Source organism: Pecten maximus, chromosome 10 (assembly GCF_902652985.1).
Source record: "Pecten maximus chromosome 10, xPecMax1.1, whole genome shotgun sequence".
In the NCBI taxonomy this organism is placed as follows: Eukaryota; Metazoa; Mollusca; class Bivalvia; order Pectinida; family Pectinidae; genus Pecten; species Pecten maximus.
Genome location: NC_047024.1, coordinates 28961513 through 29105691, shown reverse-complemented (window position 1 = coordinate 29105691; position 144179 = coordinate 28961513). Strand labels below are relative to the sequence as shown.

At 34.6% G+C, this 144179-nt stretch overlaps 4 protein-coding genes across 4 annotated transcripts; 1 reads left to right on the top strand and 3 right to left on the bottom strand.

Annotated features, from left to right (window-relative positions):
* Positions 1-42359: 42359 nt before the first annotated feature.
* On the bottom strand, positions 42360-43742 carry LOC117336626. Its single transcript, XM_033897237.1, has one exon. It carries the CDS (start codon positions 43740-43742, stop codon positions 42360-42362), a length of 1383 nt encoding a protein of 460 aa, XP_033753128.1.
* Positions 43743-43907: 165 nt separating this feature from the next.
* LOC117336052 lies at positions 43908-50679 on the bottom strand. The gene is made up of 2 exons (XM_033896402.1): positions 50618-50679; positions 43908-45766 (listed from the first exon to the last, which is right to left on the bottom strand). Exon 2 carries the CDS (start codon positions 45733-45735, stop codon positions 44179-44181), a length of 1557 nt encoding a protein of 518 aa, XP_033752293.1. The 5' UTR covers positions 45736-45766; positions 50618-50679; the 3' UTR covers positions 43908-44178.
* Positions 50680-51964: 1285 nt separating this feature from the next.
* LOC117336625 lies at positions 51965-54502 on the bottom strand. Its single transcript, XM_033897236.1, has one exon. It carries the CDS (start codon positions 54500-54502, stop codon positions 52997-52999), a length of 1506 nt encoding a protein of 501 aa, XP_033753127.1. The 3' UTR covers positions 51965-52996.
* A 21266-nt stretch (positions 54503-75768) lies between these two features.
* Positions 75769-130182, top strand: LOC117336624 (mucin-5AC-like). Its single transcript, XM_033897235.1, has 15 exons — positions 75769-75942; positions 78089-78188; positions 79644-79795; positions 80111-80252; positions 80739-80839; positions 81338-81499; positions 82622-82745; positions 84402-84455; positions 85293-85450; positions 115234-115381; positions 115783-115895; positions 119703-119823; positions 121240-121293; positions 128024-128543; positions 130176-130182. The coding sequence occupies exons 1-15, from the start codon at positions 75769-75771 to the stop codon at positions 130180-130182; spliced, it is 2130 nt and encodes a 709-aa protein (XP_033753126.1).
* Positions 130183-144179: the final 13997 nt, after the last annotated feature.

Here is a 144179-nt window from a genome sequence, read left to right as displayed (position 1 = left end):
AATAAGAATATATAGCATAGAAATAAATAATAAATAAATAATTAATAATAATAAATAAATAGAATGAACAGGTGAATAAACAAGTATATGAATGTATAAATGGGAAATAATCAATAAATTTATCGTAAACAAACAAACATCAAATTAATGAATAAATAATTAAATAGATAGATAAATAAATAAATACCTCTTGTTGGGGCGGGTGGAATACGTAGGTCATACTGTGGGAGGTAACAGAGGAAAACACGTTGTTGAACACGTGACGCCGATCCCTTGTCTCGTCCGATAGGGGATTGCCTTGAATGTAATAAATTAATTGTCATTGACTGACTTTCATTTGGTCACCCATAAATTTCGCTAGAATTAAAACAAAACACTTTACTCAATGACCAGATCTTTATAGTGCTTTTGAGCATTGTAAGTCTACGTAATCATTGTATTCAGCATTTCGAATTCATGAAAGAGTTTTAAATGAATCAAAATATAATTTAGGGAAAATATAAGTAAATTGTCTGCCAACTGATTCATTTGGACAAATATTCATCAATCAAATAACTTCAGGCTTGTTCTTTTTAAGTTGGTACATTTTCTTTGACGTTCTGCTAACAGATTAACGGTAACTACTAGTTCACTGTTGTCGGTAGATGAAGGGTTTCAGAGACCAGCGTCCTTCAATTTCTTCATTGCGTTCAAGGAATGTGTCATGTAAAACAAGTTAACAAACAAAATAAATCCCAAATAAAATCCTTGAATTTTAGTCTATGCCTAGAAGAGTAGAAGAGTCTTGAGGTTAAAGGCATTCATTAAAAATTCCTTGAATTAATTTCCTTAAGTACTGGATTGGTTTTTCTTCGTTCTAGGATACATCAGTGATGAGAGGGTGACGGGGGTGGTTGATAGGGGAGTGGGGATGGGGGAGGAGAGAGAGGTAGAGGAGGTATAGTTCCTACTAGGCAATTGCCAACATTCAAAATTGACTGAAAGATGTATCAAAATCTTGACAAACAAAGGTAACAATTGTTTTTAGATGATTAAAAATACCCTTTTTAGTAAATGAATTGATAAAATGATATATATAAACGTCTTAAAAAAAAAAATTTCTGATGTTAATCTGACAATTGCTTGTCAGGTAGTCTGATGACTCAAAATCTGTATAAAAAATCAATTTCGTAGATACTACGTTGTCAGCATTTTTTAATATTATCTACATTCAATACTAAAAAACGAATCTGGTTTGGCACGGATAAGATAGCAGTAAGCCTAAACACGTATTAGCGTTGTAAGTATAACTATCGGCTGAGCGATGAAATTTAAGTATAATGTGAAAAAAGACACGCCGCTTCGTCTCACGTGAAAAACAGATTAAATATCAATGAACAACAATTCGCGGAGACAATGAAATAAACTTAAACACGCTAACAACCTCTTTTCAAGAAGATCCGAATGATGATGAAATACAGAATTATCAGGAATTTAACATAACTGTACTCCATTTTGGTGCAAAATGTAATTTATCCATTAATGAATCAATAAGTATGCGATTGAATGTTCTTGATGGTAGGGAGACATTTATCGATCTTTCCAAGGGCTTTTTTCACATTTCTACATTCCTAGAAGGGCGGGACCGGCTGAATGATGTCCTATCATCACCGAAGTGGTTTAGAAGGACGGATTAGCTGTATGATGTCCTTATCATCACTAACGACTCCTAGAAGGACGGACTAGCTGTATTATGTCCTTATCATCACTGACGACTCCTATTATGACGGACTAGCTGTATGATGTCCTTATCATCACTGACGACTCCTAGAAGGACGGACTAGCTGTGTTATGTCCTTATCATCACTGACGACTCCTAGAAGGACGGACCAGCTGTATTATGTCCTTATCATCGCTGACGACTCCAATAATGACGGACCAGCTGTATGATGTCCTTATCATCACTGACGACTCCTAGAAGGACGGACCAGCTGTAGGATGTCCTTATCATCACTGACGACTCCTAGAAGGACGGACTAGCTGTTTTGTATCCTTATCATCACTGACGACTCCTAGAAGGACGGACCAGCTGTATTATGTCCTAATCATCACTGGCGACTCCTAGAGGGCGGACCAGTTGTATGAAGTCCCTATCATCACTTATTATTTCCCTTTCGTCACTGACGAGTCCTTGAAGGATGTACCAAGCTGTTGTGTGATGTCCTTGTCATCATTGACGAGTCATAGAAGGATGGACCTCTTTTGTTTAATATACAACCCTTTCAGCCAGTAGTACAATAAATATACAGAATGCATTTAATAATCATGTCAGTGTGAACATCATTTAAACGGGAGCAAGGTAACCGAAGGTACATTTTGTTTGTATCCTTGTTTTATCCGGATTCGACCTATACTTGTATAGCGGATGTTGTCGCTGAAGCAAAAGACGCTTTTAACATTTTACATTGTCTTATCCTCATTGTACTTTTAAGGGTCTCCGGCCGTGGAATCCAGAGCGAGAAACCCTAAGAAAGACAGAAAATAAAAAAACGTTAATAGATAATTCACATAAAAAAGGAAGTAATAGACGGTAATAGCCGTCCTTACAGAAGACGATGTTTGTTTTTCTCATCACATGTCTGAATCAGAAGAGGTGTCATCTTACATCTGATCAAATTAGCTATTTATATAGAGCACCAGGTGGATAACCGCCCATCAAGGTTGTATTGATTGCTTTGACTGATAATTGCTTCATTTGGTTTTATTTGATACTTTTATACCACTTAGATTTACTTTGTAAGAACCACTTTCCTTATCGGAAATATATCCTTTCTTTTGACGTTTGATTTGTCACAGCGATCATATGAGGACAGGTTTATTGAGACACCGACGGTAGGGAGTAAAACATACAAAAATCCAAATAGGGGAAAAAGTAGCAAGCAGAAAGCAAGCAGGTTGTTTTTGGTATTTTCAATGTGTCCTAAGATAAAGCCGTATGATGAATCCAGTTTCTACAAGTGGACTGGGTTTCAATCGATTATACATTAATTAATATAGAACCATTTCGCATGTCACATATTTTTTGGTTCAACAACAGCAATACCACGACCAGGAATGCTCAAAAGTCACAACACAATGTAATAGTTCCTACGTACAAGGCATGGTATAAACACTGATGAGTTCTAAAAGGACGGAACAGCTATATGATGTCCGTATCATCATTGGTCTTTAGTAAATAAATTAGGTCGGCTTTAGCAGAACGAGGATCGTTCGTGCCATTAATATATCATTCCACTATCTTCAAACAAAGGCAATTGTTCTATTGGACGCCAGGTACTGTTTCTGTTTTTGCTTTTGTTTTTAATTAGATAAAGATTTAGAACATACATGTACCTGTAAGAGCGTGTGAAAGTGTTTTATTGTGTATTATAAATAATAGAACCTCCCGAAGTCATCAGTTTCATTGTCTTATAAATAATTAAACCTCCCGATGTCATCAGTTTCATTGTCTTATCAATAATAGAACCTCCCGATGTCATCAGTTCAATTGTCTTACAAAGAATAGAGCTTCTTTAGATGTGGTCAGTTCCATTTTTTACGTGCCTGTATCTTTTCAATGAAACAATATTTACGTTTTGATAACTAAGAGTAAATGAAGTATAATACATTGTATGTATGGGGACAGTCATCGGGATGAAGTCTACACACAGTTTACACTTCAGAGATACACATTGATTATAATATGAAACATTTGTTTGCATTACGCGTAACCATATATGACCTTTGGATTTCTTTTGCTTTCAAAATCTACATGAGTTTCAATCCCCAAATGAAATATAGCCAGCAGCACATCGGGCAATTAAGCATAATTCAGTTATTTTCCGCCCGAAAGCTGGAAAATCATCTGTGGAATGGGAATTCTCCAAATCTGTCAGCATTTGTAGATACGGATGGCACGCAATGTTTGACAATTTTTTTTCTTTTTTTCTAGTTATATTGAAATTTCATAAAAAATGAGAGAAATATCCAAACCTAAATCGTATTACCCTGAAACATAGCTGCATGATACTGATGTTGATTTGAAAGGTAATTAGTGTAAGCCTAATGTTAGTAGATCGTACAACGACTTCAGAAGGAGAGGGAACTCCTTAGATACTTAACGCGTTTGATGTCCCGCCTGGTAACCAGCGCTGTGGAATCGCAATATTAGAGGCGGTAATATACACTGTCTCTAGTTTCTCAGTTGTCATGATAATGTAATTTCCATGACACTAAGACAAAAATTATCTTAAATGCTAACAAGATTAAAAGCCTGCATGAAATCAATCCCTTAAAATCCTCTGTTTTGGAATCAATACGTAATGTACTCTTATATTGCTCGTCAGACTTGGTTGTAAATTGATAACAAATATGATAATAGTTCATGTTGACAAATATCATTGTTATAAGATTTTTAGTATTATTTTCGTTGTCGTAGTTACATATCTATGTGAACTGCTATTGTTGTTACTCCAACTGACATGTCTTGTAAAACGATGTAAATGGCCATACGAAATGCAGGCGATGTCAATACTGTGTTTTGCTGTGTTAAAAGAGATACGAATGCGATGCATTTTTTTTCTTCAAAATGTAAGGCTTACGCATCACATACCACACGCATATATATCTCGAAACCGAAAGTGACTGGTGGCCATGTTTGTTTACCCAAAACACCATCTGAAAATTGTCGCAGGCCGTCTCATAAGAACAAAAATAGGTTTACTAACGACATACAGACAAACGCCACATATAATTAAATATACGCAGTCATTCCACACTCCTTTGTAATTATCCAATATATATGTACATGTATATACATATAAACCATTAGATTGATTAAATTATGGTTAAGATCATCTAACAAATCGTTGAAATGCCGTAATAAAAAAATACAAATTTGGATGTGTTGCAATATTGGTAAATACGGCTGCCATGGTTGCTAAGATAATAAAGTTCAAGTGAATCTACGTAAAGACAGCAATATTGTTTACAAAATTAAAAGAAACAACTCAACGATTTTGTTTGATACATTTTTCGTTTTCAATTCATTAATATATTCACAATTTACAATTTCCTTCTCGGATTAACTATGGTTTTCGAGCTCAGCTATTTTATCCACACGGGAGACTTCCGGTTGACCAGGACCTGGTCAGTTGAACTTTTTGGGCTCCGTAGATTTTGTCGATATACACCATCTTTTTCAAAAATCACGGACGTGAATTTTGGTATGTGTCATCTTGAAGAAGGCCACCAAGACATTCTTATGGAATTTTATAGAAACTATCTGCCGATAATGTGGTATTAGAAACGACGATTTGGACAATGGACTGACCACTATATGTGAATACCACTCACGCGCCCAGTAATAGTGGATGTACGTACGCTTTACCTGTACAGGTGTAATCGGTGTTATTTGGAACTTATACTACGTTATATTATTTTGATCATGTCGGCGAGAAACAGTGTTGGAAGAAGAACTGGGGCGAAAGCCAAATTACCCGAACCTCTCTCGGATTATACTAATGACAAGGACCGTATTGATACACTCTTTAACATGATATCCGCTCTTGTAACAAAGGCGGATATGGACACTATCATGGACAAAAAGTTACAGAGATTGAGAGAAGGTGTCAGAGAGGAAAATAGGATACTAGTAGAACAACTGGAAGGACGGGTTTTCGACCTTGAAAAAGAGAACGACACCCTGAAGGAAAAAGTACGTCAGCTCTCAAGTCAGTACAAGGAGACACAGGCTATCAACGCTATAGCAGATAAGAAGCTGAATGATATCGAACAGCAAGGAAGAAAGAACACTGTACGTATTGTAGGTTTAGAGGACAACAACAAAAGTGAAACGGTCGAGGAGTGTGTGGGGAAAATTGTGTCATTTGTTCGAAGTTCTCTAGACGTGGATATTAATCCTAACGATATTGATATCGCACACAGACTCGGACGTTTTAACAGAGAAAGGCCCAGAACAGTGATATGTAAGCTTACTCACAGGAGGAAGAAGACGGCGATTCTGAACAACAGAAGAAAACTGAAAGGAAAAAAGCAAGTGGTGTTCGAGGATTTGACACAAAGGAACCAGGAAATTCTCAGAGAAGCCTATCGACTGAAAAGTGTTAATCACTCGTACAGCCTTGATGATTTCAGATTATTTTATTTCCTTGTGTTACGAGACACATTGGAGAGTAGACATATACATATACAATAATACAATAGTACAGATAGTGATGGACAATCATATCATTATATCAATCAAGAATATATATATCTTGATATAGAAGAACACATTACATGGTATATCATTAAAAAATAGCACAATGCATTACATTTACTTAAATTCATATTAAATGATAATCACAGTGTTTATGCACTGATATTTTAACATTCACTACGTTGACCACAAAATTTTCAGGATTTTTTAAAAGAAACTCTTCATACAAATCCTCGATATAAGCCCCAGGATAAAATCTATATGAACGCTGACATATTTATTAAGTATAGATAATATTCATATACATTTATCATAAATGCATAATAAAGTAATATAGTATACAATATGTTTCATTGATAATACAAGCATGATATAGTATACTAGTACTATAGAAACGGTAAATAGTGCCAATCCTTACTTTAAGTATATACATATACGATTTTACATATTAGCTTTATAAGGACCACTGATTTGTAGACAGGAAGTACACTGATATATACCTTTTATCCTATAATTATACAATCTCAACCATTCGACATGTCTTTTAAACTGATATAAAATTTAAATGAAAGTACAGGTCTGATATGTTTGTATCAACCTATCTTGAGGCAAAATTAGATATAATTATTTCGGCGCTTAAAACATAAAGATATATATTTGCCTAACTTATTTAATTCTCCAATATTCCGGGTATTTAATAGAAGGATCAACTTAAAAACACTGGGACGTCTGTAATAATATGACTTAATGTACTTTTGCCTTAAATCAGTATAACAGTTACACCTTAGAAGAAAATGAAATTCATCCTCAACATCATTAGAATTGCATACTTCACATATCCTATGATCTCTAGGACGGTTTCTATACCGTCCTTGTTCAATATTTAAATTGTGTGAACTAAGTCTAATACGTGCTATATTCTTTTGGTAAGAACTACTAATAGTTTTAGTTAAATAAAATTGTAGTGTAAAATTATCGATAAGATGTCGGTATAGAAAACCCTTTGGAATTGCTTGTATGTTTGATAAAAGTTCTTGACGATAAACGTCGTAAAATCTATTTTCAATAATTTTATAAGCTTTCCTATCATTGCATGTTATATTGTTCCAAAGATAAGATAATCCTAATTTATCTAATTCAGCTCTTATGTTTAAAATCCAACTGTCATTTGATCTTATCCTTTCCTCATAGCAATTTCTTAATATACAATTATATGAATTTCTCAGTTTCAACCAGTACTTAATTATACGAAGTTTTCTGAATGTTGACAATGGTAATCTTCCGAGTTCACAATATACTAAATTATTACATGTACTTTTTTTCACACCAAGTACTTTTTTACAAAAATTAATATGTATCTTTTCAATATCTAAGGCTTTGTGGAAACCCCATACCTCGGCACTGTAACTAAGTTTGCTATTTACATATGTGTCAAACACAGAACATTGGGTATTAATGTTGAAATCATGATTTTTGAACTTATTTTATATAGCGTAATATGCTTTATTGCCCTGTTCAGCCACATGCTTTTGGGTAACATAAAATTTACCATTATAATTGAAAAGCATCCCTAGATAATTGAATTGGTCTACAATTTGTAGTTCACTTTCATTGTAAAACCACTTTTCGTTATTTTTAATATTCCCGCCGTTTCTAAAGACCATTATTTTCGTCTTGTCTGTGTTCAAAATAAGACTATATTTATTGTTATAAGATTTGAGAGCATCTATGACCTGTTGCAAATTCTCTGGAGAGTCAGCAAATAACACTGTATCATCAGCATACATAAGAAGAAAAATACTGATTAAGTTAAGTTCAATTGATGGACAACATTCACTTATAAAATGCATTTCACAGTCATTTACAAATAATGAGTACAAAATCGGGGAGAGGATTTCTCTTTGGAAGAGACCGATTGTGTTGGAGAAGAAATCAGAGTAATAACCGTTATGTTTCACACAAGATTTAACTGAATTATATAATGATTGAATGACTCGTAACATTAATGGAAAACTGTTCGTTATATTGAAAAACGACAAGAAACGTAGAATCGGAACTGACACTATTTTAACAGATGACTTCTTGCTCGACGACAACAACTTTAGAGCTGAAAATTATGGCCAATAGACTCTTTAACTGGATTTTTATTGTGCGAGTCAGACCGGTAGTGAACTTAGGTACGTCATAGTGCCGCCAGAGATGAACCTTCTCTGGTTTACCGATCAGACCATTGTGGATATATTTTCTTTTCATAAGTTCGTGTTTGTTTCTTTCCAAAAGTTTTGTTTGTGTGTCAGTGATTTTTTCCAAAAAGTTTTGTTTGTGTGTCAGAGATTTTTCGTTTAGGATGGTATGCAGCGGACAGTTTTCGTACTTATGTATTTTCTGGTAAGTGGCTTATACGGTTTTTTTCTATATTGCGTCATTGCCTTAAATGTTTTTATTATTCATCTTAAGTTTCTCTATTCATCAACTGAATTGCTTTTACTTATTTATTTATTTATTTATTTATTTATTTATTTATTTATTTATTTTTCTATTTTTCTATTTATTTATTTATTTTTCTATTTTTCTATTTATTTATTTATTTTTCTATTTATGTATTTATTTATTTATTTTTTAATTTATGTATTTATTTATTTTTCTATTTATTTATTTACTTTTCTATTTATTTATTTATTTATTTATTTGTAGTATGCATTATATCCGGAAAATACAAACCGCTATGTTCTAATAGTACTATACTACTTCCGGTTTTTTTTGCACTTCCGCTAGGCAGCATGACATACATGTACGTAGAGATGCTTGACGCCACTGTAGAGATGTTACAAGAATTAGGTACGGTGCGTGAGTTGGTAATTGCATTAACCTTGGACAACTTTGTTATGATTTTTATCTTTGTTTTTTTGACTGTTTATGTCATGTTCGTGGCGGCGGTTGCTTCGATAGTTCTGTCAGAGCTTCGGAGCAATCGTAACAATGAACGAGACCCCATGATTGTAAACACACTTTCTCTCTTTTCTATTCCTTTCTGTACTTTTCTGTTCTATCGAGTGATATACTCTATTACATTTGAGTGTTATGGTGATTATACGAACTGTGGGATTATGATTTGTATATACCTATTTAATTATGGATGAATTAAACATTCTCTCGGCCAATTGTCAGGGACTGGGGGACCGGGTCAAACGTAAAGATATCTTTTCGTACTTAAGAGGGAAAAAACATAACATTTATTGTATACAAGACACCCACTTTACTCAGGAAAATGAAAATACTATTCGTAACGAATGGGGGTATGAATGCTATTTCAATTCTTTCAAATCGAATGCAAGAGGCGTTGCAATTTTTTTTAACAATAATTTTGAATTTAAGGTGAAGAAAGAGAAAAAAGACTTGTCAGGTAATTTTTTAGCTATTGAGGTAGAAATTAAAGATATAAGTATTACACTCATAACACTTTATGGTCCAAATTCTGATGAACCAGAGTTTTACAACCTGCTTACTGACACAATAGACAGTTTTGGAAATGATAAAGTAATTATCTGTGGTGACTTTAACTTGGTGATCAATCCTAATAAAGATTATGACAGCAGCTATAAGTCCATAAACAATCCAAAAGCAAGAGAAAAACTTTTAGAAATAATTCATAATCAAAACCTTATTGACATCTATAGAGAATATCACCCAGACCGTACTAGATATACATGGAGAAAGTCAAACCCATTGAAACAATCAAGACTAGATTTCTTTTTAATTTCAGATAATTTACTAGCTAGCATACATGATTCAACCATAGAAAGTGGTATCGCTCAGATCACTCATTTCCAAAATTAACTGTGAAACTCCATGAATTCAAAAAAGGAAAGGGTCTTTGGAAGTTTAATAATTCCCTATTATATGATGCAGAGTATTCAGAGATTGTTGAAAATGTAATCAAAGTAACTAAATTACAATATTGTCTTCCTGTCTACAACTTGGCTAATGTTAATGATCTGTCCGATTCACTTTTGCAGTTGAATATAGATGATCAGTTATTTCTGGAAACTCTACTAATGAATATAAGAGGTAAAACTATATCATATGCTGCCTATAAGAAGAAATTACAAAATGAACAAGAAAATAAGCTTAGGGAATCTATAGAAGAACTTGAAAAACAAAATACAATTAATGTTACAGAGTTAGATATTAAGAAAAAAGAATTAGAAGATATTAGAATTAAGAAAATTAAAGGTAGCATTGTAAGATCTAGGGCTCGTTGGGAAGAGGAAGGGGAAAAACCTACTTAGTTACTTTTTTAGTCTTGAAAATAGAAATTTCATATAAAAAATTATTCCTAAATTACAGTGTGATGATGGGAGTTTTATTACAAAGCAAGAACACATTCTAGATGAAGTAAAATGTTTTTATGAAAAACTGTATGACTCTAAAAAAAATCTTGAAAATGTTGACCTTACTACTTTTCTTGACTTTGAATACATACCTAAACTTAATCATTCTGACTCTGAAAAATTAGAAGGATTAATAACAACAAATGAAGCAAGTACAATATTGGCAAACATGAAAAATAACAAAAGCCCAGGATCAGATGGTTTTACAGTTGAATTTTACAAACACTTTTGGAAAAACCTTGGTATCTTTGTTGTTCGGTCATTAAATTATGGATTTGTTAAAGGGGAACTATCAATCACACAACGTCATGGTATTATTACTTGTATTCCTAAAAAAAATAAACTGCACCATTTTATAAAGAACTGGAGGCCAATTACTTTACTGAATATTGCATATAAGATAGCGTCCGGGGTAATAGCTAGCAGAATAAAATCAGTACTTGATAAAATAATTAATAGGGATCAAACAGGATTTCTTGAAGGGCGATATATAGGTGAAAATACTAGACTATTATATGATGTTATGAGTTTTACAGAAAATAATAATATCCCTGGTATGGTTCTAATGGTAGATTTTGAAAAAGCTTTTGATTCGGTGTCTTGGAATTTCATAGAAAAGGTATTTAGCTTCTTTGGTTTTGGAAATGATATTTTGAATTGGATAAAACTGTTTCATAATAATGTAGGGGCATCTGTCAATCAGGGGGAAATCTGTCTTCATTTTTTAATATCAAAAGAGGCTGTCGACAGGGTGACCCAATAGCACCATATATTTTTATTCTATGCGCTGAAATTCTGGCCATCAGATTTCGTAATAACAAGGAGATTAAGGGTATTAAAATTGATGGTACAAATGTGTTAGTTTCTCAGTATGCAGATGATACTTATCTGACACTGGATGGTACTGAACAGTCACTGAGAGAATCAATAAGTGAATTAAATACTTTTGCAAAAATTTCTGGCTTAAAGATTAATATCGACAAAACTGAAATTGTATGGATTGGGAGTAAAAAATATAGTCGGGACCAATTTTTGCCAGAGTTAAATCTACAATGGGGAAAAAAGAAATTTTGTTTATTAGGAATAGAGTTCAGTGTTGATCTGCATGAAATGATAAAGATGAATTTTGACAAAAAAATTGTGAAACTAAAAAGTCTTATTAAAACTTGGAGTAGACGAAATCTAACTCCAATTGGAAAAGTACACTTGATAAAATCGTTAATGATTTCCCAGTTCAATCACTTATTTATTTCCCTTCCAAATCCAGGTAAGAAAATATTGAAAACAATAAACACAATTATATATGAATTTTTATGGCACAGTAAAGTTGATAAAGTTAAAAGGGAGGTTATAGTTCAAGATTATGCTCAGGGTGGACTAAAAATGCTTAATGTTTATAACTATATTGACGCATTGAAGTTAAGTTGGATCAAGAGACTATATGTATCCCCTGGTAAATGGAAAATTATTTTGGAGAAATTAGTGAACATAAAAAGACTGTTAGATATTGGAGGTAACTTCATAAAGATTTGTCAAGAAAACTGTAATAATAATTTTTGGAAGGATGTTTTAGGTGCTTGGTATAGACTAGATAACTCTGATAATATGAAACTAGTAAAGGGGAAGTCACTCTTGCAAACACCTATTTGGTATAATAATAGTGTAACCATTGGTGGCAAACCAGTATTCTATCCCAGGTGGTATGAAAAAGGCATTTATGTTTTAGGTGACTTCATTAAGGACCATAATACTAATACATTTTTTACATATGATGAATTTATACATAAATATAACATTCAAACAGACTTTTTGAAATATAATGGAATAGTAGCATCCATTAGAAAATGTCTACAAAATAATGTACAGGTAATTGTAGAAAACAAAGTAACTCGTCCTATTCTACCGGCCAACATTGCTATATTTCTTAAAAGGACTAAAGGTTCTAAAGTATTTTATGATTTGTTAAACAATAAAAAAACTCTAGTCGCCAAAGGCAAAGAAAAATGGGGAGAAATCTATAATTTTAATCAGGAGGACTGGTTGAGTGTGTACACACTGCCTTATCAAATTACTAAAAACTCCAAACTTCAGTGGTTACAGTTTAGAGTTTTCCACCATATTCTAACCACCAATTCCTTTCTTTTTAAAGTAAAACTTGTAGATAGTCCTCTTTGTAATCTTTGTAACTCTGAAAGAGAAACCATTGAACATTTATTTTGGGAATGTGATCAAGTTCAAAATCTTTTACAAAGTTTAGATTTGTTATTGGAAGCTCTTTTTATTCCGTTTACTTTAAACAAACAAACAATACTTTTTGGCAAGATTAATACTTATAACCCTGCATTATACAAAATTGACAATCAAATAATTTTACTAATAAAGCAATATATTTACAGAACTAGATGTCTGCATAAGTCTCTCAACATCAATGCATTGATTTATTCTATACTTGATCACTATAAAGTACAGAAATACATCACTAACATTAAAGGGGAGGGAGCTAAAGAAAAATTTGTGAATGATTGGAGGAAGTGGGGAAAATTAATACAAATTTTACAATGACATGCTTACTATTGTACATGCATGTATATAATATATGACATCAAAAAGTACATGAAAATGTTAATTTTCGTCTGTGTAACTTTATTCTAATATTGGTATTTGCTTTACTATTTACATGTATATATTATTATTATAACAACAATTATATCATTGAACAGTCTTGAGTAAATTGAGTTAATCTTTCACCAGTCCCTGACAAGACAAATGCCATTTGATGCTTCTATTTTCAAAAAAAATCAAAAAAAATCTATTTTTAAATTTAACTCACCATTCAGATCAATTTAATAATTACATACTCTCTCTCTCTCTCTCTCTCTCATGTAAATGTGGGTATACGTATGACATTGTTTTGAATGCGTATGTATGTTTTGTGTGTATATGCTATATCTAAACGGTGCAATCAGTGTGGAGCCTGGTCAATGGTGCCGATGACTCAGTTGATGTGGCAAGAGTTGATATGACCAACACAGAAGCTGAGCCCTCGACAGGATTGATCAGGCTACCAGGAAACCGAATATGTACCAGTATGTGCGTGTGGGATGGATGTATGTTGATCAGAATATGTATACAGGTATAGGAGTATGTATGGTTTGTATGTATTTATCCTTGTAGTTAAATTGATGATGATGATGAGTATATGATGATGATTATTTTTATATGATGATTAGTATGATGATGAGTATGATGATGATGATGATGACTATGATGATGATCATATTATGATAAGATTATGATGATGAAGATGATGATGATGAAGATGATAATGAGGATGATGATGATGATAAGATTATGATGATGATGATGATATCATGATGAGATTATGATGATGATGAAGTTTATTATGATGATGACTGATGATGATAAGATTCTGATGGTTATGAGTATGATGATTATGATGATAATGATTAGTATGATTATGATGATGATGATGAGATTATGATGATGATTACTATGATGATGAGGATGATTATGATGTTTATGATGATGATTAGTATGATGATGATATTATGATGATGATTATTTTTATGATAATGATTTTAATGTTTAAGTAGGATGATGAGATTATGATGATGAAAAATATAGGTTATGATGATAGTGAAGATGATATTATGATTAATATGATAGCAAACCATACATATTGGAATCGATGTGTGTTTGTGTGTGTGAGTGTGATTCTTATGTATTTATGTATTCAAAATGTCTTTAAAAATAAAAAAAATTACAAATTTTTTTTTTATCCACACAGATTTAGTAGTGACGTGGTCGATTGTTCTATCAGAACTATACGCTTCAGCCATTTGCTGTACGCCTATCTCGCAGAGAAGTTCAATATGCAACCTTTTCGCAATATTCAGTTAGTTTTTGATAAAATATTCTCTTGACGTTAGCTTTTTGTACATCGGGTAACAGGAGAAAACGCTAAAATTGCGTTGATAAGTCCTTTGGAAATGGCGCCGTCTAGTTGACGTTCCGGTAACGTCACAAAAAAAAAAAAACGTCATTATTATGTAACCGTTGCCCGCGCTTATTAATCCGCTGAGCCTTTTTAGGTCATCTGACCCAAAGGGTCAGGATGACCTATAGTCATCGTGCTTCGTCCGTCGTCGTCCGCCGTGCGCCGTCCGCCGTCCGCCGTGCGCCGTCCGTAAACTTTTTCTTTCAAAACGCTACTCCTCCTTAACGCTTGGGTGGATTACTTCCAAATTTGGTTTGAAGCATCATTGGGGGAGGGCAATCATATTTTATATAAATGAGGCTGGTCTGACCCCTGGGGCCAGAAGGGCGGGGCCCCAAAAAGGGAACTTAGGTGAATATTGCTATAAAATCCTACTCCTCCTTTACCCTTGGGTGGATTACAACTAAATTTGGTGTGAAACATCATTGGGAGAGGGCGGTCATATTTTATATAAATGAAGTTGGTGTGACCCCTGGGGCCTGAGGGGCGGGGCCCCGAAAGGGGAACTTTGATGAAATTTTGCTATAAAATCCTACTCCTCCTTAACCCTTTAGTGGATTTCAACCAGATATGTTGTGAAACATCATTTGGGGAGGGCGGTCATATTTTATATAAATGAGGCTGGTGTGACCACTAGGGCCTGAGGGGCGGGGCCCCAAATGGGGAACTTTGATGAAATGTTGCTATAAAATCCTACTCCTCCTTAACCCTTTAGTGGATTACAACCAGATATGTTGTGAAACATCATTGGGGGAGGGCGGTCATATTTTATATAAATGAGGCTAGTGTGACCCCTGGGGCCTGAGGGGTGGGGCCCCAAATGGGGAACTTTGATGAAATTTTGCTATAAAATCCTACTCCTCCTTAACCCTTTAGTAGATTTCAACCAGATATGTTGTGAAACATCATTTGGGGAGGGTGGTCATATTTTATATAAATGAGGCTGGTGTGAGCCCTGGGGCCAGAGTGACGGGCCCAAAAAAGGGAACTTTGATGAAATTTTGCTATAAAATCCTACACGTCCTTAACCCTTTGGTGGATTTCAACCAGATATTGTGTGAAACATCATTGGTGGAGGGTGGTCATATTTTATATAAATGAGGCTGGTGTGGCCCCTGGGGCCAGAGGGGCGGGGCCCCAAAAGGGGAACTTTGATGAAATTTTGCTATAAAATCCTACTCCTCCTAACACCCATAGTGAATTATTACCAAATTTGGTGTGAAACATCATTGGAGGAGGGTGGTCATATTTTATATAAATGAGGCTGGTTTGACCCCTAGGGCCAGAGGGGCGGGGCCCCAAAAGGGGAACTTTGGTGAATTTTTGCTATAAATCCTACTTCTCTCTAACCCTTGGGTGGATTAATACGAAATATGGTGTGAAACATCCTTTGGGAAGGGTGGTCATATTTTATATAAACGAGGCTAGTGTGACCCCTGGGGCCTGAGGGGCAGAGCCCCAAAAGGGGAACTTTGGTGAATATTTGCTGTTAAATCCTAATCCTCCCTAACCTTTTGGTGGATTACAACCAAATTTGATGTGAAACATAAGGTGACGGCAATCATATTTTTTAATGAGACAGGTTTGACCCCTGGGGAAAAAAAGATGGGGCAAAAGGAGCGCTTAGGTTAAACATTTCTTAAAAATGCAATTCATCCTTAATGCCTGAATTGATTACAACCATATTTAGTATGAAACATCATTGGGGAAAGGCAATCCTAATTGATATAAATGAGTCTTGTCTGACCCATTGGGACAGAGGGGCATGCCCCAAAAATGGGAACTTGGCTAAAATTTTGCTTTATGATGCTGCTCTTCCTGGACAAGCTAAATGGATAAAAACCAAATTTGATCTAAAACATAACTGGCTGCGATAAATAATTTATGGTAATAATGCTGGATTGGGGTGTGTGTCCCTGCTGTAAGTGTAAGTGTTTGTCAGATGACCGTTAAGGCCCATGGGCCTCTTGTTTACTGTTTTACACTTATTTTAATGTAGTCAGAGTTTACTACCTGATATTTACGCCACTGGTTAGCTGGTGTCAGCTAATTCTGACACATCTTGTAATAATAACTCGCTGTTATCCGGTTGCGCATCATACAAACTTGGATAAAACTTAAAAGGTACTTTATGCCAGTGTCTATTTAGACGATTTAAAAAAAACATTCAGAGTGGGGGCTTCTACTACCGAATGGGATTTGGTTTGTTTTTGTTTAACGTCCTATTAACAGCCAGGGTCATTTAAGGACGTGCCAGGTTTTAAAGGTGGAGGAAAGCCGGAGTACCCGGAGAAAAACCACCGGCCTACGGTCAGTACCTGGCAACTGCCCCACATAGGTTTCGAACTCGCAACCCAGAGGTGTAGGGCTAGTGTTAAAGTGTCGGGACACCTGTGTGACTGTTGTTCTGCTCTGTTTTTTGTATAGCTTTTTGTATTTCCTCTGGTGTTTGTTTGTGCCAACGTGAATAGCATGTTTGTATCTTATATGTCTATATTGTTTAATATTTTGTACACTTCAATGACATCATTACTAAGCTGAAGAAGGGAGACATGTAAATATATATTCATGATCTAAGGTGAAGAAATGTGTCAAAGTTCACATTTGACGCCCTCTACATGGAACACATTTTTTTTGGAAAACATGTCATGTTTTGGGAATCCCTGAATTTGGTTCATAATGACACCATTATATTCTAACTTTAAGATCTACACCTGGTCGGATTCTGGTGGTCATCGGTTATACAGTTAAAAGGTCAAAGATATATTTTGACCCATTCTTAATGTTTCTTAATACAAAATGTGCTATGTCTTGTTCCATATCAATGTCTATAAATGGTTTGTATTTTCATTGCAATATAAAAGCATAGCGTTGTTAGCATATCGGCAAAGAAATCCATGTCTTACACATTTTTTTTTACCTCATTACGGGTACGACATGGCCAGGAAATATTGAATCGATTGTGCAGAAAATAAATGTGAATGACTTTTGTATCAACTTCTTTTGCTGAAAGAAATAATATTGCCTTTCCGTGTTCATTTTCTCGAAATCTAGACTAAACCAGTTCAGTTTAATCTGATTTGTAGAACATGAGATAAATTCGAAAATATTGTTCACGTCTTTTTGACGACGACAGACGAGACATGACGACTATATTACATGCCAGTCTAATCTCTAAGCTCAGGTGACCTAATAAAAGCAGACAATGGTAATGAACGTTTACGCTAAATTTCATTCTTCATTATTTCAAAACATTTCCAATTTGAATCTTCTTATCTCTGATGTGCATCACCCACATAGGCAAATGTCAAGAGTGTATTTATTACCAGGTAAACCGATTATAATTAAATATGGCTATCATTGAGAGAGCGATTGCAACTTGTTATAGACAGATTTATGTCAGATATCCGAATTGAGAGCAATCATAAAGTCTGAAGATAATTAGGTAGACACGAGTCGCTTTTCGTATAATTTATGTTTCTGCGTGGGTATAACCACGTGTACATATTCGATGTTACTGATAAAGCGCCATTGTGTAACAATGGTTGTTTGTCCTTATCGAAACTAAGGTCATATAAATATGTGGAAAAACAAGAACAGAAGAAATCAATTAAAAGCGATACATGTTTTCTGTTTTTTTTATGCTTATAAATTAGATAATAAAGTTGATGCAAAAACATTAAAACATAACCGTACTTATATTTTGAGATAAAACGAGGACAAGCCAAGAGAACCTTAATCAAGTGCGAGGGAAATACGACCAGGTGTTTCGAAGGAGTGGGCGTCTTGTCATTACAACATTTATATTACAACCGACCGAAGATAATTAACTTTATATATATTTTGGTATGTGATTATGCTTATTAATTACTAGTCAAGTGATATATATGTATATTCAAATATATTATGTTGGGGAGTGGGGGCATGTAGTATTGTCCATGTCCGTCCGTCGTGTCTTCCCGCCTGGTCAAGTCACGTCTCGACATAGATATCACTATATAAGGATATATTTAATATCATTTTATAAGGATATAATGAATATCACTATATAAGGATATATTAAATATCATTTTATAAGGATATAATGAATATCACTGTATAAGGTTACACTTAATATCATTTTATAAGGATATAATGAATATCACTATATCAGGATATATTTAATATCATTTTATAAGGATATAATGAATATCACTATATAAGGATATATTAAATATCATTTTATAAGGATATAATGAATATCACTATATAAGGATATATTAAATATCATTTTATAAGGATATAATGAATATCACTATATAAGGATATATTTTATATCATTTTATAAGGATATAATGAATATCACTATATCAGGATATATTTTATATCATTTTATAAGGATATAATGAATATCACTATATCAGGATATATTTAATATCATTTTTAGCTCACCTGCCCGAAGGGCAAGTGAGCTTATGCCATGGTGCGGCGTCCGTCGTCCGTCCGTCCGGCCGTCCGTCCGGCGTCAACTTTTCATTTAAACAACTTCTTCTCAATAACCAAGAGGCCCATGGACCTGATATTAGGCCTGTGGCATGCTTGGGTTAAGGGCTACCAAGTTTGTTCAAATAAATGACCTTGACCTTCATTCAAGGTCACATGGGTTAAAAAAGCTTTAATCTTCAAACGACTTCTTCTCAATAACCAAGAGGCCCAGGGACCTGATATTAGGCCTGTGGCATGCTTGGGTTAAGGGCTACCAAGTTTGTTAAAATAAATGACCTTGACTTTCATTCAAGGTCACATGGATCAAATAGGCTGTAATCTTCAAACGACTTCTTCTTGATAACTAAGAGGCCCAGGGACCTGATATTAGGCCTGTAGCATGCTGGGGTGAAGGGCTACCAAGTTTGTTCAAATAAATGACCTTGACCTTCATTCAAGGTCACATGGATCAAAAAAGCTATAATCTTCAAATGACTTCTTCTCAATAACCAAGAGGCCCAGGGACCTGATATTAGGCCTGTAGCATGCTAGGGTTAAGGGCTACCAAGTTTGTTCAAATAAATGACCTTGACCTTCATTCAAGGTCACATGGATCAAATAGGCTATAATCTTCAAACAACTTCTTCTTCATAACTAAGAGGCCCAGGGACCTGATATTAGGCATGTAGCATGCTTGGGTGAAGGGCTACCAAGTTTGTTCAAATAAATGACCTTGACCTTCATTCAAGGTCATATGGATCAAATAGGCTATAATCTTCAAACGACTTCTTCTTGATAACTAAGAGGCCAAGGGACCTGATATTAGGCCTGTAGCATACTGGGGTGAAGGGCTACCAAGTTTGTTCAAATAAATGACCCTGACCTTCATTCAAGGTCACATGGGTCAAAAAGGCTATAATCTTCAAACAACTTCTTCTCAATAACCAAGTGATCCAGGAACTTGATATTAGGCCTGTAGCATGCTGGGGTGAAGGGCTACTAAGTTTGTTCAAATAAATGACCTTGACCTTCATTCAAGGTCACATGGATCAAATAGGCTATAATCTTCAAACGACTTCTTCTTGATAACTAAGAGGCCAAGGGACCTGCTATTAGGCCTGTAGCATGCTGGGGTGAAGGGCTACCAAGTTTGTTCAAATAAATGACCTTGACCTTCATTCAAGGTCACATGGGTCAAAAAGGCTATAATCTTCAAACAACTTCTTCTCAATAACCAAGAGGTCCAGGAACTTGATATTAGGCCTGTGGCATGCTGTGGTGAAGGGCTACCAAGTTTGTTCAAATAAATGACCTTGACCTTCATTCAGGGTCACATGGGTCAAAAAGGCTATAATCTTCAAACAACTTCTTCTCAATAACCAAAATGCCAAGGGACTTGATATTAGGCCTGTAGCATGCTGGGGTGAAGGGCTACCAAGTTGTTCAAATAAATGACCTTGACCTTCATTCAAGGTCGCATGGTTCAAAAAGGCTATAATCTTCAAACGTCTTCTCCTCAATAACCAAGATGCCCAGGGACTTGATATTAGGCCTGTAGCATGCTGGGGTGAAGGGCTACCAAGTTTGTTCAAATAAATTACCTTGACTTTCATTCAATGTCACATGGGTCAAATAGGCTATAATCTTCAAAAGACTTCCTCTCAATAACCAAGAGGCCCAGGAACCTGATATTAGGCCTGTGGCATGCTGGGGTGAAGGGCTACCAAGTTTGTTCAACTGAATGACATTGACCTACATTCAAGGTCACAGGGTTGAAATATTTTTAAATCTTGCCATAGCCAAGAGTCACCAAGACCTGATATTCTGCCAATAGTATGCTGGAATGAAGGACTAGAATATTTATTGACATGAATAAATCTAGCTTACTCTGATATTTGAATAAATTGGTTATCGGCATAGTATCTGTAGAAATAACTTCAATCAACTGCAAATTTGCTGTATAGCCAGGTGAGCGATACAGGCCCATTGGGCCTCTTGTATAAGGATATAATGAATATCACTATATAAGGATATATTTAATATCATTTTATAAGGATATAATGAATATCACTATATCAGGATATATTAAATATCATTTTATAAGGATATAATGAATATAACTATATAAGAATATATTAAATATCAATTTATAAGGATATAATAAATATCACTATATAAGGATATATTAAATATCATTTTATAAGGATATAATGAATATCACTATATAAGGATATAGTTAATATCATTTTATAAGGATATAATGAATATCACTATATACGGATATATTAAATATCATTTTATAAGGATATAATGAATATCACTATATAAGGATATATTAAATATCATTTTATAAGGATATAATGAATATCACTATATACGGATATATCAAATATAATTTTATAAGGACTATTTCGAAACAATATATATGACATATGTATTATTAATTTTGTCAATATCGGTCCATAGCCTATATCTACATCAGGAGACGGATTAATATAAGTGCCAAGTACTTGTTTCTGTATCCTTATACATGTATTTGTATTATTTGTATGTACCATTGCTATAACCAAATAAAATACAGTTTAAACCAAATTTCGAAACGTCAATAGTTAGCACGTGACCGTGCAATAGTCATTTTAGCCGTTCAATAGTTCAAAATATAGCTTATGGGTATAGTTAAGGAAGATCAAACGCATTATGTAATAAAACGATATAAAGATATATTTCTAGAAAGATAGATGGAGAGGAGCAATAGTCCAATAAGTCATTAACTTTTATCTGTGATTAGCGACACAATAGGACGCTACACACGTTCTGTTTTAATGAAATAAAGGGGAGGGCATTCCATCGAATATATTTAAACGTTGGTTTAGCCTGGTTTGATTACTCTGTTAGATCTTGTGGAATTTCCCACGTTTGTAACAAACATTTATGAGTTTTATTTATGATTTTGCTTTAGAGTGCCGTAAAGTTGGTAACATTTGCGGGAAATTTTATTTCGTTGTATTTAACGTATGGCGAAAAAAGATATTCGTCGAATATTTATATATATATACAAAAAATGTGTGAAAGTGTTAACTTCAGAATATTTCGACAGGTTGAAGTTTAATACACGCGAGTTATAGGTCCACTTAGACAACGGCAAAATATTATGTATAATTAGCTCAGTACACATACATGCAGTATAAATTTCTTAATTGTTATTTAAAGGTGTCGTTCACTTATTATCTACACGTGTATTGCTCGTAAATACGGCACATTGCTTAAACACATATAACCAAAATAAAGGAACCTAATTTAAAAGTAATCTTATTTAATGATGATATGTTTCAAAAGAAAAACTGTTTTGTCGTTACAGAAATGCAATACGTCGATGACGTATCTTGCAATGAAGATTAGCATGATATAGTGTGCATATTTTACTACACAATCATCATTAATTAATAGCAGTTTCTGGTAATCTTAATGTGTGTTAAACCATTCTACACGATACGAAACCATACAACGGTAAGTGACCGGACAAATCAACATGGATTAGCAGGTTATCAAAAAAAATATTCGTGGGCCCCGATGTGGTATCGATAAATATATACATGTTGTTTTTGATTCAAATATAATCAGACGTGTCAAAAATGACGATGTTTCACTATCATCATCCTACTTATGTTTTGTTTGTCGTTTTATGACATATGTTAATACCCCAGTAATTTCTTTCGTGATATACTGCAAAATTAAATCAAATTCCAACATTCTCTCCGATTACGGTGAAATAGGATGACAGTAATTCAGGTTTCACTAGTGTTTACATTGTATTGTATTCAATATTAGCACGTCAATGTATCAATACCTTAATCTGTGTGATCACGCGGTTAAAATCGTCACAATATTCTCGTTTCCAGTAACTGAAACTCTTGGTAAGGAAATGCTCGATGTTGACGTCAATCAAATCTGTATAAAAAAAAAAAAAAAAAAAAATGGTAACCAAGGTGATATATGCTTAAAGACTATAGTTCATTTTGTTGGAAATACTCAATTATACAAGAAAAAGACATTTGATACATATTAAGGTAATGAGAATGGCAGGACAAATTTTTGACACGGGATTTTAGCATCTTTTTATAGGCCATATGACAATAAAGGCGGGAAACATATACTGATGATAGATATTATCTACATGTTATATATAACACACATATACTGATGATGGACATTATCTGCATGTTATATATACACAGAACACATATACTGATGATGGATATTATCTACATGTATTGTATACAGAACACATATACTGATGATAGATATTATCTACATGTTATATACACAGAACACATATACTGATGATGGATATTATCTATGTTATATATACAGAACACATATACTGATGATAGATATTATCTACATGTTATATATACAGAACACATATAATGATGATGGATATTATCTACGTTATATATATACAGAACACATATAATGATGATGGATATTATCTACATGTTATATATATAGAACACATATACTGATGATGGATATTATCTACGTTATATATACAGAACACATATAATGATGATGGATATTATCTACATGTTATTTATATAGAACACATAATGATGATGGATATTATCTACGTTATATATATACAGAACACATATAATGATGATGGATATTATCTACATGTTATTTATATAGAACACATATACTGATGATGGATATTATCTACGTTATATATACAGAACACATATAATGATGATGAATATTATCTACATGTTATTTATATAGAACACATATACTGATGATGGATATTATCTACGTTATATATATACAGAACACATATAATGATGATGGATATTATCTACGTTATATATATACAGAACACATATAATGATGATGGATATTATCTACATGTTATTTATATAGAACACATATACTGATGATGGATATTATCTACGTTATATATACAGAACACATATAATGATGATGGATATTATCTACATGTTATTTATATAGAACACATATAATGATGATGGATATTATCTACGTTATATATATACAGAACACATATAATGATGATGGATATTATCTACATGTTATTTATATAGAACACATATACTGATGATGGATATTATCTACGTTATATATACAGAACACATATAATGATGATGAATATTATCTACATGTTATTTATATAGAACACATATACTGATGATGGATATTATCTACGTTATATATTTACAGAACACATATACTGATGATGGATATTATCTACGTTATATATACAGAACACATAATGATGATGGATATTATCTACATGTTATATATACAGGACACATATAATGATGATGGATATTATCTACATGTTATTTATATAGAACACATAATGATGATGGATATTATCTACGTTATATATATACAGAACACATATACTGATGATGGATATTATCTACGTTATATATACAGAACACATATAATGATGATGGATATTATCTACATGTTATATATACAGAACACATATAATGATGATGGATATTATCTACGTTATATATACAGAACACATATACTGATGATGGATATTATCTACGTTATATATACTGAACACATATAATGATGATGGATATTATCTACATGTTATATATACAGAACACATATAATGATGATGGATATTATCTACGTTATATATACAGAACACATATACTGATGATGGATATTATCTACATGTTATATATACAGAACACACATATACTGATGATAGATATTATCTACATGTTATATATATAGAACACATATACTGATGATGGATATTATCTACATGTTATATATATACAGAACACATATACTGATGATGGACATTATCTACATGTTATATATACACAACACATACTTATGATGGATATTATCTACATGTTATATATACAGAACACACATATACTGATGATTGATATTATCTACATGTTATATAGAACACATATAAGGATGATGGATATTATCTACGTGATATATACAGAACACATATACTGATGATGGATATTATCTACATGTTATATATACAGAACACACATATACTGATGATAGATATTTTCTCTCATATCTCGCCATGTTGGATAGAGTTTGCCCATGTAAGATAGCTATGTAAGATAAATCTATCTTACATAGCATTTCACGCGCGCGGAGTAATCTGCTATCAAGGGGGACAACTCTCACAACGTCGTCTGCTTGTGTTTACATCCGACAGTCCTTATCGTCGGTGTCGGTTTTGAAACGTTGGACTTAACTATAAAAATACATACATTCTTAGATAATATATATCATATCAGCAGTAAATCAATAGGGCTACACGGTTAAACGATTAGACATTTCATCTGAGCGAACATATAACTCCGTTACTGTAACAAACAGTTAGACTATACGCCTACAGGCCTGTTGTAACAGTTACAGTACAATACAGACTTGCCTACCCGACAGATTTGTCATTTGTCATTTAAAACATGTAAACACACACAATCACCTGGCAATGACAGGAAGTAAAATAAAAGCCATACATAAAAAATATAAAAAAAGAAAATGTCAAACGTCACAACCTATGAAATGGTTCCGTTTGCGTCAGCAGGGGGCCCTGGAATTTGTTTACTCTACTGTACTGTCAGTAACTGTTAGGCCTACTCAGTAACCTGTGTATTTGGAAGTTGGGAATTGGCTCTTAAATGAACGAACATTCGGTAAAAATGACACCCCTCGATGTTATATAAAAATATTTATTTTACTTGTAACTCAGAGTCTATATTTGTGTAAGGTAACCATGAAAACTAACTGCCATCCTAGCCTTTCAATATGATCATCGTTAGCCTATCGACTGACCTACCTTCGTCATTCCATCAAGACAACCGGTTAAACACATATAATCCTATGTCACAGAAAAGATCGAATACTCGTATAGAGTCACTGTTCGCTGGTTCACACACGAAGTTGCCAAAATCACAGTGAATTTAAAATTCCAATGACAGTCGTGACGTCATGAAGTGACGTAGTATTTTATAAAAAAAATTTGACTTGACATTTAAAAGTACAGTGTGTTCTGTGAAATGATTAAATATGTCGAGGTGCAAATCAAATTATATGTGAAGTTGGAAAACTCATTTCAGCGTTGGCTTTCAGTATTGTTGATAGAACTTCTTTTTCTCGGATGTTGACAATTTGATCACGGCCACGTAAAAGTCGGTCAAGTTACGGTTATTTTTATCGGCGAAATGTTCATTCGTTAATCACTTAACCACAAAATGAATGAAATTTGTGTGCAAACATAGTTTGGCAAAATAGGGTATGATCTTTCAGAATATCACAAGTATATTTAGTAAAATGGTCAAATAAAGAAATTAAAAAAATGAAGAAAATGGATGGCTGAGGGACACTTTCGCCAGAAATTCGGTAATGATATGAGAGAAAAAGACTCTTTCATTATGTGTGTATGTAGGATAGGGATATTCCACCCTCGGGATCACAAAATGTGGTAAAACCCTCGGCAAGCCTCGGGTTTCACCACATTTTGTGACCCCTCGGGTGGAATATCCCTATCCTACATATACACATATGAAAGAGTCTTATAATCTACATGTTATATATACAGAACACACATATACTGATGATGGATATTATCTACGTTATATATACTGAACACATATACTGATGATGGATATTATCTACATGTTATATATACAGAACACATATAATGATGATGGATATTATCTACGTTATATATACAGAACACATATACTGATGATGGATATTATCTACATGTTATATATACAGAACACACATATACTGATGATGGATATTATCTACATGTTATATATACAGAACACATACTGATGATGGATATTATCTACATGTTATATATACACAGAACACATACTGATGATGGATATTATCTACATGTTATATATATCATGATCATGATCTGTAGCAAAGGTGTCATCATATTTGTTCTCATTCAAAACGTCGAAACTATTTGCATCTAAATAAAAGTATTTCATACTACCCGCATTTAGTTTTATGAAACCGTTTAACTTTGCCTGTTTCATTTTTTGGTTATTGTTTTCACTTAAATAGAATAATATTGGACAATTAAGGAGAACATCTGACATATTCTTTCTATGAAACAAACAGTTTGTATTCAGAAATATGCATATACTTGTATCCAATCTGTGGAAATTGCCATTTAATATCCGGACTTCGTTTTCCCAAAGGCTTGTAAAGCAGGTATTTAAACAAACATACTCCGGTTAAAAGTAAGAGTGTTATAGATATTAATGAGATGAACTAAGTAGGTATTGGGACAAATTCAGGACGACATGTGTTGTTTTGTGACATACTCAACACAACCTGTTTTCTCTTTTAACAAATTTCAACACAACCAGAGTTGTCTTGAGACAAAATCAACACTATTGAAACAAATTTCAACACAGCTTGTATTGTCTAAGACAAAATCAACACAACTCTGTGGTCTTGAGATAATTTCATCTCGACTTGCTTGACAGTTCATAGGGTTTGTTTCAAGACCAGATCAATTCATCACCACATGAAATTGAAAGAAAAGGGAGATTACTAGAAAATCCTGAACGGAAAAACTTGTAGGGATTACGACAGCTACATGTAGTATTACGGACACCACTGTAAGCTGACAACTGAATGGTATGCTTAGAACATTACTAATTAGCATTGCTGACTTCCTCTAATAATGTTGTATTAATTTCTTGCCCGTCCTGAAAGACAGAGTGCTGTTTCTTCGAAGGTTTGATTATACTGATATGATATACACTCCATTTCCTTAAAAAATGGTTGTGGTGTCATCTTGTGTTGTTGCCAGTACTTTATTTAGACTTTAGTCTACACTCATTAAGTCACTCAGAAAGACAATTTCAAAGATTTTGTAATTCGCTGTGGATTCAAATTTCAAAAACAACTTTATATCCCTTCAAGATCAAAATCTCAAATACACTTCTTTACGACGAAAAAAAAAAAAAGAATTTCAAGGAAATATCCGGTCATAATTTCGAAGATTGGGAATTATCTGTATTGACATTGTTACCCCCTCTTTCTTTCATCCATTTTCTGCGAAGGTGAGGTCAATCACATTTTGTCTTTCCTCAAGGAATTAAACAACCTTACTATCTACATAGCTTTTTTCATGGTAATTTTTTGGTGTATATTCTGTTATCACTTTTTTTTTATATCATCCCCGCTATAGTCAGGTTTTTGTCCTCCTTTTCTTCAACCTTTTTGACCATTTGAGTTACTTTCATAAGCTCATCATCACTTTGAACGTTTTAATCTTCACCGATATCCGAAAATAAATCACTTTTCATATCAAAATTTGGAGTAATATTTAGCACAGTATTGTTTTGTGTTGTAAATGTTACCTCACAACTACTGTCCGACATGTTCATAGTTCTACTAGTTAATTGTTAATAAGGGCATCTGCAAGTCTTTTCTTGAAAATTCCATGCAATACATGGGTAGACTTTTATGTGACCATACCTTTCTAGGATCAAATGTGATTACCGGTAGCCGTAGATTAGCTCAATAATTGCCAATGTCATGGTTGAATAGGTATCAAAGTTAGTTTGCTTCACAACCTGTAACTATACATGAGTTCAACAATTGACAAGGAAACAGTAAAATAGCACATACATTAGAGTGCTATATTTCAAGTAAGAGAATAGATTAATCAAGATGATTGACGATTCTGTTTTCTGTGTTTCTCCTATACATAAACTTCAATCCGCTTCCCCTCCTATTCTTTATTTGTAGTTTACGGAACGGGAACGCAGACCAAAATGATATCTTAATCTAATTGTTACTTCTGTTTATGATATGTTGTTATTGTATCACACTACATATTGAACATGTGTGATTAAGGTATTCTGGTAACAGACTATAGTAGCTTCCTATTTTACTATTGTGTTGTGTTCCTTAATTGATTACGTTACGACCGCATGGTCTGAATTGCGAGATGAACACAGCATCTTCTGTCGTTGTTTAGGTCAATAACCGAGATAATGCTGACTACCATTGATTTTATTTATGTGGTTTATACTTTGTCTACTCAGTGGAAATTGAAGAGACGAAATGGTATGTATTGTCCATATTACATCACTTGTACACACCATGAAATACAAGAGCATATTAAATGGTTGTATTAAGATATATCGCCTTTATGATAGATGATTAAACCTTTGTTTTATATGAATTGGTCGATTTTATGAGAGGAGCGTGGTTGAATGCGTCGGGGTGTATTTCTGTGCTGTTTCTCGTTCTCTCTCTCCTGCCACGTATGAGGGAAAACTGTCATTTTAAAGTCTCACACTGGCGCATTTTCATCTGCGAAAAAAATCGCTGTTTTACATTTATAAAGGGCACGAAAAAAATGTTTGCACTTGTTAGCGCGTTGTTAATTTTACTCGTGCTCTATCGAATTAAATTAACTGTAGTTAAATGACGTTTTATTTAAGAACAACACTATATCAATCTCATTAATTAATATATATATATGGCAGAAGATACGAAAAAGCCTCACGTTAAAAACTAATGGTAAATATATACAAAAGCTATAATATTAGACATATGAAGCTTTAGGGAAAAACTTATTTAACAGCCTCTAGGTCGACATACATGCCTATTTTAACATCTACTAACGGCGGCCTGAAATTTACCACAGGCTTTTCTTACAATATGTTGTAGGTGATGTATGTAAACAAGTATATGAAGTTTCATGACAATTAGATTAAAAACTGTTTTGTAGATACTTTCAGGGTTAAAACATTGTTCAGTTCGACTGCTGCTTGTAAACATGATCATACTCGATTTATTACGAATCGGTCATATGGTTCGTCACGTAACAAGGTCATTAAGAAACACGTTTTTTTTCCGAGCATATGACGGAAAGGCCCGAGTGGTTTTCCGATTGGTTAACGTTACGATCGGTAATATATAAATTCGATCAAGACCGTTCGGTTATTTTCATTTTTAGATATCAACAAGGAATTGTTGAAGTCACTATCAATCTATGTAGTTTTAGATACTTTAGTTTTGTAACAACCTACTTTATATATTTTTCTACTATTGATTTTTTAAATTATAATCGCTCTGATAATGACTTCTGGATAAACGTTACCGATAAATTCTTACAAATGGAAATTTCTTTTGTTTCTCTTCCTCTACCTTGGTAACACAAAGAAGTTGGCCATTGTTATTTCTCATAAAGTTCTTGATTGCTCTTTCTAATCTTAGAATCATTTACCAGAAAATTCACCTTGGAACCTAGTTCTACTTGCTATAGTTGTGAATGATCTGGAAGATGGCAGTCAGGTGGCCATTTTGAATTTTGACAGTTGAAGATTAGCATCTCTATTTCCATGAATCCTTCTCAAATTTCACATATAGGCCCCTTTAGCCATCCGTAACGTATGTTTCATTTTGAGATCGATTAAAGTTTGAATGGGATGGTTCACAGGCGGTAACTTTGAATTTTGTCTCAGAAAATGCTTTACGCACATTCTTGAATTTCAGTCGGATTCCTCTTGTATTAGCAGATGGTTCTTAACCTAATTTCTCTGAAAATTCGTGATGGATCTATCACTGATTTAATATGTAGGTTCATTTTAGTACTTTTTTTTTTGGATAGTCTTTTTTTTTGATGTGGATGTAAAATTTAATTCATTGTCGGTTAGGATTACAATGTAAAATTACCAAGCTAATATCATGACGTGTTAAAAAAAAGTCCAAAAAAATATAAATCTTTTAATGAATTTGTATGCAGAAAATGACCAAGAAAGCAATTGTTCCAAACGATATGTTCAAATAATTTGATGTATCGTACATTCACCAGAACATTGTTTTTTGTACATTAGTGTTTAGGGGACATTGGAGAGTCCAGAACGAGGCCCACTGTATTTCCCTTGGTATTGGTAATACTACTGTCAATACTGAGTAAAGCCGTCTTTAGCGAGCCAACTTCAGATCTGATTGAAACAATGGGCAGAACCGAACAGCTTTGTCATAGGTGCTAACGCTAAATAATAAACAAAATCGAAGCAGTGCAAAGGAAAGGAAAGAAAAAGAGGAGCAAGAAAACATTGTTTCTTCTAAGAGTCATTAAATATGGGTAGGTACAATTTCTGGTGCGTTATAGTCGAATTGATTAAAACAAATACTAAAATGGGAAACAGTTCACTATAAAATAAATAAACCATCCATAAATTCATGTTTTCCTGTTCAGCGTAATAATAACGCCCACAACATTAATTATTGCAAAACTAACTCACTGAGTTCCAAGTGATAATCAAATTTATATCTCATGTATTATGTTAATCTTATATAATGTCAGTAAACGGGGTTAAATAATAACTTTAACAGTAATCTGACACGGTCATATAAAACAAATCACGTATCCATTGTTTTCTCGTATTTCTTTCATCGTGTTCGATAACCTCAACACATTTTCACAGTGGCCCTTTTTAATCAGTTGAAATTATATCACAATCATTGAAAAAAAAAATGTTTACCAAAATCTCAACATAATACTTTCATGACTATCACATTAGATGTACATGTTTCACCTTGTTATCTGAAACAAGACTACGTGACCACGCCTACAGAGAACAATGACCCATATGTACGTAGGTATGAAAGCTTTAATATCCACGTGTCCAGCTGTTGATACTTGAAATATTTAAAATAATAATCCGATTGTGTATTGTTGAGATGAGAAGTGACTGAATTCCAACCTTATTGGTGATGGCTGAAGTGGTATTTGTACACACACTTTAAAATATTTGTGCAGAAGTAATATAATAAATAGATAATAGATACACCTACAAATAAAACTGATGAAACTGCAACTTTAACCTTATTTCTATACATTGTATTTTCCTTACATCTGTTGCCTTTTTTTCAAAGTATTAACTTTCTTTTAAATGGAAAGGAGATTTCTAGGAGTGTCTTCAGTAATACAAAATACATTTCACGAGTGGGGCTAATATTTTGATATTTTTATACGAGAGAAAAATATCAAAATGTTAGCAACGCGAATGAAATATATTTGGTATCACTGAGATATTGCATTTGATAGCAAAATCTAGCAGGGCAGCTTTAAAGGTGTGCCATTGCCGTTTGTAAGCAATGCTTTGATTGGTCGAATCGCAAAAAAAAAAAAGTGAAAAATATCACTTTTGCAGAAGGAATTTTTTTCGATATTTCACTCGTAAAAATGTAATAAATATCAATCTCCTGTTTAGTTTACTTTATACATGTACCATTATAATGCATATAATAACGGGTAGCTGGTCCGGGTAGCTTTGTAGATGATGCCATTTTACTTATCTGGAAACATCTGGCATAATAAACGTATACTGATCGTCATTACACACCAATACCTAGGTTTTATTTGGGGTTCAGTGAAGTGAGTACAAATAGAGACTGATGGAAATTTATGACATTTTATTAATAGTTGCTACGTAAAAATGACAACATAGACCTTTTGACGAAGCCCCTAGTATAGCACAGCGTACCGAAAGGATGAGAAGGCTCACCCACTCATTGTCCGGGCAGCCTCATGGACCTGGACACCGACACATAATTATAGCACAACTAAACATATCCAACTCGCTAACATACCGGGGAAGAAAGACACAGTTTGGTTTGGTTTGGTTTATTTTGTTTAACGTCCTATTAACAGCTAAGACCATTTAAGGACGGCCTCCCGTGCGTGCGACATGCATGTGTGGGGTGAGTGCGTGTGTGTGTTTTGGGAGGCTGCGGTATGTTCGTGTTAAGTCTCCTTGTAATAGGCCGGAACTTTTGCCGATTTATAGTGCTACCTCACTGAAGCATACTGCCCAATGCACTCAGCAGCACACCCCACCCGGTCACATTATACTGACAACGGGCGAACCAGTCGTTCCACTCCAAATATGCTGAGCGCTAAGCAGGAGTAGCAACTACCATTTATAAAAAATCTGGTATGTCCCGGCCAGGGGACAGAACACAAAGCCTTCCTCACAGAGGCGAACACTCAACTAAAGGCCAAAAGTGAGGCATTGTCAAGGGAGACATTAGGAAGAAGAAAGTTGTTAAGAAAGAAGAGAGAAGATAAGATCCCAAGTCTAGTCGCCTATTACGATCATGCAATGGGGGCAGCAGGTACAATTCTTACGCCCTACCTGCAGGGCAGAGAAAGACACAGAAAAAGTAAGCGGTACCAACTCGTGAAGCCACTGTAACAACTAGTTTGATTTGAGAGAGAGAAGTGTTTTAATTAGGAGGGGAACCAATACAAGAGGGGAACCAATGGCAGAGAAGGAGGGTAGCGGCCAATATAAACGGTGCTTAAAAAGAAGAGAAAGAAAAGAAAGTGAAAGTAAAGAGTGAGATGTCTCTTCCGGTAGCTGTACGACTGAAAATAACAAACAAGGATGTATTTTATATGATATTAAGAATCCAATCACACCTAGACACATTCACACACTCCATCATGGACGGGTCAATCTCCCGCATGTATACAAGCAATGATACATGTATATATGTATCACTCGGAATACGTATTGATCGGCATTAACACGTGTAATGAAAAATGTGAGCTTGTTAGCGAGTTGATATATTTTTTTCTTCTGAATTTATTCAATAAAACAATTCGTTCTTTCTGTACAAGGTTAAACAACTTCGTGTCGTTCACGAATGACATCTCATCCGGAAATGATACAGTATTGAACGAATTAATTCTCAGGAAAATCATATACAAAAGTCTGCAGGTCGAGGACATCAAAACTTCTGTTTAAAGCAACGGCGGCACTATTTTTTTTACTGGCCTTAATAATCTTATTTTGGTATAATTTACAAGTGACTCTTATAAAATTATGAAAAAATAAATCTTTTGTTCCATTTCAAGTAGTTGAATTATTAGTTCAATTAACATTTCTACAGTTCCTTACCCTAATACTATCTAATTTCCCTACTATGCATTCAGACTACAAAATAAAGAATCCTGTTAGCTGAAATGTGGGTGTTGCTATGTTCACACAGTACACATCATATTACTTATCACTTGTAATGATTATACCAGAAACGTGTGTATAGAAAGACTGAGAGGTTTCTTAAATGGCTCTCCTATCGCTAACTCTAGGTATTCAACCATTATTGAGCCCAAGATTTATTGTCAGTGTTTCGCTGTCCCCATGTCACAAATTCTGAAACAACACAATTTTGAAAAGGAGTAATTTCATATTCAATAATTTCTATTGTAAAAAAACACGTTCTATTTATTTTAATATTCATTAAATAAAGAGGATGTTACATATGTTTTGCTTATATCGACCTTTTTTGTTTACAGCATGATGTACATGTACATCTGGAATTGATTAATGTGATACGATTTTTCTGTTGCCCTTTTCTTTTTGTTATGTAAACATGAATTGTTTTGTCATATGGAATTTATCAAACGAATTTAGTACATTATTATGAACATAATTATGAGAACAAAAAGTGAAAACTCTCAAATTTAGTTTTAAATAAACCGATTTCAATTCGGACGGTTTAGATTTATCAGAAAGAAATACTAAGTAGATGAGACGTCATAGTGTTTATCAATATTAGTATTGTGACGTCACAATAGCGTTATTAATCATTATCTTATGGTATTGCAGTCATGGCCAAATTATAGGTAAAGCGAGCCATTTATGTGATGATCTATCCTCCTTTTGGCCGATAACGGTTTTGTAAGACTTGTGACAGTGGGATAATAGCTTCTCCGTTGTCATAGCTGTCGATAGATGTTACGCAATAGAACCCAGCCAACTCTACTATTATTTTCTTTAGATTTATTTTATTTTGTTAAATCTTATTCACTATCACCCTCACGTGTTGGAATGCTACATATAGACCTGTCGGGTGGATAAGCAGATTTCAAAGATATCAATACTTCAGATCCACTGTGTCCTCTTATTTCTGCCATTATGTTCAATATCCTTTTGTGTTTTCACAGTAATAATTTTACATAAGTTGAAATGATATCATATTTATACAGAAAAAAATACTGAAAAAAAAGTTTGTAAAAATAGTTTCATGACCATGAGATTAGATACTATTTCACTTTGTTTTTCTGAAACAGGACTACGTGACCATGAGATTAGATACGATTTCATTTTGTCTTTTTGAAACAGGACTACGTGGCCATGTACGCCCACTGGCCCAGTGACATGTGTGCGGATATGTATACATCAAGTAATACATACTTTCCGTCTTATTTCTTATGATAGAAGCAGTATTGATGCATACACTTATATATCTTTGTGTACAGGTAGTAGGGAAAACAATAAGTATTAAATACACTTATATTGATTAACAAGTGAGAATTTTATATAAATGAATTATATCAAATATGCAAACTATAATCTACATCGCACGGGGTTCTTACATATGTTGATTTCTTATCAGAATCCAAGAAAATTGCCATGTATATGTATACCAATCTCCTCTGCAATGTTGGAATATATCATGGTTAAAATTGGAAATACTTTGCACGATTAGCTATGCACATGATGTCATTTTACGACTTGATGTATCATACATGCAACACTTTTGCAAAAGATTACCGGGACTGGTAAAAGTCTGGTTACCTTTTTTGTCTACAACCAACCAAGCGTTTCCCAAAATGGTGTAGGGAAGATATGTGTGTGGAAAGCGAACCATATGCATTGTCATTGTATGCATTATGCTTAATGATATATTTATTGAATTTGTAACAAGCGACATTTGATAACATGTTCAAAAAACACATGGACAATGTTGAGCAGCCCTTAGTATTACTGATGTATTACTGGTTTGATTTAGCTGGTAATGACGAAGGGCATCTGTGGACGGGCGCCAAGTTGGATACTAAGAAACGAAATAATGAAAGAGTTGATATGGAAATGAGAAAAACATAATAAATAACATTTTTACCCCATCTTTGCTGTTATATTCATAATTTCTCTAATTTATAACTTGGGGGTACATCTTTATATCTGTAATTAATTTGTCATCAATAAATGACCCTTTCAACACATATTATGTCTTCATTATCAATTTCGATTGTTTCTTAACAGCAAACTAGCTGTGGTCACCTAGCTCGCGTATAAGACAGAGATGACATAAAGATTCTTATTGTTTCTATGGGATGTGAGGAGGAGTTTAGACAATATTCCTTAATCATTAGAGTAGAACTCTGGTGGTGCAGGAGGCAGAAGTTTAGAAATCATCAAATTACATCAGCTACGTGTCATGTGAGGATAGGATGGAAGTTTTGTTTTCACTTTTCGAATATATGGTAGAATGGAATGGCCTCGACACTGTCGTCAAGAATCTCAAGTATAAGATCACATACTGGATCAGTAAGTCGCATAGACGGTGATCAAGGAAGGGCATTTATAGAACTTAATCAGGAGATTCTAATATAAAACATATAAACTGAGTACCTGTAATGAGTATTGTTAGCAGGAAATAATATCAAATTACAAGTATGTCACCAATCAGGATTTTCGTATTGATATGTTTTCGTTCATTATCCATTTTATCACATTTTTATCCGAAACCTGCATACAGCGACATATACAGACCTTGTGTATTGTGTATATGATCGACATGGGAAACTTTTCGAATAAAATAGACACGTAGTTTATTGTATGGAATGTCATTGTACTAAATAACAATAAAGAATGCGGTAAGAAAAACAATGAGTTTGTGTTGTGCAGGACTCCACATTCGGGTTGTTTTATATGAGTTAATTGTCGCCTAAACGCATAATTGTTTGTAGAAAAATGACTTGGATGCTATGTTACGAGCATTGTGTTGTGTGCCTAAATGTACATTTTAGTGTAATAAGTTTTTGTTTTAGTTTCTTGTGATGTTACTTATGCATTTGAGTTGGCACTCAACTTGTTTTAAGTCATTCACTTAATTTCGACATAATAAATGTAATTCTAAATCAACGTCGATAAAACGGGAACAAAATATAAACCGCAAACATACAATTGCGTGGAGACCCTCGAAAAAGGCCACAAAGTACAAGGCAATGTGTTACAGAAAGGTGAATATCTTCTGCATCATCGATGATATCCGCCATACAAATCTAGCTCACGTCTGGTTGAAGTCACATATAAAATAGTGGACTAAACTATTCTAATTTAGATAAAGAAATGTTTATATAGTGTACACATAATGCGTTTTGTGTATACTACATACTAGTAGTTGTGTACACAACATATTCGAGCAAGGATCCAACAGGGTAATCAGCCCCAGTATTTACCATGGTAACCAAGCGACGCTCAGGTGTAGTTTGGTGTTGAGTCTGGGCTTGACTAATATTGCTAAAGTATCGCTCTGTATATTCTGTATTTTCGTTCTATTTCTCAGGAACGCTACATTTGCATGGGGACTTTCTTATTTTTCATTATTTTGAGAAGTCAATCTTTTTCATAGATCTGTCACTTTATTGGTAAGCAGTCTTTACAAACAATATTTTAAAATCTTTAATAGCAAATGCCATCGAGTTTAATCATGATAAATGTTTAGAGTGAATGGTAGAGGATATCTATATACAGTAGATGTAAAATGGGCTACATGCATGGATATTGTAATATATATAAAATATATAAATATACCAATTTCTAAGAACATTTGTATCGGTATAACAATACTTCATTCCAGATTTATTGATGATTGGTAATGGTATGAAGGCAGACATCTGCATAGGTGTTTGGTCCCATTAAATATATTGAATCAGATATAGACAACCAGATTCCATACGTGACAAACAATTATTGAAAATGAAATCGGTATCTGAAGATAAAATTTTAAATTGATAAAAGATTATACAAGGGGAAAGGGTGCTAAATGAGAAAAGAGTAACAACCTTGTTTCTTCATTGATTTGGTGCCAATCAATCAATAACCAAACTATATATAGCAATCAGTCACGTTGTTCCATAGTAGGGTGGGGTGGCCGAGTGGTTTAGGTGTCCCGACACTTTATCCCTAGCCCTCCACCTCTTGGTTGCGAGTTCGAAACCTACGTGGGGCAGTTGCCAGGTACTAACAGTAGGTCGGTCGTTTTTCTCCGGGCACTCCGGCTTTCCTCCACCTCCAAAACCTAGCACGTCCTTAACTGACCCTGGCTTTTGATAGGACGCCAAACAAAATAAACCAAACCAAATGTTCAGTAGTAAGCGGGTCAGTTAGATTCCTTGTCAATGAAAAATTTACATTTTTATGTTAATGAATGCTTTTATGACACTATTATTTTTGATAATCAGCACATGTTGTATCCGTGCCAATACATGTATCTATTTATCAGCCTGGTTGATATAATTTTAACTATGACGTTGTGAAGTTACGTCATCATGACGTCATAAAAACTGAGACAGGGAGTAAAACATTGCCATTTTATGTTTTACATCAGTTTGATCAGCATTAAAGACATCAAGCACAGAACTATATACTTATACCGGTGGAAGGGAGGGACAGAATTGGTCTATTTGGTAACATGGCCGACAGCAAAGCGATCATGTGATGAAAAACGTGAGCACCAGAATAAAAACAAAATAAGAAAAGGATGCCTTTATTCTGGCAGTAAAAGAGGGTACATATCATTTTAACTTTTCATGAAACCAGAAAAAGAGAGTACTACGAACAAATTAGACGATTAAAGTTTAAATCTTCTAACAGGTACTTTTGATGACATGTATTGTCTTGTTTTGTCTTTTTTCTTTGTTTTTTCTTTAATCGGGGTCAGTAAGAATTACCTCAACTTCATTGTCTGATCCTTATAAACATTGGAAATCACATATATGATCAAATGCTTAATATACACAAGACACTTGAAATAAAAGTGGAAAAAAAATCCAAAGATTTGAGAAAATCAACAAACTGATATTTCTTGCGTTTCTTGCTCTCCGACGAAAATGGTCATAGCTATTTTCGCCGGTCTGCCCTGAAATAAGACCGAGAACAGAACATATTTGTCTTACCTAACTTAATTGGATTTAATTCATTCCGACTCTCGGACATCAAAAATCATCGAAATATATTCAGTAATTAAAAAATATTCCTTTCGTTTTGTTTTTGTTCTTAACTTTTTTAATACATGTATATATATATATACTTATGGTAGGCCATGGATATGTTTTAGGGACGGTTTGGGTTTGGTCCCCAGGAACCTGGATAATTAGGCCCGATGTTTGAGATTTAGGGTCCCCCGGCTCCAGCAGACTTGTTCATTGTCGATAACATGGTATTGAGTTGTTGTTTTATCAAGATGGCGGACCATGATGACCAACGAAGGAAGGTCTTAACTTCAAGCTTCCAGACCAGTTGTTTGTGCACACACACTAGCTATCACAGGTAACGTACTAACAAACTCAGAGAAATGCCAACTTCAAATTATATTGTTGTATTGTTTCTTGTTGTCTTCTTTTTGTCGCTTTGCCAATCCCCAATTTAAACAATTTTTCTGTGTCTTGAATTTTGAGGATTTATATGACCGCGGGTGGACATAGGCGTTTTTTTTTTAAAATGTTATCTGATCTCACTGGGGAGCAACAATAACAACGAACAGTATAGTTGAGTGTATAAAGCTCTCCTATGAGTGATGTAAACCATATACTAGCACTGGTCTGTATGGCTGATACGTATATGATACTGCTACCCAACACCAGGCTTGAAATGCACGCGTTCCTATAAGGGGAGATAACTCGCGAAACCTTCAGTACACGATCGCGAAATGATCTACTGCTTGGCTGGATACCCGGTACAATAATATCGACGAATGATGGTGGAACAAAGTGAAGATATAGTTTATATCGTGACCCGTGAACGTTTGATATATACTCTGGAACTCTTCTAATACATAGAGAATACATGGTCAGTGTCTTAAAATATAAACTGTATTTTGGCAAGGGTTAAGAAAGACAAAAGTGGCGAGCCTTGGTGAGCCAATTGTGTCTTTCTGTCCCGAGCCAAAAAATACAGCTATATTTTAAGACACTGGCCATGTATTCTAATTATCCTGCAACAGTCATAAAAATAATCATCAAAAATTAATCATTTTGAAGTGAAACGGTATCAAAAAATGACTGAAATATGTTCGCCTTTTAAACGTAGTTTCACTTGGAAGTAGGTCAGTCGAACTGACGCATGTGCTAAGATCCCCCCCCCCCCCCAAAAAAACTGTTTTCCGTTACTGCGTAAAAATATATGGTGGGTGCATTCCGACAATGCGGTGGCATTTTTGTTTTTATAATTTATAAGCAAGGGATATTTGTTTCACATATTATTTGCTGGGTACGTGTAACAGACATCGGTAAAGATATGTGAAGTGGTTAAGAATTTATCTAAACGTAGTTTGTAATTAGCAAGTGAATGCAAGTGCAAAGTTCGCTACACTATTTTGTACTGTAGTGCATCTATTATGATCATCATCCATTATCTGCATATTTCTATCTTATTGTATTGGTATTAAATTTGTTAATAATAGCCTTTGCTTTTTGTTGTATCCGGAGGTTCAAGTAACGTTGGTTATTATGTGGATTACCACAATCTAAGGCAAAAGTTGTAGGATTTATACCTGCTATACAATTGTAAGTTAAACTATTTATACATGTAGCAGTCACTACAGTCGATATCTGCAGCACCAATATATATCATCTTACAGAGTAGTGACTTGTTAAAGTAAACAATATGGCTAACTTTCTGAACAAAAACGTATTTTGAAATAAGTGTAATGTACTACTCAGAATCATCAAATGATAAAAATAGATAATAAATATTACATTATAGTTGAAACGGACATCGTTATTCGTTGACGAACATGAATAAAACAATTTGGTCATCGGCCTATGGCAGTACGAATCATAAGTCTGTAATTTATTGTAGCCATAGGTTATCTATATATTATCTTTGGTTTGTTTTTGTTTAACGTCCTATTAACAGCCAGGGTCATTTAAGGACGTACCAGATTTTGGAGGTGGAGGAAAGCCGAAGTACGTGGAGAAAAACCGACGGCCTACGGTCAGTACCTGGCAACTGCCCCATGTAGGTTTCGAACTTGCAACCCAGTGGTGGAGGGCTAGTGATAAAGTGTCTGGACACCTTAACCACTCCGTCACCGCGGCCCTTTATATGCTATCTAGAGTATTTCAGTCTGTATTTAACTTGCACTTGACCCGAGGGTTTAATACTGTGTTTACGAGTCTATACAAACACAAATGCAGATGACGCTGTCTCCAAGTAAAACGTATTGATTATTTAAACAACTGTTAATAGAACAAATCTTAGACATTATTTAATGATAACTAGTACCTGAATATTCGTTAAGAAATATAAATTATTGTATTATAACATACAAGTTAATATAATGGTAAAGAATGCAGTATATATGCTGTAAAATGTATGTAAAACAGCTGCATACAGTTGCCGTTATCAGACAAGTCAGCAATACCTGTGACAACAAGAGTGGGTACAAAAGATAATTCAGGAGTATTCTTCAAACTGGGCCGAATCGAAATTGAGGAAAATATGGAAAGGAAATTACAATATGCGTATGATTTTAAAATTTTTATAAAATTAGGATACTGAAAAACTATTTTAAAACAACACAGAATTCATGTGTGTATTTGGAACCGACACGACTGTGGACAACACAACAGGCATTATTGATGAGTTTATTCGGAATCAAGTGAAAATATGCAACACTAGAGTATTATGATGACTCTTACATGGATAGAAATATTTCATTTTTTCCCTTTTAATCAATGTCATATCAAGGTAATGCTATTAAAATTCATCAGTAAGCAATGGTCATCTGTATAACCTTTCACCACTCATAATAAGTATCATTGAACTTTGTCTAATGAGACGGTTTCTAGTTTATTCGTGTTCACTCCTTATTTTCCAGAATGATGTAATTTCAATTATGGCCCTTGGCTGATCATAGCGTCGTTAATACCGATTTTGTATGACGTCAGCTACTGTGGCGAGGACACAAAAGCCTTAATAAATACGTTAATGTCATACCAGAAAATTAGTTTTATCAGTGACAAAAAAAAACCTTAGTCTCGCTTTAATGAAAATCTACACATCAATGAATTTCGCTTCGGTATGAGGTTTTTGTTCGAAATTTCCGTGCGCCAAATTCTTTATCCAGATGTATCATGAACAGAACTAAGAACGTCTTACATCAATATACATCCGTCATTTGCAGGATACAGGGTGCAGAGTTCTCTGAAGGAATCGACATGTTTTTGGTTACCAAGGTAGGCACGTTCGGTAAAGCAGCCATGGAGATCGGCTTGCATCGACAGAAATGAATATTTGGCTTGAACAAAGTGGTCTGTGGGGATATCCCTGAATAGGTTGAGACGTTTATGTGAGGCGTTTTCAAAAAGAGTCGGAAACATCTTCGAAATATTTGGATTACCATAGAAGTAATGTGGCAAAAACTTAACTTCAATGCTTATCTCCAGTAACCCGATGAGGTATCCTAGAGCTTCCTTGACGCCATAAACTCGCATCTGGAAAAGAATGCAGTGGATTGCGATGTTTTTGATGTGATAAGACGTCAGCAGACTACGTAGTTGTGATGAGCTAGCCATGCCGTCTATGTAGGCCTTCATTATTCTGCACGCTGTGAGGATGTAGCGGCTATCTTGTTCCCTTTGACAAACATCCATGATATGCTTCTCATAGCCACACGAGCTCTCCCTCCAAAATAGATTAGGATCTTGATAATTGCCTGCATAGCGTCCTTTATGGACCCACTTCATCACGGCGTATCTTTCGCAGGTCATTGGAATCCAGCTGTCTGGATTAGGAACAAAATCAGATTGAAGGAGCACTCCTGGCACAATATCAAACTCAATCATTTTGTTTGTTGGACCAAATCCTGTCATACGCATATCTCTGGAAATATTCCTGCTTTCAGTTTGAATCCCGCCAAACACGGTTCGACCATAAGAGAGTTCATCAAAGTTGTCGTCGCTTTTGATTACTATCTTGAATCGATACGTAGGTGGAAACACGCTGGCTTTTGTGAGAGTAAAGGAACAAGGCTGATTTATGGTCTCCGCATTTATTTCGTCCTGTATATGATTTATGGTAGAATCCATGATCGATGATATCACGCAGGTCTGTAAATACATTGCGTTGATGAACAAATCAGAGCCCACACGTTCAAAGACTTCTTTACTTCTTAGCGACCGATACAGGCTGTCACTCATGACATGCTCAATTTGTGAATCTGGTATTTGGAGTTTCACAAGTGCGGGGATTCGCTCTCCGTTGCTATCAAGGGCTGGAACAGAGCGTATATCAACACCCGCAATCGTGAACGGCAGAATCATATCGAACTCATCAGGATGACGAATTTTCAAACCCTCTCGGGAACTGCCTTGCTTTACGAAATCTCCAAATTCGAGGCATGGGTATGACTTGGAGGATACTTTCGTCAACATTTTATGGAATGCTCGTGTGATCTCGTCTACCACTCCACACGATTTCTGCCATAAAGCGGTTGATATATCATATTCGCCGATGCATTTGTTCTCGCGAAGTCGCATATCAAGATTTATCTCATTTGACGCAAATGACAAGACGGGAATGCGCCACCCATTGAAATGGCTTCCTACTGCTGTACTCTCTGGCGCGGCGGTGCTCGTACCTTGATTCAATATTCTTTTAACATTTTTGTCAACTGCCTGGACACTTGAATCATCCAGAATGATGTAATTTCAATTATGGCCCTTGGCTGATCATAGCGTCGTTAATACCGATTTTGTATGACGTCAGCTACTGTGGCGAGGACACAAAAGCCTTAATAAATACGTTAATGTCATACCAGAAAATTAGTTTTATCAGTGACAAAAAAAAACCTTAGTCTCGCTTTAATGAAAATCTACACATCAATGAATTTCGCTTCGGTATGAGGTTTTTGTTCGAAATTTCCGTGCGCCAAATTCTTTATCCAGATGTATCATGAACAGAACTAAGAACGTCTTACATCAATATACATCCGTCATTTGCAGGATACAGGGTGCAGAGTTCTCTGAAGGAATCGACATGTTTTTGGTTACCAAGGTAGGCACGTTCGGTAAAGCAGCCATGGAGATCGGCTTGCATCGACAGAAATGAATATTTGGCTTGAACAAAGTGGTCTGTGGGGATATCCCTGAATAGGTTGAGACGTTTATGTGAGGCGTTTTCAAAAAGAGTCGGAAACATCTTCGAAATATTTGGATTACCATAGAAGTAATGTGGCAAAAACTTAACTTCAATGCTTATCTCCAGTAACCCGATGAGGTATCCTAGAGCTTCCTTGACGCCATAAACTCGCATCTGGAAAAGAATGCAGTGGATTGCGATGTTTTTGATGTGATAAGACGTCAGCAGACTACGTAGTTGTGATGAGCTAGCCATGCCGTCTATGTAGGCCTTCATTATTCTGCACGCTGTGAGGATGTAGCGGCTATCTTGTTCCCTTTGACAAACATCCATGATATGCTTCTCATAGCCACACGAGCTCTCCCTCCAAAATAGATTAGGATCTTGATAATTGCCTGCATAGCGTCCTTTATGGACCCACTTCATCACGGCGTATCTTTCGCAGGTCATTGGAATCCAGCTGTCTGGATTAGGAACAAAATCAGATTGAAGGAGCACTCCTGGCACAATATCAAACTCAATCATTTTGTTTGTTGGACCAAATCCTGTCATACGCATATCTCTGGAAATATTCCTGCTTTCAGTTTGAATCCCGCCAAACACGGTTCGACCATAAGAGAGTTCATCAAAGTTGTCGTCGCTTTTGATTACTATCTTGAATCGATACGTAGGTGGAAACACGCTGGCTTTTGTGAGAGTAAAGGAACAAGGCTGATTTATGGTCTCCGCATTTATTTCGTCCTGTATATGATTTATGGTAGAATCCATGATCGATGATATCACGCAGGTCTGTAAATACATTGCGTTGATGAACAAATCAGAGCCCACACGTTCAAAGACTTCTTTACTTCTTAGCGACCGATACAGGCTGTCACTCATGACATGCTCAATTTGTGAATCTGGTATTTGGAGTTTCACAAGTGCGGGGATTCGCTCTCCGTTGCTATCAAGGGCTGGAACAGAGCGTATATCAACACCCGCAATCGTGAACGGCAGAATCATATCGAACTCATCAGGATGACGAATTTTCAAACCCTCTCGGGAACTGCCTTGCTTTACGAAATCTCCAAATTCGAGGCATGGGTATGACTTGGAGGATACTTTCGTCAACATTTTATGGAATGCTCGTGTGATCTCGTCTACCACTCCACACGATTTCTGCCATAAAGCGGTTGATATATCATATTCGCCGATGCATTTGTTCTCGCGAAGTCGCATATCAAGATTTATCTCATTTGACGCAAATGACAAGACGGGAATGCGCCACCCATTGAAATGGCTTCCTACTGCTGTACTCTCTGGCGCGGCGGTGCTCGTACCTTGATTCAATATTCTTTTAACATTTTTGTCAACTGCCTGGACACTTGAATCATCCGACCATGTTGAGCCCATCGTCGTTCTTTCGATCGACCAAATCCACACGCTGTAAAGATATGAAATATTGTCAAAACTTAAGAAAAATCACTAGAAAGTTTATACAAAGTGCAATTACGCTAATATTTCTTTCAAACAATAATTTAAAATAAATACTCAAAAATGTCGAATCTCAATCAATGTTTTGGACCATAGCACTGATGCTAGAGTTCAAAAGTTTGTCAATCTTCAAGGGGGCTATGAAAGAGATCGACATAATCCTGAATAATGACTATGTAACTGTAACGTCCATGGGCATGAAAAACAATACCATTAAAAGACATGTAAAAATGACCACTTAATAAACAAGCAGTGTTTCGTAGAGAAAAAAAAATCAAGTGAGGTCAAAATCGCTCCAGGGTATCGTTTCACAAAGATTCGTAAATTCCGGATTTTTCGCAAGTCATATTAACGAATGACTAAGCGTCTCACAACAATTTTGTTACTTACGAATTTTACGCCATATCCAACCAGTCTTAACTAACGGATTTGTTTTAATAGAAAATGACGTCGTACTGAATTACACATAAACATAAGAGAACGACTGTGCGTTGTGAGCGATTGTTTCGAGGCGGAAACTGAGTTTTGAATGTCGAGAATCGATGCCGGCATATACTTATTCGTAGACTGAGTCTATTTTAAGAGCATTGCGTATATCGTATGAGCGACGAGCAAAATCTTTGAAAATTGCGATTTTACTGTTTGTTTTATCCCATGTTAAATACTATGATAAAGGATTTCTAAAGAAAACCGATTGTTTTATAGATCAAAACAAAGTTCAGTCTGTGCACAGGACTTGGTAATAGAAGCCGCGTTCAATTTTCATTTCAAAAGTTTCATCCCATTTTTTACCTTCAAGTTGGAGAATGATATATCATTGCATAACTTATTCGTAAATATTTACGAAGGTCCGACCTAGATATAAGTACATTTGTACAATGCTCTTAGTATGTACTTATCTACTAGATTAATTGTACTAGGCCTCTCGCCGATACATATATGCCCGTTATATACATGTACTACATACACAAAAAGATTTTTTCAGCTCTAGATCCCAAATAATAAGATAATGACTTGCAATAATGATACAATTTCCGGTGTATTGTTAAAAAATTCCAATCAAGGGGTTATATTCTGGGTTATTTTCTAACCTAAATCTGGCTCTCACGAGGATTAGACGAAAATGAATATCACCCCGAGCGATTTATGTTAAGCAGTGTCTTTTCTCTCTCGGATTCGCAAATGTACAAAATGTACATGTATTGTCAAATCACTATTTTTATAACCATAATATATACGTATCCGATAACACAAAGAATATTTGACCAAGGTCAACAGTATCTGAGAGGTTTATTAGAGGCCTCACCTAAATGTGTTTTACATCAGCACTTAGAAAACCAACATTCAACTGTACTCTACAATACTATTTATCAAACCGAATCTGTTTATCAATGCTTCGTCTTTCTGACATAATTCAGCTATTGAAACTGGTAGATTACAGTAATACAACGAGAGAACAAGGCTCTGTGTGAGCTACAATTTAGATGTGGGGACGAATATCATTTTATTTTGAGATGTAGGAATTATCATAATATGAGAATAAAATACATAAAACCATATAACTGGCCAAATCAATACGTATACAAACGTACACGGCTATCGAGTGTTGATAATACTTGTGATGATGATGATCATATACATACCGTATACATTTTTTATTCATTAACCGTAAGGTTTAAGGTAATAAATAAATTTAATTGAATTGATTTTTCTATTACGTCCTCAAGTCAGGGGTTGATTTGATAAAAAGGCAAATATTGAACTGCAACACAATTCTGACGTGACGTGATTAAAATGTCGCCGTGGCGTCATTATTTGGTTGCCAGCACAAGCTCTTTTTTTGTCCGGGTTGGCAAAATAATCTTGAATAGGTGAAATGGGGACATGTCGGATCGTCAATAATGCAAGAAAAGTAAAACTTCAAACAGTAACAGTTGAAAATATCGAATGTTTTCGAAGAACTTTCCAAAGATCTCGAAAAGTATCGTGGATTTTGTATGATGTAAATAGGCCTACCGTGTCCTTTTGTCGTGGGCTCCCTAATGAATGTTGGTGCCAAGGTGAAACACAAATAACTGTAAAATACACGAGCTAACTTGTTTATGTAGTTTTTGGGAATTCTAAGCAGTTCAGCCGCACTCAACAGTTATTGATATAATCATTAGGTACATAGTCTTTCAGCTATATAGTAAGAGGAACTGACCCATTGACCATTGAAATCACGTCACAGGGAATAGACTTGCGCCCCTAGTTTAGGCAGCCATGTTTGAATGATTTCACAAAAATAACTGAAATTCACTTCAAACTACTTGATTTTTTAAACACCCACAGCACACATGTCAAAGACCTGATTCACTGGAAGGGTACCATTTCTATTTTCATTTTGATTGACAAGGACATTTATTTGGCGAATTCGATTGAGTTTATTTTAAGATAATTCGTTGGTACATGTAACTGTACCGAAATCCGCCTATGCTTCATTTTCGGTGCAGATCAAAATCAAGCAAGAGTAGAACAAGAAGTCATTTCGCTTCAACCCATAATGACCTCTGCAGTATACATTACAGTTTTTAATTTGATAATCATATACCAGCTTTGTAAGCACAGCGTTCTAGGTAACAACCGATATCCCTGAAATACTTTTGAATTGAGCAGGATATTCGAAAAAAATGTTGTTTTCGTGACGTGATAAGAATTCTACGTCAAAGATAATTATACCGAATGCAGTCACTTCAGAATCTCAGATTTAAATTTCTAGATGTTTATAATATATCTAATAAAAATCTTAATGCGTTATTATGCTTCCTTTTACTCTACACCAAAACACAACAGAACATTACATATCATTAAAAATCTTGTTGTATATGAAACGTAGCATACAAAACTGATGTCATTATATAGTGTTCACTAGTCATCGCGGATATATACCCTCTGGAATCCGACGATGGAAAGTCCACATAGTGTTAGTCACATTAGGACCTGCGCTATAAACCTATACATATCAGCTCGCCGATACACGTAATACATACATAGTTAAATAAAATGTGTTTGTTAGTTTTTCTTTAACAAACAATATAATATCACCGTTTCTTTCTTGTCAAATAATCATCAGCTAATTAAGGATATCTAATCATCAAAAGCTTCGGAACACCTCGGAAAAACGAGACTGTGTCGATTTTGCAAGCTGTCCTCAACCAAATTGTTAAAAAAAAACAGATAATCATATCTAAATAAAAAGGGATCTGTATTCTGCAAAATTAATTTATTGAATTTCTGTATACAACGGTAGATATATACTAAAATTATTAACTAATTTATATAAATAATTTCGAAATAAAAGTAAACGGGACCTACACAAACAAAATAAATTAATTCAATTTCTATATATAATGGGAGATACATATCAAAGTTGTTAAGTAATTTAGATAAATCATTTCTAAATAAAACGGTGTATGGACTTGTACACTTTTCGGGTATTAAGGAGTACTTTTTTTATCAGGATTTTAAGTGTTAGAGTATTGTGTTTCAGGCCTAATTGCAGCTAATTCTTAATTTGTTAAGCATAGTGCATTTTAAGATGTATTATATTGATCCTGTATTTTCTTATTTTCCTTTCGCATTTGTTACTTCAGTGAAGCTCAATACCTCTATTACCATGTACATATTAATGTTGTTAGGTATATTACATGTCCTTTATTTTAATAATTAAAAAAAAAAATTCAGATTTTTTTTTTTTAGAATTGTTCTTGCGTATTTGTAAATTGGGTTGTTAAATACACGTACAGTATGTTGTAATGTATACCGCATGCATCTTAAGTTACCCATAAATAAATTTGTGAAATGAATAAAACAATATAATATTTATTTCTTTGATTTTGTTGATGTCTCGGTATGTCTGCACATCTACATGTAGTTTCTTCTGGACACGTATGTAAATTCAAATGGTAATTTAGATAATCAACGTATATGTTACAAAGTCAATTCTAGAAAAAAAAACCCATCAAATTCAGACAATAGTAATCGATACAATCGTGAATTGACAAGGTAAATAAAAAACATTTCTTCTAGACAATTACCAAAAACCGGTAGGCCTATTGTAAACCTGTTTTGTATTCCTCAGCATTTTACATGCTTTCTTATTTTGTTTGCTTAAGAGAATTTGTAGTGGTATGAACTATAACGATTTCCGTTGTTTTCTCAACCGTTAAAGTGATGTACGTTGCTGTAATCATGTGTTGCTGCTGATCTTTTAGAGTTACGCCCCTTCGCACGTGGCGTGTTAACATCCACAGTAGAATTATAATATGTATACATACATCTTAGATATGTGTTTTTTTTTGTTTTTTTTTTTTGTATTTTGGGGGTGATTTTGGGTAAACCTACGTGCCGCAGCTGCACGAGAATTGACTATAACCTAAAGTCTGTGTATTTAAATTCATCCAACTGTAAAGCATACTTAGAGACGAGCTGTATTATTGTTATCGAGTGAAATCAAGCACTCTTGACATTATATTTGTCTGTATTCTTACCACCTATTGTTACTAAGGAGAAAACTTTGATAGGCTGCCCGATATCTAATCCTATTGACTTGTTTTCTATATCAATAAAAATGTTGAAATTGAAATTACAAAAACAACACCAGCTGTTTTCCGCTGTGTACTTACCATATGTAGGTTACAACAGTCTATCCATGCATGTGTTTGACTGCCAGTCGGTTTCGTGATAACATCGGTAATGTGAGTTATCCTATCAAATATAATGCATACTTAATAGATAACGAATTAGCAATGCAGTGTCTTACCTGCTAGTAGCTATATAGTGGTACACGTCAGTCTGTCTACGTGTTACTCCGAGGAAATTTAAACAAAGTGCATCATGGGGTTTCTTTGAAATCGGTCACTGTTGTTTTCAGTTTCGGTTTTGGTCTTCGATATAATTTAAGGGAGATAACTCTTACTTGTCTCTCTCGGTGTTGAAAGATGTACCGTGATAATTTTTTTTTTGAAATATCCTAACTCGTAGGATTCAGTAAGTAGATTCATAAGTCACAGCATGTTATATGATACAGTAAACTTTATTACAGGCCTCTCACCACAATTGAAGTACATATTGAAATTCGAAGACTGTTGAAGAAAGGTCTATTGCTATGTACAAACTATTAACATAGACTTATAGTGCAATATTTATTCTGTTGAGAAAATGTTGTGTCGACATTGTTTCTATGTTTGCTTGGCAGGACACAAAGAGTTATAAGGCTTGCGTAGTTATATTTTGTGATTTTCCTGATTTCCAATAATATAGTTGGGTAGTGACAGTAAAAATAGAAATATAAATATAAATGTTGGTCTTGAGGTACTTTCCAGCTCACTGTCAGTTTAGCTTGAATAGTTCTACTACGTGATTTATTCAGTAGTTTGTTTATCTCTTTTTTTTTAAATGGGGTAGGGCTACTTTCCGGCTCACTGTCAGTTCATCTTGAATAGTTCCACAACATGATATGAAAACCAGTATCTTGACTATCCAGGGGTCCTGTGCTGCTGCCTTTGTGTACGACATGGCTGATAAAGTCTTGCAACCATTATTTCATTTGGCCAACATTGAGTTATAAAAACAACAAAGACTATCGGCGTTTTAATAAAATCGGTCGTTTGTGAACTCTTTTATATATTCCCAACTTGTCAATCTTAAACGGATCGTGTCTACTGATAAACAAAAGCCTCAACCTCAAATCCCAATATCGATAAAACTTAGATAAAGTATGGAAATGTAGTCAATGTTTATCAAACCGAAATAATGTGAACTCCTACAAATGTTCTACAAACAAAAAATAAACAAATATTCCCTTCGGGAAAATATTCATCTGTAATGTCAACCGAATATTTCTTAAGGATTGAACTGGATTGGTCTTTCGATGTATAATTTGGTTTGTTTGTGTTTGACGTCCTATTAACAGCCAGGGTCATTTAAGGACGTGCCAGGTTTTGGAGGTGGTAGAAAGCCGGAGTACCCGGGGAAAAACCACCGGCCTACGGTCAGTACCTGGCAACTGCCCCACGTAGGTTTCGAACTCGCAACCCAGTGGTGGACGGCTAGTGATAAAGTGTCGGGACACCTGAACCACTCGGCCACCGCGGCCCGAATACCGTGACGTGCCCTCTGATCGTTAAACCGACATATTAACGTATTCATAATTGAAATTTAATCTTAAAACCAAAAAGGTTAAAAATAAATCTCTGATAAAAGACAAGAATACATATAGTGCTTATGTCTCTAATTCGATTTTGATGATGACTAAACCTAGGTCATGTTTTCCCCGTTCTCCTTTCGTCCAAAGGAAGGCCGTCTAAATCTTAGTCTTAAGCATACTCAAAGACAAACGATATGATAAGCGTCATTAATGTTGACATATTAACATTCATTCATTCATTCATTCATCCATTCATTTATTCGTTCATTCATTCATTCATTCATTCATTCATTCATTATTCATTTGATTAATGTTAAGCCTGATGGTCCAAGGTACATACATGTATATGTAATCATGGTATAGAGCAAGACAATACATATGATATTATGTGATTACAATAGATATAGTTAACTGCACTAAACCGCTAAAATAATTCACAGATTTTACTCAATATATATCTGATTATTGCTGTAACTTCAGCATCAAGTGTCACAAAATATAAAGATGTAGATAGATAAAGAGTTTCTCTGTTTACCCTAAGATGATGGCAAGTTGTATCAATTTCCGAACGTCAAAAGATAACTGAAATGAAGTATATTTCCCGCGCATTTAAAGCACATTTTAAAATATTCGTCGTTGCAGACATGCTACTCCCGAGAGACACAACAATTACCGTTTTGTACCGTTATTCAAATCCTTGTTGCTCTTCCAATTTTATAATCTTTTTGTAACAATCCATGTTAAGAAGCGTTCTCATGTGATGAACACAAGCGAAGGTCCCAACTTCAAAATGTTCCTTAACGTAAGGAAATAAATCCAATAACTTAAAGATTCCATGGGAAAGTAAAATACGATTGAAGTAAAGCCCTATTTTCTTTATAACATATGGATTTCTTATAGACACGTTAAAGCTAAGACATTATCTTTGTTCGGGAACCCTGATGAAGTTGAGTCGACTGAAAGCACTGGCAGAGCTTTTCCGGAAGGAGCGTTTCACATTAGTGCGCAGCTGTAACTGGTGTTTTCACTACCTGTACTCTGACTGCAGAGCTCTTCGAAATATTGGAGAATTTGTCTATTGAGATGTGAACTTTCGGTAAACGAGCCTCGTAAATAACCTTTCATCACTCTCAATGAACATTTAGCCTCCTGAAAGTGGGTACGAGGGATATTGTTAAAAAGGTTAAGACGTTTCTGTTCGTCACTTGTTTGTGATTTTGATAACATGGTCGACAAATGAGCATTACCATAGACGAAATGCGACAGGAACTCTTTTTCAAGACATATCTCAAGAAAAATCATCAAGCATCCAAGAGCCTCCCTGACGCCTGATACTTCTAGCCGAAGAAGAATACAGTGAATTGCTATGTTCTTCATGAGGTATGATGGTAGAATAATGCGAAGTTGTGAGGATTGATCAAAGATGTCAATGTAGGCCTTCATTATCCTACATGCCGTTAGGATGTAGAGGTTACTTTTGGTCCTACGACTGACGTCGATGATATACTTCTCGTAACCGCAGGTACTCTCTGTCCAAAGCAGCTGTGGTGTAGGATAAGGAACGGAGTGACGTCCTTTCTGTACCCAATCCATGACAGCGTATTTGTCGCATTCCATTGAAGAATTGAAACCCAACATTGAAAACCAGCTGTTTGGATCAGGAACAGAATCGGGTTGAAGGAGAAATCCTGGAATAACGTTAAATTCAATGACGTTTGGTGTCGCGTTTTCTATTCGAATTTCAACACTCTCCCTCCTGTCTTCACCATATTTTATTTTTATTTTGAATCTGTACACAGATGACTGTGTGATTGTTTTGCTGAGAGTGAACAAATATGGATCCCTTTCGACCTCTTTATCCATTTCTTCTTGAATCCTTGAAAATGTGATATCCATGATGGAGGACATAACCCGATTCTTGACGTTTATTGCGTTGAGGAACATTTCAGAGCCATGCTTTTCAAACACGCCACTTTCTCGTAGCAATTGGTATCGACTACCATGCTTAACTTGTGGGTTCAACACTTTGAGTTTAAAAAGTGCTGGGATCGAGTTGTTATCGCTATCCTTGGTTGGGACAGGGCGAATATTTACTCCCTCAATGGCGAATGGAAGAATCATATCAAACTCCGGATTTCGAATTTTCAAACCCTCTCGGGAGCTTCCCTGCTTTATAAAGTCTTTCAGGACGAGACCCGGGTAGAACTCTAATGCGGTTTTCTTCAGATGAACATGAAACGATTGAGATATGACGTCCACTACCTTGCAGCATTTCTGCCAAGACTCCTCCGACGGCTCGTAATGTCCTATATGTACTTGCTCCTGAAGATATACAGCAAGATCGTCTTCAAGTGGACCAAATTCCAAGACAGGCGCTCTCCAGCTGTTGAATTTGCTGCCTACCGATTTTCCGTCGGGGATAGGGCTGTAATTTTCTTCATTCCATATCCTTTTAATCTGTTTACTTATGCTTGTATCTTTTGAAAAAAACGATCCCATTGCTTGCTTTGCGATTACGACTATAAAAGATACAAAAATGGAAACAAACAATATTTTCAACGGTTATGCAATAAAAGTACTTGATCAGGATAGAAATGATTATGTCTATAAAAGATTAAAAAAAATGGATACAAACAATAACTTCAACGATTATGCAATCAAAGTACTTAATCAAGATAGCATTGATTTAAAATATCTTAGCGGAAAAAGAAACGCAAATAGGGTTTTCTGATATAACTTTTACACACGTGGGCTAAATTCATTTAAGTTTCACACTGGGCTACCTCCATGAATTGTGAAATTAACAATGTTCTTCAGTTAAGATTCAGTCGACCGAGACCTCTCTCCACTTTGCATGCTTTCAGCAGGTTTTTTTTTCGGGAGAACGTGCATTCGGGGTACTGTTGCATCAATGTATGTCGGTAAATCATCACAATTCGAACGTTGTAACACCACATATCAGTTATGCACAAGAAGTCTTTTCGAAGTGATTGTACAGCGAAACGCCGCGATTGAGTGAAGGCGATAGAGGAAGGGCCGTCGCTTTGATAATGTAGAGGCATTTCAAACGTCATGGTATACATGAGACAACAATATCCCGTTTAGTCGAGCGTCCTAGAGCAACAGAGAGATTGGGTGACCATCCAAGGAGCGGAAGCCCGTGTATAACGTCGCGACGTCAAGTTAGAGGCATGCGTCTCCGAAATCAATTTCAGATGGCGACGGAGACGGCACGTCAAGTTTTCGGCACTCGTTGTTGGCGAGTGTGTCAAAACGGTTAGGAATCTGTTACGGGAGTTTCATTTAAGACCACGACATCCCTATGTTAGCCCGCCACTTACGCAGAGGCGACGTCGACGTCGAATGCATTGGCTGATGCACATGCACCTAATCGGTTTCGTTTAGCCAAAAGGAGACGCGTGTTGTTCACTAACGAGTGTCGCTTTACGCTCGACACGTCAGATGGACGTCAACGTGTCTGTCGACGTCGTTGTGAGCGATTTTCTGACGCTTGATTAACTCAAAGTGACAAGTTCGAAGGAGAGTTTGTAATGGTACTGACACGAATAAACTATGTATCTCAAGGCGTGAAAACACCTCTCGTGGTTATCGATAATAATCTTATCTTAAAGATATCGGAATCAAGTCTTGAGACCACATGTTCTTCCTCTTATCAATCAACGTAACTTTACTTTGCAGCAGGACAACGCGGGACCCGATGTTGATAGAGTTTGTCGTAACTTCATGGCTCAAAACAATGTTCAAGTTCTTGATTGGCCACCATACATTCCCTAATCGAGCATTTGTGGAACGAGCGAGACAAGAAGTTTTTTAAACGCGTTAACTTCCCATATAGCGTGCTCAACTTAAGTAAGCCCTTATTTGGTATACATATCTCTCGCCTTTATAGGAATGCTTCTAAATAACTTGCTGCATTAAAAAAGACAAAAAACAAAAAGCTGGGAAATAATCTTACCAAGAAAGGAACATTTATGAAGTCTATTATATTATCAAATTTTAATGATTGTGCGCTTGCCTGGCGCTTTTGTACTCTTACAAACACTAGGAAAACGGGGAAAATACAGAAGCGTGTTTTTTTTTTTAAATTGCTATGTTATCCGAATTACTGATTTTTAAGAAGATTTAAAAAAGATTTTTTTTACATGTGACACGTATTAAATACATGCCTCTGGGGCTTTTAAGACTTTAAATGGTATGCCACCATCTCTTTTACAAGGCCTAATTGAGAGGAAAAGATTTCTTCGATTATCTTAGACAGGACAGTCTACTGATTTGGATCTAGGCCACCCTTGTTTTCACGGTATTTCTGCAAACACCGTCTGTGTGAAGACAGCAAATGTCATTTAAATGTAATCTGGTATATTAATCAGAACATAACACCAAACGCATTTACTGTTTAAATTTGATGAGCGTAATACCTGTTATGTAGTTTATTTAAATTTATGTTGAGATGCACATTAAGGAAGTTTCAGCATAAACCATATAATAAAAATATCTTAAACATTACACACTTCCTTTTAACGCTATCATTTGGAATCTGCATCATAATGTTATATCTTCGACAAGTTCCTGTTGTTGCCTGAATAATATGTATATTTTTATTCATTACCTTATAATTTTTGCGTATTACACGGCTAGATTTCAACTGGCTTTTGTAGACTATTAAAATAATGCAACACTTCGGAGCAGTTTCAACTCGGAGTAGATAAGGAATAAAAAAACGAAGCAATTGGGCAGGTTAAGTAAGAGTGTTTGGTAACTTCTGTCTCATCATTAACTATGATCCGGTAAATACATAACACAGAGCATGTAAACATTGTGATGTCATCGGAAGTTACAACACTATAAGCTAAAGACCTACAGAATGTAACGTAGCATTATTCCCCATAGGTATGAAAAATGTCATAGACAGTATTTTATTTTCCATTCCTGGAAAATTGCAAACTAGACAGTTGACTTAAAGGGGTGTTTATTTACAGAGTATCTCTCAGTCTAGGATTTAAACATTGCTCTTGAATATTTTAAAACTTAATATTTAATTCATCTTCTATTACAATTTAATTACTATATGATGTAACTTTGAATATGTATTAAAAAACAAAACAATATCTTTTGTGAGCACTTTACTGCTGCAATTATACATGAACTATTACAACAGAGTGATACATTTTTTACATTTGTATATTTAGTATTATATATTATCTATTATAGTTAGAACGTACTCTTTTTAAACCTAAGCGTATTGCTTGCTTAGCATATCACTTTAACAATTTGTTTCTATGCTTAAATTAAGTTGACTATGCATGAAGTTACAACATGTATGTTTTTGCGGCTTTTGTAAGGCTGTCAATGTTCTCTAGTGTATTAAATCTATTCTTGATCTAACTTGACTACACGAACATGTGCTTTGTAAGATATATTGGCCGTTGATCAGGACCTCATACGTTCAGACGGTACACCTTAACCAGGGCAGTATTTTATCTTTGTACATTTAAGTGTTTTGTTACTCCTAGCTATTTTTTCAATTACCCTTATGAATACCTGTTATTTTTAAATTCTTACGAACTCAGTCTATACATTAGGAGTAAAGACATTTTATAATTGTATTACTAGCAAATTTCATTAAGTCATATCACCCATGAAGAAAGGTTTTACTATTGTTTATATACAATACACATTCTGTATTGTCTGATATTATTTAACTTACATGTACCACATGCCATGATTAATAATTTACAGGAAACATAAAATATAATTTATCTTCTCCTACAAACCTTTCACAAAAAATAGTATCAGCCTGTCTGAAAAGAGATAAAACGTTGCAATGATTTACTGAATGAAATTACACCTAAATTACCAATTAATAGGGAAAGTGGATATAAGCCCTTGGGAATGGAGGAAAGTCCTACTTGATAAAAGATATTTTCTGATACTTATTACATAATGTATACTGTACATATTTAATAGTATTCACATAAGATATATATATATATAAACCGTATCCGATCTAGCCACAATCTAAATAGTTATAATATCGCCTTACCTGATTCAAGAGTGTACGTGTCTTACCCACTATGTGAGGCGATGGTATATATATTGCCAATTATTTGAGTACCAAACAACCAGGACTTGGTTATTCGACACCGTGTTAGCTTAATGCATAAATACAAATGATGAATCTCAGGAAATTTCCCAAATATTGCAATTTAGCGTTTACCAGTAATCACACAAATAAGAGATGATAATTTGAGACGAAACTCGCAAAAGCATTGTATATTTTCCTACATTTCTTTAAAAACGTTATTTGACACTTTACATGTATGTTTAACCTTATCAGGCGTAAACAACATATATTTCTATTTTCGGTTTCGGTTTTTCATGCATAGTATACTGTATCATTACGATTGGACAATAGTAACTGTATGAAAGCAATATAACATTATTTCAGTAAAATTTTATTCTAAATTATATATTTTACTCTTTGATAGATAAGCTTAATCACAATTTTTCTGTGAAGAAAGACAACTCATAAACTAGTAACACAAGTTTCATTTTTGGATTGTCAGAGTCAATTACTGTCAACCGGTAGTACATATACATCAAATACCTAAACAAAATATATCAATATTATTCTTTTCCTACCATTGAAATATCGAAAATCACTCATTTATAAACTGATTTTATTTCATCTTTTAAAAACAGTGTGTTACGAATATAATATTGATCACCAATTCCTGAATTACTTAAAATAATATACATTCATTTTGTATAACATAATACTCATTGTTTGTTGGTTACTGTATTTCGTTTATAATCATATGAACATACTTCAGATTTAAAAAAAAAATGAATATGAGAACGAATGTTTGCTAAAACAGGTTTTCTAGAAAGATTTTCCTGCATAATGTTACATGATTTAAATTGAGATCACCTTGTCACCCATCTGTCAGATGATGCTACATTTGCCTCATAGTATTGCCAAGAAACGAAATAGTGCCTGACACAGCGGCGAAGACGATATTTCATCATAATACAATACTACGAGGCAATAGGAACCTCTCAACATGGTATCAGTACTTCACATTTACATTTTGATTGGCTGATTTTAATGTCCAACTGAAATATAAACTCGGTGTATTTCGATATAACGTTATCATCGCCACTATTTTGACAGCTTCACAAAATAACAGTTTCAAGGGACGTCCATTTAAACTCACCTTCCCCGACAATTAATCACTATCACCGTATATGTGCAGTATTCATTAGTATGGCCAATGGGAATTCGATATTCCTTCTTTCAATTAACTAAAATGTGCCGGACTGAAAAACAGCACCGCAGTCCTGTGGCGTATTTTTGTACTCCACCTTTTTTGCAATATATATATAATCAAAAGATATGATGTAAACATGTTTATGTAACATGACTGCCATTGTGGTTGCCATATCTGCTGTTATTCGTCATTTGATAAAATGAAGTTTAATGGTTTTAATTCTTCTTTGTTGTTCTTGATATATATATATGTGTGTATTCAAAAGCATTGCTCAATCGTGAACTGATTGTCATCATGGAGATGTATAACATAAATGCTAATAACGTACCTATGCTATAGTTTCATATCAATTTTATTATAAAAATGACATAAATACCAAATTATATACTAAGTAGAATGAAATGTGATTTAAAGGCCTGTTAATTGTATCCATCGGTTGTCATAATGTCGGCAACAGTTCACATTAAGTTTTGACAGCTCCTATACAGGAAAAACAACACAATAGTTTCCCTTTTCCTCTCTTGTCTGCATAGACTCAAACAATGAATCAATTTAGTCTGCACAAAAATAATTTCAAAAGCTTTAAATTCACAATTTTTTTACGAGTATGACTAATAATGAATGTCTATTCAATGAATGAATCACATCAAAATGCACCTGCTGCTTTCGTTTCCACTATACAGAGTGCAGTGATTTCTGATGGAAATAACCCCTTTGAGGCTATCCAGATAGTTCCTTTCGGTGAACAATCCGCTAAGATCATTTTGCATCCGTTGCAATGTATGTAGGCCTTCATTATTACCTAAACAAAAGATCCCACCGTCCTCAATTAATTCATTACTGATTTCATAGTATCTACATTTTATGTGTACATATACATTACTTACGATGTGTACTCTGAAATGATACTTTGACATGCATATAATATCTGTATTATCATTGGTAACATTTATGTCTATGTAGTTGCTTACGTACAGAATCCCCCATTAATCAGAACAGCATTTCAACAATTGTTGTAAAGGTATTGTGCCCTTGAACTCTGCCTTAACCTTGAACCCTGAAGAGTTATGTAGTTTGAAAATGAAAATAGAAATGTGGATAAAAATAATTATAATCAAATCGAATTCCCCATTCAAAGAAATGTATTTAATATATAAATCAATGGATAACTTTATTGTAGTTTCTTCAAGTCTCATATTGATTGTTGGAAAAAAGAAACAACAAGATTGCACTCTATTACTTTTATCTTTACACATACGGTGATAGTGTTTGATCCTGGAGGAAGGTGAGTTTAAAGGGCCTTCCCGTGTTACTGTTATTTTGTGAAGCTGTCAAAACAGTGGCGATGATAACGTTATATCGAAATACACCGAGTTTATATTTCAGTTGGACATTCAAATTAGCCAATCAAAATGTAAATGTGAAGTACTGATACCATGTTGAGAGGTCACTGTTGCCTCGAAGTATTGCATTATAATGGAATAATGTCTTCGCCGCCGTCTTGACAAAAGACAAAAGTAGTATCATCTGATAGGTGGGTGACAAGGTAATCTAAATTTAAATCATGTTACATTATGGTGGTAAATCTTTATAGCAAAAAATATTTCATTCTGATATATTACATACAGTGGAACTTCGTTAACTCGAACTCGGATAACTCGAATACCCCGCTTAACTCGAAGTACCACGCCGGTCCCGGCCGAATTCTCTCTTTATCTTAGTAAAAAAAAACTCGGATAATTCGAATTCGGATAACTCGAAAAACTCGGATAATACGAAGTAAAAATTTGGTCCCAACAATAAAAATCCTACTTGAAATGTTCGAATAACTCGAAGTATAATTTTCGTCGATCGGTGGCAAACGCCGACATTTTTTAAGAGCTAAATTCCGTTTGTAATACTGAACATATCGGCACTACTAACCTACATGCTATTATAAGTGTTTCATAAATTCATAAAAGAAATTGTCGGTTGAATCTTATAACAACAAGTCTTGGTGATAAAAAGTACTGCTTTACTTACATCAGGTAATTTCCCAAGGCGGTCGCCGATATCAGTACACACGATAGTCAACAACTCATCTACCCGTTCGCTCAAGCGGAACTAATCTCTGACACACCGGTAGATCTACCCGGCTGATGTTTTTACAGGTGTAGAAATGACACAGTCACCGGCGCCTATTAAATCTTTAAACTGCTGAAACAATAGCGTAATTACTGCCGAGGTGTTCAGAGTACAACTGTAACGGTCAGTGCTGTCTATTAAATCGGATAAAACGCCAACTCAGTTACAGTAACATTTTATACGCACATGCGCAGCCCAACTTCCGGTGCTAATACACATGGAAATGGCGTGGTTATCAATAAAAAGTAAGTAGGGCCGATCAAACAGTATTTTATATATGTCCAATAAAAGGTAATGCTTCTGTTACGTTTTGTATGCAATCTGTGTTAAACTTAAACGGTTATTTGTTTTCACATTAATAACTTGTTATTTTGTCGAATTCCGTTTTATCGTTTACCTTTTGCAAACATGACTTGCACATCAGATCGTTATTGAAATGACTAAGTGAAAGAAACTTAATCGTGACTGTATATCGGCAAAACTACACCAAATAACAAGTGACATAACGAAACATTACATATATATTTACATGTATTGACCAGTCTTCACACTAAACTGATGAGCGACAGAGCGAAGTTATAATGATTATATAATGTTGACAAATATTGACCAAACTTTTCACCAAAAACGATAACTCGCTTAATTCGAACACTCGGATAACTCGAAGTTTTTTCGTGGTCCCGTCGACTTCGAGTTAACGAAGTTCCACTGTACATACAATGTACTTACCAATATCCACGTATGATTGTATGTAATAACAAACAGCAGACGAAATACGACCCTGGTCTACAGGGTTTAACTTGACGTTTTATGAATGTACTTGGTCCCAATATTTAAATCAAACACGACGTGGCATTCTTCTTCCTGTTTCGAGTATTACGTGTCTCCACACGTGTTAGACAACACAATTAAATGCTATTGGTTACCATTTGTATTCGAAACCTGGACCGAATTATTCAACGTCTGGTTAGTTTTACGATTGGATTGACAATGCTTTCAAAACTAAACGCTAAATATTGTTGATAATAATAAAGTTTAATGATTTCAAAATGAGTAATATTTAAATATTTGACATCGAGCTTTCTACCATAACGTTTTTAAAAAATAACGTTTCTGTCGCATTGGCCTAATCAGGTTTGTAAATCAGACATTACTATGTTTGGTTTAAGTTTAATATATATAGTCATACTACAATACTATACCTTGTGTATATTTCACGTTAACATTAAAAGAATGATCAAACTAACATAATAAAGTAAGATATGTAATCTATTGACTTCCTTTCAATTTAATTGTGTTTACCTATTATATTGTTGTCATAATTGTTTCTGAGAGTAAAGGGAGAAAACTCTTACATTACCTGTTTTTGTTTTTTTATTTTTATTTTAGTTTTGTTTTTGTCAATCACGCATTATCGAACTCATGTGAAGTTTATACTGTTAGTATGGTAAAAGTATGTACTAGCAATGTATATAATATATTAATATATATAAACTAATATCATCCAATTGTAATGAAGAAAAACAGCACCCCTTTGTACAAGATACATGATTCATGTTTCAAGTAATGTAACCTTAGTTTCCTGAAGTTATTTTTATTACTATAACGGGGTCCATTGATATATTAACAAAGTATCACAACGGACACATGCATCTAATGTAGCTGTTGTTATCGTTTTATATACCAGTGGAATGTTAAACCTGTATAAGTGTATGTGCTGAAACACTCTCACAATAATAGGTCGACAAAGAATACGGAAGTGTTTCGGTTGTCATCATAATCTTATTGAGAAGCAGCCGTTTTTGCTGTGCGATTAACCTCATATAGGGAATGCAAATAGAGTTTGGTGACATCATCTGGAAAAGCATGTAAGAATGATAGAAAATGTACAGCGTCGGGCAACAAAACAGGTACCCGGATGGTGTTAATTGAGATTACCAAAATGAGCATATCAACGATCACACGATAATATGGCAGTCTAAAGGGTTTAAAACATAGTTTCCAGCATATCTAACAAAGGAATCACAGATATATTAAGAGTTAGATAAAGTTAAAATACACATGTATAACGAAACTCAAAGATTAAAATGTAAGAAATTATTCACTCACACATATAGGTGTTAATACTTGAAATAACATCCCATGGAATAATGTGAACGCAGGTATACCTGATTTAAATTTAACAAAAATTGTATAGAAATTATTAATGTCAGGGTTTCAGATGGAAACATAATTTGAGACAAACCACAATTCATTCGATCCACCAGCTTCTCATGATAATACCGTCCTTAAAGAGTGAATAACTATCCATTATTAGAAAAAAAATGATTAACTGCAGGCCTCCATGGTTTTCTTGTGGATAGCTTCGGTTTGTTTTACTATCCGTCGCCTGCTTTAAGTTTTCTGAATCATTTTTGCGCTATTAAAGGTAATAGTGTTTTTATCGTTGTACCGTCGTAATTCCATATTACAAATATTCTATATTAACAAAGCCTTATTTCTCGGGAAATACCGCATTGTTTGTCGACACGGTGCTTTGTAAATTGGCCAAGTAACTCTTGTGTTATCGATTCCCAAGTAGCAGTAGTTCGTCCTTTTGTTCTATCATCATTCCATTCTTTCTATTTTTCTTGGAAGTTGATGCTGCCTTCAGCTTGACCTCTTTTCACGTTCCAAAGGAAATTAGAAGGAACGTATACATTCAAAAAGAGAAACTAGACCATACTAAAATCAATAAATCATATCTCCTACTTTTTCAGCAAGCTTAATTCAAATTATTGATTCTTGTATCTTCTTATCTTGTGTACGCTACAACCACGTATTATCATGTAAATGATTAATTGATATATTTGTAAACAAATACAAACTTTGATATATTTCACAGTTCTCGCTGATCTTTGTAGGTTATTTTGAGCATTAATAGAATGTCTGGATAGTTAAGAATTTGAAATGTGTAATTAAAATACACCATCTATATGTAATGGGTTTAGGAGTCGTTTGCATATATTGATCGGGGGAAATGGATGTCAGTATTACGATTAAAAGTAAACTTAGAAGCAGAACTATGCGTGCACTTTCTGAACCTGTGAATGTATAGAGGATAGCTTACAGTGTCTTCAGTAATACTAAATAAATGTCACGAGTGGGGTTAACAATTTAATATTTTTCTTCGAACGAGTGAAAACGTTTCAAAATATTAGCCACACAAGTGAAATATGTTTGGTATTACTGAAGATACTGTTAGTTATTCTGTTCATTAAATTGTATAGCAAAACATGCCGAGTCACCTCTTATTTTCTCCTATTTCGTTTGTAAGCAATCATACAAAGTGATATTATTCACTAGAATATTTTCGATATTTCATTGGTAAAATGTAATAAATCGTTATATTCCTTAACAGTTTCTAACGTTCCGGTGGGATTCAGTTCATCCGGCTCATTATCCTGTTTCTACCGATGAGCGTCAGGCTATACAGATAGTAATGTATATATTGTCAAATCGACCCCTTTTGGCTCCCCTCCTTAGTTTCCATCATCCATAAGGCCAGCCCTTCATAGCGAAACATTAAACACATACCCATAACGGAAGTCAAATACGTGTCAGAGAGTAAAACATCTGGAATAATGATAATAGATGAATCAATGTGATATATATCCCGTTTCTGTACGCATAAAAATATCATTTTCTCGTCAAATGAAATTCATACAATGTTACCATGCCATTACAAATGTCTTTATCTCTACGAGACGAATTATATCAGTCCAAAATAAACAGTTCAATATCGAACTGCTAAGAACTTTTAAACATACTTGTACCGACCTTTCCATATCATATACTGTCATTGTATTTTCTGTATACATATGTATTAAATTTATCTATGAAGAGCATCAGGATCGTAAGGGTTCACGCAATTCACTGGTGATATGTCTATGCTATTTTAATGGTAGCTATGAACATCTACTTCGCTTGTATTTTACCCTCGTTTGATTATTTTGTAAACTTTGTTTAATTTACAGCAATGGCGATACATGTTATATAAAGATGTGTTTGTCCTGGAGGCGCCCGAGAAGTTTTACCAAAGTACCCGGAGAAAATCGTGTGGTTAGGACGTTTTCGACATGCGCACCTGGCATCTCTCACATCATTATCAAGATTTTAATCCTGTACATATCAATTGTCAAAGGGCTGAAATGTAGTAAGTTCAGTGTATATATTGACCATACCATCATGCAGACACGGAAAAGATTAACCAGTTCCGATAATTATGAAGTCTTTTACGTAAATACTTGAAGCGCTTAACATCTTTATGATCGTGTTTTAGCTTCATGATAATTCAGAATAATAAATCGGGGTATATCATTAAAGATATGTATTTATAATTTGTTTACATCTTAATGACACAGTTATGTTTCATCAACAACAAATGTGTAAATTATTCATCAAATACGTCCGCTTTAGTTATTTCCAACGTTCCAAAAATACTAAAATGTATCTTAGTTGTTTATCAAAATATCAAATATACACAGAAAACCGTTCTTATCTCTTATCACGCCATTATTTTTTTTATATCTCAATCTCAATTTTTATCAAGTAAACAAGCATCTGACGTTGATCAGGATTTGTGTGACAACAAGGCATTGACTTTAAAGTCAAGAAAAAAAATATAACTTCGTTTTAATTGAATATGTAACGTTTGATGTTATCGGCTGATGTTTATGCAAATCATTTACAGAGGCTACCAAAGTTATATACAAAGCATAAAAACACTATTTCAAACAGTATAGTAATGCTAATATACATAGTGTTGTTCTGTGTTTTGAGTGTTCAATTCTTTGAAGAGCCACACATTAGTTTGTGTGTACGGGCTATTCCATAATCTGTCAAGCTTTCTGCTATATAGTATAACAAACTAATGGTATGGCTTAAATGTTTAAGATTTAAATGATATAGGGAGTTGTTTTGGTTTAAAGGCAGCACGATGATAAGACCAATACTAGCCCAAGTTACGTGTCACCAAGGCCTAGTCAACATACATCAGATCTATTACCATACAAATCAAGGTTAGCAAGTTCTCACTGGAATTTCTCATTGATTTTCTCTAACTCCTATTTATTTACTCAACGTAATCACGTTAAGCTGTAAAGCTGAACATGCTCGTGTGAGCACAGCAAGGAACTAAAATTCACAGTGCATGCCAAGTACGTATGCACATATTCCAAGGGGAGGTACATTCGTTAGGGGTAGATGATACGAGTAGATGGTCAGAGTAGATGATCAGAGTAATAGTTTATTTAAACATTTAACCATTAATCTTGTGTAAGGAGAAGCATACTGTAAACACTTATATTTTTCAGGTTATTTTATTTTAGTCTTTTGCTCACTGATTATAGTTTTAGTTATTGCGTTTTTTTCTGTTTTGAAGGTTTTATAGGTCATAATTCGCTAAAATTTGAGCTTTCCAAAATATGAATGTTTACAGTATATCGTTATTGTATCGAAAGAGTGATTTTTGTCATACAATATTTACAATCAGTGGTCAACTCTAAAGGTTACTTAAAAATAGAATCAGTCGATCACGCGCAGTTTGGATCTGCGCGGATGAACACCATGACCGACATTCCAGCGTTGATAGACAACATAAAAGGTTAGGCCTTAATAAATAGGCATAGGCTTTAACAATCTCACAAACATAGGTGTAAAACACATGGGGGGTAATTTTGCACCCCATTCCCTTGATCAGTGTATTCTTGTATTAATTTCTACTTTGTTGTACATTGTTGAAATTTGCTCATTACGATGACGTGTCATTGTTAACGTGTCCTTCGTTGAAATGGGGATTTATTATTGCTATTCTTGTTGTTTTTGATCATTTGGTTATGTTTGAATGGATGACATTTTATGAAACATCATCAATAATTTCAAAGTGTGCATCGAATTGTACTGCTGTCGCCGTTGTGTAGTATCCTTCTGGAATAAGCAGTGAGACTGAATTTTATGGCCAGGGGTCTAGGGGTCACCTAGGCCAAAACAAAACTTCAAAGAAATGGTCAAAATCCCGCATTCTGAGACGGTTGCGACCACATTTACCACAAAGTAACTAATTGTGACTAATGGAGAAAACAATAAAAACATTATATTATGATTTCTTTGTATTTTAACGGTATCCTTACGGAAGTTATTAAATTTGAGTTTTCAATATGACAAAGAAGAGAAAATGATATGTTAAATCTTTGAAAAGACAGGCCAGGATTGGAAATTAATTTGGTTTTGGACATCAATTTTTTACGCAAATATTTGTTTCGGTTTGTGATGCATCGTTTCTTTTAAGATTTAAAATTGGGAAGGTAGCGGGATACGATCTTGATTGTGAGATCTGGGAGAGATGGGCGCAGGGTCATCCCCATGTATCCGCTCCTAGAAATTAAATTTCTAATAAACAATGTTATGCAATCTGACGACAACCATAACAGTTACAGTAGAACGTCGATCTGAACGGTTGTAAAGTGATTACATTGGCGTTAATGGCGTGACAATCACTTAATTTAATTCAAATTGATAGCGAAAACGATTGGTATCTTACTCTTTTCATTGTAAGAACTTTGAAGTAGGTTAGAATTCTTTTCTTTTTTTCGTCGTGGTATTTCAATATAATTAAAAGGCAAATACAAAGCAGAACATGCTTTGGTAATTGTTTATTTAGATGTTAATCAAGGTTGATATTTCAGACAGAGACTAAAAAATATAGTTCGAAGTATGAACAAGGAAAGCTGGAATCTAATTTTAAATGTGTCTTGTAAACATCTGAATTCCAGTTTTGGAATTAAATCGGGTCATTCCGCCATTCTACCAATAAGTACTTATATTTGTATGGACATTGTATGCAAAATATAAACATAATACAAACATTAGATACAAGTTAAATGTATTGTAAACAAAAAACATCAGCATCTGAATTTCATCGGGTCATTCCCGATAAATAACCACCATTTGTTTGGAAACTTCTTTTTTCCCAACATCTAAGGAGAAATGCATGTATCATATTCTTAGTAATTATCAAAAGATATAGCAAAATTTGATAAAAGAATTATTAGAGAAAAAAATATTCTTATTAATGTTAATTTTTTATAATATTTTAGGCCTTTTAAGGGGAAAAGGGCATTTTCTGTGGGGGAATACTTTTGTTGACACACAAAGACGAATCGTATAGATATATCACACTTTTTATATTTCCTTTAATTTTTTTCACCCTTTAACTATTTACTAATGTGTTAGTCAGGCTTTCTTATTTGCTTTTGCTTGCAGCGTATGTTCCTTCCGTACGATCATTACGCCACTAACAACAAATATAATAAATATTGCTTCTTTTTAGTAACTTTAAGATAAACTTATAAGATATTTTTGAATGATAAAGTTATTCATGTAAAAATACCAAAAAATCTCGGGAGCAACGTCTGGATTCATAATTATACATATTTTTGTTCGAAATCATCAACCAGAAATCATCAATAACAGTCCAGCTAGGAGTAAATTATGATATTAGTGAACTTATCAATCAAGCTTTTATTTCATGAATATGAGAAGAGTTTGAAAAGTGGTGTATTTATGTACGCAGTGTGATACCTACCCGGATCGTGTAGAAACAGGTGACCATATCGACATCACATTGCTTGGCACACCGACCCACATCGATTCTCATTTCCCCATCAATTATCGACCTGAAACCATCATTACCAGGCGGATGTGTTTTGCGCTGATAACTCTCTGGTACTTTTACTACCTGTGATCATATGTAGTCTAACTGCGCGACAAACACATGACATATTTATTGCTATAAAAGTCGGGAAAGACGATATTACTTATTTGAAAGCAGGACTTTGGAGATTATTTGGAAACGTGGAGATTATTCTGTTTCAGCAGGAGATTTGGATAACTCAATGGGTCTATTAACCAATTTTGTTTATCTTATAGGGTTATGCTTCTTCATCGCAAACAAAACAACAGCTGTGACTTGTAAGTATTTTTTTATTAAAATTATATTATTCATGCATGATATATTGAATTGCATAATATATTCCAAAAGGATTGTGTTGTGTTAATTCGCATGGCCATACGAGACAGCTACCAAAAACCCTTATTGCATTAGATGTCTCATGGTGTTCGCCATAGACGGAACATGACACGGGGTCTATGGTCATTAGTGGTCATTTAACAAGATATTCAAAAAATACAAATGAATCTTAACCGTAAACAAAATAGGAAAATAAGCTGATGCTATCTCACGTACGTACATGTAAATCTATTAAAACTTTATTTATTTTACGAAATTGCGAAACAAGCTATCAGTTTATATAAATCACTCTTGTTTGACCGGATGGAAGCACCCAAGGGGTCCAAATGTAGGAGAAAAATCCACGTAGTCGGGAAGGTGACCTTTTACCTTTTCACGTCCGATCGGGGAATCCAACCCAGACCGCATAGGTAAAAAACAGGTGTTACTACTGTGTCATCCGATTCCCCAGGTTCTTGCATTGATCAACGTCTATTCAATATCCCCGATTCATTTAACTGTTTTATTTCCAGAAATACAATTTGAAAATAACGTATAAATGTGAATATCAACCCTTTTTGCTACATCTATATAAGCTCGGTGTTGATTACCTATTAAAAAAAAAGAAAGGGATAAACATTTTAAAATCAGTCTATCTATACTGCTTTTTTAATGACATTAATGAGCATCCTGATATAGTGCAGTTGTAAGATAAAACGCTTCCTGTACTTAAGAATAACTAATTAACTATAAACTAATTCGGTAAGGTCTCATGTGCAGATCGATATTTCTAGTTGTTTTACACTAATTGATTGCATTGCTACTAACATACTACATGTATCAAGTGGACGAATGGAATCGACGTTTAGATCAAAGCGTATCGATTAGGACCGTTTGGTATTCGGCTTCTAGATGAAAGTGTATCCATAATGACCGTTTGGTATCCAGGTTCTAGATCAAGTATATCAAAATAACGTCCGTTTGATATTCGGCTTCTAGTTCAAAATGTATCCATAAAGATCGTTTGCTATCCAGTTTTTAGATCAAAATGTAGCGGATTCTTACAACAGTTTGCAAACAATTTTTTTCATACCCCTATGAAACTAAAAAAGTAATTGACAACAACGCTTATAATTAATTTTTAAAATTGATTTTCAAAATTAAAACATGTTTTATGTACAATTGAAGGGATTTTTTTTTTCACAAATCAATACGCAATGTCAATGGCCGTATTGTGACGTCACATATTTCGCGCCATATTCGGCTTTTTTTCATAGAGGTATGAAAAAAAATCTCAACCAATCAGAAACCCGCATTCTGTGTACAAACACGGGACACTTAATTATATGTGAATAATGCATTTTTGTGCATATTTGAATTGTACGCGAAAATTGATTCTGATGGATGTATAGATATGTTGATATGTTTAATATACTTTTTGTTGACTGAGGGGAAACGATGGTACTGTAATATCTTTTTTTTAGCGTGCTTGAATTTTATCGCAAAACTGAATTGAAATAGATGAGCGCAATCATTAATTGGCTAATGTATTTAACGAAAACATTGTACACAAGCTGCATCTGGCGCAATCCTAATTAAGCCAGGATCTTCAGCGCGAAAAGCGATAAAGTATCAGTATGATAACCGCTAAAATGAATGTGTTTACAGTATGTTGTTTGGAAATCAATAACTACATGATATAAGACTGAAAAGGAAATTCAAGGATGAGATGCCTCTTACACGAAGAAAATATTTGGTAGGGCTACATAATCTAAGGTTTTAACTATCGCAGTAGTCAATTGTATAAATGTTTTAAGAAATACCCCCCCCCCCCCCCCCCCCCCCCCCCCCCCCCCCCCCCACCCCCACCACCACCACCACCACCACCACATCATGCCAAAGACCCTAAAATCAGCTGACGTAATGATCCAAACAAATTATACCTGGCCAAAATTCATATTGTACGTCTTAATATGTACGTCTAATTTTAGAATTTTACAAATTATATCATAATCAAAGCAATTTCGTCAAAAGACAGAATTATTGTCAAACTATTCAAGTTTGGTGTTCATCAACTCTTAACCTACCTTAAGAAATTGTACATGTTTATAACACAAAGTCATCATGTATGAATAAAGAAATTAGTACAAGCAGGGTAATCCTTATAAGTTATTGCCACTAGGTTACTGCTCAGTCGGTTGAGGCCTTTATATTATAGTAATATATTGTATCTCCTGAATTGATAGATGTATCTTAACGAATATATTACAAAACTAGTTGTACCAATTCATGGCTTCCTATTTATCTAGCCGACATTACACATGAGACTACTGTAGCTGGTTAATCAAGATTTTAGATTTTTTAAGATTTTATTTTTCACTCAGACACACATAATAGTGTATAACAAGAGGTCAGACATTTTTAATAGAATGGATGCATGACAGGCAAACTATAATATAATTTGAAGAGGAAATGTGGAAAAATAAGTACATTTTAACCTTTCATAAATATAATTATTAATATAATAAAGCTTACATACTGCATAATCACAATGCTGGATGATAAAGGTGTGTTATAATAACTTGACTAGTTTTTGGATAAATAAACTGACATTCATATACAGTTTCTTATAAAAGATTGAGAACATTCCTTTCATTTTAAAGTAATTAGGATTTCTGTAGTAGTAATTTGGGATATATTTACTACGCAACTGGAGTACATTATGGTTGTTACACACAAATAAAAAATGGAACTCATCTCCAGTACCAGCGTTACAAAGTGGACATACTCTATCTTGTCGCTGGATTCCAGTCCATCTTCCGGTTTTAACCGGAAGTTTGATATTTGACGTTCTAAATTTACATATAGTTTTCCTATCTTTTACATTTAGTCGCACAAGATAATCTTCGAAGCCAAAATTATATTTAAATATAGAGTATGTTTGTCCTCTCGACGTGTTTTCTAATTGATTGAACCATGTTTGTATAAATTGGTCTTGTAATTTTTGAGTAATAATTGACTGTAGATATTTAATATCAGGTACACAATTTCTCTGTTGTATCCAGACTAAACTTAATCCAACGCTGTCTAAAATATTTTTAACATATTTCATCCATTTAAACTCAGTCTGACCAGTTACATGGAGAGTATACATCAATTTGTATATAGAACTAGACAATTTGCTTTTATTGGTTAGAAGAGTATACCAAAACTTTATCATTCTTAGCTTAATATTAACAGTAATAGGATACCTGCCAGTTTCTCCGTAAATCATCAAATTAGATGCATTTTTTCGTAGACCAAGAATTCTTTTACAGAACTGTAGATGTATTTTTTCCAACATACTCGTATTTTCGTATCCCCATATTTCACATGAATATAATAATATTGGGGTGACTAGTGAATAGAATAACTTCAGTTGTAAATCAACAGGTAAATTTATATTTCTTATCTTACGATAAAGAGCAAAAAGTGCTTTATTGGCTTGAACACACAATTGTTTTTTGGCAGCTGTGAAGCTTCCATTATAGTTAAATAGTACACCTAGGTATGAAAAAGTATCTTTAATATCTAGTTGCTTATTGAACACCATAAATCGATTTCTTCCTTTCGTTTTTCTTTTTGAAAAAAATTACTACTTTCGTTTTCTTTGTGTTAACCTCAAGTTTCCATATCTGACAATATTCCTGGAACATATCTAACATAGTTTGTAAACCAGTCGCTGTTTCCGACATTAAAACAGTGTCGTCAGCGTATAGAATAATAAACAGTTTAACATACATATCAATATTGTCACGACATAGTTCACAAATCTGAGACAAACAATCAACATTTTTTCGATAGTCGTTCAAATACATAGCAAACAAAAACGGGGAGCAATTTTCCCCTTGTTTTAAACCGATGTTGGAGGTGAACATTTGTGACATTTCATAACCATTTTTCACACAAGATTTAGTGTTTGAATACATACCATATAAAACATTGAATATCTTCCCAGTTATGTTACTTTTTATGATTTTTTGCCATAAACCTATACGCCAGACCGAGTCGAAGGCCTTCCTGAAATCAATAAAGGCACAATAGAGTTTTTTACCCGAAGATAGATACAAAGATGTCAGTGCGTGTAAAATGAAAATGTTATCTATGGTCGAGTGTCCTTTTCTAAAGCCCGCCTGAGCGCTACTAATAAGATTAATTTCATCGGATAGAGTGTAAAGTCTGGAATTTATTATCGACGTAAAAACTTTACCCAAGCATGAGACGAGCGTTATAGCTCTGTAATTATCTAGTTCCTTGCGATCACCTTTGTTCTTAAAAATTGGTTTAATTATGCCAGTGCTCCAACTTTCTGGTATTGTGCCCGTGTCCAATACAATATTAAAAAGTTTATGGTATGTGGGCAACATTTCATTAATGGCACTTTTAATGTATTCATTATATATATCATCAATTCCGCACGCTTTATTATTAATTATTTTTTTAACAGCGTCTAATATTTCTTCAAAGTTAATCAATGCAAACTTGCATTCGTGAAAGAAAAGTATATAATCTCTTGGTCGGTCGTATGTAAACTGTAACGGGAGTGGTCCTCCATTATCAGGTTTGCCTCGGCAACGTTAACTTACACACTTTTTGACACATTGCACCTAAAGCCCTTCAAAGTATTCTCACGATATTGATCCGCAATCACGAATAGGTTTTTTTGTAAACATGTTTACATGTACGTTCTTTGACTGCAAAATCGATTTTATTACCTGCATGTTTTTTCTTTCTATCAATGACGTTAAAACACCAGGATTTTATATCGATGATGTTTTTTGTTAAAAATAACGTTTTGTTATTCACTAATATGTTGTACTGAACCATTATTATAATATACAAAACAACTAATGTGTTAGTTTCATTAAAAGATATTTGATCATCAGATAATAAAATATTTCATAATTTCATTCCAAATTCCATTTTCACCATTACGTACATGTAAGTATGAAGTTGTTTGTTCAGTAAACCGTAAACAACCCTTAGAATGTGTAGGATGACGATATACAATGCGGATTTATTTTTTTATCAGTCAATTGAAAAAAATCATTGGCTGACACGTGAAGACTGTTTCAAGCGGTCACAGAAATGATAATCTACAAAGAGTAGTTCACACAGGTTTTCTGATAATTTTTTTTATATTGATTTCTATCAATTTAATGCTTGCTTTTTTAATTTTAAATAGAGTATACTATTTCGACACATGTTTGAAACTGTCAGATTTCCATATTAATTAGCGGCCTTTCGTTACAGATCATATTCTTACGCTCCAAATGATATACCAAACAAACTATTTATTTTCGATAGTGGTAGGTCACACAAACTCGTGTTTGTTTATATGGTATTTGTTTCACTTTCATTAGTTATTTGAAAATTACTAACTAGATTGTGTTAAGTGCCATAAACAATAATCATCCTTTGTTCAACCTCAATGTAAACATATTTAATAAATTAAGCGCCGATATGATTTAAGCGCTTTTGCCTTGGGAAACATCGAAGTATATTATGATAAAGTGGGTGCACCAATTCATCATTGCGTCAATATGTTAAAATTAAGTAATGCGCTAAAATATAAGAACGCTAAAATGGGATTACGCTAAAATGGGATTACGCTAAAATGTGATTACGCTAAAATGTGAGTACGCTAAAATGTGATTACGCTAAAATGTGAGCACGCTAAAATGTGAGTACGCTAAAATGGGATTACGCTAAAATGTGAGTACGCTAAAATGGGATTACGCTAAAATATGAGCACGCTAAAATGTGATTACGCTAAAATTGGAGCACGCTAAAATGTGATTACGCTAAAATGTGAGCACGCTAAAATGTGATTACGCTAAATATGAGCACGCTAAAATGGGAGCACGCTAAATTATGAGCACGCTAAAATGTGATTACGCTAAAATGGGAGCTCGCTAAAATGTGATTACGCTAAAATATGAGCTCGCTAAAATAGGAGCACGCTAAATGGGAGCACGCTAAAATGGGAGCTTAAAATGTGAGCACGCTAAAATGTGAGCACGCTAAAATGGGAGCACGCTAAAATGTGATTACGCTATAATATGAGCACGCTAAAATGGGAGCACGCTAAAATGTGAGCACGTTAAAATGGGAGCACGCTAAAATGGAAGCACGCTAATATGGGAACACGCTAAAATCTGATTACGCTAAAATGTGAGTACGCTTAAATGTAAGACTAGTACGTTTAAAGCACTTACATTTTTAACTAATTTTGACGAGTTGTTGCAGATGAAACAACGACTATGATGTTTTTGTCGCATGGAGCTGGTGTCAATTTTGTAAACACGTGGACAGGAAACGTCCTTAATGACCCTACTAATGACAAGCACACTTTAAGCGTGACGTCCTTGATATCAACGGGGAATTTCCGGAGTGCCAACGTAGATTCCTGGACATCACTCAACGCTCCTGTGGAAGTAAATATTAAATTGTATTTCTATTTTCATACCCACAAGACGTATTAATCACATTAACGGTTGAAAATGATAATAGTAATAACCACCTAAGGTAGATATTTCCGAATCAAAACGGGTTATTGTAAACTTGTAAACGTGGACATTTACGCGGTGGAGGGGGTAGGGGGGAGTTACGCCAATTACGCGGAGTCCTTTTGTTTATGAAAATTTCCTCCGCGCGTATTATTTTGATATCAATTTGCGTAAGCTTGAACTACATGTACAAACGAAGGTGGATCGATCGCGAAAATTACCCCCACGCGTATAGTTTGCATATTGGAATCGCGACATTGTTCCCCCGCGAAAATTACCACGTTTACAGTATAGTTTTCCGTAAATCCTTAATGTAGAATAAAACCTACCTTCAACAATGGTGGCATATTGATATCTTCCTCCTAACGTTATTACTGAATTTGCTAAACGGACCGTTAGGAGCATTAGACCAAAGGAAACTACATTTAACAAGAAGGACAAGATAATTGTAAAAGTTGTTTTTAATATTTAGTTACATTTTTGATGAAGCATACACATATACATGTATATTGAATATGTATTTCCTTTATTGATATAAAAAGGGAATTTGGAATCCTTTTTTCTTATCTATTTTGGCTTCCGTTTATGTTTTGGAACTGAAGAAATTGTAAACTTTAGTTAGATATCTAGGAAAAAATATTCTTAAAAATCAATTTTCTACTAACTTCTATGATATCATCTTGAATTTATTGTGAATATATATTTTTATCTCTATCGTTATAGTAAGTCTGATCAATATCGACGATGCCAACAGTATTAAATCTATCTGCAATCCTAAATCGTATTACGTTTTTTTTCCGACAAAAGTTACAAATGGTGACATTTATTTTCATTATTTGAAAAATATGATTTATCAAATAAAAGTACTCACAATATATGATGCTGCAAGATACATGTATTTTATTCCACAAAATGCTTCTTAATTACAATTTGAACATGTTCAGGTATAAAAAGGCAATCGAGTGATGTTGATTCAGTACATGCGATTGACTTGGTTTATAAAGCTACATGTTGAAATGTGATATTGTTGTGTTTCAATGCTAAAACAGGAACGTACATGTAGTTGAATATCATGTGTCATCGCAGGTGACAGAAATGTCGATCACCCCTTTGTGTAATACCACCTACAGTTAATACGCTATAAAAGAGAACCCACGTGTTGGACGCCAACAGCTATGACCAAGCCACTTAATAGAGTTTTCGTGTTAAATACAACATCATTAAGTCATGTTAACATTTGATTTGCATATGCATAATACACATCACAATAACACAGAACAGCGAGTTAATAAAATGAGAATTTGATGTATAATGATGAATAGAATCACTTTCGAACTCAACGTGCTATCTATCAGACTTACTGTGAATGTCATGGAGTACCCAAAGCGTGACAAATAGAAATCATACGGTCATTCAAATGTTAATTAACTTGGTTTTAGGGACGCTGCTATCTGGTTTGTCAGGTTGCAGCCATTTAGTGGTTTTCGGTTTTTTCACAATTTGTCTGGATCAATATAAACATGATTGCTTGCAAGGTGCTTTTGTTACATGTTGATATCACTGCCATGATACTCATTTAAAGAAGATTTCTTTTTTAATTTTGTATAAGTTAATAAAAAGAACTTAACGACATAAATACTTAAGGAGCACTTCTCTTTACGTTGTCCTCGGAAAGCGAATAAACAAATAAGAAATATAATCATTTTTTTTAATTGTTGCTTCCCTCTACAATAGATATAATCGTCAATTATCAACGGAAAATCATGGAAAATGCAATTGATGAATAGATGGATTTTCTGCAGGAATGAAATGTTTAAGTATACACCATCTTTTCAAGATCATGTGCATATGACCAAAACATTTATTCAAATGTCATGTATCCGGATGTTCCAGAATGTTAATCTACTTACACTTCATTGAAAACACACCCCAACAAGATCTATGTCACACCTAAGTAAACATATGCTTTGAAAAGGAGATAGTCACAACAAAACCACCAGGCATACTAGATACTAGATATATGTAACATGCCTGTTTGGTTTTGATGGTGTAATAATAGCCCATTGTTATACAGGTCAAGCTGACAGCCTACAACAACCAGGGTGATGAACTTTGGGATATTGTGTTTGATGGGAATGGCTGTGGCTCCAACATGGACTGCTGGATGGTACCGGGTAGAATATTGAGCTCTAAATGTTCCACAACATCTTCTTCAACAGCAATTTCTTATTCGTATGTTTATACGTTGATGGTCACGTGATTTCGTAAAAACATTATGTTTAAAGATGCTTCCCCCATTGTATTTTTTTCCTCTTTTTTAATTTAACAGAGAGTCAAAGTATTTTATTAGTGATATTTCATTGAATTATCAGAAAGGTTCCAGAATGTATGTGAGTACTGAATTTAAAGTATTGTAGTTGTTAACTGATGTTTTAATATGCTATTAAAAATCCCGAATCCGACCCTCTCGTGTAAGATTTTGGTTGGCCAGCATTCGACAAAACTCTTTCACTCGAGTCGAGATATACCTGTCCACAGAACAAAGCCATGTAAAATCATATTAATATCTTTTCATCGTCTGCTTAACAGGTCAAATCAAGCAAACCAGATGCATATAACATCATCGGTCGATACAAGTCTGATGTGGTTTACCTTGTGGAATGCAGATTTACTATCGTCTCCTAATCCGCCGATGTTCCTGTTCTCTAAGGATATCAACACACCTTTTCCAATTTCCACAGTTGGTAAAGTTTTCTTCTTGGAAAATTTCAGAATAATTTATCGGTGATATTTAATGCATCTTAAAATCATTTAAATAATTAAATCATTTAATGCATGATTTTAAAACATTTTACCAATAAAATACGCAAACAATAATATTCCCGTAGAGAAAACATGCAAAAATATTAAAGTTGTATTAATAAATGTTGAATAATGATAGCATCTAAAAAGGTTAGACGGCATTAAACTTTGAGAAAAAAAATACATACACTTAAATATCCAATTGTCGTCGACATATTCAATATCGTGTCTCAAACATACTTTGGTAATCAGGACATCTATATAACACATTTAAATGTGCCATTATCTGATGTACCTTTTTATGATAAAAATATCAGGCTGATCAGTGCTTCATTAATTACACATTAACTCCATGTATATCATAAGCAGCAACATATATAACAAGCGCTATACATATATTTAGATATAACCTGCTACAAGTACCAGGCTAAACAGGTGTGGCTTAACGATACACTGTGAGTGTGTGCACTTGACCAAACACATGCTGCTGAGAGCTGCCCCTTAGTTGACCTGTAATCTCAATGCGCGCGATAGATGTTTTCTTAACGCGGTAATGGTACATTAAAAGTCAATATCGAAACGTACCACTGTTGAAAACAAGATGGATTAAACAAATCAATATGATATTTAGCAACCCATAGAAAAAAATCGACATGTAATATAAATTTCTTTCTGAGTAAAATCAGAACGTCAACCACTATATATTTATATTTATGATTAGGATGAAACGAAATTGTTTTCTGGCAAGCTTTTACAATTGAATAATATTGCTGGAAACGTATATTAAAACACGATCTCTACATCCTCTAAAATGTGTTTGTTTACAGAGTCTGTTCCTGGACTTACCCTAATCGCGTTTGAAGGATGTTTTTCCCTAAGTATATTTAGTGCTACCCTCCTATACCAGGACATAACTGGCATGTCAGTCTCAGCCTGCCAGGCATTATGTGTACCGCCTTACGATCTTGTCATTTTAGAGGTAAGGTTGTTTTTTTTAGTTTTGAGTAATTATGATAGAACTGGAAGATTGTAACGGAAATGTCCTAAATCTGTATCTGAATCATATTTGTACTTCAACCCCCTAAACAAATATATATAAACAACAAAAACAAAACAAACAAAAGAGAGGGGAAAAAACAAAACAACCCACAAAGCAAAAATTAGAAAAAAAAATATATATAATAATCAATTATGTTTTTCTGATATTGAATGATAAACGGCAACATCAAAGATTGTCGAATAGACCATTATAATGAATAACAAATATACCAAAATTTTGCGGTTTTTATTGCAGATTCAGATAAAATGCTACTGTGCTGTCCAAGGAAGTTTGGTACTACCCAACCCCTTTCCCGACAGTGCATGTGATAAAGCTTGTCCAGGTGACTCATCACAGTGGTGTGGTGATCTCAGCACCATTGGGGCAGTGTACACATGTATGTCATATTTATCAATTGATTAATTTTATTAACATAATTTCATTAATATAATTACATTATTATAATTTTATCAATATAATTTCACTATTATAATTTCATTATTAAAATTTCTTTAATATAATTCATTATTATAATTTCATTAATAAATTTATGATAAATTCATTTATTTGATATGAATCTATATGTTTATTTATCAAATAAATTCATTTATTTAAATCTTCCATATATCAAATACTATGAAATCATCAAAAATAACCTGGATAGTCAGAGTTTATTCTTACAATTCAATTTTTCTTGACATGATTTGTTCCGGAATGAAGAATTAAGAAAGTAGAAAAACAGCGGTAGCAGAAAAATAATCGAACTGTTACCTTTGCGCTAATGAAGGACTCCTAGCCGAGCCATTAGTGCACATATTAAATATGGTTCTGTAACTTTTCAAACTTCCGTAAGCGTTTTAGTAAAATGTGTTTTTAATTTCAGATTCAACATCAGCATCATCGACTACAGTTCCCACGTACTCAGAGGTCGAAGGCCTAGTAGTAATTCCGTCAACATTGATGTCAGGGCACAACGAAATGAGAGCAAGTTTGACGACTGTTGAAACATTCGTTGCTATAAAAATAACTAAAAAACAATAAATAATAAATACAGATCCCTGGCAGACTCTCTCTCTCTCTCTCTCTCTCTCTCTCTCTCTCTCTCTCTCTCTCTCTCTCTCTCTCTCTCTCTCTCTCTCTCTCTCTCTCTCTCTCTCTCTCTCTCTCTCTCTCTCTCTCTCTCTCTCTCTCCGTCGTGAGTAGACATCACTAATTAAAAATATATAACACAGACAAATCTACATTCAAAAAGGAAATGTGTCAAAATATGATTTATCTGCCCTTACTTTTGTTGTTGTTGTTGTTGCTGTTGTTTTGTTTAAGCAATAAATGTTGCTTATACTCCATAGCATATCATGATGAAGATATAGAAATAGTTTTGTGTTGGATAAATAGAAGGAGAAATACATTTTACCTCCTTTGCTTATTCAACTAGTATCATAACAATTAAATATAGCCTTACTTGTTTTGTGTTATTGACAGGTGGATGTGACTAGCTATTTAGGGGACGCCTCAAATGCTGGTTTCATTACTGGTTTATCAGTATCGTTATCTCTTTCAAGTACCTATACATTAGACTACAGCAGTCTACCATGCTCATCAAACAGCAGAAACACACTGGACCCAGCTGTAGGCTTAACTATGGTAAGTACATAATGTACGATGTATCACACGGCAACTTACAATGAAATAAAAGTTGTTGTACATATTGTAACTTCACGAAGTCTACATGTCAACTTATTCTTTGGAGTTGTTAATGAGTGTAACTTGACAAAATGAATATGACCATTTACTCTTAGGCAGTTGTACACGTTATAACTTGATAAAGTATACAAGACCCTTTACGGTGGGCAGGGAAAGGGATTATCTTACAACAATTGACTGCACACATCGTTGATAGTGTCGAGTTGGCTGTATTTGGGGCCTATAAATACTGGCATGAATGTATCGTGTAAAAACTGTTTATATTAATACATTGAACATGACACTCTCCTTTTTGCTTAATAGTATGTTCAATAGCGTAAAAATCAAGTATGCTTCCTACAGTTTCTTCTCAAAATTACGGTTAATGTACCTTCCTTGCTATCGTCCGCTATCTGTTGAGATACACGCCTAGTCACCATTGATGTGGTCCCCCTTTGCACCTAGCCGTGAAGCTTGGGACACTCCGGAGAATAAATATTCTGCAACAGAAGAACTCCTTAACTTAACTTATTCTCGCTAAACAACTTTACATTTAACGGAGAGCACTATAAATTCAAGTCAGTGATACGGCGATGGGAACCAAAATCGCCCTATCATACGCGAACGTGGAACACTCTGGTTATAAACAGGGTAGTAGACGATAGTAATTGTGGTTTGATTGTTGGAATATTTCAATCAGTATTTATTTCAATTGGTTTGACACGAATACAGATCACGGTTATAACACTTTCACTATTAGACACGTTCCCGTTCATATCGAGGTTTTTCATGATTAAATCAAACACTTCGGTATTAGATTAGTTATAGGATATGAGAAATTCTGATTGACAAACTTCTTCTGGTTATCTATGCATGCGTTACACGATATACAAAAATGTACTAGATAAATTAACAGAAAGGTATTTTCCATGAAAGTTAGAAGTTGTGAGTCAGTACGTCAAAATAATATTCATATTTCTGTGATTCCATTATTTTTACAGTATCGCGAAAAATTGAACCACAGCCTTTGCATTAATAAAAGGAGGCGCTGATATATCGATAACCTATATTTTCCCATTCTAGCCGTTCCCTAGCGACGGGACAATTGTTTCGACGGGAATTTTGGAAGTGAGATGTCTGTGGTTCATTTTCTCAAGTCCGGCTATCAGCTCAATACCAAGCCATGTCAACCTTTACTACCAGAATGGTATTTCCCTACTCAGAATTTTACTAAATCAATAATATTAAGATTAAGATTGAGCTTGTTTTATTTTAGTACGCCTGTACATTAAAGAGCATGTAACACAAGACAACAGTGGCGTTTGATAATCACTATTGCAAAATCCGATTTGGTATAATTCAGAATCTGTCTAATACTTATAAAGTAGAAAACCATACTTTTGAACCTCTTGGTGATGTGTAATATACTCGGTTATATACAGGTGTTTGGATACACATAAAATATATAAAGTCATTATGTATAGACATAATGTCGCCAGGTTTTGGATAATTCAGTGTTCGGATTTGTTGTGTTTGGATATTGGTGTTATGTTGTGCATTAGATATCGTTAATATACGTACCACAGATAATTACAATGTGTTTCTTATCCCTTCCATCACCAAAGTATTTTTTTATCCCTGCTATTGATTTTTTTTTTTTTTTTTAAATGTCATTATTATTTTAAACACATTTCCGCCATTTCCCAAAACCTGATTATAAACAGCGCGTTAAAGGGGAACAACTCATGTTTGAAAGTGTAAAGAGAATACTTGTGGACTATTACAATATGGGAAAATTGTACAACAATCATAAATGGTAGGTACCCTTTATTCACTCACAAATGGAGGTTTTTTCGTAATATTTTTTATCAGTAGACAGAAAAGAATTGTTTCATGAATTTTGTCATCACCTCTGTCATATTATTTTATACTGATTATGCTGCCTTCTATGAAAGTTGTTTTTCGTGTATTTTTCACCTTTTGGTTATAGCTAAGCTACATACTCTGTATTCAAGTTATATATATATATTTATATATATATAAAACTCTATTAGATCTTCAGGTGCATCATACAGTATATATTTATATATATATATATATATATACAGTCTGTGTATGTAAGTGTGTCTGTGTGTGTGAAAGTTGTCTTTAATTCGATCTGTATCATTTACTGATTACTTTATGTGGAAAATATGAATAAAAATGTCGAAAGTAAAAAAACCCAAATAAATCCGATTGATAATGTCTCACAGCATATAATTTTAGCCTGTTCATGAACAATATTTGAACAGTAATTTATCAAACATGGTTTGTTTGATGAGTACACAAGTACTCCCTAGGAATAGAGTCAATACAACACTTGCTTATTCGCAGTGTATTGTTAACACATGAATACATGAAATTAATATAGAATCAACAATACCAATGCATTATATTAAATTTTCATATAATACATGAGCTATTGTTTTCAAATAAAAAATCATAACGGTGTGGAGCACGGTGCTACAACCAGTGATGCTGAAATTAAAAACAAAAAACAGGTTGTTAACCGTTTATACCTTTGAATTTTGGCGACAAATCTCTGAAAACTATCCCATATATATTAAATATTAGAATTGTTACTTAAATATTAACTCGTAACTAGTGCAATTTTGTTCCTTAGGGACAGGCGTTCGGACGTACAATTAATTCACTGCACGCTCTATTTTATAAGTTCATTAAAATGTATTGCTTCAATTACGATAAAAAATATCAATTTAAAATCAGTCACTAATATATCCTGCTGCACGTGTCTCAAATTTACATGTAATTCAACGTATTACGTTACCAGTTCATCATTTAACTTTTATTTATTCTCTTTCAGAGACGAAGTTTATTAGCGCTCCATATTTAGCAGTGCATGTCGTTCATGCAGTAGGTTTGTATATTTTGCTTAAATGTGAAATCAGAGACATATGGAGAAATACGACAACACAGTGTTATAGCATTTGCATGATGAAGTACATGTAACTGTAGCCAAACAAAACGGGACGCATTTAGGCTCTAGCGTGTAGTCTTGGTTTGCCCAACGCCTCCCCGCCTCTAATTAAAGCTATTGTCGCTTATAACAGTAGACAAGTCATGAAGAATATCAAAGATTACCCATCATGGATAAAACACTATAGCTAGGATTTTCATTACAGACCACCCTCGAATTATGTTCAATTACACAAATTGTATTGTATTACATACATGCACAATCAATGATTGTCGGGTCCAACAATTATTCTGTGCCAAAAGGGACACTTAAGTCTACGGTTCACCAAAAGATAATTGACACAATAAGGTGTCGTCTATCATTTAGATTTTGCATACAACCATGCGGCATATTGGGTCAGACCATGTAGTTTTAGGAATACATGTCTCAAATATCTACAAGGATCAGAGTCTACGAAATGTTTATGTACGCGGGCCTCTGTCCTCCTGTTTTATATTTCTTTTTATCTATTTCGTTTCTAATGAAAACGAACATCGCAATAATTGTTGCAACGAATGCAGTGCTACAACCATCAAGCGTCATTCTGAAAGACGTTTAGGGTCTTTAGTTTTTGTCTTTATTTTATGTCATATCACAATAACGTGGCATCGTTTCATTGGGATTTGATATTGCAAAGAAAATGCCTCGCTTGCAAAAGTATCTTAACAGTGTGTATTCACTGAATACATCACAAAGCTCTCACATAAAATAGAATAATAATTTTCTTTTTTTATCAAGAAACAACAACAACAGCAGCGGCAACAACAACAACTACCACAGCTCTTCCAACCACCACCACAACCACAACATCAACAACAACTAAAACCCCGACAACAACTACAACAGAAGTACCATCAACAACTACTACAACAGAAGTACCAACAACAACTACAACAGTAGCACCAACAACAACTACAACAACAGAAGTACCAACAACAACTACAACAATAACAACCGAAGGCTCAACAACTACAACTACAAACAAAGCTCCGACGACATCTGCTGTAACTGAAACATCATCAACAGAAAGATCGACATCTACTACCGTTGCGGATAAAACCTCGACCACCAATGTGTGTGTCTGTCAGTGTGTACAAAACACCACACTTTCCCCAGAACAACTAAGCCAACTTATCAAAGCGTTACAAGACAACCTTAGAGTTTCCAAGAAAGAGCTATCGTCATACGTTCGTACGAAAACTAGCGCTAGCGACGACCGGATATCGGCTAAAAGCTTGGGAAGTTTTGGAGCTGCAATCATTGCTTCGGTTTTCATGTGTGTTGTCGTCATTGATTTGACAAACTTTATGAAACTTGATAAAAAATCGAAAGTAAATCCAAAATCTTCTCCAAACGAAGCCGCCTGTGAGGGACATTGTACGAAAATTGATTAATTACTAAACTGTGATAGGAGTATTTGACTTTCAAAAGATTTTATAGCACCGGTTAAATGTTTGTGTTTTTTTCAACCTCACATAGATGTACATATAAGATCATTTTAAGTGTGAAAATTTGAAATAATGATATCTTTTGTTTACTTGTTACCTTTCCTTCGTGCATGCAATTAGCAGATTGAAGATACCAAATTATCCTTGATGCTTTATGGATAAATTGCATGTAATCTGAAATTAAAAGATATATAAGATAATTTCATTTAAAAAAGATAATTCTTACACAAAGACATATTTGTAACAACAATCATAGATTATAATGAATCTAATGTTACTTAAGGTTTCATCCAAAGTTATTACTATCTCGGGATGATTAACCAAGAAGCGTTTTAGGATTTCTTTTACGGAAATTAGAAAGTGCATTACAAATTTTTTGGTAACATTGATTTTAATGTTATCTGCTTTTCACAATTTTGTTTTATCTTTGCAAAAAGCTATATCATACATCCCAATGATGACAATGTTCACAGTAGTATATACAGAAATAAATAACAAAGGAACGTCTGTCCCATCTGTGTAAGTAATCCCGGCTCTGAAAACAACGACAGACTTAATTAAGTTTCTGTCGATGATCAAATATGACAGTACATGTATATTGCAATATATTTGATACAAAATGAAACCTTGTCTTTACGGCTAAATGATTAGGTACATAAAACATGGCAGTATCTAACAACACGACATTTATCTACATATGTATATATATTTTTTATTTATTTATTTATTTATTTATTCATGTTTTGTGTTTTTTGTTTTTAGTTTTGGTTTTTGTATTGTTATTTTTTATTTTTTTTTATTTTGCTTGTTTTTCGTCATGAATTCTCGACTGTTAGGATGACAAAATCACTTTTACATGGTAATTGTTTATGCGACGAATTAATCTAAAAGAAAGATACTAAATATGTCGATGTGTGAAAACATGTCTGAACAACATCAATGTAATCTGTGATCTATGATAAATAGCTAAGACGAACAACACTTCATTAAACAACAAAGGAAATCGATCTAAAGCTGTCATACAAAGACAAAAAAAAATGATCCAAAACAAACTGGTTATCTTAAACTTTTAATGTGCGGTCTTTACGAGGAGACACTTTTCACCGCTGTCATATTTAATTGTTTTACATGTATACAGGTTATTCCCCTTCATATGCAATTTTGAAATTCGACAATATTCTACAACACTGTGGAATAGCAAGCATATTACGTCACTTCTCTGTTTAAAGGATCTTAGATGTAATCATTGGTTGACTAATTAAACAGTGTGATACATACTTTTTGTAAATATGATATAAAAGACAATGCTTTTAATAAATGGGGATTTCCAAGATCAACGGTTTACATTTGTTGTTATAAACAGCACATATGTTTGTCGATGTTAATCCATTACTAATGATATGTATTGTTTTTTATGATAACGAATTATTATATTGATTTTTTTTATTAAATATCTGTGCTTACTATTCCATGAATATTACTATTTTTTATTGTTGACATGTTGAGGTAGGTAGTACGTAACAACAGACAATTCTAAACCTTGAAGAAGCTAGTATTTACCTGTAAGGCGTTATGGTCAAAACAGTTGTTATAACATAATTTAGTAAGGGCATATCCCTTTCTTATATGCATTATCACTCTACCAAAGTAGAAAACTTCCCGAAGAAAGAACGAGACATGTATAACTTCATTGAATTTTTGTGCCATTTCTTTTGATTTCTGATTTTTCTATTTCCCTTAATCCTTTTTTCCTTTGTTTTGTTTTCGAGTTATGATATTATAATCTTTAAATTATCTTCCCGATTAATTTTTTTTCTTTTTTTTAAAGGAATGTTTAGATTTCCTTAAATGATATTTGGCTCATTTTGGGGAGTTATTTAGCGAAACAGTTGTATTATGCAGTTCAATATTTATAATTTAGCATTTCCTCCAACTCTATTTCCTCATCAAAATGTTCACCCGAGCACGTAAGTCCGCTTATCAATAGCTAAAAGTGTCCAGGAACACATCGATCTCACAATCCATCACTTTTGCTGCGAAATCGTGGATCGGAATAAAAAGAGAAAAAATATATTGATTTTCTAATATTTTTGCGATTAATTACATTAGTCTACTTTTTATCATGTGACATTTTCCTAATATTTCAATCATATATTGAAACATATCAAACACATCAAACAAAGGCCTACATTCGAAGCCTAAGCATACAATGTCATTTTCTAATAATGTATGAATTAAAACAAAAATACAAGGCTTGATCAATACAGTTATATTTTGAATTGGAGCAAAAAACTCATTCACGTTTTTACCTTTAACGTATTGCTATATGTTTTGCCAACGCATTGAAAAGCACATACTGAAGTGTACTTCTATCTTCAGTTGGCACTGCCTGCGGTGATTGTGATATTCGATATCGCATAATCACTTTGCTAATATTTACAATGAAACTAATGAATTTATTCAATTGACGTATTTTTACTGACACAACTTCCCTCTTACATAATCGTTAAAGTATGCATCCAGTGTTTGAATAACCACATACCTGGGTTTTTTTTTACAGAAGAAGCAAACAAACATAAAGCACATACCACCAATATGATAAACGACATCGTGTTGGTTTACCTGAAAAACTGGCCAACACTGTGTTCGGTACAATTCAACTTACATATATTTGGAAAAATTCGTATTTATTTCCGATAACGTTATTACAAGTTATCTAAGACGAATGTTTAAGTTGTGCGGTGACCTTTGATTAAACCTAAGATAACTCGGTCAATATTGTTCATACACTAATCAATAATCCTAAAGTCCATCAACGAAGTCCATGATTGTATAATAGGCGTCTTGGACTTCCAATAAATAAGTCAAGGATCAAGCTTGAGAATGAAACTATGCTGTTTTAGTAAAATTACATCTCCTTTAAGTTCAATTTTAAGGATAGTGAGGCAGTACCAGTCTGGGGCGCACACATCCTAATTAATTATGGCACAATCTATAGTCTGCAGATTGTGATTTCTTAGAAAATGGGACGTATTAGTAAGCAAGACATTTTATTTTATATTAATTTTTCATATGATAAGAATCCTGGTCAGTACTAGATCAGGTTACAATTCCCAATTCCTCATAAACAGTCAAAATAGAACATACACGTCTCAGCTGGTACGGCCTCGAATAATCCAAATAAAGTGTCTCTTATATACACATGTGGATTCTCCTTCAAAAACCCTATGGACCACCCGTTAACTATAAGGCAAGAAGTCGGAGTGTTCATCCCTTGGACCTAATCTTACTTTATGAATTAGACCTAATCTTTCATTATGACTTCGACTTAATCTTTCTTTATGACTTAGACCTCATCTTCCTTCATCACTTGGAATTAATCTTTCTTGATGACTTGGACGTAAGCTTTCTTTCTAACTTGGACGTAATATCCCTTCATCACTTGGAATTAATCTTCCTTTATAACTTGGACCTAATCTTCCTTCGTGACTTGGACCCTGTTACTGTGGAATGAGCGACGCAGCATTACCCGGCAAGGGTAACACGATAATGCATTCTATACATTATATAAAAATTTATTTACACACTATATATAGATAATACACAACCTAATTTAGCATATCACACACTCACATACACTCTCATACCACACACTCACACACACTCCTATACCATACAAATATATATACAGTCTATCGTTAAATGTCTCGGGGACTCTTCTTTAACAACTCCTCTGGACGTAGAAATGTTTATCAACACCAGCTATAGGCCGATGTCGCAGCTATTTCACACAATATCATCACCATATAAAAACATATGTCGACACATATATCCAAGTATCGCCTTCTATAAGGTGGAGCTACTACTCGTCACAAGAGCAGTGGTGATATCATATCAGACTATGATACTGGGCATGGAGACACTATATCGCCGCTATGATGTCCACACAAAAGACCCTGGCATGGTCTAATCAGTCGTATGTGTCTGCTGGTCTGTTTATCGTTGTTGCTCACATCGCCCCATTACGAAAAGCTGGAAAAAGATGAAAATTCATACAGAATACGCTTAGGAATCCACGATAATCCACGAAAATCCGTTTAATTTCAATTTACTTCATATCTCTCAATTATCAATTTATTTCACCCACAAGCTTCCATACTTTTATATTTCTAACAAACAAAGGGAAGTATTCTAATTCCTAAAAGCATAACATTATTAAGGATAATTACATAATTTCAGTTACATAGAATGTACTAAAAGCTGAATAATCTACTATTCGAATTCATAGTAAATTAAGAATTTGTGCGGGTCCATGATATATAAAAAATATATATAACTAATATCCCACCTATAGGCCTCCGTACCTTCAGTTAATGCATACGCAGATACATTATACAAAACAAACACACAACTATCATCATAATAAGACCAATATATATGGATTGAATAGATTTTTTTAATTTTCATTGCGGCTATGAATACCAGTAGCTAGCTACATATCCCGTGGCGCACGGTAGCGCGCCTCGGAGGATATGTAGCTACATGTAGCTACTGGTATTCATAGCCGCAATGAAAATTAAAAAAATCTATTCAATTCATATATTTACATAACCAATGATTACTATTAAAACACGAACATAACATGAAAACATGACTATGAATGAAAGGCACGTAAACAATTCAGTCAAATGCTTGACCGGTCTCCACCAGGTAAATTACACCATGTAAGTGGTTAAACTAAATGGGGAATAATAAACAAGGGCCAAACACTTACCAGAGTCAGCTATCTGTGCTTTTCTCCTGGAAATAGCCTAATAATATTCATCTATCCTTCGTTCAGGGCCTGAACGTGCAACAGCGCCATATCTGATTATACCAAGTTTCATCCTTCGTAACCCTTCGTGTCTTTCTGAAAAATACGTGACTAAGATTGCTAGGTTGCGTTCCACCAACTTATCATCATACTTACTTCATATATATATAAATATATATATTACACAACATACCTTCTTTGAAATTACTTTATGACTTGGACCTAGTCCTCCTTTATGAGTTGAACTTAATCTTCCTTTATGAATTGGACCTAATCTTCCTTTTTACCCTTGGACCTAATCTTCCATTATGACTTGGACCTAATCTTCCTTTATGCCTGGGACTTAATCTTCCTTTATGAATTGGACCTAATCTTCCTTTAACCCTTGGACCTAATCTTCCATTATGACTTGGACCTAATCTTCCATTATGACTTGGACCTAATCTTCCATTATGACTTGGACCTAATCTTCCTTGATGACTTGGACTTAATCTTCCTTTATGACCTGGACCTAATCTTCTTTCATTCCTTGGTTCTAATCTCCCTATATCCCTTGGACCTAATCTTCCTTTATGACTTGGACCTAATCATCCTTTATGACTTGGACCTAATCATCCTTTATGACTTGGACCTAATCTTCCATTATGACTTGGACCTAATCTTCCATTATGACTTGGACTTAATCTTCCTTTATGACCTGGACCTAATCTTCTTTCATTCCTTGGTTCTAATCTCCCTATATCCCTTGGACCTAATCTTCCTTTATGACTTGGACCTAATCTTCCTTTATGACTTGGACCTAATCTTCCATTATGACTTGGACCTAATCTTCCTTTATGACTTGGACCTAATCTTCCATTATGACTTGGATCTAATCTTCCATTATGACTTGGACCTAATCTTCCTTGATGACTGGATCTAATCTTCCTTCATCTCTTGGACTTAACCTTCCTTTGCCCCTTGGACCTAATCTTCCTTTACTCCTTGGACGTATTCCTCCATTATGACTTGGACCTAATCTTCCATTATGACTTGGACCTAATCTTCCTTTATGACTTGGACTTAATCTTCCTTTATGAATTAGATTTAATCTTGCTTTTTATCCTTGGACCTAATCTTCCTTGATGACTGGACCTAATCTTTCTTCATATCTTGGACTTAACCTTCCTTATTCCCTTGGACCTAATCTTCCTTTACTCTTTGGACGTATTCCTCCATTATGACTTGGACCTAATCTTCCTTTATGACTTGGACCTAATCTTTATTTATCTCTTGGACCTCATCTTCCTTCATTCCTTGGACCTAATCATCCTTTATGACTTGGACCTAATCATCCTTTATGACCTGGACCTAATCTTCTTTCATTCCTTGGTTCTAATCTCCCTATATCCCTTGGACCTAATCATCCTTGATGACTTGGACCTAATCATCCTTGATGACTTGGACCTAATCTTCCTTTATGACCTTGGACCTAATCATCCTTTATGACTTGGACCTAATCTTCCTTTATGACTTGGACCTACTTTTCGATCATGACTTTAACCTCATCTTCCTTGCTGACTTTGACCTAATATTCCTTCATTTCTTTGACGTATTCCTTCTTTATGACTTGGACCTAATCTTCCTTGGTGACTTGGACCGAATCTTCCTTCATCCTTTTGACCTAATCTTCCTTAATGACTTGGACCGAATCTTCATTTATGAGTTGGACCTAATCTTTATTTATTTTTTGGACCTAATCTTCCTTCATCCTTTTGAACCTATCTTCCTGTATGACCTGGACCGGATATTGCTTTATTATTTTGATCTAATCTTCCTTGATGACTTGGATCAAATCTTTCTTTATAACTTGGACCTAATATTCCTTTATAACTTGGACCATGTTTCCTTGATGACTTAGACCTACCCTTCCTTTATGGCGTACGTCACATAGAATGCAGCATTAGAAACACTGGACCCCGACAATTAAAGCACGTGTAGATTTCAGTTAGACCACATCATTACACATAGGAATTTCTCTATTCATTGCATGATTTGTGCATAGTACTAAGTTACCTCCCCTAATCTTGGAGTTACCCCCCTTCGCACAATAAATGCTTTTTTTTTGAAAAACCTACCCGAGACAGGTAAATCCCCACCCTCCCTCCTCCTCATTTTAACACCTTTTCTGCTTTGGGTTGTACTGTTTTATATTGCAGGCACGTTCTCCAATTCGTCAAGACTTTGACCACGACATGCTGAGGTGCTGGCGGTATTTTGCTGGTAGACAACAGATTGCCCTGCTTTTTTGGAAAGTCTATATCATTTTATATCACATTATAGTATCAGCTATTGAGTTTGGGGGAATATCCAGTTCTCAGTTTTCTGCAAGGCTTTAGCTGTCACGTGGGTTATATTTATGTAGGTATTTACGTACCACCACATAACCCCCCCCCCCCCCCCCCCCAACCCCCCCCCCCCAACCCCCAACCCCCCACCCATAACAACATAAATGAAAATGGTCGGATTCAGAAACAAGTACAGTGTACTTATATTAATCTGTCTCCGATACTCCGAGCGATACAATGCCATACATATTTGGTATTCGATGAAAGTAATGTCATAACCTTAATTTAGGATTTAACTGATTCTTGTCTTACAACATTATTTTAAAGTGACATGTTGAATGAGTTTTCAGAGAAGGTGTATCAAAGTATTAATCGATACTACGCACATAGTGTATTGTTGGGGTAGCACACCACAGTAGGACAGGCTGGCCACGGGCGATTTTTTTTTGTTACACAAATAACTCCTGTATTATGATATGGATAAAAATGAAAAAATAAATGTACACTATAATTGGTATATTCATTATGAAGTAGTACATACAGGCTTCACATTTGTTAAAACTGAAATAAATAAATTGGTTCCGGATTTTATCAATGTCAAAACAGGATTAATTCTGTCTTTGGGATAGAGATATTTAATTTCAAATAGGTTTCAGAAAAAAAAGTGTCGAGAATTGTGTCGTTTTGGGTCAAATATCATAATATTTTGCAATTTTTAAGCTATTTTTAAATGTTACCATGGTATCCATAGCTTTAAAAAAAACATAGAAAAAATTAAGTTTGCTTATCTTTCAGAGCTGTATTAAAATTCCAGATGTTGTATAGATTACAATTATATATACTTTATTAGAGGTAAACAGATTACAAATATATATACTTTATTAGAGGTAAACAGATTACAAATATATATACTTTATTAGAGGTAAACAGATTACAAATATATATACTTTATTAGAGGTAAACAGATTACAAATATATATACTTTATTAGAGGTAAACAGATTACAAATATATATACTTTATTAGAGGTAAACAGATTACAAATATATATGCTTTATTAGAGGTAAACAGATTACAAATATATATGCTTTATTAGAGGTAAACAGATTACAAATATATATACTTTAATAGAGGTAAACAGATTACAAATATATATACTTTATTAGAGGTTATATGTAGGGTTAACTGGCAACGTTCACATATCTAAAACATGTGCAATATTTTTTCAGAGGTTTTTTTTTTTTTTTTTTTACTCAGCTTTGGCTCATTGACACAGGTTGGCTTGGTCAATCTTAACAATCAATTAAACGCTTTAAGAAGCAAAAGTTAGAGTGTTAGCATTAATTAGTAAAAACGTGATTTTTAGTGCACCTACATTTGCTATTGCTTTATCATAATATGTCTTATTTGGTGCTTAGCACCGAGCCATTTCATCATCGTACATATATAATTATTTATTTTCGATTATTTTCATGTCTATCCTGATTTGATTTTTTTTCTTTTTTTTGGGGGGGGGGGGGGGGGGGGGGTTGTTTTTGTTATTGTTTTTGTCTTTACATCAATTTTCCACACTCGACGTTTATAATTCAGTCGTGCTCTTTCAAAAGTACATATACACACACACACACACACATATACATTAGGTATATATATATATATATATTGTAATTAAATTCTCTTTATCTCCCTCAATCTGAACATCTTCTTTCATTCCCGTTTACTCTCACTTTTTTATAATGGCCGTGATGTTAAGCAAAATCATTAGTAGTGTTACTTTAATTAATTACGTATAGGTATGGCTAGAGGTAGTCCGAGTGGTCGGGCCAATCCCTACCGACAAAACTTCCTCCAGCCATATCTATAGTTATCAAATGTAAATGGTCCCTTAGATAAACAACCATTTAGCAATAAATAATTCGTTAAACAAATTAATACCACAAAATGCCTGATTGTTTGGGTTTATCGCTTCGGACTTTTATCCGCCATAACCTTTAAAATACCCTTTTTTCTTTCAAATAACGTTACCAGATAGAAAGTACATAATTAAACATATGTAGGTATGGCTAGAGGTAGTCTCAGTGGTTGGGCCAATCCCTACCGACAAAAAACTTCCTCCAGCCATATCTATCAAATACTTGAAAGTAATTGTTCCCCCTTATTTGTATCATGATATATTGTGCTCCAAAACTTCAACGTGTTATTCTAAAGTGTTAACTGCGTTATGATATTTTGCGCAATCTCAATAGACAATGGCTTCTTTTTCTTCGAATTAATATAAAAGCGCATATTCTCTAATAAAGAAGAACGAAACTTGTTACAGGTTTCTTCCATTGTATAATTACGGCTCTTGTATTTTACGTCATTTCTGCTCTTCCAGATTAGCCACTTTACAGTAATGATGATTGTATTAAATATAATCAAGTCCTTATTGTTTCCATGGAAACCAATCATCATTACTTCCTCGGATATCTGATTTCTGTACTCTGGAATAACACAAACCACTAAATCACAACAAGCATTTATGATGTTTTTCACATGAGCACATCCATAGAATAGATGGTATATATTTTCTTCATACACTTTACAAAAATGACATTTCCCGTTTGATTCGCCGAACTTACGTATTTTAGATTCTGTGTATAAAATGTTATGGATACATTTCCATTGAAATTCTTTCATTTTCTTGGATGTTATTGTCAACCTGATATTATCCCAGATCAGGTCCCATTGAAATTGTTTCTGAAATTCAAATTCCCATTTATCTTGATAATTCGGTTTGTTTTCATTTAATTTCACCATCAAAGTTTTCAGTTTAATTTTTTCGAATGAGATTTTTCGAAAATTTTTGTCAATTAAATCACAGTTCACATCAATTCTAGGATATGTACACTGCACCGTTTGATTTTCATTTCTTCTTAATAGCTGTAAGATTTGTTTTGGGAACGCTTTTTTAATTCTAGAGAGTTCGGCTATACAGTTGCGCTTATCTATAAGTAAGTTATATATAATTCTATCTTCTTTGAAATCGTTTCTTTTGCAGTCCCAAACGTCGTTAACAGTGCATATTCCACTTTTCGCAAACGAACAAAAAAATATCGGGTTTTTGTTAAACTGAAATAAATGGTTGCCAAAAAGGAACTGTTCAAGAGTTTCATTCTTACATGTTGGTCGGTTTAATCTTTGAAGTTCAGACCATGCATCTATGATGGATTTATAAAATTTTGAAATATATGACATATTTGTATTTCTTGTATCTGATAGTTTGCATAGAAAGAACGGGACTCTATATTTATCGTCAAATGTGCGTAACCAATGTTTTCCTATTGCATTCCATATAGCATTTTCACTTTTCATTATTTTATAGACGAGATTAATTTTTCTGCTTAGTACATAAGATTTAATATCTATGATATCCATTCCTCCTTTACTTAAGTTCAATGACATAGACGCACGCCGCTTGACCAGATATTTCTTATCATTCCATACAAATTTCCAAATCAATGAATCAATTTCTTTCATGTACTTTTCCGGGATGCCTCGAGTTTCTATTTCGTATCCTATAAGTGAAATTATCAAGGATTTTATTAATATCCGTTTACCATAAAACGTGAGATTTCTACTTTTCCAAACTTGAATACATGAAGCATTTTTTTAAATTTTACTTTTCCATATGGCGTCATCATCTACCATATACCCATGGTGGACTCCCAGAGTTTTCACACTAGTGCGGGACCAGTTGATAGTCCTAAAAATTGGTTCTTTATTTTTCCAACTACCCAAATATATACCAGTTGTTTTATTTAAATTAATTTTTGAACCCGAAGCCTTTTCATATAAATTAAGTATATCGAAGGAATTTACAACTGATTGCTAGTTGCGTGTCGTCCGCAAACATGCTAAGTTTTGCCTCGTTTTGATTTGGAAGTTGTATTCCTTTAATGTTTTCATTCTTTCTGATTGAACATGCTAATGGTTCAGCTTGAATAATGTACAAAATCGGTGCGATAGGGCACCCTTGCCTCGTTGACCGGGAAACAGAGAAGTTTTTGCGTCTTTCAGAAGCATGGATATCCAGCATCTAAATTTCGCGCCAAAATTGAAACATTCTAGACAACTGTCTAACCACCCCCATTCAACCCTATCAAACGCTTTCTGTTGATCCAAGAATATTACTGAACCTTCCATATTTTCTTTATCGGTAAATTCAAACATATCTTGGATAAGTCTGTTTGCTTCAGAAATATTACGCCCAGGAATAAACCCCTTTTGATCCGGATGAATGATATCCCCTAAATATGTTTTTATTCTATTTGCCAAAACTTTAGCTATGATTTTATAATCAACATTTAATAATGTTAACGGTCTCCAATTACGTATTTCTTCTCTTTCACCAGTTTTATAGAGTAATGTTAAAATACCCTTAGTTTGAGATTTTAATAAATCAGCTGATTGGAAAATTTCTAATAAAACCGCTATAAAATCGTCTTTTATAATGTTCCAATAATATTGATAAAATTCAACAGCTATCCCGTCCTCACCTGGTGATTTATTTTTCTTCATTTGATATATACATTTTGTTATTTCTTCTTCGGTAATGTTTCTTTCCATAAAGTTTTTTTGCTCTTCTGTCAGTTTTTTTTCTACATTTCCTAGCAAAGTATCTGCGGCATCTCTCTCCCAACCTTCAGATGTAAACAGTTTTTTATAAAATTTCTTTTGTTCTGATAAAATCGTATCGATTCCTTCTTTATAGTTACCATCATCAGCTTTTATTCTATACCACATCTTTTCACCAACTCTCTTTTTTTCTAAATTAAAAAAATAACGAGAAGAAGTTTCATGTTCCTCAAACTCTTGAATTCTAGAGCGAATCCTATGCCTTTCTGCTTTTTGCGTGTAATATAACTTTATTTCTTTGGTTAATTTATCGAAGTCACTATTATTATCTTGATTATAAGATTTACTCAATTCATCAAGTTCCCTTTCTTTATTTTTGATGTCGTTCTCTTTCTTATTTATATTTTTTGAAACAAGAATAGTGAGTTCTTTTATCTTTATTTTTGCGATCTCCCACCAATCACCAAGGTTTCTGAATTTATGTTTTTCTGATTTCCAGAATTCCCAAAATGTTTCAAACATTCTTTTGAAAATAACAGACTCTATTGCCGAAACGTTCATCTTCCAAATGCCAGGTCCCAACTCGACTTTGTCTAATTTAAGTGCTATAGAAACTAAATCATGATCGCTAAAAATACACGGAACAATTTTTGCAGACGTAATTTCATTAAATATTTCATGACTTGATATATATAATCAATTCTAGATTGTGATTTACCTCTTCTAAAGGTAAATTCTTTTTTTTTCAGGATTTCGCACTCTCCAAACGTCTTTTAATTCAGACGTTTCAATAAATTCTTTAAGCTGTTGTGTTGTCGGGTCGTCTTTCCGGGACGACGGTCTACGATCCAACATATTATCAAGCGTATAATTTAGGTCCCCAGTATAAATATAATTATCATCAGTGCGATTTACTACAAGGTTTTGAAAGAAATGTTTTCTCTCCGCACTTATATTCGGTGCGTATACATTTACTAAATTAAACAGAGCTGTATCGTCTCTTGTTATAGCGCACTCCAATAGCCTACCGTCGTCGTCACGTTGATTCTCCGTGACTTTTATATTAGAATCTACTCTAAATAAGAGCGCTACACCACGAGATGCAGCGGATCCATTATTCCAAATACTTGAACTTCCTCCCATCTCCCTCCATTCTTTCCCCCAGATAAATTCATTTTCAGTTGTGCAATGGATTTCTTGAATAGATACGATATTAAATTTCCGTTTTTTTAGCCAATAAAAAAATCGTGGCGTTTTGTATTATCTCGTAGACTTTTTATATTAATAGATACAATCGATAATGAAGTTATATTAGTTGTATAATAATATAATAAACTGGTTTTACAAATATACTAACTAAACATCATTGATCAATGAGACGTGGTTGAGCTTCCACCATCAGGGGTACCAGCCTTGCTGATCTTATGTGCTTGTCGATCCGCTGATAGAGGCGTGGCCGATCTGTCGCTGTTGGTACGCTTCCGACTTCCGGTGGGAGTACCGACACAGATACTCGTATTGTCAGTGAGTTCACGATAACTTGAAGATTCCATGAAGTCTGACATAACGGGCCACATTCGTTTCGCTCCCTCCTCGTTGACGTGGACACCCGCGGAGTCATTGGAATCATAAAGATCCTTTATATTTAAAAAATTTCAGAGTTGGGCATTTCTACTGTACACTGCTACCTGATTCTATATTAAGGAATTTTAATATTAACCAAACCGATACTGTGAATAGGTCCTCTCATATATATTTTGAAATTGTTTACGCAAATATTGATTTGTACGGAAGCCGAATATACGATTTGCCTAAATCCCTTCTAACTTTCTTCACCTTTAGCCTCGAGCATCATTTATGAAGAACGAAACGGTTATATCATTCATTTCCCTTCGTTATTTCTCGTATACTGCATCTGTTACTAAAACCACACCCTAGAGAGCTGTGTTGGATTGTATTGTAGTATTAATATAATACGTCACAATTGTGTCTGGTAAAGATTTGATGCGAGCCTAGGAATGAAACGGAAAATGTGGGATTTCTTTTCTTTGAAATATACACTATTGTACTGAAACTATCATGATTTGCTACATGTATATACAGTACGCGTCAGGTGTCATTTGTGGTACTCATCTAGCTAGGATTTAATTACATAATTTGGAGTGTATATGTACCGTACATTTACAACACAATACATGTGTATATCGCTAGTATAGATCGTGATTGCATGACATAAAACAAATGATCCCCGTTTTCTCAACACCGGGCTGGGATACTGCAGAGACGTGTATATCAGATATACCCGTCTCTGATACTGTAAGTACAATGTACCGTACGACAACGTATGTCCCAACAAACACATCACGGTATCAGGCAGTGTATATATACGTACCTTCCACTGATCCCCAACACTCCTCCACACCGTGTCGCGCGATGTCAGTAAACAGCTGGTGACCACTCGGGTTTTGAGCCGGTGTCAGCCTGTGTTTCAACCGACATTCAGATTCAGATTCAGATTTTTTATTTGCTTAAGTTTTACAACTTATCACAATAACACAAGACATGCTACATTATATACAAAGGCAAACATAACAGCACAAGTATCTACCTGGCACACAACTTTCACCATACGCCTCTCGCCCATTCAATCTATTTGAAATTAGATGTAATTAGTGTGTTTGATGGAAACTTAATTACACATAACTTCAATCAGATTATGCCCATACTCACCATTCACATATATCCCCTACCCCTCCCCAGCTACATACAAACCCAATATACACATATGAGATAGAGTGAGAGTACAAAAAATACATCTGGTCTTAAATCAAATTTGACTTTCTTCTTTCAAGGGCTAGACCGATATATTTCCCTAACTTACACAATTCTTTTACATTTTCTGTAGTTAATAACTGAACAAACTTGAACATACTCGGGTTCCTTCTGTAATATGGTTTCAAATATTTGTATCTAATATCACTATAAAAATTACATTTAATTATGAAATGAAATTCATCTTCTATGTCGTTATTATTACATAATGTGCATATTCGTTCATTTCTCTGTATTTCTATATCTTCCTCTTTCAATAAGCAAATCATGGGCCGATAATCGTATTTTGGCAATATTTCTCAAACATCTAGTATTAATGGGTTTATGTAAATATGGTTGCAAACAGAAACACATAGTTAAATATTTATACAAATTCCTTTAGAAGAATTATTTACTATTGTTAAACATTCTTGCTGGAACATATCTTTTAACTTTAACTTAAAAATCTCTAAATCAACCTTCTGAACTGTGGGTAAATTGAATATGTATCCGATTCCAATTTTGCCTAACTCCTGTCTTAAATTTACTATCCAGTTATCATTATTCGCTACCATATCTTCAAGACACTCCTTTAAAATGCAATTAATAGTATTTTTGAGCTTCATCCAATAGGAGAATATTCTAATTTTTCTAACTATTAACAATGGGACTCTACCAAGTTCAAAATAAACCATTGCATTTGTAGTATTTTTCCTTACACCTAATAGTCTTTTCAAGAAACCGATATGGATCTTTTCAATGTCTGGAGCTTTGTGAAAACCCCATATTTCACACCCATAATTTAATATACTACTAACATATGTATTGAAGACTGCCAATGAGGTTTCTATATTAAAATAATTACGTTTACAAACATTAGACATAGCAAATAGAGCTTTGTTTCCTTGTTCGGCAATTTTCTTTTGTGTCTTAAAAAAATTCCCGTTATAATTCATCATTAGCCCAAGATAATTGAATTCGTTCACTACATGCAACCGACTGAGTGAGTGGAAGGGATTAGACCCCGCCACTGTGGCGGTGATTGGGGACCATACCACCTGACGCGTACTGTAGCTATAAGGAAACTGGATTAATTTAGGCAGTCGTGCTGTGAAATCAGTAAAACACTAAACAAATCGATGCAGAGGCCATTCCGTCCATTTACAAAAATAGCCTGGTAATTCGATGTGTTAATACAAAGAATAATATATCAGATGAACAGATTTCCAATGGGATTTAAAATTAAAAATAACTTTTACCAGTAATAAGATACAATAAAAGAAATCTAGGCGAATGCTAGTTCTGTCAATAAAATATATTTGTATTGGTTTTAAGCAAGAACAGGATTGCTCATGCGTATATGCACATGTGAATGCCCCACAGTCCTGTGATGAAAGGAATGTTTGTTCATCATATTTGATTGCACAGCTCGATTGTTGTATCTTATTTTTAACCTGTATATAGACCATTAAAATGAGTGACTCTCGAGTCTATCAAAAGGCATGGTTCGAACATTTTTGCAGTTAAATGTTCAGAAACAAATCGATATCATGTGACATGATTTAGCAATCTCGTATCATTTTCGCAATCATATTCTATTAAGGATATAACTTATTTCTTTTCAGTATACGATTGCAAACAAAGTGAACAAAATAGTGCATTGCACAGCTTCTATATCATATTCATCCAATTAAAAAAAAATAATTCAAGGGAATCCTCTCAGTGTCGATCGACGATGTAACATGCAAATGTCAGACAAATTTTCGCGCATGCGTAAAAGTTCATTTGTTAAATGTAAGTATTGGCGGCAGAAAAATGACATCTTGATAATTTTTTTGTCTTCATATCGCCATAAAAAAATAATCACGGAGCTTAAAAAGCGATGTCAATAATATTGAATTTCTGATAACTCGCCCTCCTCGAGTTGGTGTTATATACAGGTATGAAATATTCGTAGTCGAAACATTTTCCTCCAGGCTACAATTTTTGGTCGAGAAATAGAAATGATAATAATCTTGATCGCTTTTAATTATTGTTAGCATTCACGTCATCTACTCATATCTTGTAAAACAAATAACAAAATGTCACGATTGCTTCGCTAAAGTAAATCTAAAACAACTATTAGTCTAGCCTAAATGAATCAATCGCGATATCACTGGTGACGATGACATGGTTTAGATTACCCCACATTGGGCCCCATCTCGGCATCAGACGGCGATTCACACCGATTTCAGTCTTTATTGTCGTTACAGCCTTTAGGTAAAAATCCTACACATGTATAAGCTATGACATGTTAATTAAGTATTTGCGTACCGTGTTACTGCTTTGACCGCTTGACGAATCCTACATGACTGAAAATCTGCGTGTTGTTGATGTTTTTCACTGCCTCGTTTTCGAACCACCACGTGACTTATAAAAATAGATAAGTACTATATTAAGGCAGGGCTTTTCTCGAATTAAAGTGGTCAAAACTGGACAACACAAGCAGAACTTGACCATTGCATAGCTGTGGTATAACTTTTGGAAGACCAAATATTACATCTAGACTAAGTTTATTTCCCGAGTAGTCGCTTTAAAAGTCATTCCGTCGTTGAAACGAGTTTATGCTGTAAAAACAAAGGTAAACAGGAACTTGTATTTTCTCCACTAGTAAAAGTTATAAATTATATACCGTAATACAACACTCAAAGCCTAAAGATAACCTAAAGTTCTTAAAAAAAACAGATTTTTGAAAATGTGACTTCTACCCAAAGCGCGAAAATTAATCGCCCCCAACGACTATTAATACGAGCATGCGCAGACAAGTTCACGAACATAAGCGAAAATGGCGTACACGGCTCCCCGAGTTAGCGATTAGCTAATGGGTTAATCGGCGAGAAAATGAGGACACGACAAGATAGCAAACGTCATAAAAAATCTTATAAATAACAGCAACTAGTTGGAAAGATGGAAGAAAGCGACGGAGGCCGTGTCAGTCGAGTCTAACGAAGAATTCGCATTGCTTCTGGAAAGTTCTGCGGGATAATTTGATAGTCGACGCAACATACTGACGGGTTCGTAATGAAGTTCTGCTCGAAGTTACACTTGTTACCGTGCTGACAAATCACAAACACTATATAAATGATTTTACAAGATTACTGTGTATTTGTGTTATCTTTAACCATTTCCTTCCTTTACATTCATCATATTCATGTACACATTCGTTTGTAAACACGACACACGTGTTTGCGCCCTATGGTGCTCGTATTTATGCGACTCTGTATACACAGATAATGTTTATGTGTAATATTTTAAATGTTTTTTGATATTCTGAACTCATTAACTAGCTATGCACGTTACCTTAACATCAGTAATTCCTGCCGCATAGGTGAGCCACTGTGCCACCCAACTACCCTAAATTTATATATAGAAAGATATATACATGTGCATGTTTGAACCCAATCCCTATTCAAAATCACTAATTGGTGGCCTCTGTCTCACCCGCTAAATCAATACTTCTATTGAGGTCTGTGCCACCTGGCCCGTCCGTATAGAATAGATTACCTTTTTGACGTCAAATTATATATAATCCGTCGTATTTTGAAATTAACTGAAATGTCTTATTCATAACGTTTGACCGTTCCACAGGACTTGTGTCCGTCATTGTCTGTTTAGGCCCCGATGACAAACGAGATTCGTATCGCCTTCCATGGATATATATATTTCGATGTCAACTAAAAAAGAACCTAACAGTTACATGTACAATATTCTCTAAAGAAACAAGCTCAATTAATTCTAAATTATAGATGGTACGCTTTGCTATATAATATATATATCTGAAATAAGGATCCCTGTACACACAAACATATATATATACTGTGTGTTTTAGATAAAAGGGACTAAATTCCCCAGCAAACATTTATCTGTATTCAGTTTGCCAATGTATTCCATGATTTATTTTATGTCTGGACGGGTATTCGGTCGATATATGGTAGAGATAAATGCGATCTTTAGTGTCAATATCACACAAACTGTATAAGAGGAAAGGCACTGGGTGGATATATGACAGCATGCGTAGCGAGCCTGTGCAGCTGGCGTCTATCGGGTATACAACCCAGTGTATTGAAATAACAATGACGTTATGCTTCTCTGTCATTTGTAGCAATTGTATTCATCAATTGACGAGGATTGACAGAGAAATATACATATTTTCTTGAGATTATCACATTGTTGACATGGGATATGAGTTTTGATTCAAATTATTTGCCTTGTGGTTTATGTTTTAAACTTCATGACTACGGAACTATGTGTCATTGAGCTTGACTTCCTTAACCGTTAAAAGTATGACACCGGTGGCTTTATACTGGTAGTCAAATTCTTTATATATCAGGAGACAAAATCAAGATTCAAGCACCAGACTTGACAGTTACCAGTTGTTAGATACATCTTAAATATGCTTATCCTCGTACAGCTGTGGAATACTGCTTTTAGTGCTTTACTTATTCTGTTTCTAAAAGGAATACGTGCAGAAATACGTAAGTATTTATCTGGTATTAACCTCTTAGATATTATTATGTGATGCATGTTAATTCTTAGCACGAGAATTTTTTTATTTAAGTAGTTCTTTATATACTTACACAGCTCGTATTATTCAATATTTGACCATGTTTAATTTCAGAATTTGTCTTCGATTCTGATGGCAATAAGTATGGCCATACATGTATCTAATAACACCCAGTTCAACATTGCTGACGATCAATACGATACCTTTGTGTTCATTTAACATTGTGCTTTGACGTAAGTATGTATCCATATACACTTCAGATTTATTCCACGGACAATGCAATTTACAAATTAGTTTACTGACAGTAAATATGTCTCAAGTGATCAATGCTTACCTGTTTGCGTATTGTTTCAAACAAGACAAACAACGCAACATTTATACAGATATAGGCTTTAAATACAAACGTGGAGTACAATCATGAAAAAGAAATTGGCATTCTAAATCAACAAAAATTGTGGAAATCTGGAATCGATCTTAGGAAAAGTATGATTGTCCGAAAAGCGGAGGATATGGGCGGTTCATAAATCCCATACGTCGAAATGTGAACCTTGTGTTTCTGTTATAGTCTCGCGCGTTTGCTTTAAACATGTGCTTTTTTGATAATTATAGAAACAACTATATATGCAGTATCTTAACTTCGTTTCTATTTAATATGAGTTTTCTGAAACAAGTCTTAGAAATTAAAACTTCGAGACGAGTTTCTTAACACTTCCTATGAAATGAAAACGAAGATTCTTTTTCTCGTAACTCGAAAAAAGGATATAATCAAGCGCGGACAGCCATTTTGTTGCGTCACTCACATTTGTTGATGTTATGTCATTGTCTATATTATGACGCCACATTCGATTTCTGACTGTTGCGGCGAGTGAAAAAACGCTCTAGGAGCTTGCGAAATATACAAAAATATGTCCCCAACGAATTAACTGGAAAACACACCGAAGTATTCATACGGTAGCTCTTGTTGTCATTCCCTGTGAGACCTACCTCAAATGCCACTCGTAAACAATTACAGCAGTACATATATTATGAATGATATTGTCAATTAATTCCATTTTGTTCATAGTTATTCAATTTGAAAAACAAAATTCATAGCAACGTTTATAAATCATAAATGAGCAATTCTAGTATATTATTTGTTTCATTGTTTACTTTAAATTTAATATGTTAATATTGTCTTGTATATCAATTTCACTATGAACAAGCTAACTTTTCATCAGAGACATGCTGGAATGCTTTCAACCAATATGTTTGAGTGGTTACAAAGAACACAAAATGTATTTCCATATAGCAATGTTTTTGACATCTCAATCAATATTAGAGACGGTGGCTTTTTATTGTCGATCTATTGTAAGTCCATCACTAACACACTGAAATGCCTCAAGCAGTATGTTTTAGTGGCTTCAAATAACGCGAAATTGTAATTTTTACAAAGCGATATTTGTAGCTCTTTGAAGAAATGAACAAAAAGACGGTTCTTTAAAGATAGTTTATTATATGTTAGCAAATAAACAGACAATGAATTATTCAGCGCTTCATAGCTCGATGACAGGAACTTGACGGTTGGCTTGTGTGGAGACAAATACGTATGTCAAACGAACGAGATGATGCTTGTCAAAGAGTATTTCACTATAAAAAATTGTATAAAAGAAATGACGTTGATGATCCTAAAAAATCTCATATTGGCTCTAATGTCTTTCAATAACTAATGCCGTCCACTGACATCAATGTCGATATTTAATCTTATCTTTACTCTAATAGTAATCATTAGGATGAATAATTATTGCTCTTAAGGTGTCTTTTATCATTGTATTGTGCTAAGTTTACTTACATGTATCTCTTCTCCAAAAGGTATGTCATATGCATTTTTGGTTGGGATTGATACTCATACCTATCTATTCCTTTAGTACGATTTGGTTTTGTATTATTTAATGTCACATCAACAGCTAAGATCATTTAAGGATTACCTCACCTGTGTGCAATATGTACGCACCCAACCCCAAGGTGAGTCGTTATATCCGATCGCTCATGAAAAACTCACTTAGCTTGATATTATTGATCATAAGTCAACGTCAAACTTACATATACATGCGTATAAGTACGTGTTGTCAGAAAAGTAGCTCTAAGGTCATCTAAATATTGTTGTTTCACTGGGTTGCCGCTAAAAGCATGGAAGCGAATTGAATACAATTGTAAGTATTGATCAGAGCGGTTCTGTATAGACAGCGATACGCTAGTTTTGGCATGTTTGTAGTATATTCACTGGTGTTAATTAACTTAATGGCATCTTACCTTTGGTAGGCATGTTTCATTTTTGCGAGTTATTGCAGCTTGGTGACTATCTCCAACAATAGTCCAAAAAGGTGGAACACGTGCGACCTAATCAATAATTTGTATCGTATTAAGAAGGTATTTCGCTCAATAATCTTGTAAACTTCTATATGCAGATATAGTAAGCAGTGCAGTACAGAATATTTCTCATACAGTATATTGAGCATGATCGCTAATTGTGTCTCTGTGTATTAATAAAAAGGTTAAATACGTGAAACCCCATGTAGAAGCAGGGAAATGATAGCATGTTGTATCGCACTGCTTACATCAATAAGGGATGGTAATATGGAAATCGGGTTGGGATACGGCTGCATGATTGGGGATAATTCAGTTTTCAGTCATAAAGGCATGCTGCATATTTGGGGGTGACCGTCAATGATATGCTACACCTAATTATAATTTATTGTATTGTCGTAATATGAAATTCCGTGATGGAATAACGACTATCTAGGGGGGGGGGGGGGGGGGGGGGGGATCAATAAGAGTCTTAAGAAATTAAGATTAAGATAATCGAAACATCACCAAATTCGTACTGTAATTGCGGAGAGATGTATGAACTAGTACATGTAAGTCATGACAGGATATTGTCAAAAATTATAGTAGCAAACTACAAACCATCCAAATGTTACAGATGAGTAAAAATGTACACAACATTCAGCAGCTTAATGAACTCACTTTCCAGGTGAATAACTTATAGCGAATAGTTGTACCATATTACGACCCTTTAGCAGTCACTTATCTGTGACTTATTGACCCTGAATTATTGATAAAGCTATCGTTTTCCCTGCAAGCAATTAGCCGTTGTGTTATGTGACAGAAGATGTGCGTAAAATTCAGTTTTTTGTATAGTGCCGATAGAGTGAGAGCAATTAATATCATTGGGTTTTTATCCATTAACGACAGCGTATATACATGGCATTGTGTGTTTTATTATACCGTAATGTATAGGTTGAGTAAGATCAGAATATCTATTTCGGGGTATATGTCCTTTAAACCTGGCTGTGTCAACCTGAGACAATGATACCTGACCGAAGCACCAAAAGACAAATATGTTACAAATTAGCCGTTTTATGTCTTCAATACATGGAAAATGCCCTAAGAGCAAGAAAACTATCAATCGATGAGGAATGATATTAACAACAAAATCTAATAGTTGATGCTTACATGTCTAATTACGGCATTTGAAAAATACGTCTGTGGCATGCTGGTTTTTATGAATCCCCCTGGTTGCAATTCGTTATCGTGATTACGCTGAGAGAGGGAAGATAAAACACAATTAACTTGTACAGGCATGTCTCATGGGACGATGTCACAGACAGTAGGTTTGTTATTAGAGCGATAACACACAATATCGTGTTTCCTAGAAATATATGTCATTAACAATTATTATTGCTTTAGTTGGTAAACTGGCAGTTTAATATTCTTAATTATTCATATATTGATAGATACTGTGTTTATATACATGTAATTGCATTGTTGTTACCAAGGAAAGAAATGTTGGCAATAGGAAAATCGAAGTTGTCTCGTATTTCAGCTTACTAATACACCTTCTCTTGATCATGAATTTTCATTAACTTGTAAAAGGAGTGGTTTTAACTACAAAACCAACACTCAGTTGCGTTAATCTTAGATAAATAAATATGTATCAGATGAAATAACCCTAGATGTGTCCTATAAAAATATTGCTTAAACAAAAACTCTAACGGTTAGTAAATTATGGACATTTTAAACCTTTTATATATGACGTCATGTCGGCCATTTTTGATTTTTTGACCTGCATGGAAATGTTGCTGGACCATCTTCAATATTATGCCTACAATATACTTTAAAGACTTAAAACATATCTTTTACCTAGATAAAATCAGTATAAATAGCAAGAAACTATCTTCTAACCAAGCCCAAGGCCTTTGATCTCTTGTTTACAAAGACAGTGCAAATGAAAAGTACATAAACGAAACGTGTACATTCCTGCGGACGCGCTACATAATTATCTTGGACTACCGGACGTCAAATTGAAAAAAAGACACACACACGAATTGCTACAATTTGCATTGATGTTGTCAACGTAGATACGAATAATGAAATTAACATTGATTTCAAAGCATTTCATTTTTACGACCAATAAAGTTCTCAAAATAAATTAGAATTAATGAATTTTTTAAATGTGAAAAAACAGACTTATTAACAGATATACTGCATTTTTGAGGAGAGAGAAAATGTGTATATCTTTATAGACATGGTAGTCAATGATTTAAAAATACATAATGTTTTCCAGTTGACGTAATATTGCATATAGGTAAAGCTGATGAAGCATAATATGTTTGTCAATATTTATTCATATTACGCGCATGGATAGCCAGTAATTGATCATAAACTATGTATCAGTAACATTTGTTTCGATTGTTTTTTTTTTAATACAAAAACTTGCAGTGACATATCAATCATAATAAAGTATGTTGGAATTAGGCACACATGCTTGCATGGTACATCATGTCGAAATAGATTTTCTTTACTTTTTGATGTTTTGCCATTGCTTGAAGAAGCAGCTTTCAACATTTCCTGAATTTGGTGGCATTGGCGGACCGATTTTACCTATTTTAGGTACCAGTAGACATGAAGAATAGGTACACCACTTTGCCCCAAAAAATAGTGTTAAGTAATGCTATGAGGTTAGGACATCCTAAGAGAACAACACAAACTTGAAGAGAATGTCACTGACCCTTGTTTTATGGGTAAGCTTTTGTAAACTATTTTATAATGGATTGACTAGCTAGCTCTTACATTCTTATATGACGTGTGTTCGTCCTCATCCCTTAATTGAGAACAGCGTCGTAAATCGTGTGAGATTCCCTATTCTAGCCATAGGGAAAAAAGAAATACAGTTTCTGCAATTTCATAACTCTATCGGAAAAGATGTAGCACAAATCTCGTAGGAATAGAAATTGATTTTACAGGTTACAAGTAACTGCAGTGTTTTCTATAATTTCAATTAGAGTGATTGAAAACACAAATATTGGACATTGATATGCACGCGAAACCGTAAACGTAAAGGAAAGACTAAATATAGATTTCCACAAATATCTGTGACAAGGGCAGGGCTAATAGAACCGGGTGTTCCGGCGGGTACCGGGTAAACATGTTCTGCTTTATCCGACATCCGCCTTTTAAATCCAGGTTAAATCTATGTAATTTGATAATCACAAATTCAGAACAAGGTTAGTGACGACGGAACAAATCACCAAGCATATCATCAAGCATCGACTACGTCTGTCTTTTATAAGATACAAGGAAATAAAACTTATCCCAATGGCAAAATGAGGCTAGCATCAAAATCTTCCCCTTGATGGTAGAACCAGATATGTCACTATTTAGAAATAATATGTTTGTTGTAAAAACACCATGTCCAGTTAGAAACTATTACCTAGAATCGTTATCTTCCTCAGATGTAGAAGAGAGAAACCTACTATTGATTCGATCTGGGACAAACATTTCCGTAGGAGATGTATGGACCACTGTTGGGGGACTAAACGACCCTGGAGGGGTAGGCCACCAAAAAAACGTCTATGAAATGATTTTCAACGGCAATAATTTTCGAAGCAGCCTTGTCGATGATTGGAATGAAACTGACTGCCCAGATAATGTAAGCAACTGTTAATAATAAACAATGCTGACTATGTGAGCTGTTTTGTTTTTTTGTCGTCAGCTGGCCATTGTTTTAATTTGACTTGTCTATATTTGGAAATATTACTAATAACAATATCTGATATGTTGATGTTAATTATTGCACAACCTATCTAATTATAAAACTATAATACTACTTGTATTATAACCATACTAATGGATCATTATGTAATAAACAGTATACTATACTTATCAAATGACATAGTCGTACTCAATCAGCATCATGATATGAACATAATTAACTGTAAACAATAACCGCAATAATGCAAAGTGTATTTAACTGTATTTAACATACTTAATGTATACGAGATTATAATTTACTATATTAAACGTCATGCTGATATATATTTAAACATACTTTACTGTATAGTTTGTTTTCTACAGGTTTTAGTCGCCATACATAACAGATATGGGGATGAATTGTGTAGCATGTATTTCGATACACCTAACACGAACTGGTCATTCAATTCATGGTTCAATGAATCGGCGATATATGGATGGAGCTACACGCTACCAGTTAATGCTAAACTCCAATCTGGGTAAGGTATAAGTTTTCTTTCTGTACAAATATACCTAAATAAATTCCATAATAAAAATGAGAGACATTACCAATGAACTATGGTACAGATTTTTTTTATTTCTTTATCAAATACATCATAGTCCATTGTCATATCCTTATGTTACCTTCTCCTTCAATTTCTTATTCTCTGTGCTGATTCTAGTCTACTTTTTTTTTTATTAAAATCCTTCATCTCTCAGTTTTTATTCGTAAAATAAGGAATATGAAAGCTATTTAGCAGTTACACGACAGATCATTAATATGTTATCCTTAATATAGTGCCGACTTTTAGCTAATGATAAGTAATAGAATGATTATGTGTATGTACATGTATTATAAATGTATCATGTGCCGTTAAAACATGTTTCAAGAAAGAAAAAGAAACAAATCAAGTTAAAAGTGTATACATAAATGAAACTTCTTTGTAATAAATGTAACGATTGAATCTAATTTTCTTGTCAGTTTAAATTTTATCAATTAAAACAATTTTCATGACTGCCACATGTTTTGATCATAGGTCATTCTCTCTTTCATTGAAATGAACGACTACGTCACGTACAATTTGTACATTTATATATCATATACTGGCACGCATGATTCAATGCCGTGAACAACTGCTTCAGCTAAATACATATGTCATGCCGTAAAAAAAAACCAAAAAAACACACATGCAAATATTTATTTTTCTAATGCGCAGGCGCCCATATTTCGACATGTACATATCTGATCCTGCGGACGACGATACAGCTTGGATTGCGGTTGGCTTGTGGAATTCCTCGTTCCCAAACCTCACCAGCAATACTCCTATGTTCCTGTGTTCAACCAACCATAACAGCCCGCATGTACTGATGAAAGGTATGTAGATATTTTAGACCTAGCCTGAAATAATTTTACTTCTTAAGATTATGATTTACAAATTATGCAGGACATTCTGTTTACATATTTTATATTATTATATTTTGATTGTTTGATGTTTTTTTAGTTGATACTCATTTGATTTCTCACGATTTATTGGCCCTTTTTAGCGTTGGTGGGCCGTTTACAGAATGTTATGATAATAATCATAAAAATGCCATATCGTTTATGTTAGTTAGAATCTACCAGTTTCCGCGCTCTAAAAACAAATTAGCTGACACAATATTTACGTTGATGGTATGCATTTTGTATTTTGTTGATGTGAAATATTAACGTTTTTGAACACACGTTGCTGCCATAGAGACCACAGCGACTGAACCCCCCCTAACAGTGACCGATGAAGGCTGCTATCCCCATTACAGCACACTATCTAATCTAGTGCTTACCGACACGACATCCATGACTGTGGAATTATGCATGGCTGAATGTGTACAACAAAGTACCTTATACGCATTTCTAGAGGTACGTTTTTGCTTTGTTTTCGTCTTTCTCTAGGTCGTTTTATAACATATACGGTTCATTCCAGAGATGTAATGGAGATTCTTTATACGTGAAGTTTGTCGCTCTAATATATAGTTAAATGTATTACTAGTTATATCAGTAAGGAATGGCATTATAGCTATGTGTGCTATTAGCGATACCTGATAGAAAAAAAACACTATGATATCAGGTTGAAGATATACTACAGTTTTGTATATGAAGGGAGATAGACATTCACGAAAGGAGATTTATGAAGAAATATGGGCTATACGAAAGAGAAACAAACATTCATGAAAAGAACGGAAGATAAATATCTATGAGAAGACGGACGATCGACATCAGATATTTAATGCGTTTATGTTGGAAGTCGAGTGTAGAACCGTTTTTTGGGAGAAGGGTTATTGTACAAAAGAAATGTATTTAGGTAGGTTTTCAATGACAGTAGAATGTACAAAAACAACTTATCTATGATATTCAGGGCTGAAGTTGATTTATTATTTTCCAACTGTGTTATCCGATGCCTGTTTAAAACTCAGTGTCAGCCAGGGTCACCAGCTTGACATGTGTGATAATGTTTATTTTAGCAGCCCTTCAATGCACCGTTCTCATTATATTAATAAATGACATTTTGAAATGAGGCACAGATAGGGGAACAGCATTTTTCACATATTCATTTATTTTTTTATTACCAAAGATCGTTTTTGATATGCTTGCAATATGTCATTTTCGATACATAAGCATGCTAATATTGCTTATAACATTGACATCATTCAGTCGCTATGACCTTAAATTCCTCTGGCATTTGTTGACGTCATCATATTTGATGACCTGTTCTATTATTGTGTCATTGATTTCAATTCACTTATCTAGCGAAGGAGGGAATTTATAGCTACATGGTTAAGACTATTCCTGTTAAATCCGTGGCTTTATTACTAAGGCTAGACTCATTGGAACAAATAAATGCTGTCTGTTTTATGTATCAGTGTTTTTGTTCAGAATGACATTGCCTATTTGTATGAGGTTGTATCGAATTTTCACACCGTTTATACATATTCAAATAAACAATAATGACTGTTTTAAGACATGCACTTGCCAACTATGTAAAAATGAATGATGTGTTAGAATGACTCATATCCAACATTACATTTTGTATATTGTAATGAAAAATAAATACTGTAAACAAGGCTATTATCGTGAGCGATTAACATTCGCGAAATCAAATCGCCGCGAAAACGTCGTTAGGCATGAAAACGCGGTATTAAGTCGCCGCAAAAATAAGAAGGTTTACAGTTCTCGAAGATACTTTAGCAAAGATTTGTTGAAATGTTTGCAAAGACTCCAGTTAATTCATTACCTAATGGCAAAAAAGGAAAGTAAATTAAATAAATACATTGATTTTGAATTTGCTGATCCCCAAAGATGAGGAAGTGAGTTGGTCTTCAGGCATATTCAGTGTGAACTGACTTGCATTTTATGAAAAAAAGAAGAAGAAAAATATACATGTCAAATTTACTGAAATTTTTAAAAATTGTTATGATACAATCTATCACTGTAAACAGACTTAATTATACGTACACAATGTTTAGTTCATAATCGGTTCAGGGCAAATTCTTGCCACGTTGAACTGACATACTCAACATTTTAGCATTGAAAACAATTTGCAGAGGATACAAAATGCGCAATCATTTTCTAACTTCAAATTCGCTAAAATTTGTACGATCTCAGAAGTGTGTATTGTTTATTTTTTACATGTAGTGTGCTAACAAAAACTGATGACGTAATTGATGACGTTGCCCATGATGAACGTAATTCAGTGTTTATGCCATTCACACAAGCGCATATTAAATGGCAATATATTTACTTAACAAAAAAGTGTCCTCAAACTGAAAGCTTACAATATATATAAGGCCAAGTCTTACGCAACAAATATAGAGGCAACATTCGACAGAAGTTCCTCTGGATGTAACTGACTTTAAAGCTAAGGGATATAAAGCGAATTCTAAACTTGTTTAGAAGAGCAATAGTGCATAGCATGAAACACTTGGTATTATATACAAACGTACAACAGCCTGTTATTGTTTTCCAATTGATCATGCCTTCTCTTTGTCTGAGATGTATCATCTAAAGTAAATATCTCTTTGTTTTATTTACTGAACAGTCAGGCAGTAAATGTAAGTGTGGCCATACAACGGGGGATTCAGTAGACCTACCAGGACAGTGTGGGGGAGGATGCGCGGGAAACAATGCCCAGGTGTGTGGAACAACGGACGGGTTTCTAATCGCTTATGCCACAGGAAGTGTTCCAGGTAAAAGTATTGTATTATCTTGTACTATTTAGCAAGTACTAATCAGACAGTTTCGTTATTTCTTAACATACGTCACGTCAGTGACAAGCATGACCATGAGTTTTGTGTAATTTCAATCATTGAATTAGTTAAACCATCATTTGGAAAACGAACTTCTGGAATGGGTTCGTTGATGCAAAATAAGATAAATTTGATGAAGGAATTGATTTTAATGTGCTGAACATCCTTTACAAAAAGAAGCTCCATCTGATGCACAAACCATTTTAATGTTTTAAAAATGTCATAATGCTTTAAACATGGCAACATGTTGTCAATTCGAAATATCAAATCATGAAATCATGACAAGTCTCATTTTTGAAGGAAGCATGAGTTTTCGGTTTGTATTTACCAATTTGATATAGGAACTACGCCGCAAACCGGTGTGTCGTACGATGGTGTCCCAAAGTCAACGATGTCAACTGTATTCCATAGTACTGTGACGAAAGCTATATCGGCGGGAGATTTGAACACAACTGTAAGTATTTATTTAAATGACGTTTGACATTTTAAAATCTAAATATTAGTATAGAAGCCGGCTATCTGTACTATCTGGTAATCATATCAATGTTTATTCTTGCATAAATAGTTTGATGCATTAAAAACAAAACTTTCTAAATCATGGCTTTTCATAGTAATATATGATTTTTTTGGATAAACATGATAATCAATCACACCTTGTTTATGAGTATTTGTCATTTGCTTGACTAGGGTATCCAGAGTCATTGACTGGAAAGACAATCACATGATTAAAAGAGATCGTGTATTTCGGAGAGCACGTTTTATTGAATGATATCAATTGACATTTAATAGAATAGAACTGTAAACCAATGATTAACTACATGTAATACTCCGATACCACTCATTAACAATGTGAATATTTACCATATTATCATGGCAGCCATGATTTCAACAGAAAAAAAAAACGAGCATTAAAGAAAATCCACATAAGGTCTGTAATATTTTCTGTGTTGGGAGTTGTCCAGACAAGATCTGTCTCATCAAACGGATTTCATTGGTAACCATGACAACAAATTACTTCTAACGCTTTGGAAAATAGCATCATCGTATATACTAACCAAAAACAAATCCTTAGATATGAATTTTGAACTTGGACGATATATCAATTTTGGCCAATCAAAAGCATCCATTACGTTTCCGTAATAACATCAAAAATATAAGGAACTGATACATGAAGGTCAAATCTTGACCAAGTTAGAATGAAATCGATCAAAGGAATGATGGCTGTGGGTCATTGCCAAAAAAAATGTTTATAGTGACCTGGTTACTTTGGCAATAAAATGTTCAGCCAAAACATTTGCATGAACATCTACACATAGGCTCAAACACATTAGTCCAGTTTAAGTTTGGGAGGAGTTGTCTGGACAAGATCCGTCTCATCATAGGGCGTCATTTGTTTATCATATCATCCAAATGGCATCTAATGGTTTCGAAAATAGAAGAATTGCTTTTCCCAGTCTAGGATTGGCTGAACTTTTTTTCTGCAGAGAGCCAGAAAGGTTCTAGTATACTTTCTCTTTGTTGTGGGGGCTCAACAATACTATTGTCACAAAAATAGAATCGTCGTATGTAATTGTTACCGTGAAGTAGATACAATTCGGTATAGAAACTATTGTCTATCGTGTGTGGAAAGCAATCTTCAGGCCGAATACTTATTGTTAACACCTATGTCTTTACCGTTGGCTATCAATTTCAGTGTAGCTCAGAATAAGAGGATGGAATTCTGATGCTTGCAAAAAGCACAACTTACATACACTCAAGCATGACCAATGTGGTGGCTAATGTTCTCGGGTTATGGATTTTTCCTTTTTTTTCTACAGTACATGCTAAAATTCGAATAGTACATTCAATACATTGAGGTCATGCATATACAATTAATTTACGCTATAAAGATAAAAGTTTTTTTCTGTCTTTGGCGAATGCAAACTTTCATTAATTTAAATATTTTATCAAATACATAGCACTGTTTCCACTTCACATGTTTTATGTTCAAGGTCGAGTTAACGTCTGCTACCTCCGACTCATTTATTTACATCCGGGCAGTAGAGCTATCATACAAAGACAGCGCGGGAACGCCGGTGACGTCAACATACAGTGTATGGTACCAGTTATATCCTTTAGAGCATCAATTCTGGGCTTCAACGTTCGATATAAATACTTATCCACAGGTAAATATCACTACAGTTTAATCTCTGTATCAAGTTCAATTATTGATAAGTTTATGATACAAAACATACATATGCCGTCATCAATACCATACTCTTGTATTCATAACACCTTCATATCCTTACTCGTACTTTCGTGATTTCCCATTCCATTTCGTCATATCCTGGTCATATCCTGGTCATACCCTGGTCATATCCTGGTCATACCCTGGTCATACCCTGGTCATTCACTGGTTTTCTGGACCATTTGAAAGATTTCATAAAAAATGGCTTTCCAGGAGTTTAGATTTACATGTTCAACTGCTTTAAATTAGATTCGTGTCTTTATTTAAAAAGGGGGTAAATGGATTGAAACCAAAAGTGGATGAATTTGATATTCAACATTGAATGTATCCGTGATTGTAACATTATAAGAGAACCATTTGTATTACAGGGAATTTTGTATCATACTTGTAAAGAAATAGTTTAAAGGGACATTCCTTCGTTTGAATAAAGTTTAGGTCGTCAAAATTAAACTTACTGGAAAATATGTATTTTTTTTCCAAATAGTAAAAATTATAATCTTTACATTAATAATGCAGGTTTACTCTTAAGATTAAGTTATTTGAGTATTAAGTCCTGAAAATTCTTAATTCGACCCGAAGTATCACTAAATACCGCAAAAACATGGTATTTGTACACGATACGCCTTCTTCTTGTACATTTCAGCGTTAATTTCATTACTCGTTCTGAAATTGTGCATGTCTCTGATGTCCAAATGAAGGAATGCCCCATTAAAAAAAATACGCCATAATGCAAAATGTGAAACACAGGACAAAACAGACATACATACTACCGACTTACCGACTTAAAATGTATCTACAAGTCACTTACATGATATACATACTACTCACTTACCGACTTAAAATGTATCTACTAGTCACTAACATGATATACAGACTACTCACTTACAGACTCAAAATATATCTACTAGTCACAAACATGATGTACAGACTACCCACTTACCGACTTAAAATGTATCTACAAGTCACTTACATGATATACAGACTACCAGACTTCCAGACTCAGGATGTATCTACAAGTCACTTACATGATATACAGACTACCAGACTTCCAGACTCAGGATGTATCTACAAGTCACTTACATGATATACAGACTACCTACTTACAGACTCAAACTGTATATTCTAGTCACTATTATGCTTTAACGGAACACGCACGGATGTCCAATGAGTTGATGTTTAAACATTGTAACCATTATTGAACGATATTTTTCAGCAGTCTTGTTTGGTCAGCATCGATAGGTTGATACATATTGCTGTTTTGGTGAAAAACCCTTTGAGGACAATGCGTGACGCTTTATATTTAATGATTGATCGTCAGAACATTACTGGCTTATTAGACAAAGAACAGTCCTCTAATAAACAGTATTATCACGGAAAATGAGCCGGTATTTTAACAACTCAGAATAATATCACAGTGTACGTAAAGGTATTTTATGCATGAAAAACCACCATATGTATTATCGCCATATACTGGTGTTTCAATAGAAAAAATACTTAATAGTATTACTATACATAATGTGTTTTATACATGAGTATGTATCATTGTTTTTATCGCTGGCATATAGCGTGCCCGTATCGGAAACTGCTGACAAATAATCAGTGATAAATCATAGCTGACAAGGGATTATAATACTATTAAAATAAGGACTAATCAGCCTTAACATGAGTTGTATGCAGAAAGCAGGGTCAGGCATCCTTAAAAAAGTAAATGGGATTTTGTATAGAGCGTGCACTGATTTAATTGTCCGCGGTGTGTCCGTGGCTTATACAGTGTAAAGACAATACAACTATCAATGTCAATGTTCCTTAATATCCTAAATAAATTATCGGGAATGTCAATTTATAAACAATAACAGCTTCAGATCTTTACCTACAAAATGCATTTAACTTAATGTACTTCAACTTGAGGAGATATTAAATAAGAAAATGATACTGACAATGTATTAATTACAGAAAAACACCTTGATTACACAAATAATTTGATGCTATGTTTTGATTGTTTTTAAGTAAAGTATTTTTTTTTTCTAATTTCAGTTTTACCCGACGGACGGAACAAGGGTTGACCTCGATGTCCTACCAATATGGAACATCACATTTGCGTTTTCCTCAACTCCAATTGATGGACAGGCTTTGATAAACCTATATACAGTTGGAGGTATGACTGTGCCAAAGTATAAATACTATGGAATCATTTTGATTGAGTGATCATACATTTTTTTTGTGTGCTAAGATATAGGCTCTTAATTGTTAAATAATGTTATTTTACACTATATCTCATCTCAAGAAGCACAAATAGACACACGAATATTATTCTAGGGTAATAAACACATACACTTTCAAATCCACACTCTCACTCACACGCGCGCGCATTTACAGGTAACCACACCTTTATACCAACAGTATTACAAAAACCACCATACATATACTTGACATATTTGTATAGATGCCTTCTCGTACTAACGTCAGCAGGCGTACCTATCCATGTGGAAGTATGTACATAAAGGAAAAGAAAACCGTACATCCTCTTACTCAAATGAATAATCACATCACTACTACCACAATACCTATCCTACTTTTATAGTATCTGCACACCTTCGTATGCAAACACTTGAATTTACACCTCTTCACACATAAATCATTTTAGTGCATTTTTGAGCTAGGCCCAGGGCCTCATGGAGTATCATTCATTCACTTGTAATTTATCTAACAGTATTTAAGATATTCTGAACATAGTGTATTGATACTATTTTCCGTTTCGTTGATTTCACGTACATTTCTTAATTACTTACTAATTATGTTTTTACATGCAATGAGATTCAGAACGTATTTTTTGTATTTCTTCCAGTTAAACAGTTAATTGTGTATCAATAAAATGTCTTTTAACCTTTTCCCTATATGATACATTGTGCAGAAGAAATGTTCAAGACCCATATAAAGACCAACGTAAAAACGGGACAGTCAGACGAACAGACAAGGAAACTAAAATACGATTCTCCTGTGTAAGGCATAGAGGACTAAAATAATGATCATTAAATTGATTATGAATCAGGCAGAACAAAGGGCATCAAGCTAATACCTTATAGCATAGAACGTGCCACGATATCAGATTAGGAAGCTAATGGTGACAGCCGCATTTGATTAGGTTGGGAAGTAGACAGATGCAAGTACGCAATTATTAAAGTAGAACAAGTGAACAAAATATGGAACTAGTAATTTGTTTAATTAAAATATAAAAGCAATTTAATTATCAAATCAAATATTGCACTCGTAGATCATTATATAATTGTGTTTGAAATGGAGTTTGGATTTTAATCAAATCTAATACAGATAATCCACCGTGACAACATACTAAGGAAGACAATTGTCGGAACCCTAAACTCACATTATCCAGCAACAAATTGCCTAGCCGAGAAAAATGTATAGTGTGCATTGGGATAAACCAATAGGCGGCATTGTGCCACTGAGAGTGAGTTCAAGACTCGAACGTAAGATCCCTCTTGATGAAAATGAATGATGCACAGAAGGTCTTGAAATATCTTTTAGTTGTCTATGATATTCGTATGTTTTGCAGATGACGACTTTGTAAGTGGCCATTTGTTCACCATCAAGAGCTTCAAGTCAATCGGTAAGTAGCGGTGCCTTGTTTGGTGGGTTTATCTCCCCGTGAACAGCCCTGACCATGTTGATCCGGGGTCTCCTTGTAGTAGTTGGTGATTACATCTCTGAACAACATACAGGAGGTCCGCGCATTTCATCCTGCGCAATTAGGTTAAAGTGTCTCGCCCAAAGACACAACAATGATACAGACGATGTTTTTCAGCTTCCCGAGAAACAGAACCTGTCACGGGTAGGGAGCGACGAACCACGCATCTCTGATCTCTGCCTGATGTTACGTGGTCGGCGTCCGACTGAGCTATAGCGGTCCTTAATGCTGGTGCCCGTTATCTTTATACGGTGATACCCGTTTTCTACATATGGTAGTGCCCGTTATCTATATATGGTAGTGCCCGTTATCTACATATGGTGGTGCCCGTTATCTATATATGGCAGTGCCCGTTATCTACATATGGTGGTGCATGTTATCTATATATGGTGGTGCCCGTTATCTACATATGATGGTGCCCTTTATCTACATATGGTGGTGGGTGGTGCCCGTTATCTTTAAACGATAGTGCCCGTTATTTATTAATGGTAGTGCCCGTTATCTTTGTATGGTAGTGCCCGTTATCTTTATATGGTGGTGGGTGGTGCCCGTTATCTTTAAACGATAGTGCCCGTTATCTATCAATGGTAGTGCCCGTTATCTATGTATGGCAGTGCCCGTTATCTATGTATGGTAGTGCCCGTTATCTATGTATGGTAGTGCCTGTTATCTTTAAACGATAGTGCCCGTTATTTATATATATGGTAGTGCCCGTTATATATATATGGTAGTGCCCGTTATCTTTGTATGGTGGTGCCCGTTATCTTTATATGGTGGTGCCCGTTATATATATATGGCAGTGCCCGTTATCTATGTATGGCAGTGCCCGTTATCTATATATGGTGGTGCCCGTTATCTAAATATGGCAGTGCCCGTTATATATATATAGCAGTGCCCGTTGTCTATATATGGTAGTACCCGTTATCTTAATATCGTAGTTCTCGTTATATATATATAGTGGTGTCCGTTATCTTATTATCGTAGTTCTCGTTATCTATATATGGTAGTGCCCGTTATATACATATGGTAATTCCTGTTATCTATATATGGTAGTGCCCGTTATCTTTGCATGGTAGTGCCCGTTATCTTTGCATGGTAGTGCCCGTTATCTTTATATGGCAGTGCCCGTTATCTATATATGGTGGTGTCCGTTATCTATATATGGTGGTGTCCGTTATCTTCATATCGTAGTTCTCGTTATCTATATATGGTAGTGCCCGTTATATACATATGGTAATTCCTGTTATCTATATGTGGTAATCCCCGTTATATATATATGGTAGTGCCCGTTATCTTTGCATGGTAGTGCCCGTTATCTTTATATGGTAGTGCCCGTTATCTATATATGGTAGTGCCCGTTATCTATATATGGCAGTGCCCGTTATCTATATATGGTAGTGCCCGTTATCTATATATGGTAGTGCCCGTTATCTTTGTATGGTAGTGCCCGTTATATATATATGGTAGTGCCCGTTATATATATATGGTAGTGCCCGTTATCTATATATGGTGGTGCCCGTTATCTATATATGGTAGTGCCCGTTATCTATATATGGTGGTGCCCGTTAGCATTATATTTATATTATTCTCTATAGAAACGTGACTTCCACAGCCGCCTTCTCTATCTATTATTCGCTCTTTCAAACCGTCAATTCGTCGAAACATTTGGTTGACAAGATAGTTCAGTCTCATTTAAAGTTGTGTTCCCGTGTGTCATACAGTGAATTTTATTCTTCAGCAAATTCACCTTCAAATGCGCTTGAATGCGGTGCAAAAAGTTTTTATTATAGTCGCTATGACCTTTACTACTTTGGTTAGGTTTCACTTATAGTTATGATTTTAACAAGCGTTATTATATATATAAATTATATATCTATTTCAATGGCAAATACACTTTATTGGTAATAATATTCTCAAACCTAGGTAGGTTTTCCAAACAAGGGTTTGCAGATTCGTCCTATTTGGTCCCTTCTCTAGATTAATGGGCATCACATTCATTTTCCTCTCATCGCAGACATAGAAATGTTGAAAGCAATTGCCAATGAAATGGCAAGCCCTCAGTCTAAACATAATCGTTTAAATAAAATGTAACGATTTCTACATGGTATCGCAATTGTCATATTTAAAAGCATTCTCCTAGTTTTAATATATTATTTTTCCGGCCCAAACATAGTTCAATAATCCCCACTGCGGCTATCGATTTCACGTTTGACCCTTTGTCATCCTGGATAGTCTCAGCATCAATTCCACATGAAAGGGCTTCTAATTGACATGCTAGCCCATAAAGTGAGCTAAATGAAGCGTCAATAGATTAAGTATTGCTGGCATATTGGTTAATCTATTGAAATTTTCGATAGAATAACAGAGAAATTATCTATGCTCAGTAGCTGAAACCGTGGTCAATTTAGATTATGTTTGTTCTGATTAAATCCATACAAATCCATTAATTAGTGTACATCGTCAACCACGAATTCTTTGAAAATTATGGTATTGTGGTTAAGCATTGCCAATCTTTAGTGATGAAATATTTATATTTCTTATACCATTGTCTAATAGGATCTGATCTGTATTGGGTCTTAGGATACATTCCGATAGGACAGTAAAGGTACCAGGTGGATCATCCTACACGTCCCGTAGTAAAAAGAAAATGTACCAGACAGCTTATAACCAAAAATTTGATTTGTATGTTTTATTATGGTACACCTGATTAGAGAAGTCATGTAGCGGGACATTTTAGCGGGATAAAACTTAGCTAGTATAGCATCTAGTTTCAAAACCTTAAGATATGATAAGTATTTATATAAATTAAAACTCGCTAAAATGTAACCCCTAAAACAGTGAAGGATTTACCTTAAACATAACAGGATTGGAATGGACTCAATTCATGTGAATACAAACAATCACGCGTGTGTACACCGGGATACGGGCCCACTTCTGACGGTAAAGTTACAGGTATGAACTGCTATACCGTCTTATTTGATAATATTTAAATATAGGCCATAGTCTCCCATTTACAAGAATGTTTATCTGGGTTGCATTTATAAGCATGATTTATAAGCATGGATGACGCCTAAATCACGTGACATGATGGTTACGCCGTTTTGATCAATGTCATATCAATGTTAAGCAGTGTGCTACGGCTTTATCAAACGCAGTCAGGATTCCGATTGAGAACAATTACTATACAATTGGATAAATCATGGATGAAGACAGACACTTTGCCTCTATATCTGATATCCATAAAAATAAGGTACTAAATTCGCCATCGCTCAAAAGAAGTTTAGGTTGGACAATCGCTATTCTTAAACACGGTAAAATTTTACTATGGAATTTCGATGTTACGAAAAACGCAAAATTTTACAGTCGCCGAAAAACACAATTACCTATATGCTCGTAAGGTAGATTTAGTCATTGTTATAGAGCCAATGAGCGTAACGTCTTCCGAAGAAAGTAGCTTTTACCACTTACCCTCAACTTCTCATCAGAGTGACATCATAGTATTGGAAAGATTTGCATCATATCAAATGCATCTTGAAAGAAAGAAATATATAAAATCTGATTTGATTCCACGAGAAATGCTTCAGAAACATCAATGTCATATTTTGATTTCATTGCAGAAAAATTTAAAACTGGCTCTAATATATTACTGTGTTGTAGGTAAAATAAAATCGATTTCCCGTTTGAGATGCTGAATCATGGCACAAGCCCATGAAAATCTTTATCAGGGTTACCATAATTATATTACTACATATTGAATTTTTACAACAGGCCTAATTAAATGCTCTTGCTGTTTCGACAATGCTGCAACCATTCAGACCTCTTTGGAAGCTATATACATTTAAGAGAAACATGTATCAGTATTTCGGTATAATTAGTTTAGTTTTACTAAGGAACATATCATTTGCGCCCTTTGTGTCATTGATAATATCACAGAACTTAAAATAAACAAATAAAGAGTACGAGCCATGTCCATTTCAATTGAATTGCCCTATCCGACCTATCTTACCTGAATTAGCAGCGGATACCTATAAAACCACTTTGACAAATGACACCACATTTGTATCAGTACCGAGAACCATATTGATGTATTGATGGCACGCACACAATACTCTTTGGGATACCGATACCCCTATTACTTTTTGCATAATGTCGATCTTTAATTGGCACATTTGCAAACGTCATTGTAATTTGTTTGGCCTTGCAAATGAATATCAAAGAAAATATCTCTTTTGTTAAATTTGTATCCACTCTACTGAGAACGAGTAGATGACATCTGCTTTTGTTGTGTCAGCTTTGATCTCATATATACCTTTCTATTACTAATGGTGTACATGAATTTACAAACACTTGTTTTTGTCCGCAACATGCAAGTAGATAGCTTTGATATGTATTCAAACTTCATTGAATAATGAATACCTAGTTGTGTGATATGGCAATAAGAACAAACATGTCATTTCTGCTATTTAGTATTTGATCACTTTTTTATCAGTGTTTTTATATATATGGGCATTTGAAAAAAAAGTTACATGTAGTAAAATCGATTTATAAGAAATGTTACTAAGTGCAATTTGTGATTGTTAAGTGAACCGACAACTACCATAAAATGCTCACACTGGGAGTCCCGTTTGGCTTATCACCTCGGTAGTGTGTGAGTACTGGTTATCATACGTGTTGATATCTAAACCTTGGTCCTGGTAATTTACAAAAACCCTTTTATATCACTGTATCTTTTACATATGAAAGTCAAACCTATTTACATACTGCTTGTGTTGTGATCAGCAAGTATCTATCTAAATATGCTAATTAATCAAAGCACTCTCGGACAGTATCTACGCCCCATCGTCTCTTATTTCTATCACTACAAGGTCGACACGAAACAATAAAATTTCTATAAGTACATAATTGTATGAAGAGGACAACTTTTGATGTAGCCACAACCAATCTAACTATCTCACTAATCTGTTGATGGTTTAGTGAATGTTTGGGTTCTTTTTTTGTAAAAGATAAAACAGCTTCCTCGCAACCAAATCACTTAAACATGGAACAAAAGTTGTTTGATGAATGATACCCAGACATCATAAAGATGGCTACGTGTAGACCTGCCACACCTTACACCTGATAGATCAATATTAAAAGGTAATGAACAGATCTGGGTTAACTTTGTAACAATAACACTACACACAACAACAATCTAAGGACTACGAGCAGTCATGGCTACATTGATTTTCGTCCCAATAACGATACAATAGAGGAAGTTATTGTTGTACATACTACCCATAACGTCGTAAACTAAGACAGAACTCATACGTAAATAACCCCACCATCGTTTAGTATCGAAAATAAACTCCGAGTGATTCCATTAACATTTGATAAACGGTAATACTTTAGTGAAATTGATGGTCAGTAGCTGTATCTTAAAATATTATATTATGTAAGTGGCGTGAAGCAAGCACAATGTTAATTCGAAATAAGGTCAAAGCTGACTTATGTCCAAGGCAAGTAATAAAAAGTTCAGATATAGTCTTCATATATGGGGGGGGGGGGGGGGGGGGGGGGGGGGGTTGCTTAATTCAGAGGTCCTTTATGGTTGTTTGAAAATTTTGCATACGAACGTTTAGCAATATATTGCTTATAGATAAATCGTTATGGATTGCTCTTAAATACCATACAGTTTCGATGAATATGTTTTATTCGCTATCCGGTTTTAATATTCTTTATTTTCTAGAAACTAATTCAATTGATTTAACTTTCCTGAGACATCCAGAAAAGTAAATAAAGCGAATTCTTTACAAACGTTATTGGGGTTTAAACGTTAAACGATAACTTACAAATTCCTAAAATTTTAAAGAAATAAGGTATTTCTATTTTTACTGCAAATAGTTCCAAAGTTTTTCATCAGCTGTGCACCATTTTCTTTGTTCATAGTTTAATTGTCCAGCGATCTACCGAGTGTGATAAGGAAATGTGCGGTTAATTCATTTAGTGAGGACATAAAAAAATATTGTCTAAAACATAACGCAAAAAAAGATTACTCATAAAAATACAGAATTCCAAATGCTCTGAATATTCCTTTGCCAGATAGTAGTTGTACTAGTGAACTACGTACAGTAGGATACCATCTATATAAATGTTACACAACGAGTTGTTGTTGAATATGCTATTTCTTCCAATCCAGTTTTTTTCAAAGCAATAAAATGATATAAATCTATAAAAAAAACGAAAAGTCACAAAAACAATTTGGAACTATTTTCTGTGTGTCATCATTTCTGCGTTCTCGTGAAACGGCCTTCAAGTGAAAGCCAATCAAAACGTATTGATCAACTTGATAAATATAGTCCCGGTCAAAGATCACATTATCAGCCAACGGTTATTTAACAGTTGTAATAATTAGTCCATGACCTAGGAGTTGAATAACATCTATCTATTGGTTTAATGCATACATGCTCATTGAGTATATGTTTCGTGTACAATTCTAATAATAAATGAAATGTCTGATATACAAAATAGATGTATCGATGGTAAATTACCGCTTTGTAAGAGACTAGTAAGCCAGGGTTCGATTCCTAGCAGAGCATTGAAATGAATATAATTTATTTTGCGCTTTAATACATAATTGATTAACATTACCAAACTGTTTGTTTAATGTGTGCAGAGTTAACTACACAAGCTGAAGGAACAACGACAGCAGCAGCACTACCAACAACAAGTGCAACTGAAACAACAACGGGCGAAACATCAACTGCAGAAATAACAACACATGTTGAAGAAACATCTTCAGTAGAAATGACAACCCAAAGAGACACAACATCAGTGGAAGCAACAAACTCTGTGACAACATCAGTGGAAACAACAAACTCTGAGACAACATCAGTGGAAACAACAAACTCTGAGACGACATCAGTGGAAACAACAACTTTAGTAGGTATAGAATCCTCAGTAGGAACAGACACAACAGCCGTTGTATCAACAACAGATCAGGGCACAGTAAATGTGACAGCTAGTTTATGTGAATGCATTTGTGTAACTTCAATTGTAAATATGACTTCTGAAGAATTAAATGAAGCACTACAAGAATTAAAGGAAGAGCTAACAGTGTCCAAAACCGAACTTTCATCTTATAAACGGAAGTTGATCAGTGCGCCTGACAGTCGACAGTCCGCAGCTAATTTAGGGTATGTTGGGATATTAGTGATAGTATTCGTGTTTGGTTCGATTATAGCTTGTGATAGTATATCCGTCTATCACTTCTTTAAGGGGAAATAAAAAGTGATAATGTTGTAATTGTTGGGAGGGGGCATTCTGGGCCCAGTTTGTTCAAAGGATGATTAGGCTAATCACGATTCAATAACATTATTAAAAAAACAATAGAATATTTTTTTGAAAAAAACTAGCTTGACATTTCTTTTAAGAAACATTAACAGTGACTTCGTACCTGCCTATTTTGAAGCAAAGGGGAAATGAAATTTTCACTAATCCAGTGATTAAGATAATCACCTTTTGAACAACCGGGTCCTGTTCCTTATTGTGCCTTATTAAGCATAGGGGAAATAAAACTATCATAATGATTTGTGCTAATAATGATAATACGTTATGAAATTAAATGTAACTTTTACCATTGTATGTCCAATGATGGTATACTTTATTTGAAATATTTATCACAATATAAAACCCTATCCGATAAAAAAAGAAGTAGCATCTACGATATTAACATCGTCTTAATTGGTTAAACTTTATAATGTATCATGAAAAATGTATGAAACTTTGCTTTTCATTGAATATAGCGCAGAAATCCGATTTTAAGTTTAAAAAATAGGTATGTAATTATTATCGGTACGGTGGAAACAAGATAATGTAAGGCATTTCTTTAAATTAATTTATTCAACTTAAACAAATTATTTCAATGAAAACTTGATATATATTTATCACGTGGATATCGTAGATCGTATAACTACCACGTCTTAAGTTCATAGTTCTATTAGTTTCATTGACTATCAAGACAGGTATCTTGAGAGGATTCCTTACTTGTGCAACGCTTTCTTGCAAGATTACTCCTGGGTCATTATTGATACAAGGTGTTTCATTACTTGATAATTGTGGTGAAATGCTCAACAATCGTGACTCAGGTATTTCAAAGCCTCTGTTGAGTCGGACGTTACATACAGTCGCTGTCTGTGGTCTTATAGTGATCTTCTGAGACGTTCTCAGTATAGATGCTATATGTACATCTTCTTCAAGGGGTACGTACGTTTTGCCTATGCGCATGCATGCCAGATCAAAATACATTCGTACGCCATTCTTCCTTAACCAATCAAGTCCAAGAATACAGTTTATATTCATTCCTTCCACGACATAAAACTTGTGACTTAAGGTCAGGTTTCTCATTTGAAAAGGAAGTTTAACAGAACCTATGACTCTGAGTGGTGTGCTATTGACTGATTGGAGGGTCATGGTTTCTTTTCTTAACCTAAGTTTCTTGAAAACAGTCCTAAAAATCGTATGTGTTATAAGGGAAACCTCTGCTCCTGTATCCAACAGAACTCTAATTCTTTGTTTACCTAATTTGATCACAGTGGTACTTGGATTACCCGATATGTTTATTTTCTTAGATATAGGTTTCCTTGACCTAATCCCTCTCTCACTATCGGTTTCCTTATGATGAGAGGTTTTTAGTTTAACTGACTGTTCCTAGGGTTAACTCCATTTAATTGGGGACAGTTTCGTCTTAAGTGGCCTGACTTGTTACAATGCCAACAAATTAAGGTTTGGACATGAGATTGGGTATTATTTCTTGTGTCCTGTCTTAGGGCCTGAACTTGATGTTGTTTAGGGTTCTGGAACTTTATTGGAGCATGCTGACTGGTTCTTTGATTAGCTACGTAAGGAGACCTATTTGACATGGTAGAATTGTACTGTCTGAACCTATCTCCGTCTTGACATTGCCTATTCATAATCCTATTTCTTTTACATCTGAAGCAATGTTTTTGTCTTGAGTGGTCAACTTCCATGGGAACAATTTGTCTCGTGTCAGACTTAGTCTGTGTCAAGGGCATAGCTAAGTCAAGTCTTTGACTATTTTGTTTCTTACATTGTTCAGTGCTATCTTTTCTTAAGTTGAATCTTTTCCTTAAATTTTGCTCACGCATTGCTCCACCTACGGCGTCTTCTAAGGTCTGGGGATTTTCTCTCATAACTTTCACTTTCAGGTAGTCATAAGCCAACCCATCGATAAAGGTATTCACTAACTGTTGTTGAACAATAACCCTATCATTATCTTGGGCATTCGGATAGGCTTCTTCAGCTATCTGCAGAAGACGTTCAGCATTAATCTGAACACTTCCATATCCGTTTGTCTTGTCTTTCTTAACAAGGCCATTGCTTGTTGTTCATCCGTTATTTCTGCGAATCTTTGTTTTAACAGTTTCTTTAAATCACCCCAACTAAGAGCCTCTTCTCCATCCATAGAATCAATATAACGTTTAATAAAGTCACTTACAGACCCTGTGCTTGTTTGATAAGCAATGTTTGGTATGGCTTCATCTGCCAACCCTACAAGTTTTCCATATTTCTCGATTTCTTTTACCCATGTTTTGAACTTTGTCGGTTCACCCTCAAAGGTTTTAACGACCTGACCGACACCTTGTGCCGTCATTGCCGCTGACAGACTTTTGAACTGCTGGGCCATGCCCCTAATTAGTCTATCCCCTTCATCATGAGGAATCCCACCCACAGGGGCACTTGGAAGATCTTGATTAACCTGTGAGGGAAGTCCCTGTCCTGATTGGGGGGTACCTAGGGTAGCCTTCCGCTCCAGAATCTCCTGCATGTCTACATCATTAGTTGCCATTTTAACTTTCTACTCTAATAGCATCTTACAAACAGCAAATGTAAACAAGGTCAGTTGTAAGGTACTTTAAGAAGCAAGAGTCTCACCTACCTTAATAACTGCCTCTTCTTGATCCAGGGTATGATGTTGTTTCCTGGATCCTGGTCACGGCACCAAAATCACTCCCTCATGTCACCCTATTATTCAATAGAGTTAACAAGAAGGATCCCAGGTTCAATGTCTTTTAATGTATAGTAGAGGTCAGGTACACAACTCCAAAGGCACGCCCATCTCCGTGAAGTCTGATGTTGTAGCGGCGGAAGTTGTACGTTGGTTCAGCCCCAAAACCAAGTGCGGTGAGCAGAGAACCTGCTCCTGAATTAATAGGGCCAACCAAACATTGGGCAACTACGCAGCTACAAACACCACAAGAACAATGGTTGATCTTAGCGACCTAAGCACATCAAGATTCTGTCAAAATGATACATTTTTGGATTCAAACTGCAGAATCTTGGCGCCATCTGTTATTCTACATGGCGACAGTGCTGACAGATTGGGGATGCACATTTAGTGCGACAACCGTTGATTGGTCAATTCCCCAATCCTAAGCCGCATTGACGCAAGTGACATCCAGGTGTTCCAGCAAGAAAGACCACCGGGATACTAGTCACTATTTATATAACATTTTACTTATTTTAATTTTAATTGCGCAGATAAAACCATCTGCTGTTTAACTATAAACATACTGTAGTAAACATTACATGATACATGTACTATTTCATGATACGTACATGTAACATCACTTGCTTCAATAGTATTCACTGACCACCATAAACATTGTTCATACAAATATGCCGATTCTGAAACCACTGTTTACACACCGGTCTCCAGTGCCTATACAGTACTGGTTTGCAAAGGTCATTCATTACAACTGTACACTTCATAAAATCGTATACTCCAATGTTTATATTATCTCTCTACGTATATTTAACACAAAACATTCAATAATAAAACTTTTTAACACTTATTTAAATCTCCCTATTTGCAATAAAGCATTATATACAACAAATACGATATATCTGTTTCCGGTTCATCCAGTGACACCTTTAATAGTGTCACACAAGGCCATGGCCATTTGTGCATCTGTAATTTCTGCAAACCTCTTATTAAGAAGTTTCTTTGAATTATTTCCCCTTAATTAAGTGCGTCTTCTCCATCCATAGAATGTTTTGTTTGATAACTTCTTTAATCCCACCCAAAGGGGTCCTTGGTAGATGTTGGTTGACCAGTAATGGAGTCTCTGACCCAATGGAAGGTACCTAGGTAAGCCATCTGCTCAATAATTCTCTGCATTTCTAAGTCATCAAAAGTAGCCATTTCAGCTTTTTCTAATTGTCATAAAACCGAATCTAACATCTAACACACTATTAAGAATGTCAACAACGTCAGTGATAAGGTACTCCGTGAAAGAAGAGTCTCACCCAACTTTTCAAATGCCTTTTCTTAAGTCCTCTCCTTGATCTAGGGTATGACGTTCTTCTTTCCTAGATCATGGTCACGGCACCAGCAACGTTCCTTATGTCAACCTACTAAATACAGTCAACAAAAATGATCCCGGGTTAGATTCTTTTAATGTGCATGGAAGTTTACTTAATTGCGTAGATAAAACCATCTGCTATATCGTTCAGCCATTTGTAATTTCGATCAACATTCACTTAACTTACAGTAGTAGGCATTATGTAACAGAACGAATGATTATCAAATTTAAATCACTGCCTCCGCTAGGGATCGAACCCGGGACCTCTGGCTTACTAGTCTTACGCTCAACCGATCGAGCTAAAGATAAAAGATAAGATCTCTCTAGCCGAGCGGTATATTGCGGCTAGTATTTACCAGGGTTACAATTACATGATACCTACTTCATTATACTTACATATAACATCACCTGCTACACAAGTATGACCTGATCTTTAAGGTCTGCCCCCCATAAACATTGTCTATACAAATGTACCAAATGTCAAACGGCTATTTACACAGGTCCCCCACGCCTTTGCAGTACTGGTTTGCAGCTATGGTATAAACATTAACAACAGCTAAATCCACTAAACCTATACACACTCATCAAATAGTATATTCAATTGTTAAATTTTCTCCCTACTTATATTAAAAATAAAACGATAAAAATTTTAACACTTTTTTAGAATCTACAACAATACTGTCTTCATCTTTCCTATTGTGTTAGCCAGTGGCAAAACCTAATGTATATACAGCACAATACTGTCAGTTATATCAAAATGGCCCTAATTGACCGACCCAAGCAAAAAACAGTTATCCCGATAAATAAAGGCACATTAATCGATATCAGGTATCGATAACCCGCACATTTGAAAAGTGCTAGGTCATTTTTTATGAGATGGTATAATATCTATCGGATTCACTTTGTCTTCTATAGGTTCCCTCTGGCATCTTGTAAAGCCTTTAGGGTCAAACGTATTTGGATCTCCGGGTTCTATTATCTATACCTAGTATGTCTTTGACAGCTAATAAGCAACCTCTTGTATGTATTGTATTCGGAGTTGTCTGCGATCCTTTTGATATATATATATATATAACCTTACATTCGTAAGAAGCTACAATGAAGCCAAAGACAAAAAGTTTCTTGTCAAGGGATTATTGTCTGAGAAATGTTGTAGTTTTTTGTAATGAGTGCCCTATTGCAAATGTATCCTTCCCAATAACAGACGATCCTCTTTGTGGCTGATTTGTTGTGTGATAGATAACAAATTTGCATTTCTTCTCCATCTTCTGTTTCATAGGTAAGACAACTTCGTACTGTCGTGGCTGAAGTGTCTATATCAATTACACAAGGCTTTTTTGAGTCGGGATATACAACAAAATGTACATCAGTCAAAGTTTCCTTAAGAAACTCAAATGTCTTCTGGCAATAGTCTGTCAATTTAAATCTGACTTCTTGGTAAGTTCCGTGAGATGTTCTACTATTTTGGGGATACTTGGTATGATGCATCCATTCCATTCAATTATCTGAGATGGTAGGGCCTTATAGCTTCCCGTTTCTCAATTGTTTACTCCTCGATTTGTAGAAATGAATACACTATACACCTATTCCATTTCCGTTTGAAAAGAAATGCCCCCTATTGTCGAGATTGGGTCGTTCACAAGAAAGTGTAATTAAGACACAGAAAAAATGCCCCAATGTTTTATTTAACAGCTGGCTGGAACTCACAATCCGTCATCTCGCTCTCTTGCCAATGGCACCTATTTAGTTACTAGCAGTCTCTGTCTCGTGTCAGTCTGACTCATTAAGAGAGCCTCCTATTTATGTGCATGTGACGACTGCACATGCTGCTAGAACGATACTTGACTTACAAAACCCAGCTCGTCACATAGCTGTCAAAACTTTCCAATTCTGTCTCTAAAACCAGCATCTTCAGTGGTTTTGTATGTCCAAGTTGAGAATCTTTCTTGGCAAACAAGCCTCTATTGTCTAAGTAACTTGAGTGTCTCAACAATGTACTGACCCGATACATCTTCTTGAAAGTTCGTCCTTGACACCGTCGTCTGCCGCAGTTACGCTGGCTATGTCTTTATCGTCTAGAGCTGGTGCCTTTGCTATCAAGCTGCCACGTCTTCAGTTAATAGTTCCCTTTGTTTGGTTAAATATCAAGACAGGTATCTGGCATGGTGTTTTGACTTTGTCTTGTTAGGTTAATCCAGGTTCATCATATATACAGTTCTCTTCACTCCATCAGTTTCCTTATGTACACGTACTGAGGTCTTTAGTTTAACGACATATTTGTAATTCTTCCGCTTAGCTGAGGAGAGTTTCTTCTGATACGCGAATGTCATTCTCCATTACAATGCCAACATTTAAATGGTGAACATTGAGCTTCCATTCTTCAGGACTGTTCCTGGGGGGGGGGGGGGGGGGGGGGGGGGGGGGGGAGGGCGGGGATTCTGTCTCGAATGAGTTATTTGTGGTGCAGTTAATTTATTGGTGGTTGTCGGAATATCTTGTTCTAGGATCTTTATTTAGGAGGGGCTGTCTATGAGTGTCCCTGTATCCGTCACTGTCACTGCCTGCTACTAGTGTGGTCGTGTTAGATTGTTTTGTTTTCATTTATAACACTGTCTCTGTCTAGTATGGTTAACTTCCATGGGAATTTCATGTGTTGTATCACTGATGTTATGCCATAGAAGACAATGCGTGTCCTGCCTTTGGGCTACAAGAGGATTACAAGAGGAGTCCTGTCTAAGACTGAACGTTTTCTTAAGTTTTGTTCGCGCCTCACAATGCGAACTGCATTTTCTAATGCCTCGAGTCTTCGCGCAAAACCTTTATCTTAAGATAATAAAAAAAAACAGCCCATCACAAATGGCATTCACTAAATAATTTTGTATCATGCCATTGCTATTTTCTTGGGCGTCTGGGTAAGGGTCTTCCGCTACCTGTTAGTCGTTCCGCATGTTTATGTACACTCTCATTTACACTTTTTCTTGTTATTTTTAACAGAGCAATGGCCTGTTAAGAATGCGTATTCCCGGCAAATTGTTGCCTGAGCAGCTTCTTGAGATTTTCCCGATAACGATCTCCCTACATATCATCAATATACCGTTTAACAAAGTCACCTACTTGGCCTGTGCTCGTTTGAACGGCTATATTCGGAATTGAAGTATTGTCTAGCTTTACTAATCTTGACTACTCTTCAGTTTCTTTGATTCCATCTTCAATACCATTAAAACACCCTGTGCCGTCATAGCCACAGAGAGGTTCCTGAGTTTCTGAGCTATATTTCTTATAATTACGTCGCTATCGTCTTGGGGGTCACATGCCTTGGGTTAGCACGACTGGAAGTTTCTTGGCTTTGGCTTGGTATTCTGATTAGGTTAGAGTAAGTTCAGCTATTCATACGGTCAGCTAACTGGGACATATCCATATCTGAAGAAAGGGGTGTCATTATTAATTTGTGTTTCTTTTATACCTATTCGTTTCTATAAAATTATCAGTTCTATAAATGGTCAGATAATCTAAGGTACTTTAAGGAGATGTCGAGAGTCCTGGTCACTGGCATCAAAGTTAGTTTATATCTCCTTTCCCTCCTATATTGTCCTGAAAGGGTTCTTACATGTAGGTATAACTAAGACACAGAACTTATGTCCCAAAGTTTTTATTTATCGGCTGGCTCGAACTTACAATCCGTCCTCTCGCTCTCTTGCCAATGGCACTTATTTGGTCAGTCTTCGTCTCCGTCCCTTGTCAGTCTGACTCTCCACCAACAGCGCCTCCTAGGTATGCCTAATGTGTATGTTACGACTGCACGTGCTGCTAGAACAATACTTGAGTTAAGAAACTCCAACTCGTAATAAGACCGTCAAAACTTTCCAATTTTGTCTCTAGCACAGACTCAATGGCGTCTGTTCGAATCAAATGGAAAAAAAACCCAGATATTTTATGTGACTACAGGTGCTGACAGATTACTTAGTCAATTCTGGTCCCAACTGGAACTTTTTAGTGCATCGTTATGGAAAAGTAAGTTGTTTTTAAATATTGACTCATGTTCCTCTACAACAATCCAACTTGACAGTGGTGGTACCGATATGTTCAGCTTAATATTATGTACGTACACAGAGAACCTCAAACAAATGAAAAATTGTGCTGATTTATATTAGATTAATTACTGTGGAACATCTATATTATATTCATTACAATCAGATATCATTGGTGTGAATTTAGGGAATTAGTTGCGTCTTTTTCATCAAACAACTGTTTAGATGTATATTTGTTCCTTAAGACATTTAAAGTAGTACTTTACTTGTCCATGTTGTGGATTCATAAAGTGGCTTTATTGTTCATTGTGACGTCATTATGGTTGATATTATTCGTGTTGTCGATCGCAAATTCATGTGATTACGTTAGTATAACTGTATATTACCCTGTTTATAGAATGTTTGATTTGTGCTCAATGTACATTACCTTTTGTAAATATGAGGAAATGTAAGGAACTAATACTCAAGTTCAGATGCTTAATGGTGCATGTGTTTCATTTTTATTCAATCCCTTTAATATTCCTGAACTACAGCTGTACATAGCAACTTAGACAAATGCTGCTTAAATATCACTGTCAGTGCCTAAGTCATAAAAATTGCTTTGTTTGCTAGTTACGTTTTCAAAATAAACAATTTTATTTCATCAGAGGAACGTGTTGTCTTAATTACGGTGTTGTGTTTTGACTCAAACCATCCAATATGATTGTTTATTTTATATTTACGCATATTAGTACCAACACCCAAAATAATGTTAATAAAATGGGAAACTAGCAGAAGTATCTTATTAACCATAAATACATCTATTTTCGCGATGTCTTATTTTCGATTGTATGCTTAAGGCATATTTATTCCTGCATAAATGAGATGCTTTAACTGATTTGCTGGCCACGACATTAAATTAAAGAACATTTCTCTCGAAACCTGATTGATTTAACGGTGTTTAGTTATATTGAGTCATGGTTGTAGAATTGACAGCTTTTCTTATTAGAATGCATATCAAAGTTTCTTGCATGTTGGGGAGGGAAAATCGATATCGTCTATATAAAACGTCGTCAATACGAAACGTACAACTATAAGCTTTTACGCATTTTTCTAAATTCATTTATTGTCTATATTATTAGTTTTTACGTATTATTTTTTAATCCGTGTATTGAGGTATTTAGATAATGTATGTCAATAACAGGAGAATACGGAGGGTCAATTGAGCCGGAAGTGCAACTCGACTTCAGCAATGGAAGCTACACTTTTTCTCCAAAACCCTTGAAAAGACAACTTGCCTCTCTGAACACCAATTCATATTATCCTTGTGTTTTTTCTCCCTGTATTTTGTTTCAATTTTGCCCAATTTTGTTCAGAATGGTTAGTGTTTTCCGCCCTGTCGATGATACCAATGACGTAAGAATATATCAAATCTAGATAATGTTACATGATAACGATTAGAACCTTGTTGTTGACAAATGAAGCACCAGGTATGTCAATATCGTCATTATGTTTACAATAGGTCTAAAAGATAAACTTGGTTTCAACACCCTAACTGAAATAGACAATTCTATACATATTGATTTGCCTCAAAATTCTTTTGCAATACAAATGCAGAATACCTTTTGCTAAGGTTGGGTTGCTATGTACCAGGTTGATATCCAAAACATTTAATGAAAGCCTTTTTTTTTTTTTTTTTTTTGAAGCAGATTCGTAAGCAAATAGTAACATGGAAATGGTTCTACATTGTTGCTAGGTTTTGTCGGCTAGCACGACAGTCCTATACGCTTAAACATGGCATTGTTCACATAATACCAATACATTTAGAAATAGAAAAAAAAAATCGGCATCAATACTCTTGACCTAAGGATGTTTTGACAGTGTTAAAGCTATTTTCATAAAACATAAAGGCCGTTTAGAATTCAACAATGGATGTCCTCAACTTGGTTTCATTATATTAAGTTTATCTTAATGGTGGGTTATGTAAATATATATAAAATATTTCAAAAAGACTAACTATATGGAAGTTTGTACTTCCTAATTATATCTTTGCTTAAGAAAGTCCAAATATTTGTTCTTTTTTAAAATCAGTTTAACTAAATATTACAAATATAATATTGATAGTACATTGTATATACGAGATGCAACTGCTAGCGGCAACAGATTAATTTGTAAAATTCTTAATAAAGATTACACAAGGCAAACCCAAAATGTGCACGCAATTATAATTCGATATCACAATCAATAAAATGAAAGGAATGGATGACACGGGAACACTAGAACAACTACGAGGATTATATATATTTTTTCCAAAATAATTCATATTCCCAAACTGAGAGACTGGAAAGTTAAATTTAAAACACACTTGGCTGTTTCAGTATTATGGGAAATATTACTCATTAATTCTGTTAGATGATGCTATTCAAAATCAATAACATACAGCCAGGGAATAAATAGTAGCGAAACCTCTTATATTAATATTTCATTGACATACGTCTCATTGGCATAGTGAGTTGTTCATTACCTATATTAAATACCTCTGTGCCATAAAATAAAATCCATTAATTGAATTATTGATAGCATTATAGTTATAAAAGTCCAGTCAGTGGAAAAACAGAAACATTCTATGTCCTTAATATTTCCCTAGATGTGATGTTAGCCATATATTTCCCTATCATAGGTACGGTCCTTCTCTACATATTATATTTTTGAGATACTCGTCTCTTTGATGTGAGACAAAAAGCTGTTGCCGCGATGTTTTATTTTACATTTAAACAATATAAAACTTAATTATCTTTATTAGAAAAACTGTATGATTGGATAAACCGATAAATTATTGATTGCCTAAGGTGAGAATTCTTTAGACAGGCTGTCGTCTCGATTACTAAATATAAATTATTCCACTTTCTCGGACAAAGGTTGTGAGTAATTGCATTTTTTTTCTTTCTGATATCAATAGTGAATGACTGAATCACAGACAGCTATTAGGGCCCGTTTTGAACGAACCGAAGGTCAAAGTAATGATAATTGTTCAAGGTCACTGCGCCAAAGGTTAGGGTCAAATTTTGTATCTTGTCACTATTGAACACTTTGTTATGACACTATAAAGCACTGTTGTATTTTACCAGGGAGTCAACTGACCAAAGGTCATGGTCAATGAGTAAAAGGTCAAGTTGAAATTATATATTTGCTCACTATTGATCAGTTCTTAACGACACTTTAAAGAAGTGTTGGGCTGGTCAGAATTAAACAAGGAGTCAACTGACTAAAGGTCAAGATCAATTGGTCAAAGGTCAAGGTCAAATTTGGTATCTTTTCATTGATGAATATTTTATGATATGATGAAGCAAAAATGTTCATGTCCTTTTATAATCTATAAAGATTTGTAAGTAAATACCAGTGGCAGAACACTTAACGTTAATTTTAGTTTGCATGTGCTTACATTCAGTGAATGTTTAAATCATAGTTGGTTCTAGACAGCAAATATTCGTTAGCTGTTAAATACCCCAGTCAACAGACAATGCCATTTTCAGACGGAAGTTCCTTGTAGGAACTACCTCACTTTAATTTAAACGAGAGGCCTGTCACATGGGCTAAAGTGTCTTAACCAGGATACAACTATGAAGGCACGGTGTGGTCCTTGTTCTCAATATTCCGAGATACATAGACCGCTAGGGTATGGAGCGGATCTTAACACTGCATTGGTCCAACGCCATACCGAATGAGCTATCGCGCCACAGACAGAAATGTTTTGGTATTTATATAAACAATCGAATCATATGCCAAGGACGACTGAGGGAGAGGATTAGACGGCCTCCTGTCCACGTAATAAGCAGTAATAAGGTTGCCCCGCCAACCCTTATTCGTGTGATTACATACCAGAAAACACATTTTGAATTTGTTTTAAAAGAATAACTAGGTTTTCTGTCTTCTATTTCATTAAGTCATTTCATTCTCGACTATGGGGTAATTTTTGTAACTTTTTTAGCTATTTTACTTTTGGCATGACGCGTTTTTTGTTTTCAGAGAAACCTACAGTCAGTTATTGACATGAATATACATCCATCATTGACTACACGATGTAATCCATAATGAAAAAGGTTCTTAATGCACAAAATTCAATACTGCATTTATAGTAAATGTTGTAATATACTAGGTTATACAGATAAAGACATATACATATTGAAATAATTTGTTTTTTATTTGTCTTCAAACCAAAGACAAAATAAATCCATCCACTGGATCATATCAAGAGAGACTAATGGTATGTACAATGACGTTTGATTTTGAATTGACCTTGCAGAAACAAACCACAGTAGCACATCTTCTATCAGCTTCGGTCATCCTCGACATTTTCTTGTTTACTGGCCTTGGAGTTAACTTTGATATATTGTTCTGTACACATAAGAACTTCCAGTTTATCACATGAAAGTATTCAAAAGATTTTTGAATTTTCATAATTTCTTTAATTGGGACACACATGTCTCTGCATTCTAGTATTCTAGATGTGCTTACCTTTCACGTTAGATTTAAATACATGTAATTGCATGATTTTATTAAGTAAGGAAATTTTTTCTGATAATTAAATGTAACTTTAACAAAATGTTTGTCTTTCGTAAGAATATATCAGCATTATCATAGTGCAATGGTCATATCTATAAAATTCCTCTGTTGTCGTTCTCACGAACCTAGTCTGAAATTTAACGAGCACTTTCCAATTTTGAAAACCTTCGTACACCTACTCTTTGCTTTATTGTCTTCTTCATACAACAATGCATTTGACAGGGACAATCGATAATCTTACACAAGTTTATAAACAATGGCTGTAAGTCCTTGTACGCCCTTCTTTAGAATCTGTCGTTCTTTGTCCTTGTTCCTTCGAACAGAACAAAAAGTTTTTTCTAACCCAAGGATTTAATCTATAAAGTCATTTTGATACTTGATAAATAAATCACAATACAAATATATTAACTTTAAGGAAAACCCCTAAATATAGCTGCAAAGAAAAGTAATAAATATAGCAATCTCTTTGTCTTTTAAAGAGTTGAAAATGGCAAGATTCATTATTACATATTTCAAGACGCTGACAAAGGAACGGAATATTTGATATAGGCAAAGGGGATACTTAAGTATCTGGATAAGTGCTCTCAGGTCAATCTGTTTTAAACAAAATACACGCAGCGATCCCATTGTCCTTTTCGATCTTTGAAAACTAAAACTGTTCAACATTATAGGTATCTGAAGACACTAAGACCAAGGCAACTGGATATTTCAAATAAGTCAAGGTGATACTTTAGATTCTGGGTACGTGTTCCGTAGATATATCTTACTGCATGTATTAAGGTCGGTATTCTGTTTGTGTAAATCAGTAACGTGCAGATGTCCTGTTCTTCTTTTTTTTGTTTTCTTCTTTTCCATTGTTTCGTTATCCTCTTCTTTTCCTTTGTTTTTTTTTTCATTTTTTTTTCAACAGTGTTTTTCAGGGAAATACGTTTTTCGAATTTCATTAAGGTAGATAAACTTAAAACCTCTGTGTTCATGATACTATGATGTTGACTAAGTGACAATCAGGAATCAAATAAGAGACAAGGTAAATGGATGAAACTCCAACATGAGATAGGATAACACTCCGACATAAGAAAGGATAACACTCCGACATGAGAAAGGGTAACACTCCGACATAAGATAGGATAACACTCCGACATAAGAAAGGATAACACTCCGACATAAGATAGGATAACACCCCGACATAAGATAGGATAACACTCCGACATAAGATAGGATAACACTCATACATTAGATAGGATAACACTCCGACATCAGAAAAGATAACACTCCGACATAAGAAAAGATAACACTCCGACATGAGATAGGATAACACTCCGACATAAGATAGGATAACACTCAGACATGAGATAGGATAACACTCAGACATAAGATAGGAAAACGCTCAGACATAAGATAGGAAAACACTCCGACATAAGATAGGATAACACTCCGACATAAGATAGGATAACACTCCGACATAAGAAAAGATAACACTCCGACATAAGATAGGATAACACTCAGACATCAGATAGGATAACACCCCGACATAAGATAGGATAACACTCCGACATAAGATATGATAACACTCCGACATAAGATAGGATAACACTCCGACATAAGATATGATAACACTCAGACATAAGATAGGATAACACTCCGACATAAGATATGATAACACTCAGACATAAGATAGGGTAACACCCCGACATGAGATAGGATAACACTCCGACATAAGATAGGATAACACTCCGACATAAGATATGATAACACTCCGACATAAGATAGGATAACACTCCGACATAAGATATGATAACACTCCGACATAAGATATGATAACACTCCGACATAAGATATGATAACACTTAGACATAAGATAGGATAACACTTAGACATAAGATAGGATAACACTCCGACATCAGATATGATAACACTCCGACATGAGATAGGATAACACTCCGACATAAAATAGGATAACACTCCGACATAAGATATGATAACACTCTGACATAAGATAGGATAACACTCCGACATAAGAAAAGATAACACTCCGACATGAGATAGGATAACACTCCGACATAAGATAGGATAACACTCCGATATGAGATATGATAACACTCCGACATGAGATAGGATAACACTCCGACATAAGATAGGATAACACTCCGACATAAGATAGGAAAACACTCAGACATAAGATAGGAAAACACACAGACATCAGATAGGACAACACTCCGACATAAGATATGATAACACTCTGACATAAGATAGGATAACACTCCGACATAAGAAAAGATAACACTCCGACATAAGATAGGATAACACTCTGACATAAGATAGGATAACACTCTGACATAAGATAGGATAACACTCCGACATAAGATAGGATAACACTCAGACATAAGATAGGATAACACTCCGACATAAGATATGATAACACTCCGACATAAGATAGGATAACACTCCGACATAAGATAGGATAACACTCCGACATAAGAAAAGATAACACTCCGACATGAGATAGGATAACACTCCGACATAAGATAGGATAACACTCCGATATGAGATATGATAACACTCCGACATGAGATAGGATAACACTCCGACATAAGATAGGATAACACTCCGACATAAGATAGGAAAACACTCAGACATAAGATAGGAAAACACACAGACATCAGATAGGACAACACTCCGACATAAGATAGGATAACACCCCGACATCAGATAGGATAACACTCCGACATAAGATAGGATAACACTCAGACATAAGATAGGATAACACTCCGACATAAGATAGGATAAAACTCCGACATAAGATAGGGTAACACTCCGATATAAGATAGGATAACACTCCGACATAAGATATGATAACACTCAGATATAAGATAGGATA

Excerpts from the sequence above, each read along its gene's own strand:
- LOC117336626 (XM_033897237.1), bottom strand. The coding sequence starts at position 43,742 with ATGCGACTTCGCGAGAACAAATGCATCGGCGAATATGATATATCAACC.
- LOC117336625 (XM_033897236.1), bottom strand. The coding sequence starts at position 54,502 with ATGGGATCGTTTTTTTCAAAAGATACAAGCATAAGTAAACAGATTAAA.
- LOC117336052 (XM_033896402.1), bottom strand. The coding sequence starts at position 45,735 with ATGGGCTCAACATGGTCGGATGATTCAAGTGTCCAGGCAGTTGACAAA.
- LOC117336624 (XM_033897235.1), top strand. The coding sequence starts at position 75,769 with ATGATGTTTTTGTCGCATGGAGCTGGTGTCAATTTTGTAAACACGTGG. Across the intron at positions 81,500-82,621 it reads CAGCTGTAGGCTTAACTATG|CCGTTCCCTAGCGACGGGAC; the intron begins GTAAGTACATAA and ends TTCCCATTCTAG. Across the intron at positions 115,896-119,702 it reads CGGGAGATTTGAACACAACT|TTTTACCCGACGGACGGAAC; the intron begins GTAAGTATTTAT and ends TTCTAATTTCAG.